The sequence below is a fragment of the Pectinophora gossypiella genome, chromosome 2 (genome assembly GCF_024362695.1).
Source record: "Pectinophora gossypiella chromosome 2, ilPecGoss1.1, whole genome shotgun sequence".
Taxonomy (NCBI): domain Eukaryota; kingdom Metazoa; phylum Arthropoda; class Insecta; order Lepidoptera; family Gelechiidae; genus Pectinophora; species Pectinophora gossypiella.
The window spans coordinates 10270849-10412992 of record NC_065405.1 but is presented as its reverse complement, the minus strand read 5'-3'; the positions used below and the strand labels follow the sequence as shown (position 1 = coordinate 10412992).

General features: G+C 35.9%; 2 protein-coding genes across 3 annotated transcripts in view; one reads left to right on the top strand and one right to left on the bottom strand.

Moving 5' to 3' along the window:
• Window positions 1–32252: 32252 nt before the first annotated feature.
• On the bottom strand, window positions 32253–85908 carry LOC126374931 (uncharacterized). 2 transcript variants are annotated; one of them, XM_050021725.1, is made up of 6 exons: window positions 85666–85908; window positions 46087–46203; window positions 38670–40275; window positions 37821–38581; window positions 35805–35934; window positions 32253–33837 (listed from the first exon to the last, which is right to left on the bottom strand). In XM_050021725.1, exons 2-6 carry the CDS (start codon window positions 46169–46171, stop codon window positions 33789–33791), a joined length of 2631 nt encoding a protein of 876 aa, XP_049877682.1. In that variant the 5' UTR covers window positions 46172–46203; window positions 85666–85908; the 3' UTR covers window positions 32253–33788. The 2 variants fall into 2 exon arrangements, with proteins under 2 accessions (XP_049877682.1, XP_049877676.1); XM_050021719.1 differs by lacking the exon at window positions 85666–85908 and adding an exon at window positions 70666–70879.
• A 52523-nt stretch (window positions 85909–138431) lies between these two features.
• LOC126375510 (NADH dehydrogenase [ubiquinone] flavoprotein 2, mitochondrial-like) overlaps window positions 138432–142144 on the top strand; it is a 5734-nt gene continuing 2021 nt past the window's right edge. The window contains exons 1-3 of the mRNA XM_050022477.1: window positions 138432–138443; window positions 140083–140208; window positions 141040–141227. Of these exons, the coding sequence (XP_049878434.1) occupies window positions 138432–138443; window positions 140083–140208; window positions 141040–141227 (326 nt within the window). The remainder of the gene's footprint in view (window positions 138444–140082; window positions 140209–141039; window positions 141228–142144) is intronic.

Here is a 142144-nt window from a genome sequence, read left to right as displayed (position 1 = left end):
CTGGACATAGCTAGAGCCTGTTAAATCTATAAGTTTTTGTCGTATAATTTGATAGCCATATTTGCGGGTTCTCGCATTTCATATAAAAGCTTTGCCAGTCATAATCAAAGTTTGTTTGACAACCACATTCATTAAAGCGTAAAAGTCTGTAATAGCAACGAAATATAATATTGGGAGAGAGAGATTTGATAATAGATAAATAACGTTTAATACTTTGTCATTTGAGCTTTTTTTTGTCTGTAAGCTATTTTTCTTACTAGTCGCTTTTTGTCGAAATAATCGTCAAAGTATTTATTTACTTTGGTACTGAACAGACTTCTTTGTCATAAAGGTGTTCACTCTAGATCTTATCTGCTCTAACTTTCATCGATTCTCCAACAGAAGATTTATAATATTACCATGTAAGTATTAAGCTTTATGTTACGGTAATAACAGCGCTTTTAAAATATGTAATAGCTTAATTAATGTTATTCATTCCACAATTGAATGTTATTGTAAGAACGACCTGCTAATTATCGTTAAGGTGTTGTACTTATTACTAAAAATGAATTATCAAACAAGTAAAAAGTCACCGTAGTGTTGTAAATACAACGATTAACCGGGCCCTTGTCGATTGACATTTCACGATCTAGGAACATTCCGATATGGACAGAACACGATTCGGACCCGGCAAAAAACGAAGTGCTAGATCTACAACTAATTAGCAACTCCGTTTCGTGCTTTTCTCATGATAGAAAACGGCGTGCAAAAATATTGCTTTACGTACCCATTCATTTTGGTGTTGCTTTCACTAATATTTTTAACGTAGACGGATACTCTGTTGAAACTCAAAAGCGACATAAAACAGTGTAAGTAACTGAAAGAGGCGTTGAGTACCACGCCACGCATCGCCGAGTGATGAAAATAATAATTGGCACTCCTCACTTTTTCACTAACGATACGTTTTGATAGAAAACTTGTTAATTAAAATCATAAAAAATAAAAATGCTATTTTCAACGTCATTGCCTATTGAAAATACTTTCTCAGAATAATAAAATTGAAATTGGATTCGGATCGTTATACCTATAGAAGTGCACATGTTATTTTGAAGAGTCGATCAGTAGTGCAGACAATCTAAAGGAAAGAAAAGGGGAAGATGTCATTGTGATTCAACACACAGAAGATTTTTCGACTTTATTTGATGAATACTGGAGATTTCCGATGAGATGAATACCTAAGTAAAAAAAAAAAAATACTTTTTAACAAATTACAATTACAAATTACTTTTTTTCGACCTTTTTGGCAAACCAAGGAGGTCGAAAAAAGTAATTTGTATCTTCTCAAAACATTCGAGGGAAAGAGGCTTAATTTTAGCTTTTAAAGTGAAGTAAGGTCAAGAGCTCGTTGTTATTCCCACGCAGCGGATAAAGCAAATGTAAACATTTATAAATAACATAAACAGTGAACAAAATGAAACATTTAGCGACGAAAGTGCAAGTGCAAGAGCTGCGTTGACAGCCAAAAGGACAGGTTGCGGACGAAACGCAAATAGCAAGTCTAAAATAAACACTCCCGGTTCCAAGTCCCATGTTCCTTCCCGTCAGGAAAACGCTACCTTATAATAACGTGCAGAGCAATAACTCGAGCCGGGTGATTGATCCATAACGGTACGAGAATATTGAAGTCAAAGCAATACGGATGAATACTTGAGCAGCGCAATCAGAGAAACGCGTTTGTAAACAAACCATAAAAACCAATGAAGAAGAAAGGCGAAACGTCGTTACTTTGCAATATTATCAACACCGTCGGAATATAGGATCTGCACAACCACAGGAACCTCAAAGAAAGAAAATATAAAATTTGCATTCGCCGCTTGCCTACAACTCTACTTTGCATTTTTATGTACTCCCGGGAACAAACGTGTTTTGAAAGTTAACAAGTCGAAAATGAAATGGCAGCGATTGAAGGGATTTGAAGTCTTTTATTTTTCATATTTCATCTTGTTTTACCTGCATTTATATTTTGCTAAGTTTGAAAGATTTATGAAGATAGAATAACATTGTTCCGCTCGAGTGTAAACATTACAACGTGGGGTTCTCAGTAACGTTTGGTTGTATTTGTTTTGTTGTTATTTTCTTCCGCCACCATTGAAGTGCCTCGTAAACTGAGTAAACTAATACCATATAAGATTGCCATAGAAAGCTCGCACCTGTGGTGTGTGGCTCGTGCGCATTAATTTCTTCTGCGCCCGTCACTTCCTTATCCATATAATTTATTTATTGTTTTAATTTATTTTATGGACTTTTACTTTAATACTTTTGTGTAAATATGACGTTGTTTATTTTACAAACAAGGAAATCCTCGAACGAATCTTTCAGGATTTATATTTGAATGTGTTACGAACGCATAAATAAGAGTAATATGATTTCTAATGCAGCGTTTCCGTTAAGAATACGTATTTTGAACGACCTGTTAATGTTGTTCTATTAATTATGCCTTCCTGTGGGCATGCGGCAGTGTAGCTGCAGGGACATCCGAAAATAGCCGTGTCTGTTTACGGTCACACAGCCGTCTGCGCATGCGCATACCACGAGACCACTGTCGTGTAATTTAACGTGTATATTAGAATTGATCCTGAATGCGGAAGTGTTTAATGAACCAATGGTCATACTTGATGTCACCAAGAAAATTATGGATAGTTAAAAGGTTTGAATGCATGTTCAGTTGAAAGGTTTAAATATAGGAATTTAAGTAGCTATAGATATACGTACGTAATAATTTTGTGAATGTTTATGACGGCTGCCTATTAGGCACTTAATGCACCAGAGAATAGATGGTAATAAAGTATTTAGATACTTTTGTCCTGACTCCGGTTTGCCTTGGAAGATATAACGATTTAACAACATACTAGATGAATAGCAGAGTTATTCTAAACTCATGCACAGATTTTAAATATGTGCAAGAGTTTAGTTTTAAAGATTTATCCGCACTTTTCATTTTATAGCAATAAAGTAGGTACCTAAGTCAATGAAAGCCTGCTGAATTTGAACCTTAAAATTTCAAATAAAATAGTGGCAAGTTTCGACACCTATTGTGACGAAGACAAAGCAAGGAAGTTGCCGACGTGGGTCATCGATTCATTGCAGCAGATACTCGCCTCGTCCTAAATTTTAAATAACAATGATTTATAATTAAAGCCTAAACGGCAAGGCAATATTGTGACCGTGAGCTGTGACTAAATCTGAGTGGGAAACTAGACATCTTTGCCTTGCGCCTACGCTGGTCCAAATCGACCGAGCGAACTTTAAATTTATTTGTAACCAAGTATAAGTCGTTTTGCAGCTTATAAATTACATACTATATTGAATTTGATAATATTTTTTTATAAGTATTTTGCTGTCCTATCAGTGAGGCGCTTCTTTAAATCCAAGGTGCTGCAAGTATAAAAAACTGTCCTCTTGAAATTTTGGATTCTAGTCACATCCTCAGTCTTCCGGTTGTTACAACAATGTTGTCATAACATCAAGCTGCCGATCTGCTCATTTGCCCTCTCAAGTAGATACTATAATATAATAAAAGTAGCCATTATCATAAAGTTCATCTACAGCATTGTATTTCAGACTTAGGTGACTGCCACAAGCCTTTCTGTTACTACAACTGAAGATAACTATAGTCAAGGCAAGGTTCCCAGCTAGCCACGTTATTTAGTTCTAATAAATATACCCAGAGCAGTACTTTAGCTGTGTGGCGTCCATCAAATAATTTATTTTGCAGATTATTATTATTATTTTTTTATTTTAATTCTTGCTACTCCCTTTTGTTGCTTTTTTTTCAACTAATCTTGATATTTGATTTGATCGACTTTTTGTATTAATGTCTTGAGTCTTATCAACTATAGTAGGTAACATAATATCTCTTCTCTTTTTATCGTGTGGGTTATGAGGTGGATTACCAACCTCATCAACCCTGATGTCATGGTTATTGGTTGAACATCATCGATTCCTATTGTACAGGTTTACACCTAGTTTAGGAATTGACCGATGGTCCAACTTTATGTTAGAATTAAGTACAACCTGTAATAAAATGCCATGTCAAAAAATTTTTAACTGTTGTACATGAATAAATTATTACTATTACTATTATTATTGAGCCGCTAAAGGCCCCACATAATATAATACAACAATGCTTGTCAATGACGCTTTATTTGTGTAAACTAACTCTCATTTTTTATAATGACCAAGTATGTTGGCTCGACTATGCCTGATGGTACGCATAGAGAAGCCCTCATTGCAGTAGCAACTGATAAGCAACGAAATGAATCAATTTCAAATTAGTTGCGACTACCACACTGACCTACTAAGTGCTTCTTCACGTTTCGCTTTAAAGACCTCATTAAGAACAATTAAAGGCAATTTTTTTCTTTTAAGTATATAAATATCTTCCGTTTACGTATAGGTCACTTGGCGACATGTAAAGTATATATTGTACATACATAGGGTTCCGTATTATAATGGTTCTAATCTTTATGGAGAGTGTGTCCGTCTTGTAAAAATACCGTTCACACCCTGGGTGATTGTAATGTACTTCGAGACTAGGTAAGTGGTTTTAAGTTTACGCGGTTATTATCATAATTAAAGCACATAATAACGGGTTCTTACCGCGTTTAAATGGGGATATGAGACTCCCGATATTTCGACACTGTTGCAAGTGCCATGATCACGGGATGACTGATGAGATTGGAGTGGAGTAGGTAGATCCAAAATTTTCTACGGGCAGACATATCTGTCTACCCTCTTTCTCTGCCGCTTGTTTATGTTTTTGATACCGGAATGTTCGGAACCATCTGAACTCGCACGAAACTCACTACGACAAACCGCACTCACTGTGTCCTCACGTTTTTTCACCACATTAGGCCGTTTCAAGCTTTTTACAACACCTACTACTGGATTCCACATACTCGACAACTTGAACCCGTCTTCCCTGTTGAAATTTTTATGTTTTCTGATTTCAATAGCCTCTTTTACGAGTCTGGGGATGTAATCAAAAACATAAACATAATAAGGTATCAAAAACATAAACAAGCGTCAGAGAAAGAGGGTAGACAGATATGTCTGCCCGTAGAAAATTATGGATCTACCTACTCCACTCCAATCTCATCAGTCATCCCGTGATCATGGCACTTGCAACAGTGTCGAAATATCGGGAGTCTCATATCCCCATTTAAACGCGGTAAGAACCCGTTATTATGTGCTTTAATTAGGTAAGTGGTGTTTGTACGGTGGGACATAAATACCTTAGGTATTTGTTTAAGCTGTGGCACTGCTTATACCTGCATCGCATCGTGGTCATGATGACATTTAGCCGTGGTGAGAGGTATGCCGTAATCGCGGCCCTTTCCACCGATGCACTGTGCGCCTGCGATTGTATTGGAGTTACGATTATACCAGCAGATAGCTTGCAACATCCACGTTGTAGTTTAGAGCCCACCGTTTACAGTAGTGTTCAGGTTACCTCTAATACCGGGGTCATTGGGTCATTTAGATTATATACTGTGGATGTATTCACCGCAATGTTGCAGACATATTTAATGTATGTAACGAGATGTTATAAATTGAATTTGCGTAGATATTTAAACTTTTGTACTTTATTGATCGCAATTGGTAGCTAGCTAGAAACCGCGGTAGCCCCGTTAGTAAAACGCTTGGCTCTCACTTTGAGGTACCAGGTTCGAATCCAGCACAAGCTTAAACCAATGATTTTCGAACTGATTTTCGAGTTCATGTTTGGATCATAAATTATTACCACGTGCTCAGCGGTGAAGGAAAATATTGTGAGGAAACCCACATTCCCGAGAAATGCATTTTCGGAGGTATGTGACCTAACCTGTATTGGGCTGGTTTTCCCTTCGCGGTTTGGAAGGTCAGACAGGCAGTCGGTTCAGTAAAAAACCGGATCTGTCAAATTTTCAGGTTAGGTAAACGAACCCTGTGAGAAACGGGGTAATGCTAAGGCTAAACCATCATCTGATGGTGAATTGGCTATTTATTTACTATGAAATTATAAAAACAAAACGTTTGGATTTGTATAAACTGAATTGAAAGTAAGTCCTATACTGCTGGAGTTTAAACTGCACTAAAGGTGATTTAATTTATCAGAAGGGAAAATATATCACTAGCGCGTACATAAATCTATTTGCGAGTATTAAATCACCTCAATGATTAATATGATTTTAATACGCATAATGTCAGAGATTTGCCATCATAAATCATTCACACATTTGCATATATGGAGCAGTATTTTATCTTGCTTGGGAAAGCGTAAAAACAATAATGACTGGCTGTAGTTTTCTGAGTTTTACTTTTTTTTAGGTTATGGCAACGGGTCGCTTATGAGTACGACCATTCCGCCAGTGTCGAAGTGATCAGAAAACAATCCGAAAAAAAATTGACACGTTGAATAATTTTAAACTGCAGGTAGAGAGCTAAATCTCGAGTTAACCTGAGTTTTACTTAAGAGTATGATGATGTCTATCAATTCATTTATTGATTGTTAACACCGGCCTTCTTTCAGGTAATCCTAAGTTAGCTAGAAGAAATCCCAATTAGGGATTAGCTCAGTTTATCACTACATAGTATAAAACAAAGTCGCTTTTTCTGTCCCTATATGTGTAAATTTTCGTTGTATTTTAACCTCGTAACGCCCGGATTTCCAGACACAATAGTTAAACAATGGGATTTGGATTTTAAAAGGCATTTGGGCCTTACGACCTTAAAGCAATAAAGAGTATACAAATAAACAAACATAATCATTGTAATTTGAAATCTGTACTAATGGACATATAAGTATGTTTGTTACTGATCCACTTGTCTAACTTAATTCCTTCGATCATTTTCGTTCTGTTTTGTTTTGGATAATCAGTTATAAAGTCATCATCAGCCGTACGACGCCCACTGCTGGGCATAGGCCTCCCCCAAGGATCTCCACGACGATCGGTCCTGCGCTGCGCGCATCCAGCGGCTTCCCGCGACCTTCACCAGATCGTCGGTCCACCTTGTAGCGGGCCTACCTACTGAGCGTCGTCCGACACGTGGTCGCCATTCCAGAACCTTTCCGCCCCATCGGCCATCGGTTCTCCTCGCTATGTGTCCTGCCCACTGCCACTTCAGCTTTGCAATTCTCCGAGCTATGTCGGTGACTTCAGTTCTCCTGCGGATCTCCTCATTTCTGATTCGATCGAGGAGGGAAATACCGAGCATAGCTCTCTCCATTGCCCGCTGAGCGACACCGAGCCTCCTCACGAGACCCATAGTAAGCGGCCACGTCTCACTGCCGTAGGTCATCACTGGCAACACGCACTGGTCAAAGACTTCCGTCTTGAGACACTGAAAGGTATTTTGGACGAGAAGATATTCCATTCCGCAGCTTCCCGAACGCTGCCCATCCGAGTTGGATCCGACGAGAGATCTCTTTCTCGAAGTTGGACTTACCTAACTGGATTATTTGTCCTAGGTAAATGTTCCCAACCTGAACTGGAGTTATAAAGTAGTTATATTTATCATCTTCTTACCATTATCCCATTTTTCGTGGCGTCCGCTTATTTTACCTAAAGATTGGATAGGTCCGGTTATTTACAATTTCCGGCCATGTAGTTTATACAACAAATATGCAGCCATATGCGGCAAATGTAAAAAAAAATAACGAACATATATCTCGAAAATATCTTTTTTCACGATGATTTCCTTCAACGTTGAGTACACATGAAATTAATACGAAAATCATTGGTTTAGGCTTGTGCTGTATTTGAGCTGCTTGACAGGCATTATATTATATAGATACTTAACATAAAACATAAACTGCCTATATACGTCCCACTGCTGGGTACAGGCCTCCCCTCAATCAACCGGAGGGGGTATGGAGCATACTCCACCACGCTGCTCCATTGCGGGTTGGTGGAGGTGTTTTTACGGCTAATAGCCGGGGCCAACGGCTTAACGTGCCCTCCGAAGCACGGAATCATCTTACTTTTTCGGACAATCAGGTGATATAGATACTTACCTAGCTATTAAATGGATGAATGTATTATGCGTGTGATAGCTATGGAATTCAAGGAAAACGAGGTACCTTTAGGTATGTTTTTTTAAATAAGACTGACACCTATTCCAACTGCGAAAGTAAATATTTTCAACATATATTTTTAACTTATGTAATGTTCAGAAGAACCAATTAAAAGCCTTCTAGCGTCTAAACTACCCGCAATCTGCGTCCCTATTCTGTTCGTGACCATTCAGCCCGAAGTTTACCTTTGGTTGCCGCAATCACTAGGCGTGGTCGACACATCGACCTATAGAGATGCCCTTTCTAAGGAATGCCTACTAGTTTATAAAACTAAGTAGTCATTGATCTGCTACTAAGTACTACATACTAGAAAAGTGTAACAGTTACCGAAATTATTTTAACACACATACACACACATATACATATATTTCAAATATGTACCTATGGGTGTAAAGGTGCCTTATTTAGTACTGAACACGGCTAGTGATCTTGAGTAGCATAATTACGAAATTTTAATTTGGTCGTACTAAATTTAATATACGTTGTTAAAAACGATTCAGTGTTTGTTTCTTCATTTTGTATACAATTTTCTTTCTTTTTCACCGGACATTTTAGATGAATTAACACACGATTCATGTAGGTATAGGTACAATAGATTCTGCCTAAATACGAGCGATCAGAAACCAGCCAAATGAGTAGTTAATTTCTTGAATTACGCTACATTCAAACTCGCACTGTACATTACACCTGCTATGACATCTTTTGCTCCATTGACTTCACATCGCGCATGCGTTGTGCACTAACAATAACTTCCGCCTCCTACCTGTCGCAATTCAGGAATGACGGGCCGTCCTGCAAGCACGGATTACCCGCATTAGAGTTCCACGTCACATTTGCATGGTGCAATGTTCCTGCCTGCTTACCGATACTAAATGTTGCATCATTATACACCTGTCTATGTTACCGGAACATTGAAAATGCTATACGGAGGCTTACTTTCAAACGTCAGTCGATTTCGCTGTTTATCATAGAGAAGTTTTTGTTGACTAGTGTTGAAGTCAGAGTTCCTACTCCTGTATAAGTCAAATAATTCCTGTAGTTATTAAATAACTTGTAATGATGTGTTGCTGTTGCAGTTTCTTGTCATTTCTTCTCCTCAGCTATAACACCTTGCGAAATGACGTAAATTCAAAGTTGTTATATTGACCTTCAACAAGTTTGTCCATGATAATGACGTTGAATAAATGATTCTGATTTCTAACATTCTCAAAGGTTTTTGACTTAATTATGAGTCAGCATTTTGCATTTCGATGCTCCGATGATTTGATCATCATCATCTCTTTATCATTATCACGTTTTCACGGGGTCCGTTTACCTAACCTGATGACTGCCTGTCTGACCTTCCAACCCGAAAGGAAAGCCAGCCCAATAAAGGTTAGGTCACATAGCTCCGAAACGTATACCGATGATTTGATGAGGGTAGACAAAAGAAATCCTAGTCTTCCGCTGGCTTAGAGGTTTCGGTCGATGTTTCATAGGGTATTTACTTAAAGGACGCTGTCAAAGAACTGTCATTCACGAGTACTAATATACATGTATACACTTTGAAACCATTTCACATTAACTTTTTTTAAAATTAAACCGTAAGTCTCATTAATTGTCAAATATAGTGCGACAGGGTTCTAAAGTGCATACATGACATTGCCCAACAAGGTACCTACGAGCGACGATTGTATATATATTTTTTTATGTTCTTTAACCTCAGTTACATCGATTGTCGATTTCCGTACCCTCTAATTTCCATAACTTATTAAAGTGAATAACAATTACGTACGAAGCAATCCATGTGAGAGAATTGAATAACTGATCTTATGCTGTCTTGATTGAATTCGCATAATTAATCCGATTAAAATGACAATCTTTTAGAGAGTGAAAGTTTTAGACCCGTTCTAGGCAAGTTATATAAATTCGCACCTTGAGTACTTGAATCAATGAAGGTTTATGTAAACGTTCATTTTAATGTTAGTTAGTTCAGCTAGTTGGGGTTGAAAATCTACATTGAAACAAGCAAATAAACAAATAGCAATATTGTTTTCTCATGTGAATTGCTTCAATACTTATACCTTTTTTAACCCCCCCCCCCCCACCGAAGATAAAGTTTCATGTACGATCACTGAAATGAAAAAAAGGTCCTTCCTTTTTATTATTTTGTCACCTGTGTGTCGCATGCTGCTTCTAACGACTTGTGACTCTGTTTATCCTGATAGCGATTAGGGATTCATTTTTTAAATGTACAGTACCTACGTTAGAAATATAAATTCTAGTGCCTTTAACATAATCATTGTAGAAGTAGAATAAGGTCGGTGCAACACTGCAACACCTAATGGCAAGTACTTTTGCATGACCGCACCTTCAAAGTGGGTCATGTCATGATCCTTAGCACTGAGGTTACGATTAGAGATTGGATATATCACACTAGGTATATTTATATACCTCTATAAACATTGTATATTTATATATCTCTATAAACATTGTAAGTTGGTTGGAAAATTATTTTTCCATTACTTTATAAATTTAACACCACTTTTAGGTAAGAGTTTTGTGAATAATCTATATAATCTAATCTATCTAATAAAGTAAATTAATTATCCAAACGAATTGATCGTGTCCGAAACACAACACTGCGTTCAAAAACTGGAATCGCTGATGTGGGAAGAAAAGCAGCCAGAATCAAATGGGATTGCGCCGGACATGTTTGTCGCATGCACCCTGAGCGGTGGGCATGGATCGTCACGCACGGGTGCAGGCGTCGTGGAAGACTTCGAAAGAGATGGCGTGACTATTTGGACGCTTGCCGGAGAAACTGGCCGGAGAACGAACAGGACCGCAAAAAATGGAAAGAGGAAGGCGAGGCCTTTGCCCAGCAGTGGGATCTTGTAGGCTAGATTAGATTAGAATTCATCATCATCAGCCGTACGACGCCCACTGCTGGGCATAGGCCTCCCCCAAGCATCTCCACGACGATCGGCCCTAGAGATTAGAATTATCCAAAATTTAATTTTCAATAGGTCACTCAAAGTACTCGCCCTTTATAAATTTCAATTAGAAAATCTTAACAAAACGGTGTGCCAAGTTGTAACATAAAGTGAAAACTTCTCAAAATTGTAAAGACAGTCGCATTTGCACCAGACGGTTTGGTTCCACTTGAAATTAATTAATGCCTTTCCCCCACTGTTCTCATTAAACACTGCCTTCATTGTACAAGCCGGTGAAAAAAAATGTAAATACTTTTCCTACTTTCCGCATTAACGAGGGTAACATTTTAATTTCGCTTTTGAAAAATTCTGAAGTGTTTCCCTTCAGAGACATTGTTAGACGTAATTATTTGTCACTCAGCTGGTGGCATCCTATTAGAAGTCTTACACAACATGTAAACAGCCTCTTGTATTATTTGTATCTCATGAAAATGTGTCTTAATTGAATTTTACCCTTTAGTAATCATGGAGGCATAGGAGTACTAAGCAGTAACGTAAAAACCAGATACTCGTATGTGTAGCTTGAACTCTAACCAGATGAGGAGGTGAGTATCTGCTATCCGAAGCCAATCTACAATAAGATACAAAAAATATTTGCGATTGATAATAATTAATACAACACTTTATTGCACACAAATTTACAGGATTCTCAGGTAGGCAAGGGCGGCCTTATCGCTAAGAGCGATCTCTGCCAGACAACCTTCGGCAGAGGATGTAGTAAGCTGCTTACTAAAGATGCAGTGTAGCGCGCAAAAAAGGTAAAAGTAAATAAAAAAAATGGATTATCGAATGTCTATATATTCTTATGATATATATCAAGAAATAATTGTTTAGTTCAGTTTTAAAGATAGCCAATGACTTCGAATGCCTGATATCAGAAGGAAAATCATTGCACAAGTGCGTGGACTTCACTGTGAAAGAATCTCTGTAGTATCCAGACCTTGAGACAGGAGTCTTCAACACATTGTCCGTCCGCGAACTAAGTTCACGACAATAGTCGCTACCTAAGAGCTGGAAACGTTCCTTTAAGTAGGGAAGGGATCGAGGGTCATACAGCACATTATGTAGCAGAACCAAGACAACCCGACACAAGCTCATCCCGCCGCGATCTAATCGGCAGCCATTTAAGCTTAATTATTACTAATTATCAATTGTGATATACATAATATAATATGCGGAAAATACCTCATACCAACCACGTAGTAATTCTTCTTTGATACCTTCCGGATTATAAATTTAATGATATATTCTATGCTATTATTAATGTCACTAATTATTTATAAACCATGTATTACGTCTCACCCCTTTCTCGTAAATCGGTATAAATGTACTGTGAATTTACTGCTAATAGGTTGAACTGTGTTAGCAAGTTGACGGTAGGTATATTACAAGTGTTATTAGACAATAATGTGTAGTCGCCGTTTAATAAAATAGCCTCAAATCACATTCATCAGTTATAAATAAGCCAAAGTATTATCTCTATGAAATCTATGATTCTCTTACTATGCTAGGATAAATGCCTGGTAGCTCTAGGATAAAAGCGCCGGCTATGGTTACTATGGCAACATGTTTACTAGAATTTAAAAACAACCATTATATTGGCCACTTTTAAAGATTCATGTACTTTATACTTGCATACAAAAATATACATTTATCTACTACGACTAGGAGTCGAAGTGGTCGCCATGGCCGAAATCGGTCGGAGAGATCATCATCATCATCATCATACATTTATCATATCGTCACTGGAAAGGCAAAATTACGTAAGCGCCAAAAGGCCATTTCGAGAAAAAGCCGTTTAAAGTTTCATTTTTTCGTTTTTTTATCATAACTTTTTACCCAATTATCCAATTTAGATGATGTCAAAGTAAGGTTACATTGTTTTTTAATTTTCTATGTCCAGCAATACATATTATAACTGTTGGATTGCTATTTTAGGATATAGTGGCGCTTACGTAAAAATGACTTCAGTTTACAGTAAAGCAAATTTACTTAACCGCCATCTGGTTAAAATATTATTTGGAAGCAAAATTACTTACAGCTCTTACGACAATGCATACGAGAACGACAATATTTCTTTAAATATAATAATACTGTAATGTTAGCGGAGTAAAAGTTACTGTAACGACTTTTACACATCTGCTCTCATTATGTAAAAATTGCCTACAAAGTGATCGATTGATTATGTCAGTTCACCAAAAATTCTTTAAAGTAAGTTTTTGTAATATCTTACATGGGTAAAAAGACGTAAGAGACAAATAATTATTCTTAATACCTCTTTAAACTACTTATTACTTCAATTGATTTATAAAAATGGCTATTAAAATACTGAAGTGCCAGAAATAAAGTTTCATAAAATATAAATAATAGCGTACAACCCGTTATCTGTTTGTAAAAGTTTCTTTTTAACACTTTTAAAGACAGAACGTATACGGACGTTCCGATTCCAAGGTGCCATACTACCTATTATGAACCACCAATGACCCATGGTCTCTGTCCGTGAAAGGGTTAAACGGTTTTATTTAGCTAAACCCGTACGGTATATTTGTATCAAAATTAGATATTGCAATTTAAGTACCTTCCTGTTGTCAGATTGATCTGAAATTTGGTACGCACCTTTAATTCCGATGTCAATACAATATAATAATGTTGCCCTTAATTTTGTCATTGTCATCCACCGTCCATAATATGCAGGGCAGCACAGTGGATCGCTGGGTGGGGTCGCTCCGCGAAGCCTGTGAAATCCCCAGGAGGCTTCTGAGCTTCTGGAAGGAGATAGGTTGGCTTACGTAGTCAACAATTACACGCATAATGGGCCACCTTAGAGTCTAAATGCGGAAAACAGAGCCCACTAACATAACATAACATATGCAGGGCAGCACAGTCGACCATGCAGTAGTATATTTGGGCTCAAAATTGTTTGAATTAGGACAAGCATACGTGGCTCTAAGTCGAGTCAAGTCTCTGGAAGGGTCAAGTCTTTTTAATTCCTCAATAATTCCCCTTATTGTTTTTAAGAGTGTTTACCACGAAGTTTAATACACTTTTCCATTCGCTCGAACCAGGTATTATTTAACATTTATTCCACTCCAAAGTAGAAGTGTTCAAAATGGCTGACTTGAAAGCGTTGGCCGCTTCTTCACCGCACTGGAACCTTTGACCGCGAAGAGTTTCTTTTTTAATTTTAGGAAATCTAAAGAAATCATTGGAGCTTAGGTCAGGACTGTATGGAGGATGGTCAAGAATTTCTACGTTTTCCTGCTTCAAATAATCGTTTGACGAGCGGTGTGTGAGCTTGCGTTGTCATGGTGCAGCATCCTGCACTCCTGCTAGGTTAGATTTTCTAAGTTCGGCGATGACTTGTGGTAAACAAATTGTGGTATACCAATCTGCATTAACCGTCCTACGATCTTCAAGTGCAATTGTCGCAACATGACCGATTTTCTCCACGAAGGTAGCCACCATCTTCTTTGAAGTGCTTCGAGAGCGAACAACTTTAGTCGGCTTTGACTCGTTTTGGAAGACCCAAACTGTGGATTGTTGTTTGGAATCAGGATAATAGCATAAATCCAAGATTCGTCACCACTGATGATGTCGTACACGTGATTTGACTCTCCTCGGTTGAACCTCTGAAGAGTTTTCTTACACCATCTGACGCGGGCTACCTTATGATCGTCAGAAAATGCGGGATGCAACGGCAAACTAGTTTTCTCACACCAAGTGCCTCATTCAATATCGTTTAAATGGTTGTCCCTGAAATGCCTAATAACGCCTCTATTCTCGGTATGTCACATGACGATTTTTGAGGATTAGTTGTCTCACAGCAACGATATTATCTTCAGTGAAGGCGGATATCCACGCTCGAATTCTAAATACCAGCGTTCGATGGCTCGCAGACATGGCACTTCATCGTGGAATAGAGATTTTAACTGTTTGAAACACTGAAGTCGCAGTAGGCCTCTTCGAAAGTTATAGAAAATTTTTCTTTGTAAGATTCATTTTCGGGCATGATCTGACAGATTCAAACCAACGCTGTGACTAAACAATTGCATTAATCCTAATGCTTTCAATTGTTTTGATATTCGAAATTCCAACAAATTTGAATTTAGAGTTCTCAATTCAAAATTGGCGCTAAATATGCAAACGACAGAACTTAAAAAGTATAACAAAGTCGCTTTTTCTGTCCCTATATCCCTATGTACGCTTAAATCTTTAAAATTGCGCAACGGATTTTGATGCAATTTTCTTTAGTAGATAGAGTGATTCAAGAGGAAAGTTTATTGGTATGTATAATAACATCCAATAAATAGTGTATAAATACTGTTATTTTTGAGGATTTTAATGTGATGTCGTAAATAATTTCATTTTTCCTCAGCATTGCATCCGAGCGAAGCCGGGTCGCTAATAAATTATAAAATCAATTCTAAAATAGTTTTACTTTTAGATCTATTGTTAAAAAATAACTTCCTGGGAAACTTACTGCTAGCCCACAAACTTGCTTAATAACAGCATAAAAATGCGAAGGCAAATTTACGTACACGCCTTACTTATTCTAAATACTGTAAGTCAAAATTACTTATTCGCCATTCACTGCATAAACATGCTAAGACATTTTTTTCTTATACGCCTTACTTATTTTAAAAGCTGTAAATAAAAATGACTTATACATAGTCTATTTATTATTTTCAGTAGTCCAAAATTACTAATAAAATGATACTTTTCAAACTATAGAATGCCAAATTTACTTAAAGTTAATATGTAGTTATTATATAGGACCACAATATTACTTATACACCAGTCACGAAAAAAACACCAAAATCTTGTCGTTTAAGAAACTGGAATTGAAAAAAGTCAACTATTTTCAAATTTACGTAAGCGCCAAAAAAGTGCTCGTATCGCAATGTTACCCAGACAGATCGACGCAGAATGAAACGCTGATTCCGAATATATAAAAAACCCAAAATACCTATTTTGGCGCTTACGTAATTTTGCCTTTCCAGTGACGATATATCGACAATTCGACACGTTTAAAATAGTTATCTTTGTAAGAGTAAAGTAAAGTAAAGTAAAGTAAAGTAAAGTAAAGTAGAGTAAAGTAGAGTAGAGTAGAGTAGAGTAGAGTAGAGTAGAGTAGAGTAGAGTAGAGTAGAGTAGAGTAGAGTAGAGTAGAGTAGAGTAGAGTAGAGTAGAGTAGAGTAGAGTAGAGTAGAGTAGAGTAGAGTAGAGTAGAGTAGAGTAGAGTAGAGTAGAGTAGAGTAGAGTAGAGTAGAGTAGAGTAGAGTAGAGTAGAGTATAGTAGAGTAGAGTAGAGTAGAGTAGAGTAGAGTAGAGTAGAGTAGAGTAGAGTAGAGTAGAGTAGAGTAGAGTAGAGTAGAGTAGAGTAGAGTAGAGTAGAGTAGAGTAGAGTAGAGTAGAGTAGAGTAGAGTAGAGTAGAGTAGAGTAGAGTAGAGTAGAGTAGAGTAGAGTAGAGTAGAGTAGAGTAGAGTAGAGTAGAGTAGAGTAGAGTAGAGTAGAGTAAAGTAGAGTAAAGTAAAGTAAAGTAAAGTAACCACAACAGCAGGGCTAACATGCGAAACGTGATAAGATTATCATCGATCGATTCAATAAATTTTCTCGAAATTGATAAGTTTATTTTTTTCACACGACACGTGATTTTGTTTGTATTTTGAATTCGTATTTTCAGAACAACATGACTTATTTGGGTTCACATATTAGCACCAATCAACAAAACAACATAATTATGTCAGCAGAATCGATAAATAGACCGTGACAAAATTTTATCACGCATAATGCTATCTTAGAGTCTAAATGCAGAAAACAGAGCCCACTAACTAAGATTTTATCACGATGCGCACGTTAGTCCTACAAGGCAATGATGATGGATCTAAATCGACATAATTACAAATTACAGTGCATTGCAGTGCTTATGCAGTGCAGAATTTAGTTACAAATTGTCAATAATTTGGAAGGAATGCACCTAGTTATCAAACAAGAACATTAAATACATGCAATAACATTCGCCAAGCGTATGAAACAAGCAAACGATATCATTACTTAGTACCAATAACACTGAGTGTCTGAGTGTTAGGCATGCGTGTCGGGAAATTACGAGATACTACTGCATTGTATATATTATAATACGGTATGTTAGCTTTAAAAAAATCTCCAGAATTCGACGCGTTTCTGCTTCCACAATACAGGTTAGCGTCCAATAGTTGTATTATACCTATTGTACCTATTACTGTGAACATGCTATATTTTATAATTGTACTCCTACTATATTGTTTCAACGCAATAAAAGAATAATTATATTTAAAAAAAAGAATTGATGTCATTTATGTCAAACCAAGAGCAAATTGAAAGTCAAAGAGTGTGTGCTTATTGGGCTTATTGTATCCATTTGAAACTGTCCTATATGTTCATTAACGTCGGAGTTAAAGCAGTCGCCATTGCCGAAATCGTCTGGATCACATTCTATGAAGAATTATTAATTGTATTATGCATAGTCATGTAGAAGAAGGCAGGTTTTACGCTGATAATAAATATGACGTTGTAATATTAGAATACTGATCTGAATATTTTACCAAAATCTTCATTTTTTAAATTAATTTTATTTTGTGTGAAAATTGAGGCCACCATTTTTAACCGTCCTATATGTTCATTAACGTCGGAGTTAAAGCAGTCGCCATTGCCGAAATCGTCTGGATCACATTCTATGAAGAATTATTAATTGTATTATGCATAGTCATGTAGAAGAAGGCAGGTTTTACGCTGATAATAAATATGACGTTGTAATATTAGAATACTGATCTGAATATTTTACCAAAATCTTCATTTTTTAAATTAATTTTATTTTGTGTGAAAATTGAGGCCACCATTTTTTACCTGGATCGGAACTAGCTTGTCCATGGCGAGGTTTTGTTAACAAAAAATATATCTGAAATTGATTTTTAAAAAGGCGCTTATTGGGTTTTAAGTATAAGGCAATGATTTGTGTTGAATCAAGCTGTGTTTCATAAAGCTGCTCTACCAATGTTGTATATCCGTTGTCACAATGTAGTGATGTGATGACACCGACATCGAAACTACACGCACTGTTACTTTGTACAGCAATTGCGGAATGTATAACTTCGCGATACACTGAATGTACGTATGCATGTACCAGTACCTACTTACAACTTCGGACAAAGTAACAGAATGTTGTATTCGAATTTCATTAATTGTAGATCGTATAATGATAACAGTTTATTGAATTTAATTAGCACAATGTTACTTAAGTATCGTAATGAATTACATACTTACTAGTTTATTAGATTAGTATTAGGAATCTGCTACTTGAGGCGACCAATTAGTTATATTATATTTTTTGTTTAATTTACTTAATATTGCAAATTAAGAATGAGGTAGTAACCTTTTATATTAAATTGATACACGAAGCTTGTGCGGATTTTATTATGTATGATTTGAATATGTTTTCCCTTATTATTTAATTATTTATTTTTTAATATGAATGTTGGTACTGACGAAGCCTGTGGTGGATTTACTTTCTGTATTGATAAGGATTCAATTGATACATGATTATTGTTCATTTTGTTAATGTTTTTGTTCGCAAGTGTACATAGTGCCTAAAAACAAGAAGATGACAGCAAAAAAGTTAATAAAGTATGATTGTTCTTGTGAATGTGTCGTCCGTGCCGATTACCAGGTGATTATAATCTGACGAGTCAATAAATACTTATTGACAACTCTATTTCGACATACGAATGAAATTGAGGTTTAATTTTAGCTAATTATACATTTGCATTTTTACTTTTTTAGATTATTTTACGCTGCGGATGATAATTACGTTGCGCGTAATTACTAAAAGCGCAATTAGGTACATTAGTACCATTTTGGTATGACTTAACAATGGATCTGTCCTTTATACAATACCATAGCATCTATGAATAAAACTGAAAATTCTGTTAGCAGTGCTCGTTTTAACAATAAGGAAAAATATAATGTAAATGTAGGTAAGTACATATGAACTAAGAGTTCTGCGGACTTGGAGGAATCTAATTAGGTACGGACATAATTGGGTCCTCGGAAAGAAAACTTGTCTACGTAACAATTTCAATGCACATTTTTTGTTATACCCCACGAGTTCGTGAGATGACATATAAAAGTTAAAATATTTATTGGAGACAAAATGAAAGAATTACAATGACAATACCGCTGGGTCGATCGTCGTTTTTCCTCCTTAGCACTTATCGCTATCGGCCCATTTTGGGCCGGTTCACCCCGAGGACACGTCAGACACCCCTAACTCCCCGGAGGTTTGCACCCACCTGGGTACCGCAAATAATTATTCTTTTAAGTTAAAATTATTTATGTTTGGTGGAATTATATTTCGCTTTTCGTGCGCTAGGGTTGTAGAGGTAAACAAGTGTAATTTGTATATCTACACATGTAATAAATTGCTTTTAGAAGTTGTCTACACTTGACAGATAGTAAGCGCGTGTGTTGTAATGCGGTTAGAGTGTAATATGTTCCCGTCACCACTTGTTACCCACTTTGGATAGTTCCAATCTGTTTGCAATTCATTAAAATGTTTGCCAACTAAGCAACTGTTTCAAAACTAAATATTTTAGCTGTATTTACTATCTCCAGAGGTACGATAGTAGTTTAGAAGGACGCGACATACGTTATGCTAGAAATGTTTTAGAATGAAATGGAAATCCGTTTCATCGATATTCGATTAGATTGTTATAATTTAAAACAAACTGAAGCATTTGGATAAAAAAATAGACCGACGCAGATATTATAACAATTAATTTTATTTAACTCGAACTGGAGCACCGTGATGGAGTATAATCCATACCCCCTCCGATTGAGGGGAGGCCTGTACCCAGCAGTGGCACGTGTATAGGCTATGTACGTTTTTATGTAATCTGTATTATATACTTCGCCAGCTCCGCGTTCGAAATACTTTTATTTCATAATGAATGGCAGAAATATAATTTTAAGAGCCTGTCGCATTAAATAGCAGCCACGACGGTAATTATGCCAATTTTCTCTTAACGCCGAGCTAGGTAAGTGGGTCAGACGGAACCGTAGAACCAGACCTTTCGCACCGAAAACAATTCTCCCAACCAGTGACCGTTATATACCCTGTATTAGTAGGTATGAAAGGACTATCCCTGAATTACGCAGACGTATTCAACTAGGTACAGCTAGATACTTAACACGTTTAGACCGGGACCATTAAAACTTTATTTTTTATTTATTCATTTAATAAACTGGAGCATGAATAGAATAAAAATGCCATGGCTTACTATTGCGGGGCAGTTTTGTCATATGGAGTTGCGGATTCAATTTCAGTCCATGTTAGACTTATTCGATTTTATTTTCTTTTGCAATTTTTCATATGACCACCGTAGTAAAATCACCTGCAGCTCCCCGCCATAAACCAGGTTTAGGCCGGCGTGCACCACCGGTGGGGCACGGGCTGCACGCTAATGTGCCAGGGTGTACCACCAGTGGGCATTATACATTACACTTTTTAATATACTAAGTATTTCCCTAGTTAAAATTTTAAGTTCTCAAACAACATACCTACTTCTTGTATAGAATCAGCTTTATCAACTTCTTAACAACATTGAAATATGCTCTACGTACATTAGACAACTTATGTAATGTGGATTGGGACAGTGACTGATTTTCAAATCTCAACGTCCACAGGAGTATATTACCTGCATCTAATATCTAGCAATACATTCTCAATGCTTTTAGTATAATTTTATCTTGTTTCCTAACCTAGCCTAAATGTATCGAGTAGTTACATAAATAAACATTGGCCATCCATTTTAAGCGGGTCAATGTTTCGTGAATATATATTTTGTAGATACGCGAATCGGATACGACCAATCGTATATTTAGGACACATCTGATAAGTGATTGTAATTGGAACACTCGCTTGATTTGATTTAGTTTGTAAGGTAGTATTGTTAGTTGTATTAATTGGAGTGATGTTTGCGTAGGTGGGTGAATGTTTTACCCCGTAGGGAGGATGGAAATCTTATCAATTACCTACCTTGTTTAAGGGCGCATTATGAGTTAGTAATATGTATTCGTATATTATACAGTCAATGAGTAGTCCCTGAATAATATGATGTCTTGAAATTTGTATAGGTATAGGTATGAACTGTCTAATCTCGCATCTTAATGATATATTTTTGTAAGTATGTTTTACAGCAAAGTTTAATTTTAATCTTATACTTCTGCGGTTCTTTTGGAAACGAAACAAAGTCAACCACACCTTTAAAAGCCTAAAATACATTGTAATATTAAGAGATCTTTTTACCAGATATTTAACATACAAATTATAACTACCAAACGATTTACCAACAATCATCTACTGCAGCCAGTAATTTATTCTCATTTATACGCGTCAGACGTTACGCAATAAAATTGGCGTTGGGTAGAAGCAAAACTGCATAGTCATCTCCTGTATCAAGTCAAGTCACCCTATTTTTTGCTCCCCACGGCGTTTTGGGCGCTAAAACTGTTTGCGGCCAAGGTCAGGTTATTCGTGACGGAAATCACGTTGAAAGTAAACCTATAGAAACCTATATAGTTACCTATACTATCCTTCAGCATTCACGTTTGGACAAAGCTTCATATTTGCAGAATCGTGCTCTATTTCCTTTCGGGACGGGTGTTACCCCAATTATTGGTGTGCGAGTTCACATTCTTTGCGAGTATGTATTTTGTGACCTTTGAGAAGCATGTTTTAGGAATTTCTGTTATTTGGGTGAACATAACTTTAAGAGCGGACACGTGTCTGTTTAATTTACAAAAACATCTTCTTTGTTTCTTGTTAGTTGATACTTTTATCTAATGATTCTGCCCTATCTATCATATTTATTTAATTTAAATTGCTAGTAACTAAATAGTACCCAAGAAAATCCTTTTCGTGCATTTGAAATTGACTAGTCTCGCTCGATATAATGTTTACTTAAAAGGTTTTTATTAAGAAACTTCTACAATGTACCTACAAAACTCTAGGCTACTATCAAGCGAGGGGTGTCCCTTTTATTATAACGGCTAATGTCCCTAATGCGACACAATTTCCGCCGGTAGCCCTGACGACTTCCCCTGGCTGATGCATTAGTGTTCGCAAAAATATTGAAATAACCCTCAACGACCTTGCTTTATTACTAACGGGGAATCGAAGTGGTTTGCCATGTTTGCCGTTCTACGTAGATATTAAAGCAAAAAGTACTGTTTGCTGCAATAAGTATGATAAACAAGCAGTTTAAAGTCACCAGGAGTAAAATTCATACAAAATTTGGCAACGTTTTTCAAATAAATCTTGTTAAAGTGCTGCTTTTGTTATCGTATATTTGCAGTTTTTGGTGGTTGTAGTTTTCGTTCATTTCCTGTTTCGAATTTGTTATTATTTGCGCGCTGAATGATCGATTGTATGAAATTGATTGTGATAGAAAATAGGTTATTTACGGCGATTATTAAGACGTCGTTTTGGCACGAGTTTTCATATTTTGACGCCTAATATAATTGGATGGACTTATTAGCGTGGATATGACATATTTTAAGCTGAAAGCACATTAATATTCTTCCAAATTGTAAGCCAAGTCAAAATTTTCCGTTTAAAAGAATAAATAAGGCCGATTATTTTCATAATTCGGATGTCACCTAGGGTGCGGTGTCTGATATAACGCGCCATATTTCCAAAAAAATGCTGACAGAACGTAAAATTCAGAAGAATCTGTATGTATCTGTTTTCAACATTAGTGAATTCGAAATGAGGTTATTCTTTCTTTTATCTGATACATCTCCTGTAAGTACGTTTATTTGTTTACTTCAATTATATTATCCTCGTCTTATTCATGATAAACAATGAACAATCTACTGGATGAGAACATATATTATGTTATTATATTACTGGCCTAATTCCGCTGCCTTCCGAGAATTATCCCGATGAAAGGAATAAGTAGGTGAAACTGTTTGTGATTTCGCCACAAGGAGAGTAGGATTGTACAAGAATGTAATTTGAGTTTGCATATATTGATTACTCGTATTTATAGTCCGTCTTTATACACATTTTATACCGTAACTTCATATTATGCTCCATGGGGTGCAAATAATAAATGATCATTAAGTCATCAGAAAACTACTTTGCTACAGCTTTAGAGAAAAGCCTGAGTTTATGTATGTAATGTCCAAGATATTCATGGAATATTGTAAGTAATGCTCTCAATGGGAAATAGGCGTAATCGTATATGTATACTTAAAGGTATGCAGTTAATGTTATAAAATTCATGAGGTATTTGCGATAAAGCACAGAAAAAATACAAAAATCACGAACAAAAGTCAATACCACCGTTCGGGGTTCACACACAAGCGAGAGTAAAAAGTTTTTAATTATTTGTTTTTTTTTAATAAATAAAGTCTTTTTGGTGTGTTTCCCTTGGGTAACTAGGCTTATTACCCGAAATATAAAAGATAGAGCAAGTGGCTCAAACATCAGGGGGAAGTGGAAAGGTATCTTCTACCACGGGGCAAGGGTTTCATCGCTCACGGTTTCAGCACGGTGAGATGTGGGTACTTAGTTCATCATTTACGTGAACTTACGTAGTATTATTCCTTATTCTATGCTTACGTTATGTTATGTTTTATTGGGTTGGTCGATTCTTGGCTACGTCAGCGAGTCTCTACATCACCAGGGCATTGTGCTTGCGACAAAGCAGCGACAAATCGAGGCTTTGTTGTGAGTTGCTTGCGACATACGCGATGTGGGGCTATTCTACAACCGTATAGATGTTGGAGAACTAAGAACGCCATCACCATTAAAAAATATTGACTAAGAGAAAAGTACGTTCGACCAAATGACAATCGTTAAAAATAAAATTAAAATGTACTCATAGTATTCGTTTCTTTGTAACCCCTTATTAGTGGAAAGCTTTTTAACATTTTATTATTGGGTTAAACACAGTTTTATCAAGTTTTAAATGCTGCAAAGATTCGCGCGCTATGGCGGTACGTCAACAATTTTTTTCAGATTTTTTAAGGTTTGGGATAGATAAGCTGTAGGTTTATATAACAGGGTATTCAGATAAAAGTTGTTATAATACCTTCTGATTTTGCTACTTCTAATTCAATTGCACAGAAATTCATGGGGTGTTAATTTGACGCAACCTTTGGTAGGTACGTTAAAACTAATAGTAAGCATTTATTGTCTTTATTAAATTAATTTTGTATTTGTAAATCGGTTTTTTCATCGACGTTACATCCATAATGTCTCTTGAGCTACGCTTCAGTTAACTGCGTTTTCAGTCGTTAATATACATTCGATTCAATTACTGCTTTTTATTTTGTTGCAGCAAGTTTAATATGTAATTGATTACATTTCATAGGTACTTGGATATTTTAGTACTTATTTATCAGTATGTTAGTTTGGTAATATGTATTGTGTAAGTTTAAACAACTTTCTATACTTATTTTAGCAGGTATTCTTGTCTTGTTCTCTCTTAATTTTATAGATGCCGATAATTTTGGTTTCTTTTCGACTCATCATTATTTGGAAAATAATCATATTGTACGAAAACAACTTCGAATGATTAGAAAATAGTCCCCAAAAGCTTGAAGATTTCATTCATTGTTTGCAGCGTATGTGCTCTCTTACGAAACAGCGCTTCCTTCGAATGCTTAGGTTAACGTTTTGGTGACATTGTTCAACAATTTATTACAATAACACCGTTTTACTATGTTAAGTAACGTATGGGAAATAACAATCATGTTTTCAAGGATTACCTTTGTTACGGTCATAATTTTTACTGGTATGGTTACGTAAATTTGGTCTAGGTCATTTCAAAGAGTTAAAGTGATGAATGGAAGTAAAATGCCTTGCACTGCGGATGTAGAACATTAAAAACGATTACGATAAAGTTTTTTATTACATTATTAATATTTTATCCAAGATTTTATGAAATAATTACTTCTATGATAGACTGAGAGTGAATGGTGAGTTCTGCTCACAGAAATAATAATGTCATTCATTCAATTCAATTGTGTCTTCATTTTCATTTTTAACTGTTAGACCTAATCAGACCCTATCAGCTCATCAGGGGGTTGGTATATTTGCATAATGATGTCGCAACAATGATATTATTTTAATATAAGTAATGGAAAAGTGGCTGCCAGTTATTATCTGATAATTTCTGACTATTCCCGTCAAATTTGATTGTAATTTACGGTAAAAGTAGAGTCCTAATCTAGAGCTATATATTAGCGCTGCAGCTTGTGGTACAAGGCAAAGTTGCGCACAAAATTCTTCTCAGTGCGAAAGTAACATAAATCATAGCTTATATCAGAGCAGGGCCGGAAACTTCCCTCAAATAAGACCACCCAGGAAACTTTACGGCGTTTGTACGAAAATCCACTTTACGATTTCCCTTTTGTGACGAAAATTGTGCGAGGAAATTATAATTCGTGTTTTTCTTTCGTATTTGTTTCGGTGTTAAAATATATTTTCAAAGAAATTGTACTGAAAGGTTTTTTCCAAAGTATAATGATTATTTATTAAATAATTAAGATATTATGACCATTTGTGTGTATTTCGAAATAAAAATTACGATCCAAATTATCTCCTTTGACTGCTCCAGGAAGTACGTGAAAAATACTCCAAACAATGATTTGTGCGGGACGACACGCAGAGAAAATTCTCCTTCTGATGATGAAAAGAAAATATCTACTTATAGGAAAGTGAATATTACTGAAATTAAGTAAGTAAGTAATAAAGAAAGTCAAACAAAATTAATGAGATGGGAGAAAAAAAGTTATATTATCTCGAGCAAAATTGAGGTAAGTAATTTGACTATCTTGAAAATAGTCTTTCGTGAAATTGGCCCCAAAGAGGTCCCTTCCGAAACTTATGAAACGGGAGGGTCTGCCGACGGCCGCTATGGCTTATTTAGCCTCTATGGGAGTACTATAGAGGTTTATCCCTTCGGATTATACTCGGAAGTACGATATATGGACCTTCTTGTGTGTTCTTCATATAAATTATAAGTATATTTTGGTTAAAATTTTGAGATAAGGGATCTAGTGGTGTCGAAAACTAGCGCGTTTGTTTGCTCTTTAATATTTTTTTAGACTTATAATATAACATACGATTAGGACTATATCCCAATTGAGATAGCTAGAGCTATATCTATCGCAAGATAAACTAAGTACTTACCCACACCTCACCGACATTTATGTTAGACCAACGTGAAAGGTGGTGAGCCGTATCGCCGTCTATAATGACACAAGACTTTGTACACATATATCTACATATCTTAGCCTTATAATAAAATCCGCTTTTAACGTTTTTTGTAAATTTTTAGCCTCAATTTTTATCCGGATTGAAATTAATTGTTAGATATAGAAGTATCGTTGAAGAAAATCACATAAGAATGAGATTTTTCAGAAAGGCGGTTATATGGATTTCAATATTCTTAGGTATCTATATTACGTTACGATATAAAGTTACTTAAGAACATTTGTTTCCATGGCAACTGTCATGATTATAATTCTTATTAAAATAATACCCCTCGGGTTGATTGAGGGGAGGCCTAATGCACAGCAGTGTGACGTATATAACGCTGTTTATATTATATGTATAACACGTGAGTAGGTAACTAATTACTTGCTAAGTTTCAAACTATGTTATCTTATTAACTCTTATCGTAGTCCTTACTGGTTAACGACAAACTTGCGGTTGCAATTTCTCCGACTAAGTATGAAAAAAGTTATTTAAGTCGGTAATAGCAGAGGCGATTACGCATGCTTTTTCTTCTGGTGCATGAACTGTGATTAGGGTTGCCATACTTGTGTTTTATCTAGCTTAAACTTTACTTAATATAAAAGATGACTTAAGATTTATACGATTATACTATTGTAGGCAATGAATGTTGTTATTGTGGTGATGAATGTGGAGGAAGCAAGAGAAGTATCAGGATCGAAGCAAATGGAATTCCATAGTCTCTGCTTAGCCCGGTGGGAAAGAGGCGTGGGTTTATATATGTGTATGTATCTGTTGTATGCAAGTACAAACAAGTATTTTCGAACATTAAACTCTGAAATCGTGGAGGGCAATAACAAGACGTTCATGAGAAGTTTATCATTCAAAGTAGTTCATGTTCTCGGTCTCGGTTCAGGTCTCCTAGTATTTATTTAAATGCTTTTGTTATCCTTTACGTCAGGTGCACTCTAGAATTTACGAGTATCAAATATCAAAAATTTAATAGAAAAAAAGAAAAAAATTAAGAAGCTAGGTTTATTTATCTCTTGTAGGCTTAATATAAGTGAAAGATGGCACGAACTTGAGTTTCTGTCCGCCCGAATATTTTAGTCAAAAATATCTACTTAATTAGGACTGTACAGTCATGAGCAATATAATGTACCCACTTTAGGACTCTGTCGCACTAACATATTTGACATTTAGTGAGACTTACAGTTCAATTTGTTAAAAAAGTTAATGTGACATGGTACCAAAGTGTATACATATTAATGCTCGTGACCGTACCTGTTGTTATATCACTTTCAGATTCAGAACGACATCGCTCCTTATAAGTAGGTACATATATAGTGCCAGGCTTTAGACGCTCCATATTGAACCTGCGAAGTCAGGCAACCCTCATCATGATTAATATCCTGAAGGCACGCAGGCGCAGGACTGGTGGTTGGTTACGCGTCATTAGAGCCGGCTAGATCACTGTGCGTGCGCGCACATACCGTGCGTTTAAAATCTTAAATTTGCTCGCTATTTTAAAAAAGCTAGGAACTGTTCTTCGATACTTAACCAAATTGGTCCTTGATTGCTTTCATGGCAACGACCCTATTTACTTAAGATATCTTTAAGTAGAAATAATGAGTTCTATGTAAGTATCGCAGAAAAAACAAAGTACTTACGTATAAGTGACAAATAAAGCTTCTGCAAAAATAAGCTCCTAGAGCAGCTTTGGCTTACTTATAAAAATATAGTTTAAAACCACCTCCATCTACTCAAAATACCCAAACTAATCAAACTACTTGCTAAATGGGATTTCTCAGAAATTACCTAATTCGAAACCAAAGATTAGAGAAAATACTAGTCATAAAAATGTTCGCTTCAAAAGCTTTCTAGCTTTTATGTTTGCTTTGCGTTTTCGAATGACAATTGCGAACAATACTTAGCATATTGCGGCTACGGTTGAAGATTCAAAACACATAACCGGGTAGAGGTAAGTCAACACTGTATTTTCTTCATAGTGCGGTTTTTCCATAAACAGTTTTGTCTTCACAGTTTCCACTTGATGGGAACAAAAGTAAAAGCGTTTCCATGTCGTTCAGACGCATGAATGAACAAAGTAATTTTGCAGTAGAATCCCATGGGTTTCAATTTGCGCAAAGTTTTGCAATATTACTGTGTTTGTTGGAAGTGGGAGGTCTGAAGGGACTACCGCTGGATGTTAAATTAGTTAAAATGGCTAGGTGTGGCGTGCTCTATAAGGAATACGTAAATATTAATAGCTGGGCAGCATTATTGCATGCTGTATTATGATGATTAAACATTTCAAAGCAATATGTTTAAAGTAAAATAACTTCGCAAACAACGCGGTCAGCTGCTTATCACCACGGGCATGTTGTAAAAATCGACTAAAGTCGGACGCATGCTAGCATCACGACTTCACGAGGCAGTAGCTTGTATGACAGCTATTAGCACGTAGGACACTGTGGATATGTCGTGGACAGATCTTAGAATTGATCATTTTATGAAATAGCCAACTTAAGTTAACCATATCTTTGAAACGTCAACGTTTGATCATATTTCAATCCATGTTTGGTCATATCGTTAATGTAGGCGGTGTCCATGCTATATGGTATAATAAACATGTGAATAATCGATTAATTTCTTAGGTTCAAAAGATATATAAAATTGTACAATTACATTGATTCATTGAAAATAATATCAATCAAGTTTTAAATATATCGACATCAGTGCCACTACCGGTGAATAACGTTACTAATTTTACCTTAACAATATCATTGCTAACGTTTGGCCTGGCCATATTATGAAGTAATCATGCATAAACGTTAAACGTTTTGTGTTCATTGATCTGGCCAAACTAAATCATGTAGCCAACGAATGATGTTCTATTTCATGAAATATGTCCATGAATTGATTGAATACATCATGAAATGATCAATTCTAAGATCTGGCCACGACAGATACCTACATTTTCAAGCTTGTAACAGTGCGACCGAAAATGTTTTTTTTACGTGGCATAATGTAGATTTGCCGCAGATGACATTAACTACTTGGCCGGACAAATGGGGAGCGCTGAAGGTTCTCACCCGGTACCACGTTTAAGACAACAGGCGTGAGGGTGCCCAGTTGGACGCGAACCTCAAAAATCAAATGTAGTGATGCAATCTACTTGTATGCATGCCAGTTAACATACACACATGAAAATGGCTAGCATGTGCAAAGAGCTGGCATGCAAGTGTGCCATCAGTTACAAGCATATGTAACTGGCACACTTGCTTCCCGTTTTAAGGGATTTTGTCCTGTTGAACATCACGGACTATCAGCAGGGCGTTCTACATTTTCCTTTGTCCCAGATTACGAACGGGACGTGGGAAGAATATATTTGAGGCTCTGAAAATACTCGTAGCACAGTTAGGAAAGATCGCGGAATACGTTTCCTCAAGTAAAGGAATGCGTAAGGACTGATAATGTTAATGTGTTTTGCCTTTATATGATGTGTAGTATTATATTATATAATGTATAGGTATATACAGGGTGTTAGTGACATCGTAACAAAAACTTTGAGACATGATTCAAACCATGATTCTGAGTTAATATCAAGTGGAATTTTCCGTCGCAAAAGTATAGAATTGAAAATAATAAAAAATAACATGAATTTTGCGACGGAAAATTCCACTTGATATTAACTCAGAATCATCCCCCTCAGTATTCGTTACGATGTCACTAACATCCTGTATGTGAGATATGCTGTAAGTTTATTGTCTCATGATTTGTGCCTTTGTCAATCTCAGTAGAGAACGTGAGTGAGTTTAGAATTGAATGTAGATAGATATAGTTATTTTTTATAAAAATCTGCCGAAAATATGTTAGCTAAGATTAAACGATTTCCCAATAAAGAAAAAAGATAAAGAAAAGATCAGGGAAAATTGTGATTAATGGGATTAATTAATCTGTTCAGACTGTCTTGTGTTACTAATAAATTATTACCTTAGGAAAGTTCCGGAATAAAAGTAAACTCACGCTAATGGGGTGGACAGAGCCACAAGGAACCAGAAGACATTTGCAGCCACAATTGATACGAAGTCACAAGATGGATATGATTGCGCATGGTGACATATGTTTAATGAGTACATCGCCCATCAATTGATAGTCTTATCGAAACCCAGTTTAAAGTCGTAAGACCGAAGGTCCTTTTAAAGTCCAATTCTGGAAATCTTGGGCTTAGGAGGTTAAGGTAAGTACTATTTTATTAATTTACGGAATAACTTTTTATACTCTACATGAATCTGAACATTATCATCATTACTTACATCTCTTTTAGCGGTAAACTGTGTCTGCGATGTAATTTTACCTGAGCAACAAAGTAAGGTAAGGTAACCCGTGTTGTTGACATCGTTTCATCGGCTTATCTTCGGAACAAGGCGTTACGTCTTGTAGATAAAGCTCGTAGACATTATATAACGCAGGCCATTATCCTGGGTTATATTACCTCTGATTAAGGAGGAGTTTACGGGTTATTATTATGTGTTTATGCTGTAAAGCGTCGTGTGTATCTAATATGCATCAGAATAAAGTCGATAGACTTTATCTACCTAGCGCTATCCCATTTACACAGATTCTGCTTACTTAACCTGAAGATTTGACGGGTCCGGATTTTTACAGAAGCATTTAAGTAAGTAGTAATTTTGTTGAAATGCTTGGATTCGAAAGTCAGCTTAGAACATTTTTGCAGATTTCCTAAGATCTGTAATGCGTAGGAAATGAAATGACAAACAACACATAGAGAGCATCTACACACAAATAGAAGACTTTTCTTGTGATGATTTACGTAACAGCATTCGAAATGTCGATTTCTCACGTTTGGGAGTACTTAAAGTATAGATTACAGGTAACGAATTACACCTGGCTGCTCACAAAAAAGGAAAGTCGACAAAATAATATAGTCACGCAATGTCTTCTAGCTTCCGTACTCACCATGAATTGGCGATTGATAATAGCAACACGCTAGCCCTATTGTCTTTGCTCAACAGTGAAAGTTTCACAGCGCACACAATGGATTCAATCGATGGAAACGAAATGAAATTGAAAGAAAAAGTTGCAGGAAATTTAAAATTATACTTCTTACTGGAAGTGAGAATGCTGAGTGATAAATAATTCAGTATGACAGGAACTTGGCTGGACATACATATGACAGTTTTTAGGTGTATACCGATATTGGCAGTTGTTTTTTTTAAAACATAAAGAAAGAACCACCGTTTATTCAAGGGGTAGCCTGCCTAGTCTAGTAGTATGCAGACTAAAAGCACACTATCAATATTTATAAAGGCAGCGCCATCTATTGGTAAATTTTAGTAACTATAATAACTTATATTCCGTAGGTACTAATATGCGTAGCAAAATTGATGCTCTTCCAAAGCAGTTTCATCAAACAGTTTCCAGTGATGCTAATAGATGTCGCTGAAATGGATTTTCAAGGCTGTTCATAGGTGGCGCTGTTAAAAAAGCTTTGGTGCAAAAGCTTTGTTAGTACATTACTTTTTTACCTTTTTATAAGTTGGTTGATTGATACTTTTAAAAAATGTAATGAGTTTTCTATAGCACTATATTTTTCATAAAAAAGACATCAACGGGACATACTTCTAGCAATTTTACGCAAAATCAATTTTATAATTTTTAAGATTATATAATTATTCTTGTATTAATATAGGTCGCTAATTCATAAACTGTATATTGCCACCGAATTTAATGCAGGTGATGGGGTGAACGGTAATATCAACTCTATTTTTGCACAAATAAACGCGCGTATTTGCGCTTCAAGTAAATATTTACATACTTACAAAAACTAGCAATTTTCGATTTATTAGGCAAGAAAAATGAAATAAAAATCACTAATAATAAGCCTGATAAATAGCCAGATCATTATAGACAACTTTTATTTTCAAATAATGAATGTACACTCATAAAATTTTGATCAACAGTAATTCATATTGCACACACAATGTTCCGACATACAATAGTAATCGACAAGTTACAATAATGTATAATAATAACAATATTATAATATTTTTTCTGTTACGCTAATTTAATTGCTTATTACTGTTTATATTCGGTCATGTAGATTAAATAAATATTAATATATGTTTTTATTAATTTGATATTTTATTTTCTCCAATTGTTTTTAACAAAGCAAATTCATTTTATTGTTTCTATTACTATTATTTGTAAATTCAGTTTAAATTTAACGACCAATTGTGCAAAAAATTATGAATAGATCTAAAGCAGCAAAAGTCTATGTCACGTAATAGATAATATCTTCTAATATATTCTATCTAAAAAACTTATTTCACCATTAAAACTTACTATATTCATAGAAACAGCTAATTATAATGATAAAGAAGCATTTATCTTTGGGATTTGCAGTAAAATATCCACTACTTTTGAGCTTCGCTTATAAATGAGGGTAGAAAATAATTCAGGTACAACATAGAAAATAATTTTAGGTAGACAAACTGTTGTAATATCTATGTGCGATAGTTTCTGTGCAAACATTATGATGCTAAATGGCACTTCAAAGTACTATATCGAATTTACGAACAAGTTTTGCTGGCTTTTTTTTTGAAGTACGTATCGTAAAATATTGTAGCGCCAAAATTCCATGTAAAATACGTCAAGCAAATAAAAACAAGCAATATTGCAATTTGACATTTGCGTATATGAAAGTAAGTGCGCAATGTCAACTAATGTTAAATAGCAATATTGCTTTTTTAGATGACTTGCTTCAATGTGATCTTTTTAACCCTCCTGACCTCATGGCGTACTTGTTAAGTAATGTTGCGCTATTGGTACATTTTTTTGCTAACGATGGCTTTCAATTATTAGAAGTGCTCACGTTAAACCAGTTCGTAATTTCGATTCCTTAAAACACTGTTTCTTTTCTAAATACAACTGTGAACTATTGGTCCTATAACATCAAAGTTGTTTGTACCTCTATTAGCTCGTTATCTAAGGATATTGCATACGAAATTACATAGCTATCTGATAGCTTAAGATATAGATATTTCTTGCAACTTACGAAGACAATCGGATGTGGTTAGACATGTACAGTAAATTTTTCATACTAGTCTTATTTATATTTTGTCAAACAAGAACTTTCAAAATGTTACTTTGCTTTTTTTACCCATTGGGATTCGAGCCCAACGTGATAGGTGGTAAATATAAGACACGTATAAAAAAAGAGTATAGGTAGGCACATGCGTGTTGCGACAACCAACAACCGGTTGCAATCATGCGCAAGACTGCAAGAACTATACCTACAAGTCAATAATAAACATACAATTATATTTTAATTTACGAAGCATGCAGTCCATAAACTCTACATCGCGATATTACAAAATTCATTTTATTCTACAATAAACCGCAGTTCATTCATTCATCGTCATTGAGAAGATCTGTGCAGGACTTCGCTTTGGTAGATCTGAAAGAAAAAAAACGCATTTTATAATACTTGCAAACATACATGACGCTTGCATTCTTATTAGCTACAACAGGTGGATGGACCCACGAAACTTAGAATTCAATACTTTTATAAATATTAAACACAAAACAACATACAGTTATCTATAAATAGAAAACTCCTCCAAAGCATCACACCAAGGCAAAGTGCCCAAAAGACTGGCAGCATTTCCGATTTGAACAGCTAAACTAACCCTTTGACATAGTAGCTGCCAGCCCTCGGGTCGTGCGTTGCCTCGACGATACGCTTCGAAAGGTCCTACTACTTACTTACTACTGAACACTTTTTTTGATACTTTTATATACTATTAAACAGAACGACCAGTTCAGTAAAATTTGTGAGTATATTTCAATAAGGTCACATTTTATAACCGTCTCAATGCGCGGTAAGAATTAGACCTGTCAAAGTACGTAAGCTAGTGTTGTGACGTTCATTAGCAAAGTGATGTATTCAGCAGCAAGCAGTCGATATTAGGTCGATCGATTCTTTTCTATCTAACAATACATAGGTAGGTAAGTGGTGGCTAGTTTTGGGCGATAGACTGATCCCCTGTCACCATAAAGTTCACCATATCCATTTAAAACTTCGTGTCAAGAGTGGTTGCAAGTTGTCCTTGATTACTTGTGGCTGTCACCGCCCCTCTAGGGAAATTGAAGGTGAGTTAGTGTGTGTGTTGTGTATACATGAACATAGGTACCAATATACTACTTAAAGAAGCGACATAGTCAGCAACCAACAGCATGCAACCACTTTTGTTAGGTACTTTTAGATTAGGTAGGTAGATCAAAAGTTTTATAAGATTAGGTTTATGTAAAATCGTAGGACTAACCCATCGATGTATGATCCTTTCATACGAGTTCAACGACATATAAGAGGTTATTCCTAAGTATATCTCTTCAACCCAGACCACGCATAGAATTAATATTACTATGTGTGCCTGAAAAGGGTCTAAATAAATTTACCCACCACTCATCCGCAAATTCATGGGTCAAAGTTCATACCCAGCAAAAGGGTGGAATATTTCCCAATTTCCGTTGGTACACTTTGGAATTGAGTTTCTTCAAATAAGGAAATATAGGTATCCACTTACCTACATACTGTTTATTTTTGTATGCCATGATATTGGAGCTGATTCTAAACACTATGTTATTTTATTTTAAGTTACACTTGTCAACCAGAAGTGTGTCAGAATTGTGTGCGGATTGAGCCATGCCAGGACCTTTGGCGGTTCAATTTGGCGGCTCGACACAAGGGTGGATGAGGTTGGTACTCCACCTCACAACCCACACGATAAAAGAAAGGACTGAAGCAAATGGAATTTGGGAAATAGGCGTGAGTTTATGTACGTATAATATAACTACCATTTATTATCCTTCGAAAAGGAAAGAGACTGGTAATCAACAGGTATAAATTTATGGGGCATACGTCTATTTCAGTAAATTTTAACAAACCTATCAAAATTTTTATACTGGCCGTTAACACGACAGAGTTCAGTTGACAAAATAAGTTACGTAAAAAAAAACTACAACACACAAACTAAAACACTGCCCTATTTTTCAGCACAGGCCAAATGGGTTGCATACCAACGAGATGCTTATTTGATTCGCTCAGGTTAGGTATTCATTAATTCCCTCTTTCATTTTAAAATTAACTGCTGTCAATCGTCCTTTTCACCGGATGTGAAAATGACAGGAATAAATTAAACTAAAATTAGGAGGGGTCTGCAGGAATCAGAGCCAGGTAATATAAAACAGATATGCAGGGATAATATGAAAGGAGAATGATGTTGTATGGGAGTTGATTTACCTACTCAATACTTGCGCCTTGTGTTGTGAAGGAAGGGATTTTGTTTTTACGCACTCGTAAACGAGTGGAGTAGATAAATGGAAATAGGCGAAGATATAAGAGATAGTAGTGCAGATACTGACTGAGAATTCTTGACTCTCCGACAGACCCTGAGCTCGATGGCACCGCTCCTGACGGCTTTGAAGAGCCCCAAGGCCTCCACGTGAGCTAGTTCGTGGCACGCTTGCCCGTTTACTGCCAACACCTCGTCACCTGGAAAATGTATGGAACCCTATTTCATGATTCACATCAAAATATGAACAATTTATCAACACCAATCAGTTAGAAAAGGAACTCTGGTCCATGTACGTTTGGAGTAATACCGAGAAACGCTGAATGGTTTTTGTTCTTATAAGATGAAGTTACCCAAATCACTAGTTTACAATAAATTTATCTCTTGTGACTCATTTACAGCAGAATGTATCAAAATAAGCTTTAATAAATGAGTAAAAATGGGAAACCAGGTAGAAACGGTCTGTTCTCTGGATTTATCCTGTACCTATTATACTATTTGAACGAATAAGATTTATAGCAAAAAAAACAGTAGCATAATTATCTGTTCATTGACCTGTAAGTATATAAATAGTTGTCGAGTGGCAAAATTCACAGATGTGGCTGTCGTAGCGCAAAATAGTCCTTTATTAAATACCTACACTGATCTATCGTTACTTTTGTTTGTGTATTTAGTCGCATGAGTATCGATAAGTTAGTTATTTATTAATTAAATTATTGTAATTCTATACAAAAATAAAATTTTAGGACTAGAGCGACTTAATAATGGTTTTAAAATTAAAAATAACATTATGATTATGATATAATATACGTAATAAATATTATGTAATATTTTAATAAAAATAACAAACGACGCATTTAGTAAAAAGGATTTTAGTCGGCGGAATTTCCCCCATTGTCGTGCCGTCGAGCACGTACCTATTGTTTGTGTGTTTAATTCATAAGTGTATTATTGTAGGTACTTATTCATGTACGTGAAATGCGGTGGATAAAATAAATTCCTATTAATTTATAAAATAACAAATTGTAATATATTACAAAAAATATGTGAGAATAATATTTTAAAATATAAAAAGAATGGATTGTGCAAACCGATAAACTCTATTTCACAGTAAGCACACGAAAGGTATTACATTATTTATCTTATCTGTCATGATTATAAGAACTGTCCCTATTACAATGTCGAATGTCGATAGTCTGTGATAGTGATTGGTAAAATATGCCTGGTATGCCATTAATCATCCTTTTACACTATTATCTGTATTATTTGTACTCTCTGATACAGATTGCTTGAACGTGATAACCCACAAACTACAATATAAGCCTATCTTGTAGGCAAGCAATTGTTTTGTTTATTGACAAACTTTGGAAACAGAAATGGTTTGATATCTATATCTATTGGTCAAAAAAAACTAGTATTTGTTTAACAATATTATGTCACAGTTCCTCCAGTTGAATACGCAACGAAATGGTTGGAATACCTACATCAAACTGATTAAATATACTTAAGTACTCACTCAAAAATATTAATTCCATAAGTGTTTACGCTTATTTTGTATTAGAGATAAATATTAGAAAACCCTGAGGCTATTTACGTGTTTGCCAAGGTTATCGACGTTATGCGGGATAAAGGATAAACGAATGTCATCATCTATCTTCTATTTAAATACAGAAACGTAATTCATAAAATTTTAAACGACTCAATGATGAATTTCGAATGGAAATGGCATTGACTAAATCAAGCAATTTAGTGGAATTGAGTGTATTACATGTGTACATATTTGCATTATAATTATAATAACTTCGTTTCTAGATGACAATTCAAGTACTGTTGTCTCCAATCAAAGGTCTAGTAAATAAACAATAAATCGTCGGGACATAAACATTCGTATCGTGCGTGTTGTCCGATCCAATTCCAGTACAATAGCCAGCCAGTTGATATTATGCACTTCATTATTGCTTCGGCGAACCGACAATGTAGCTTCATTGGCTTCCTATTCTTATCAAATCGCATGTCTAACCATACAAACACACTCATGAATGTGTAAACTACTTAAATAATATTTAGTGAAATAATGTTTACATACCAGCTTTTAGTCTCCCGTCATCGATAGCTTGCCCTTGTGGAAGGATGCTTTTAATAAAGATGCCAAGTGGACCTCTGGGAGAATCGCGTCCTCCCACAATGGTGAAGCCGAGCGGTTTCTTCCCTTGTCCTTTCTCGAAGGTGATTGTGTGGTAAGTATGCGTCGGCGCTCGCGGTCTCCGGGGAAGCGTGCAGAAGTTTGCCGCGTTAGGCGTTTGTGTTTCACTTTCACTATCATTCCTATCTTTAGTCCGAGAGGCACTGTCGGGTACATCGATGTCGACGATGTCGCCCGTGCAACTGAGTACGATCGCGTCCTTGTTCGTGCCCCCGTAGCTGACGACCTGGCGGCGCAGCAGCTTGTTGTTCATGCTGCTGTAGCTCGCGTTCTGGCCCTTGAGGAAGTGTGTGTGCGAGCCGGCCGCGCCGCCGCCCGCGTCCGCCGCTGATAGCGCGCTGCGATTACACGCCGACTCGTCCTGCGAACGCTGACGGTCGAGTCTGACGTCATTTTTATCATTACGTTTTTCTTTTCCCAATATTACTGCGTTTTCGTAGTCCACTGAACTCTCGCGCATCATAAGCGGTGTACGTTCGCGCGGTTTTCCCTCAGAATTAGGTACTTCGCGTTGTCTGCAAATTACGATGTCGATTTCTGATATTCCAGATCTTAAAGCTTCCTTTGCTTCGGCCATTGTCAAATCCCGTAGCCTTCGACCATTGACATTGAGTAGTTCATCGCCTATGCGTAGCGTCCCTTCCCTGAAATACAAACAAACAATGCATGATTAATCTATACAACTCCAAACTAACAACGAACTAAATGTAAACAACAATAAAATATACTCACTTTTCTGCTAATCCTCCTGGGACCACATGGGCAACTAAGTATCCCACATGACCTTCGTCTGATAATTTAGTTTTAGCGATGAATATACCGAGCTCGTCGGAAGGATTTCGTTTTATTATTCTCACAACTTTGAATTCGCAAGGGGCTTTATCTGATTTGGAGGGTTTCCGGCACGGTGGTATTGGAGGAATGCCGGAGTCTTGACTGGCATCTCTTTGTCGCATTCTCTGTTTCTCAGTTAGTTGTAGATACTTTGGTTCCTCGTACTCATTGTTGTTTTTCGGCATACGTCTAAGTATTTCTTTGCGATCTAGAGAAAGTGCTCTTTGGTAGTTTCGCGGTCTAGGTTTAGGGCACTCCCTGTCCCTACTTAATCTACCAGAAGTTCTAGTCTTTTGATAGCCTTGATCACCAGATACGCTTCTGCCGTGGCAAGGAACTAAAGGGTTTGCATGAGAGGCAGAGCTGTCACAACGAGACGATATTCTGTCACTATCAAAAATCGAAGAAGCGGCTGACTCATTGACTAGAATACCTGAATCCGCGTCTTCACAGTCTTGTATCAAAACGTTTTCGTCGTCGCACGACACTTGATAAGGTTCATCATGAAACACTGATTGTTTTTGAAATTCATCGAGACCAGGCAGAGCTCCGTACGAAAAGCTGCGTAATTTAGCTTTGACTCCGCCTCTTTTTTTTCGGCTTTTACTAGATGCACTGGTTGACTTTAGAATGTTGTCGTTACTGTTAATTATTTCTTCTTCGTGTTCACCAGATGGTTTGTACAGTTTCGAAAGAAACTTGTTTGATGACTTCAGATATCTATCAGACATGGCTCTTAACTTGGCTGACAGGCATGAACTTGGTCCAATTGTATCTTTATCATCTTTATTCTTAAATTTATCAGTCTTTTTATGAGATTTTATTGAGAGTGGTTCATCATCATATGGTTCATAGTCGTCATTAAAAATTTGGTCACTAGATTTGGAAAGCTTCGTGACTGCTTTGGGTATCGCGTGGTAACGATCACACTCCGAGCCCGAGCTGTAGCATCTGGTACCTCGAGGAGTGAATGTTTTACCTTCCCTCCACTGGCTTTCAACTGGACTGGTCATGCTCTGCGCAAAGAAAACATCGTCGTCGTAGTTTTGCATTTTGACCCACGGGTTATGGTTTTCGAATTCTATGTGCGTTTCGGGATAGTTGGAGGCGTATCGACAGTGGGTTACATCGTCTACGTGTCCAAATCCGCTGCATTCACTGCCTGACGTGGATGCAGCGTCATCGCCGTGTCGCAAGGGACCGTTGGATTTGAAGCACGATAGTTTAGTGTTCTTAACTTTATCGAGTAACGGGTTGCGTTTCTCTCTGTACACCATGTATTCCTTCTCTAAAGATCCTCCTCGGTTTTTTCTACTGTTATAGGCATCGTGGGGCGTAGCGGGGCCATTTTGAAGAGATATGCGTCTAGTAACTGGAGTGTCTCCGCGGTGACATCGGTGCGGGGATTTCTCTACTATTATAATTTGATCGCTGAGATTGTAGAAATTGGTTTCCACAGAACTGCTGCTGCTTTTTCTGGCCGAATAGCGCACCGGGGACACATCTGTGAACAATAAAAAAGGCAAAGTTAGATTTGTTTTCCAAGACTAGTTTAGACGAGCCTAAGTTTCATCTTGATATTTATTCATGTGAGTTGAAAGAAACCTACTTAGAAATGTTGGAATTGAAAGTGATCTTTCTACTATGCCTAGAAGGAAATAGCAGGTTTTCTATTTATTCAAATGTACGGAAATAATAATGAAACTTTGTGTATGGGGAATACATAGGGAAAATATTAAATGCGTCACAACAACCATATAGTAAAAGGATACTTATTTGTATTGACGTCATAACGTCAATAATACCCCTAATTGTAATTATATAAAAAAAAATATTTCCTATGCGCTACGCTATTTCATTTGCTAGTATTATGTATTGTGTTTTCATTCAATCGTTACCTATTTATGTGTTTACTTAATGCTGCGATGTTATTATGTCTACGGATAACTATACGGTAATATAATGTCGATATTAATCGTCAATATATTGATATATGTAATAATGTGTTGTAATAATTATAAATTTATTTTATAACTTCGTTACCACATCGTACTAAAATTTCAAATAATTTATTACATTAATTTATTTTTAAATAGGAACCAAGATTACATACAGTAAATATAATTTCGAATTCGCTTATAATACAGGTAACATGTAGGTAATGTGGTTACCATTATGTCTTCAGGATAATAAAATTTATGGTCGAGTTTGAATTGTTTCTTTAAAATATATTTTATATTTTACATGCTGAAATCAATTGATAAATTATGTTATGAAATGATAATTATGTTCCTCCTAAGCTCGTTCCTAATACCTTCTTAAGCCTCTTCATTACATAATATTAGTGACAATGTTGACCAAGACTTGCATAACGCAAAGGCTAGTTGACCAGTAAGTAATTAACCACGACAAACACGACTTGGGTGCAGTAAGCGAAATGACATTTGAATGCAAATAAGCTACTTAAAATATTACTTAACTTGTAATAAAACAAGTAAGTAGGTACCTGCCTACTTTGTGAAAAACATGAGCAGGTAATGGCAAACATGAGAAGGTATAATTATCATAATGTTGCGGAACAATTTTCATGAATAGTCTTATTACTTCGATTAATTTAGAATGATTTAAATTTTTAAGATGAAGGTTACAAATATTGCGATTATAGTAATAAGTGTTTATTGTTTGTACGTTAAGTGTCATTAAAACTTACGACGGTAAAATGTGAAAGTTACATCCTACCAGAAAACGAATAACAACGACATCATTAGACGTCATTGCTCGTAATAATTGAACAGGCGCTCGTCAAACTTTACTTAACACGTTCTCTGCCGGTAGTATAAAAAATAAAAAAAACAAAAAAACTTTTTGGTGGAAATATAAGCGCTAGATCAATATATACATATATATATATATATATATATGAAGTGTTTTGATTCGACACTGGATTCCATAGATATTTAAAAAAAAAGTTGCGAGGTCATAATTGACCTACGCGGCGCTGTAATACTTATAAGTGAATATCCGTTATGCAGGCGCCGTGTAGTGCACGCCTCCGGTCACCCCACACCTAAGAGATTGAAACATGAATTGCTGAAAAAAGATGGACCTGTTGCTAAATTGAGACGTTTCTGCGTCGGTTGCTACAAAGAAAATGTTAAAATACATGGGTCAAAAGTCGCTCGGAATAAAACTAAAAAAGTAGTTACATACTGTAAGAACTGTCCTGGTACAGTATATTATTGCTTACAATGCTTCAATAAATCTCACCGTTATTTGTAGTTTGTTTTTTTAATAATTTAGTAGCGAACTGTGTAATAATTAATACAAATAAACATGATTTATAATGGATGCATTTGTTTTTTCCTAATTGCTTTGCAATTTCACCCATATAATTTTCATCTTTACGATTACTCAAACACCATACTAAAGGATTGGTCTACAGCGCCATTCCGGTCACCTGCTATAGAGAAATGTTCAGTAAACATGGCCTACGGCTCACAAATCAGTTTCAAACTTAGTCCTACCGTGAGGTCACTGATGCCCTACGCGGCGTCTCGATCTAGTTCAGTTGAGGTCACCGATGACCTACGCGGCAGAGAACGTGTTAATGTAATTTTTAAATCTGCCTAGCTATTGGTTTTATTTATTATAATGAAAATAATATGAAAACATTAGGCAATAAGAAATATAGGTACCTATACCTACCAAAATATAAATAAAATACGGGCCATGGGAAAACAGCATTGATGCCGGCAATATAAAAAAATAAACTTACGCAAGTCATAGAATAAGGAATATGTATGTACCTAACTTAAAAAAATATATGAAAATAAAACATCTTCTGCCATAGTTTCGATGAATTTAAGAACCGCATATGATCACAATTGCTCAATTTCCAAGATTCGCGCGTCACCTCTGCATGTCAAAGCATTACACTGTTTGCAATAAAAATGCATGAAAATTCTTAACATGTGGGACATTCTGCTTTTTACGTGAACTTTGTTTAATTGAGTCTGGAGTTTTTGCACAAGCGCACAAAATGAGATTATCAAAATTAGATCAATTTATGGGATTCTATAAGTTTTCCCAATCCTGAAATTGGGTACTAGTTTTCTGAACTGTGTATGTTCAATATGCCGGATGTAATCAATAATTATCTTGAGTCCAAAGGATGTGTGTTTTATCAGTATGTCATTTATCAAATGTCAATTGCAGTAAATAAACTAGTGATATGACGTAAATTTATTCTCATAGTATTGTCTTGAAGAGGCGGACACATAATATTTGTAGTATTACTGGGCAGTGACTGTGGTCCTGGGCTCCAATCGGGGAGCGCCGCCGGTTCGAAGCTGATTCAAAAGAGTTATGAATTTATCCGATGTAGGTACAGTTGTCACTAACACAGTTGGCTCGACCATTATAGACCGCGATACGACTTACTACCTATCACGTTGGTCTTACGAAAGCTCGGTGAAGTGTGCATACTTATTTCATCTTGTGATGGATGTATCTTTGACTATCTACTACTTGTAATCTTCTATAATATAAAAATGAATCGCAAAATGTGTTGGTAAGCGCATAACTCAACAACGCCTGGACCAATTTGGCTAAATCTTTTTTTTAAATGTTCGTTGAAGTTCAAGGATGGTTTTTACAGCGAGAAAAATTAGAATTATTGCTGGAAAAACCCTAAAAATAGCCCTTTTCTTTTTCCCATACAAATGAACGTAGTCAATTTGAGCTTTATTGCTATGGTATAAAGTTCATATTAAATTACAAGCACTCACTGTTGAGTAAGATATTGAAATAGATAATCGTTGGATTGTTCCATATTCACCCATTTTATCAAAGACATTCAAAGCACACATCAACGTTGAATCTTGCCATTCAGTGAAATCTATTAAATACATTTGCAAATATGTAACCAAAGGGAGTGATATGGCTGTGATTGGAATTGGTGCAGAGAATTCCAATGATGAAGTTACCCAATACCAAATGGGCCGTTATGTCAGTAGTAATGAAGCAGTTTGGCGAATATTTTCTTTTCCTATTCATGAGAGACACCCTTCTGTTGTTCACTTAGCTGTGCATTTAGAAAATGGACAAAGAGTGTATTTTACAGCACAGAACGCAGTACAAAGAGCTGCTCAGCCACGATCTACTACATTAACCAGTTTTTTTGAGACATGCCAAAACGATGATTTCGCACAAACATAGCTATATTCTGAAATGCTAAAATATTATACCTGGAATCAATCCTCAAGGAGATTTATACGACGGAAACAAGGAAAACCAGTTCCAGGATATACAGATGTATATTCCACCGATGCGATTGGCCGGATTTATTCAGTACATCCAAGCAATGATGAATGTTTTTATTTACGACTGCTATTAGTCAATGTACGTGGCCCAACATCATTCCAACAGTTACGAACTCTTGATGGTGAATTGTGTGGATCCTACAGAGAAGCCTGTCAATGTTTGCAATTGCTTGAAAATGACAAATTAAACCGTAAGTCTCATTAAATGTCAAGTATGATAGTGCGACAGGGTTCTAAAGTGGGTACATAATATTGCTTATGACTGTACCCCACCTCATCGGTGGATGCGACCTATCTATGACGTTGCAAATTGAAAACTTATTATATAGGCCTAGAATAAGCGATATACCGATGAGTCATTGCAGCGGTAATATTAAGCAACTATACTCAATGGAAAGTATAAAGGAGAAGATGTTCTCATACCGCGCATCCCAATGATTCCGACTGATGTGCCATTTGAGTTTAAACGACTACAGTTTCCAGTGCGCCTTGCTTTTGCTATGACTATAAACAAGTCCCAGGGGCAATCATTAAGTGTTAGTGGTATTAATCTAGAAAACCCATGTTTCTCACATGGTCAATTGTATGTTGCCTGTTCCCGTGTTGGAAAACCATCAGATTTGTTTATCTATGCGCCAGGTAATCAAACAAAAAACATCGTATACCAAAAAGCACTACAATGATAATAATAATAATTATGATGCACATGATTAACAATAAAGCGATTACTTACTTTTAAATCCTTATATATGTTTTATTTAATTATTTTTTATTCACAACGCCCTACCACCAGGGTGACGGTTCTGTTCAGGAGAATTTTTTAAAATACGTAGGCACAAAAACTGCCACATTACAAATCTTTTCTATATTCGTTTTCTACCTAATTAACGTTTTCACTTTACGTTCTAAAATTGAAAATTATTCTTCAATCTTGATTAAACAAGACACTGCTTCGTGAATATTGAATAATATTATTATTAGGTTTGGAGCCTTGATAAATAATAAAGTTGCCTGTTATAAGGTTAATAAATTGGAAACGGCTGTGCAAATTATTAAAGAAGTTTTGTCTTAGCTTTTATTGGTATATTTAATTTTAAAACAGTAAAAAACAAAGAACCGACATCAAACAAGACCTAGTCAAAAAGTCCTCCCAAGACAAATCAAACCATTTTCTACCAGACGTATTTTTTTGTTCTTGCATACTAATTTGGTCAAGATTTGTACATTAAGTTGGCGTCTAGTAAGACTGACATGTATTTTACCTATCCTTAGCATAGTCGTTAGTACGTAGTCGTTACATGAGACATGTTAGGTGCCTTTAGCGGCTCAATAACAACCTTGACACCAGGGTTGATGAGTCTAGTAATCCACCTCATAACCCACATGATGAAAGAAGACCTATCCTTAACGCATATTGTAGTCATCGGATGTCCCAAGCTTAAGCAACTGAAAAACACATCAAGCCCCTAATAAACTAGGTACAATTCCAATTCGAGAACAATAAGAATACAATTGGTAAAGGAAATAATGCAATCGTAAGCACACAGCAACTAATGTAGGAGGCAATGGAGACATTGCGCACGATTCATTTGCCGCCAACACAAACTACAGTTGTTAGTATGTGAAGTGGGCGACGGTCTAGTCATTGTCCTTTAGGAGATAGTGTTACTGAAGTGGGATTTGGAATATAGGCAGGCACAGTGACCGTCAATAAGGTAATACAATGCGTGAATATCCGATCGGGTAGTCGCTATCAACCTTCTTGTTCATAATCTTCTGCACTAATTCTTAATGACAAAGGATAAACTTTACTAAACTAACAAGAATTAAAGGGGGTCTATGGTGAAAGTAATGTGTATGCAACTTTATGTACTCGTAAAACATTTCATAATTGTTTCTGGTGGTGCGTAAGAGCAGTCTTTGTATATACGCAGCTTAGTTCGGACGTCTGCAGTTTCATGAACTGTTTCCGTCAAATCCTTCAGTCAACTTACCAATCCTGGACCTCCTGGCAGAGCGTGGTTCGTCTGGTGATGCGACGAGCAGCCGGGGCGGCTCGCCCTTTCTGAACCACCGCATCGCGACGTCACTCCATCGCGACAGTCAACAACCTGCAACAACAAAACTTCAAATTTTACACTTTCGAAGAAGCGCAATCGACGGCCTAAGTAATAGGTATTTTTTCAAGGCAACCCTTGGCTGAAATAACTTCCTATTGGTTATTCCCGACTGGGTAGGACGTATGAGAGGATTTTAACAGTTTTGTTTATTAAAGTAGTAATATTTTAACTCAACAACGTTATATTACGTAGGTGTTATAGGTCCTGGGTTCGATTCACACAAAAATTACATTGTGTGCCCTCGTTTGGTTAGGAGATTACAGGCTGATTATCTGATTGTCCGAAAGTAAGACGATCCGTGCTTCGGAAGGCACGTTAAGCCGTTGGTCCCGGTTATGACTTACTGATGTAAGTAAGTAGTCTTTAGTTACTGAAGTAAGTAGGCCTTTGGCGGCTCAATAGTAACCCTGACACCGGGCGGGCTGTCGGACGTGCGTGCGTGCGTGCGTGCGTGCGTGCGTGCGTGCGTGCGTGCGTGCGTGCGTGCGTGCGTGCGTGTGTGTGTGTGTGTGTGTGTGTGTGTGTGTGTGTGTGAGTCTAGGTATTTGTATTTATGGTTACTTCCGGAGAAGTTCTCAAGAAACAAAACTGGCTGCCGTTTCTACGAAGCTTTGCTCAATAGAATCACTACTTTCAAGTTTTGAATTAGTTTAAATGCGGTTTTTTATACTCTTCTTAAGTGCTATTCATAGTTTAGTGGGTAGACCATACGATGATGTACCTAAATAGTATTATTTACCTTCACTAGTATTTTTTTTATGATATTACTTATCGCGATAAAGTAGCAATGGATATGTTTATATTACAGTTGCTATATGTATAAATTATAGGTATTAAGTAGGTATATTTCATAAAACCAATAAGCATGAATCCTTCTCTCTTGTAGAATTTCTACCCGTATAAAACCTTTAATCAGACTTATCAAAACTATGATAAATTGTGACATAACGTTATCTTACCAACCTATACGGCTTATACATATTCCTTAACAGACTTTTGCGTTCCCGAGATGATAAGTTACATGAAACATATTTTTTGAAAACCAGATAAGTAAGTAGGTACAAAAGTGTCATTCTTGTACCGTTATAATTGCAGTCACATTAAAACGAAGGTCGTCGGTAACTTTATACCCAATGATGCAACGCGACTATTCAATGAACGATCACCTTACACAGTTTAAGTACTGGTTTCTTAACATAAGCATCTCCTTTTATGCTACCAGTGGTATTTGCAAATAAGAATTCTTGTTTAAAATCCGCTGGCCATTGCTGGCTTAAGATATGGATACTTTGGAAAAGATCTAGCATACCTTATAGTGGTGTAACGTCACAAAATCCTGCATGATTACGACGAAAAGCAATAATAGCAGACTTATGCTACTTATCAAACTCAACCTCAAAAATATCTTTATTCAGTAGGTAACATAGTTACACTTTGAATCGTTAATTTTTATATAAGTACTTATATATTTTTTTCTCGAACGCCTCAACCGTGTAAAACTACTGCACCTTCTCAACCTGTACGGTCACGAGCATTAATGTGTATACACTTTGGTACCATGTCACATTAACTTTTTTGACGAATTGAACTGTAAGTCTCACTAAATGTCAAATATGTTAGTGCGACAGAGTCCTAAAGTGGGTACATTATATTGCTCATGACTGTACAGTCCATGAAACAAATACGTCGTAAAGATCGACTGTCAATGTAACGTACTTACTTGTGCAGTCACGTGCATTAATACATACTTTAGTACCATGTCATATTAACTTACTTGTGAAATTTAACTGAAAGACTCGCTAAATGTTAAATATGTTAAAGCGACAGGGTTCTAAAGTGGATATATGTTATTGCTCATGACTGTATTGGTAACTATTGACACTATACGCATAAATATATTATAATCATGAGAGGGGAAGATAGTTTCCAAGTGAAAGTCAAACTCCGAAAAGCTTTTGAGGAATCACCTCTGTTTTACGAAGGAGTAATGGGGCGTAGATCAGACCGGATTTGGAGATCCCTATTAATATAGATGTACGTTTTATATACTTACCCGTAGTCACATACGCTTTTACTGAACATGTACGCTCTTAGAGAATGTTGAAAAAACTTGTAGCTTTCTATTGTTGCGTCATCGTCATCATCAATTTAAGAGTCACGCTCATGTCGGTGCAGCATTTCTATGCTACTTTTTTAGGGAAAAATAGGGCAGTGGTCCTCTTGCCTTCCGCCCCGCAGTACTCTGTCTGACGCAAATGGGATGGCGCCCAGAGTAGTCTATTACAAAGCCATACTAGGACTCCTGTCTTACGCCTCTGAATAGTACTGACAGTTACTGCTGCCCTCTGTCAGGTTCCAGGTTACAGTCCCTGTGACTTGCCCCTTCCGTCCTGCATTGCCGTACTGATGGCTCCTATCTTCGCCTCTGCAACCGTCGAGGTCTATTGTTGCGTGTAGGTTTTCAAATTTTATATAAGTAGTACAGATACAATCCGCCAATGAGGGATTTTCCAGGCTATGTTCCCCAAACAAAAGTATAGATGGCGCTGTAAAAAAATCCTTCAATTATCTAATTTCTAAAATTAGAAGGTCTTTTGCCTTTGTTTTTGGGTATAAATGATGACTCTTTTTATTACACCCAGGCACAATACAACTTCCACACATTATTACTTTGACCAAAATAGAGAAGCAATGTAGGTAGCAACATAATTATATACATAATCTGGATGCAAATATCGAGCAACATTTTTTTTATAATATACGTTTTTTATAATATAATATACGTGGATCGTAGCCTGGAAAGTACCTCATTATTTTAGATGGAACGGATATCAGTTTTACTTATAACCTGAAATTTTGTCACTTTTTTCAAGAATCATGTGTAGTTCAGTTTTACATTAGAATTTCAATTTGTCAAGGATGATATCCCACATCAAGAATTTCTAGTTTTAATTTCCTACATTCATTCAATTATTTTATGGTGGTTTGCAAATGTGACGTCACTGTTGGATATGAACCGACCACATGAAATCGGAACAAGGCTAGAAGAAGAAAAAAGACCGCAATCCTTGACTTGTCTTCAGAATGAACAAGGCGTGTCAGATTTAATTTACAAATGCTTGACAATGTTTAATTTATGTGTCACAAAAGAGTTCCAAAGTTTGATAGCCTTAGATTGCATCGTACTTACATCATGCTTATTCATTAGTTTGATGGTCACAACACAGTTACTGATCACTTAAAGATAAGACAAATCATCCGATTAATCATAATAACGAAAGAGATTGCATTAGATTCCTAGTAGGTAATTCTGTCGAGTAGGTACTTATCTAAAAACGAGGAAATAAAATTGTCTAGAGAAGTGTCTATCATAATCACACCATACATAATCAATTAGTTTATTTTAAGTGTGAATGGCGCCAACTTTATCACATCTGTCTCTTAAAATACAAACTCTCACAATAATAAATTCTTGTCCTATATTTTAATGAGCCTCGAGGTTATCTTTATGTCAATCAAGAGTTCATTGGCAGAATATAACTTATTTCATACAATATAATAAAATTATTATCTTTAATCAGTCAGTTGTCAGATATAATTCACGTCGAGAACTTTGAGGGATCGGCAGAGCCACAAAGTTATTTGGAGACAACGTGCGACATAGTATGTACTGAAGTGTCGAGAAGGATATCATTGAGGCGGACCCAAATAGTTGGCCACCTAGTTCCGCATACATGCAACAGATGGCGCCACATTTAATAATGCAGTCTTCAAGCAGTCGTGAAACGCGATATCGAAGTTTACACAGCAAGACGCCTATATACAACTTCCAACATAACACCGTTGGATGGTCGATCCCTAGTCACACTACCAACTTGTGGCTAGCGGGGTACTATGCTCAGTTCGGTACCCCGAAAACATCCTTTGGCGGCAGCACACCCTCGCCGCCAAATCATGAATATTATGAGAGGTATATTATAGGATCCTATCAAAAATATTTAGTCGCGGCTGGCGGACGCGATGAAGCGGATTCTGTAGCGGCGTACCGCGCGCGGATTTCCGCCTCGCCACGGTTTTCAATCAGTATAACATACTATACATTAGGGAATGCAATCACAATCTCGCGAGTTCTCACAGGGAGGACACGGGAGTGCGTCATCGTAGCGGACTTTTAGTTACAACTTTCCCGGGATGATAAGAACGCATTTACTGTCTCTTTTTAATTCCCATATCCCGTCCAGCAAACACTTTGTTAATAATTGGGTAGTTTCCTAGGTCAAAGAATTCTGATTACTAAATAAAGACAGATCTAAAGGTGACTAAAAAGTTGTCATTTTTCAATTTAACTTATATATGCATTTTGATAATGAAAAATGTAATAATAAGTGCGAAGTTTTGTCATGTTTTTCTACAACGTCACAGGTTGCTTTTTCATACAAATTCCAGAGTAATTTCCAGTTTTGACATTTAGTAAAAAGTAACTGATTTGACTAGTTCGGAACTACCTTATTATACTCCAAATATAAGTTGTAACTAGTTTTATTAGACAGATGATAGATAACATTGGAAAACATAATATTTTCCGAAAGGGCTTCATAATAAGATACACGTGAAGGAAAATGTGAAAGCTCACGTTTTCAACCTTTCTAGAGATGTGATAATAATATAAGGAAATCATAATAAATTGTAAGGTACGTCTTATTGGCCTTTTAAAAATAAATTAATCTTTTTTAATAATGTACCTACTTACTCTAGCAAAGGTAGGCGTATTTTGTATAATGCTTTTGTAGTAGTACAGAAAAACAAAGAACTTTTCTAATGTGTAATATACCTTCTAACTAATAACTAATACGAAGCTGACGCCGGAAAAATCCTATTGTTTCTTCTCCAAAATTACAAAAGTTTTCTTTTGAATGTAATAGTACCATAATATTAACGGTCCGGTAATAGAAACACGGCCACGGACAGAGGTGAAGAAATGAGAGTAAGATTACAGAGTACACCTTACAATCGAAACAAAACGCAGCAAAACCACTAGCCATTTATGGTCATAGAACAATGGGATACAGTTGATCTGATGGTCTTTGTTATACCGGAAAACCACATTACTCCAACTTTCTCATCAAACTTGATAATAACGTTACGCAAGTTATTCTGAGGGCAATTCAATAATGGAACTTGGCTAACCCCTTAGAATACTGCCCATTAGGCCTCTGTGTACATTGAGCTTAAAACTATCGGCGAGAAATTAATGTATCTGATGGGACATAACTTGTAACAGGAATTCCAAGTTGAAAAGTTCCTTAGGCTTTGCTGCCTGTTTCCTTCACAAGATTATTCCAAGGTACTAATACATGTTACTTAGATAAATCTGCTACTTATGCAAAGTTAATTCCTCATATCAAGGAGTTAAACTGAAGTGCCGCGGTCTACTCAGTACTAAATAAGTAAGTCGTATATCTTCCATAAAAATATATCCAGAAATATCTTCCGAAAAAAAAAAAAAAAACAACTTCGCTTACTTGTGAAGCAGGAAAACGAAAACCAAGGAAGTTACAATCAAATTATCCGCAAGGCGAGAATGAATGGGCATGTTTTGGACTTATATCAGTAGCAACTTTGTCTCATTTTGACTAAAACTCCGGGACTGCACAGATCCAGTACACGTACAGTCATGAGCTATATCATGTGTCCACTTTAGAATCCTGTCGCACTGTCATATTTGACATTTAATGAGACTTACGGTTTAATTCGCCAAAAAAGTTATTGTGACATGGTTTCAAAGTGTATACATATTAGTACTCGTGACCGTACAACATTGTAAAAGAAACTGCTTAATTGAATTTACTTACTTGTCAAATGGACATCATCTTGGCAGTGTCCAAAGGAAGTATGTAGAATGAGTCATCAACTCACAGTGATGTAAGGTGGATGACGTTTATATTTTCCTCCGGGTAAGGTACCAACTAGAGTTAAAATTCCGTGACGACCAACCTCAATGAGTCAGTATTGCAAATGATTTGACTAACCTTTGTTTTAGGTTGAAGTAAATTCGGCTTTTAGTTAATATATTGAGATACCTATTTAAATAATCGTAGGCAAAGTAAGCACCTAGTTCTTACGAGAAAGCCAAAAAAAGATATCTTACTAGTAATACCTATTGAGAATGAATAATTCATGATCGTAAGCCCTATGAAAAAAGTATATAAAGTAACTAAATGATATTATTCTGTTTTATTACTAACCAATTATTAGTCAAAAAAAACCGACATTTCGGGCGATACATTATTGTTAGAACATAGAAAATCTCGTAGAGACTGATAAATCAAAACGTTACTAATGTCAGTCAAAGTGATATGGGAAAGAAATCGTTTATCTTGCAATAGCTTTGTAACAATGGTGAACTGATTGATGAGTTAAAGCATAAACATTATCAGGGCGTAGACGTTTCTTGATTAAACTTCTCACGAGCTTTGTTTTGGTATGTATTGCGAAAACTATATTTTGTTGCGTAGTAAGTATTTGATATGTATGTATATTTGTGTATATCATGTGTGTCTCTCTTTAATTGAATGGGACATGGCGCTTACTCTAATATTCCTTGATGAAGGTTGCAGCTGTGTAACTGTTTCCAAGGTACTTGTCGTCGCGTATGATTTTCGTTAACAAAACCTCACAATAGACATGATAATTTCAATACAGGTAAAAAGTGGTCTCATTTTTTACTCGGATAGAAATTAATTGAAATAAATCGACTTTTTCTTGAAGAAAATCACAAAAGGGAGTGATTTTTCAAAAAAGCGCTCAAATGGTTTTACAATATAAGACGACCTTATGTAAAATATCAAATTGTAAGTTATTAAATTACCATTTACTTACATTTATTGAACGCGGCAGAGTTAGCTGAATACCTTTATCGATTGTTTCAAGTGCAAAAAGGTGCGTATCTACTATTAGCAGATATTATCAAGCATTCATCTTACTTCAAGTGAAAACGTTGTCTTTATTCCTTCCGCATACACAGAGAAAAGTCGAGAAAACTTGAATATCATGGAACAATGACATGACTCTTACCATTTGAAACATAACTATTTTTACATAACAGTATTAAACACGAGTTTTTATGCGTTTTTTTATGGAAAACCTTTCGATCTGAGGACGTGCGGAACTAATCTATTCAATTTACTTTTACTTTTTCTACAAGAAAGTAGTCAATATAGGCACCAAGTTTCTGGGAATATTGGACGGTGGTTACGACTTTGAACGAAAGCGAGTACTTATTAGATAATTTTATACGTGATGTGCTAAACACTGTTACATTAATTAGCTACTAAACAGTTGAGTAAACACATAAAATTTTTATTTTATGGTTTTTATGGTTTATGTCCTTTATATATGTTGTTGTGCAATAAAGTATTATTGATTGATTGATTGATTGATAAGGTGACGTTTATGTGCACAAGCAGAACGAAGCATTTATCACTTTCCCCAAGTTGTAAAACCATTACAACTGTTCTTCAGATTGATTGAGGTTGATTGGTAAAATTATATGTAATTTGCTTCAAAAACTTTGAATCTGTCAACAGATTATAATAATATACTATTTGTATGTCTATTGTTTGAAGTTAGGCATTATTTTGTCCTAGATAGGTTCTTAAAGCCGGTTTGATTATTATCTGTTAATTGCTTAACGTTTAGCGAAATAGTCGAACTGGGAGGTCCGTGTCTAATCAGATGGAGAATTCAATAAGTTCTTTGTCATAATTATTATAGATAAAGCAAGTAAATCAATCTTTTCGAAGCACGACCATTTTAGCTTAGAGTGTGTTTAAATCTTGACTATATTGTAATTAGCGTATGTTAATCCACTTTTGGGTATAAACCTTCCGTTTCGTTACACATTTATGGTTCCTTTGCATTATTCTTATGGATACTTTATAAGAAGATTTCTTTAAGCAGATATTCTCAATAAACTTCGAGATAGAGATATTGTGCAAAAGGAAGGTCGATTTCCAAATTTATTCAGATATTGCATGTAAGTATGATAAAAAATTCACAAAGATATATGTTTTATGTACAAAGATATATGTTTTATCAGTGAACGGGACGCTCAGCCAGACGCTTCTGTAACTTTAATTATCACTTTTTTTAAATGGGTTAAAATATGGATCTTTTTGACGTGACTAATTGTAGATTTGCTGCAGATGACATTAACTACTTGGCCCGACAAATGGGGAGCGCTGAGGGCTCTCACCCGGTACAAAATTGAAGACAATAGGTCTGAAGGTGCCCAGTTGGGCGCGAACCTCGGATCAGGGCGTTGTCTGAGAGGAAGAATATTTGGGTCCGAACCCACCAATCACAATTAATTGACCCTAGTGGGTCGATGGCGATAAGCGGTGAATGAGGGAAATAGTCGGCCACGCTGGCGGGGTCGGTCTCGGGAAAATATGGCTCTTACAAGTATGTCTGCTAATACTTATTTAACACACGTTTGAGAAAAAAAAAACTAGTTACAGACAGATAAAAAAATTACCTAAAAAAAGGTTACACTGCAGTAACAGCGTGCTGCGTTTACGATAGATTTTTTATCTCCGTCAACATAAATGTTAAGAATTTATGAGTATTAACTGTCATCGTCTGCGCGTGGGCAAGCGTCGTCGGCGGTCGAAGGAAGATCATTCGTCGATGACGTCATACACGCCTTCATGTGCAATCGTAAAATGTGAATGCATACTAATCATAAAAGGTTCTAAAAAGAAATTGTAAAGCTAATAGCTCATTTGTACGGTGCGGTGAGTCAACGCTATCTCGCTTATAAAATCGTATGCGTTTCTTTTATGGTTCTGTGGGTTAAGTCAATAAGGGCGCAATTTCGTATAATTTGGTCAAATTATAGCTCTGTTCTTCCGTCGTGTAGGTTTAGTTTATTAGTAAGTTTCTAGGTACTTTAATAAGGTAACAAAATGACAAATATTGCAGACGGATAACAAAACTTAACATGGTCATAATATATTTTGTTTTGTTTCTACAGAACCATTAAAAATCTTCAATACACTTCTTACTTGGGTTGATGGGGTTGGTAATCCACCTCACAACCCACACGATAGAAGAAGACGAATATACTTAAGTACACAAAAAGTGTGCGACTTACATTTATATCTTTTATAATTTTTTTCCGAAGCAGTAATAAGTAAGTGTCGTAATAACACGGTGTAAGAATGTTGTCTATCAGGTATGCTGACGACATTAATTGCCTCCGGATACAAATTTTGGATTACAACACTATAATTTATATGTGCTACAAATGTTACGAAGAAATGCTTTATAATCACTGTTTAACAGACGGCGAACTTAACTTGTTAATGACGGTTCCTATCTGTTTATTAATTTCATTTACAATTATACAACAATATACCTACCCATTTGTTTGAATTTTCCTTAATTTAAATGTTTGTGAGAAGATACTTGTTCGTTTTTCAAACGTGTTGAGTGCTATTTACCTAAATAAACTTTTTATTATTTTTTATTTTTTTAATATTTCATTATTTAGTCCAAAGTCCGATAATATCACGTTGGTCTAATAAGACTGTTAGGTGAAAACGCGAATATTTAGTTTATCGTAGGGATTATTGTAGAGTCTAGGTTATTAACGACTTCTGCATTTCGAAATAAGTAAGCATTAACTAAAGCGTAAGTTGAAAGTAAACGATTTTAATGTAATCAAGGTTTTATAGCACAGTTAAAAGCAAACTAATCTATATACTTGGCTTCTTAGAAGTTAGGAGTGCCAATCAGCCGGGTCTGCATGACAACCGCGCCGCGCGCGGCGCGAATTATATTGAGCGCTTCGACCAATAGCCGTTTGACGTCCATCTACGTAGATAGCATTCGTATCGTTTATTGGTTCAAGCGCTCGATATAATGCGCGCCGCGGCGCGGTTTTCATGCAGACCCGGCAGATGCCGTTATTTATCCGACCACTTGCTTGGTTGTGTATGATGTGGTCATCTTGGATTATACAAATAGTTTATGAATGAGTGGAATGTTGGAATATTTAATGCTAAAATATTAAATTAAAATTTATCAAAAGTTATTTTCAAAGTGAGTCCGTGGTGTAGATGTAGAGTCGTCTTAACACTATTGATTTTGTTTTGTGGTAGGGCACAAAATATTTTATACATAATTATATGTATGTAGTTATAATTGCCTCGGCTGTCAAAATAATCATAACATATAACTTTGAGAACAAAACTGACACACAGAACCATTATTTTGTAGACTATATTTCTATTTGACATTCTGCTGACATGAAGTGACATGGCACACTTACTTTTATATGCGCAAATGTCACATAACAATATTGCTTTTCAAATGAATTGCTTTAGTGTGGCCTTATTAGACCCCCGATTTGACATTATTCGTATTTTATAAGTAAATTAGTATACCCAGCTCATTTTTATTACGAACTTCATTATGTAAATATTCTTTACACGTGCATATTATGAACACAAGTGGGTATTCAGGGGAAACCAAACGTTACTTTGTTGTCGTATGTATATTTCGAGTTTCCTCATTCCAATTTCAATATACTTCCACATTATAAATTTTCTCACTAAACAAGCATTCGTCTATGCATTGTAAGGAAAACATTTCTCTTCGAGAAATAGCGAGACTATAAATTGTAAGAAAAAAGTATACTCGTAGAAATGTTTTCATGAAATAGGAAATACTTTCCTTGCTTTCCATAGTTAGATCTAAATAGATACCTAATAGTAGTCAGTTTCCTATTGTCCTACTTTGCGTGGATGACTACGAGAAGCAACTTCTTCTAATTTTTAGGCACACTGACATCGTTAACCAATAGCAATTCAACTGAAATTTAATCATTAGTAATCGAATTCAACTGTAATGCGGTTCTATTAAAGTCGGTTTGCAGTTTTGTAAACTGCTTTTGTAAAATGTTTTGTATGTAATAGTTCTAAATTCAAAATCCAGGCCTAACTTATTTTTTTTTTATTTTTTGCAAGCGATCTTTGGGCACATATTTAGAAAAATACTACCTTCGACATAGAATAAGGAATAATACTACGTATAGAACGGCAACTCTCCGCTCCCCACCAGCATCTGGGCTAGGTTTACCTCACCCTCTCGAACATAGTTTAGACTTGATTCTTATGGTGTCAGACGTCACACACACAGATGCGCGTGTACGATAACGTCAATGTGTAGTGTCTGTGTAAAACGAGGTTGTTTGTATGATGTATCCGGAGTGTGCCTTCGAGAAAAGCCTAGCTATTTCTAGGTGGCCTAGTATTGCCAATCTGTGTTTGCTATTTCTACCAACTGGTATTGATCTCGTATATCTGCTTTAGAATCATATCCTCTGGGTTCAGTTCTTGTTACTTGATTTATCTTTTGTTTGGGGGCAAAATTTATGAATATTGAAGTATTATTTGGCCATTATCCGTAAAAACCCCTCCACCAACAGTGGAGCAACGTGCTGAAATTAGCTCCATAACCCCTCCGGTTGAATGGGGAGAACTGTGCCCAGCAGTGGGACGTATTTTTTTTTATATGACAAAGCCCTGTAGATGTAGAGTTCGGGTATTGAGTGTGTGTGATACATGTTTGTATATAATAATTTCTATGAATATTTAACTGTTGTATGTCTGGTTATCAAGTACTGACTATATCATCAGTATGTCGGTAGATACCTACATAAGTTATCCATGTAACCGTGTTGTAAAAATAATAAATCTATTGGTTACATTTCCTAAGTAAGATATTTTATTCAATTTCAAAATAAATTAACTGCTAATATGAAGGGTTTTATTGCCCTGGTCGTAAATAACGCAACTTTCCTCAATAAAGAAATACGGGGCATTCCACTCCTTCTGTTAACATCTAATATTACCAATTTGGCTTCGAACCAAAGAATATTGCAGAAGCAAATCGTCTCTGACTTGTCATTTACAGAAAATATGGGACGTATCTAAGCAAGTAAGTAAATGAGTTTTTCTGTTTACGAATTCAAGTTCCGTACTTTGTGTATTCAGTAGAAGTTGCGAACACTGTTTACAGCCAATGAATGAATTTGTGGAAATGTTCTGTTTAACATTTGAAAATGTGTTTATACCACGACTAAAGTCGCGATTTTTGTTTTCTCACTTCTATTATTATTCATTATTGTAGTGAAAACAAAGGAAAATTAAAGAATTTTAATTTTTAAAAGCAAAGGTTATTGTTAAATATTATTTTATGATTTGAGCTTCCTTTACTTTAGCATTCATATGCTAAGACCTTTAGGTCATCAAGTTTTTGATCGAGCCTTCAGCGCTCTTCATTTGTCCGGCCAAGTAATTAATGCCATCTGCGGCAAATCTACAATAAAAAAAAAGATCAATGAAAGTTAGCTCCTCAGAAATATATTACTTTACCCAAAATTCACTTCTCCCGCTCACTCTACTATAAGTTTCAACAGACTGATACCTATTTGATCGAAGTTCTTTGCTTTCTCAGACTCTTTAGCATTTAATGTACAGGTTGAAGTGAAAACACTTATTCGGAGACACGTCCTAATCAGTATGGAGGTTACGACCACGATACTTCGATTACCAGCTACTCCTCGAATACAAAGCACCAGGGAAACGGTACGGATGTGATCAGCTGCAGGTGAATTGGCCACATCGATGGCTTTTGATACGAAGGAGAAAGGAATTGAGTAAGGAAAGTTTTGTGCTAAGAGTATTTATATTCAAGAGGTGGCACCTACTTTGGGTTTATCCACAGACTACGAATTTTTGTATAAACAAACGGTGGTTTAGATAAAATCGAACAGCTAATTTACGACCAAAAACTGTTACTGACACGGCATCTTGATTAGGCAAAAGAGTTATAAATCTGTACAACTCCTCAAAGCAAAGTGTATGATAAAATGTATAAATATTTAATATTCCTGTACCTATTTAATTCAAACTAAATGCTGAGGAAAGATCATAATATACTTACTTTAGGACATTGTACGAGATTTTAATAATCAATATTTGTAATGACTTGCTCTGTTCCTCCGATAGGGTTTACGAGTGTGTTATTTCTGTGTTAAAAAATAATAATAATAACTTAGACTGACATATGTTGCTTATTATTCCAGGTATAGCGGAGAAATCAGGCGTAATAGACAATAAAAGAAAAACATTTGTCTTCAAACAACGAGTATTTTCTGTTCTTTTTTTTGGGTTTTTTTAGGGTATCGGGATCGTAGCAAATGGAACTCCATGGTCTCTGCTTACCCCGTTGGGAAATAGGCGTGAGTTTATGTATGTATGTATGTATGTACCGAGATTATTCTTATCATTTGCGTCTTTGCCTACTGTACAAGTCTACTTATATTATATTAGTATTGGTGTATATTGGTAACAAATCGAAATGTATACAACATTTAGATATGCTCTTTTGTAGATAGAAGGGGAGATAGCAAAACTGATAATATTATCGACACTCTAGATACTACTTGTCCTAAATTCCTAACCTCAAGGACGTTTTAGGATTAGTAACAAGTGCATAAACACGTCAACATAATCATAAAACATAAATATGTCACACATGTTTAGTCATAATTAATGAAAGTGATGACTTTATCAACAAATTGTTACTAGTCACGAAATATTATCATTTCGGGTATAATTTTGTTGTACCACCTGCTATTCTTTAATGGATTATGTTCATATACTTTGAACATCAAAAGTATAGGTACCACAAGTGAGCATGTGTAAGGTTTTCTTTGTAGCTATTCATTCATTCTCCGATTTAATTATTTATATTGTTATATATCTATTTTGTATACGAATCAAAGTGAAATAGTACCAAATAATAGAAACCTATTCTATTCCTTTTGTCCATTAGAACCTTATCATATCGCTAAGGGTATTAGTAAACTAATCTCAGCTTCAAGACTACCCTCAAGATCATGTCAATGTGACAGTTCTTATACAGGGTGTTAGTGACATCGTAACGAAAACTTTGAGGGATGATTCAGACCATGATTCTGAGTTGATATCAAGTGGAATTTTCCGTCGCAAAAGTATGGAACGGAAAATAATCCTCAGTATTCGTTACGATGCCACTAACACCCTGTATAAAACAGGGACTTTAGATCATGATCTTGATGATCTTGAGGACAGTCTCAGCTGATTTTAGTTATTACTACCGACCGCACCTACTTTTAATGTTACGATTTTGAATGTTACTAGCAAAGAGTCGTGTAGGTATACAATATAATGGGCTTGCTCATTAAAATTCTTCATCACCATAATTATCACAGGTACAGGTTTACTGTCTACAGGTAATTAGAATAGATTAATTCCCTTACAATTGCAAAAGACGATCGTGGCTTAGATGAGTCAGGTAGGTTGAGGTCAAGGAGCGAATAAGTATTACCAGTGGCTAAGATTAGCGGTGACGCACTTGCACCATCACACACACACTCAAAACAATCACACACTCGATCACTACCCCAAGCCTAGCTAATGAATATCTACACCTAAAAACTAGGTACAGTCATGAGCAATATACTGTACCCACTGTAAGACTCTGTCGCACTAACATATTTGACATTTAGTGAGACTTACAGTTCAATTTGTCAAAAAAGTTAATGTGACATGGTACCAAAGTGTATACATTATTAATGCTCGTGACCGTACGTACTTAATTCTGTACGGAATCAGCGCACGTTGATTCACCCATTAGTTTGTTTGTTATCGTTTACCGTTTTCGATCAAAATGATGTCGGTGGCTGCAAATGGTAGGTAGTAAGTAATTTTAGTGATTGTACAGTTGAGTAGTCATCTAATTGATATACGCGTTTAGTCAAAACGATACAACAGGAAACTCAAGGCCAATTAAAACTCGCAATTTTCCTAAAAGTTGTAAACGTCACGATGAATAAATGTCACACCAGAAGTGTCTGATAAATGAGTAATTTGGGTTTCATGGAATTAAAAAAAGGTTTTTTTCCTTAAAGCTATTTACTTAAGCCACATTTTGTTTTATTAGGTACCTAAACAATCCGAATGTTATTTTGTTGCTTGTTCAGGGTGTTAAGATGATTCAAATCGGATTAGTGTCTGCAACTTGTTTTGGGTAGCCTCACTTAGTCCTTGTCTTACGAGTAAAACTTGATATCCAAACTTTTTAATTTTATCGTTATCAAAAAGAACAGTAATAAAGTTCCTGAGAGGCATTTTAAAGGCGCAATCGCTTTTAAAATTTCCTTTTCACTTTTTAAAACACGAGGAGATATTTTTCAATAGGATCTGTCGACACAGCCAGCTATTCTGTGGCTGCAAAGTCTGCCTTTACAACTGGCTTAGGCTTTCACGCGGCCGGAACACGCCTTCCTTTTTTCTCCACCCGCTTCATAGGGGCAATTCTATTGAACGTCGAGCCTGCACTACGCGGTTCAGACTTCAATGACCGCTTTTGATGAATTGAAATTGAGAGTTCGTACGTACCTATTTGATGACGGATAGAATTTCAATTTCACGAGAGTTACAAACCTTTTAAGCGTTAGTGTCAATATATATATATTTGTGTCAATGTATATATTTTCCGAAACAGGGTCGCTATGAAATAGCCGTAAAAGGAGAACTTCCAAGTTTTACGCCTCCAGCCAAATTGACTCCCTGGACTTAATTCTGCTTTACGACTTGTTCCCTTTTTTATGACGTGCAAAAGCCCTATTAAACTCTTGTTTTATTTGGTTTCAAAGTAAGTTAGTCTGTTCTTACACAGTTAAGTCTTCGGTCACGTAACAGGGAGACGCGGAGGAAAATTTCCGTTGTTTTATGGTTAGAAAATTCACGAGCCTTTTGTTTAGCTTGATTATATATTTGAAATTGTCGTGGCTCTGGGATCTTTTTGTGTTATTACGCAAACACGGCGCCGAAAGGAAAAGCATCAAGAGGGGAAAATTTAATTAGACCTTTTGCATTTGCTATTGTGTCGACACAATTGTATTTTTAAATGAGCGTTTAGTTGTGAGAAATTGCTCGGTGAACTTGTTTCTATGGGCATGTAAAAGTGTATGTTTAAAGCAATAGACTCACTTGAGTCTCCACCGGACTTCGTATTTTTAATCTTTACGCAAAAATTGTTATACCATAGGGCTACTGCGATACAGGGGAAACCCTAGTTCAGGGCCCGCTATTAACTTGTGTTAATTTTACTTTATTTGGTAAATAAATAATTTTTACTTTACTTTACTTTCAATGTACTTTAGGCTATATAATTTTCTATTAAACATTAAAGTAAATCTTTTACGTTCTTTGTTCCCGATGCTGGTATGTAGATGTTAGTTATAGTAGCTGTCTGTCGCAGCGTTTATTTAGTGTGGCAGTGTACCGATGAATATTCATTGACAAGTGCCCTTTGTTTAGGAAATATCTCTCAGTGAAACGTTTAAAACAAAACCATGAAATATTCACAAGATCCTTTGTCACTTACGCTGTGAAACTTGGCGTTAAACATGAAGTATTTACAATATAAAGGAGTTGGTACTAATGAAAATTTGTTTGCGGTGCAGCAGACAAGGGTCTTGCATCTTCAGTTTGAATGCTGGCATGAATAGTAAATGTTGAATGGATCAACCACTACCGGGAAGATAAAGTTTGTTCAACATTTACGCTCAAACAAATGGATTGTTTGAGATGTCAAATATCAAACGCACGCAATCTTTCGATAAACAGCAATTTAAATATCATGATTATTGGAAAATATTGGAGTGCAAATTAATTACTTATTATCCTTGAATACAGAATACAGAAGCGTGATTAATTGAGCTCCTATTAATTATTTTATCTTCTCGAGCATTATTATAACAATCGACAGAAGAATCGTGTCTCTTTAATTTTGCTCTTTTCTTTCAGGTTACCTGGAAGAAATTGCTATTTAGCAATAAGGCCGCCGACTGTTCTTCTCTTGTCACATTTGTAATTGTTTTTAGTGTTGTGTTTATATGTGCAATAAAGCGTTTTTGTATTTTATTGTATTTTTTACGTTTTTTTTTCCTTACTTGACAATTGTTAAATTTTGAAAAATTTACGTTACATCTACATAAAATATATATGAGGCCTATGAGGTAAACTGATGTATGACTCTATTTACTCTCTCATTAAAATCTGTTCGAATAGGTAGTTTTTACGTGAAAGAGCCACTAACACACAAAAGTATCTACTTACATCCTCACGAACTTTTGCATTCATAATATTATCAGGATTAATTCAAATAATTTCCGTGTTTGTCTAATGTAATTGACAGTTTTATCGGCATAGGAAGATGGAAGATGTAACCCTTGTCACAGATAACATATTACAACGAGTAACACTCGTAACTAATGAGGAATTCACTGCACTCAATGCCTAATAGGCCCATAATAAAATTTATCTGTTACATGGGAAATGTGCATTTAGAATTTAGTCTCTGAAAAATAACTAAAACATATGCTACGTTTTCAAAACTATGATTTGTAATAATATCTTTTAAAAATCACTTATTAACGTCTTCATTTGCTTGCATTTGTCTAGCAGCCACCGAAGTAAATTCTATTCAATCAGCCAATATCGTCCTACCGTTGCGTATTATAGGCCTAGGTCTCCTCTATATTTACCATCCTAGAAATTAATTTACCGGGAATTTATCTATACCAACGGTATGAACTGAAAAAATTGCAACATTCGATTACCATTATAATCTGCGTTCAAAAACGTAAGTATGAAAGACCTCTGAAAAGAAATCTAAAGCAGTAATAAAGTAGTACGCCATTGGATCCGGCACCTAGCTTTCCGTGCACAGAAAAGACGGAAAGTGCAGTCTGAAGAGCCCGGAAATTGACGTTCCATTATATTTTGTGTACGTGGAAACGTGGCCGGAATGTGTCTGTTGTAAATAAGGTACATTATTTGGAATTAAATAACGCACAAATATAGATTACCTATAGCCTTCGTTTGAGTGACAAGTTCGATTCGCAGTAGACCTAATATTTCTTAATCAAAATAAATGTAAAAATCAGCTCACAGCTGTAATAAATGAGACTATAAATTTAAAATGTTGAAGATTTCTTTTATGATAAGTACTTAAGTATTGATGAGATTTTTGAAAAATTTACCGACAATGAAATAAATTCCGTGTTACAAAAACTACATAAACATCTACATTGAAGCTTTTATTTTACGATTCTTTATTATTCCATTAAAATTTGAATTTCGGTAAATCGCGTAACGAGGCTACACTATTGTTAAGTAAATAGTAATTGCTATAATAGTCAATTTAAACATAATCCGTCAATAAATATGATTGACCCCAATTATAGTTACGGCCGTGCACTCGACGACTCGTGTCTCATTATTGACTACCTAAGTTAATAAACGCTTTATAGCCCTATATTGAAACTATATAGTATAATATCACCTCAAATATTCATTCGATTTCGGCCTATAATTTGTAACGAGATAGACATAACAACACAGCTTGTTAGAAGACAATTTGCAGTCTTTGTTGGTGTTAGTGTTCTAAGATAAAGAGGTAGATGTGTGTTACTGGCCGTTGATTAGTTTAAATGGTTTTATTATTTGAATTTTTATTTTTTATTCTCTCCGTTTTTATGCAAGGCTGGCCGGAGGAAGCACTGAAGAGAGAATCCTGGTTGAAACGAAGGGAGGCCCTTTTCCGGCAGTGGGACCCGTAGGCTAGATAAGAAAAAATGCCCAGCAGTGGGCGTCATACGGATGATGATATTATGAACCTTCAGTCAACTTCTTCGTATACTTTGAATATGTCCAAGATAATAGACGGCAGAAAATATTTCATATATTTTTTAAATTAATGTTCTTTATTAAATTAAATTTAACTTTTCCAGCCTTTCTCAAAATGTTTCCATTGCAAAAACTTTGCTTTTGCTTGTTTTGTTATCCCATTTATGTTAGATAGAATAAATTGTTATTTTGTTCCAGTCCCGTTAAACAATCTAGTATTCAAATAGTCCTAAAATTCTAGATCTCAAAAACTACTTACCTAAAAACAGCACATTGATTCTATTTAGTACTTAGTAAGTGAAATGTTTCATGTTTTAACATCTGTTCGGTAGTGCCTGAACACTTGTTTATAAAATGTGTTCGAAATCCCATTGAAATATAATTTGTTGGACTAACAGAACACGACATCTTTGAATTTATATTGAATTATGTAACAGTTTTGTGGTAGTTATGTCATATTTGGAAGTTGTTGAATGTGTTATAGGCTGTGAAATGTAAACCGTGTCTCTTAAGGTTATACAAGCTTTGATAATGTTGACACGTATAAAATACAAAATTATTCAAAACATGAATCATTAGTTTGTTTGTTATCGTTTACCTTAATCATTGATTATGATAATTTCCTTCCGTTAGGTTCCGTCAATATGGCAGTGAACGTGCGTGAGGCAAGGTTTGCGGGTTCGAATAACAGCAGGTTCATACTTTTGAGGAAGTGTACAAGCAAAGTAGGAACATATTATTATACATCAACGCTATCTGCGCCACAAATATGAACTAAGTACCCACACCTCACCGAGTCAAAGAAAATTATTTAGAATCGATCGAGCTCAACGTTGTTGAAGAAACTATAATGTCAAACCTTACATTTTTCGATCGTTTATCGATCAATTTAGTACCACTACTCAAAAAATATAGGTGAGCTGTTGAAATGTAATTCTAAGAAATTGGGGATGTTTTACATCTTGTCAAGACTAATTAAAAATAAATCGTCACTGGCATAAGAGATTCAACACCGTTCAGCATTAGCAGAGCAGCATCGTGGTAACACTAAATCATTTTAATTATTTCTGAAGAAAGTCTTTAACAATGTCAGATATTACGGTAAAAAACATGAGAGAGGAGGTATTTTTCTAGCAGTGACAAACGGACTAGCTAAGGGATGGAAAATACTATAGCGTAAATAAAAGAAGCCGTATCGTTTGCCTGACAAGGGTCTGATGTATTTTATTCTGTCTCGTCCACTGCATGATAAATTATGAAGTAAAGCGGGAAATGTTTTAGTGAAAGTAAACATTTTAAACTGACAAACCCAGATGACCAGTTCAGAAAGACGTATTTAAACGTGCCCATTATTCTATTAACTCCATATCGATAGTGATAAGAAATCTCTCCCATACACTATAACATTGCGTTTAATCTAAGGCGATTAGATATGGAGTTTCTGTAATACACTCGTCGTGACATAGTGAAAGTAAAACGATGTCGGATTACCTAGGTGATATCTTATTGATGAAATATGATGCTATCGACCCGTAATCCATTTCACTCGCTTTCCTTTCATGCTTATTGGGTTTCTGTCCACTAACTGCAGTCATCTGAGATGCACATAATAGAATGTTTTGCTATCACAATGAACTGTCCTGAGAAGAGAACTGAGAGCCACAACGTCGCAATGCACCGTGTGTCATGTCTTTGGGATCGTTGTCACCGTTCCGATATCGCAACGTACCCACAGCGCAGCGTGTGGACTTGCTCTTAGGGTATCTTGCTGTGCTACCGGAAGAAAGCCCTTAGCTTTCGGCCAAGTGAATATCGTATAAAAACGCGCGTGCGGAAAAATCTACTGGATCGATTTCGATATCAAACCGACTTCATTTTATGCAGATAAACCCACAGGGAGTTGAATAGCAAGTTAATGAAAATGTACAGACTAATATATCACAGATAGTATACGTTGAAACGTTGGAATATAAATTACGAATATCGGGCTTTCCTTGACGGTTACTTCTGTCTATTGAGATTTCAAAATTAAAACTGTATTTATTGAAAAGAATACCTATATATTTTATCTTCCAACACACTAATGGTACTCGAGTGAATGATAATCGTACTTAAAAATTAATATTAAAGCACTGCAGATCAGATGCTAAAATAAAATAAATAAATAAATATAATAAAGGGCGCATTTTTTATTATTTCAGGATATTTAATTTAATAATCAGTCACAGATAGTATTAAAACAAGACGAATCACGGTCACGGAATTAAAATACAATATTTGTATACATTACCGTAGTTTAGGTAAAAAGGTGCAATTAAAAATGATTTATGAGATCTCTGATGATACAGTGCTGTGCCTAAAAAATCTACGTCGTATGTAATCTGAAGTCACGTATGTAAATATCTTAAAATAAATCTGACGGCCAATGTCGCAAGGTCAGGATTATTAGCGATATAATACAATACAAAATAACAATAAATCGAAATATCGCCATGCATATAGATGTTTATGTATGATAATATAGGAGTCGTTGTTAGTAAATTCAATGCTGAGCTACAGAAATTGCATCGGAGCAATGCAATATATGCATTATTGGGAGCTTGCTCCAAAAATTTGTTGTATTCACGACTATATTACAATTAAGGTAGTCAGAGATACATCCATCGCAAGATAAACTAAAGCCACACCCTATCGAATTGCTTTCTGCTAGTGATAAGTGGTGACCCGTATCGCCGTCTATAATGGATGAGCCAACTTGACAAATTGTTTGTAACTGAATACCTCTGCAATGTTTTATACCCTTTCATAATTAAGGCTCCGTTCAGAGACTCGTGCGGTGCACAGGGCGTTGAGTGGCACCTCATCTCGTCGCGGCTTGTAATAGTTTCCTGCTCCAATATCTGCTTTCATAGAGATAAAGGAGTTTCCTTCAGTGACGTACTATATAATCCTCATTACTTCCCGTGCAAACATCCCACGCAACGCAGACTAGGAATTCCTGTCACTATGATGCCAAGAAAATTCCTAAAGAATCAGATGATTCAAACAGCGTTTCCGAGGCAGCTTTTAAAATGGCTGTAAGTCCGATGCGAGAGCGACTGAACTTAACAGACGTATACCAACGAACACGAGTACACCAGTGAATGCGTATATAAGTGAGAAGGTAGAAGTCTTCAGAAGACAACGCGGCTGTGCACTTGGTACCTATTGCCGTCCTGAGATAGATTTGATGATCACATATCGCCCTAGTCACCCATGATAGCCCAACAAAATGGAAAGGTCCGGATTATAAAATCAACAGTCGTAATATCGAAAGACCGCAATAGTGAACGTACTGAATATCGAAAAGGAATTCAACAGGCGAATAACCAAAATAATTGCATACGAGAAATGACATCAAGTAAAGTAAGTACTTAAGTAGGTAGGTAATAGGTGCTAACCACAAAATCCTATTAAGTAGATGGTCATATTCCACAGCACATTATTATCACATGTGCCACTTAACATAGTAGACACACTTAAGTACTCAGTCAGAATATGATGGCATATATGCTAATCATGCGTTAAATTGCGCATGCCTAGTTAAGGTGTCCTCTTTACATTCAAAATTAAAATTTTGCTAAAATTTTAGGTTAAGATTGTTTTCTGATTAGTGTTTTTATTATAAACTTAGATTCTAACTGTATTCGTAGTAAACATATACATTTTTTTTTCTGTTTGCAATGCCAGAACAACTACATAATTATATTGTAAAAATTTGAATCCAGAAGATAACTAATAAACTATTCAAGTTCTAACTCCATCGATAGTATTGAATTAATTAATTTTAAACTTTTGTATACAATTTGATTAATTGATTATTGATTTTCGCGAAAAACAATACAATATTACCTTGATATCCTTGACAAATCAACAAAATGCCTATACAGATCCGTATTGAGGTGATACATTGCAAAAGAATTTACGATAAAGTGCCAATCACCAATTTGTCATAGAATACTTTGTTAATTTCCTAGAAGTTACCTCCACCTATTAGTATTATCATTATCTTATGAAATAAACATGACGTCATGTTTGCCTTTTTATTATAAGTATAATTATTAGTTCTCTCTTTTCTAGGTTGATAAAAAAATCAATTGCTACGTAAAATATAACATTATAAGTATTGTGTTAGGTCCTATTATTGCTAATCTTAATATTTGTTTAAATTATTACTTAGATCTGGTTATATACTGAAGTCAGTATTAATTTCTTGAAATTATGTTAGAATTATGATAATCCACTAAATCGACTCCTCTTGTCATATTATTCATTATTATAATAGGATTACGCATTCGTTTCAAAGACTGTCGAGTAAAATTTATTTGTATTGTTTGTTATGATATCTTAATGAATTAATCTGCTAAATGCACTGCTTTATTGGGAAAATATCAACAAAGTTCAATTGCTTTACTGAATTGGCGTGATAATTAACTAAAGTAATTAAAAGTTATGACGTTAATTTCAGCTGTTGATGCACGATGTTGTCAGATAACTATGTGGTTCTAACGCATAGTAAACTGTAAGAAGTGCATTGGACAATTATAAATGTAACATATCGTAAGCTCACGATTATATCCAGATTGGGGTAGTTAGAGGTACATCCATCACGAGATGAACTATGTACCCGCCTCACCGAACTTTCTGTTAGACCAACGTGATAGATGGGTCCGTACTGCCGTCTACAATGGACAATTTTATACATATATGCTCAAAATTGCGTAATTGGAATATGTTTTCTATTCCTCTAGGCTCAAAACACTTCCATTAAACCATAGTGAAACAGTATAATTTAGTTGTAAAATTCGACTTGTAATTCTGGTTTGAACTCCAGTTGTAATACCGATACAATTTGAATTGTATTACAATTTTATTGTTATTGCATTGTATGAGTCATCTTACGGAATTCTGATGCATCTCGACCTTCAACTACAAACCGGAACACGCCTTATGTCTTTGAATCTTCACATCAAATTAATTCAAGTTCAGTTTAAAATAAAAAAAAATAGTTGCCGCATTTTTATTACGTTTTACACTAAAAAGGTGCGTCTAATGAGACATTATACCCATTTTTGAAACAGAATAAATTGTCATACAGATTTCTTACTCTTACCTATATAGACTTACAAAACTGGGTCTAGGTTTTATTATGTGGCATTTTAAATGAAAAAATATTTTAAAATGATGTTGCAATTTAGCACATGACATTAAGGTTTTATTTCGCAGGTAATTAATTTAAATAGAGATAAGCCGAAATAGTCGCGGAACAATTAATTTCATTCGATGTTTTGGGCTTTTTCAAATAGTTTTTTACTTAATTCTAACATTGACAAACGGGGCTACATAAAGATAGCGTTTTAATAGATATATATATATTTTTTTGTAGAAATTAATTATTTCAATAAATAACTTTAAATTATGGTAATTGTTTATCAATTTTGAATAAGGATTTAAAAGTTAACGTCTCGACAGTTACTTAAATAATAAATATAGGTATCTAACATTCCTCTTACTTAAATGTAGTAAATCTCACAAAGCTATGCATAACTTAAAATTTACAGTTCAAGTAAGAGCTTCAAAGTTTAGCAAAGAATTTCCGACATACCTTCAAAGTTCAATAAGGGTCGTTCCAAAACCAAACTAAAGATTCCAACGTCAATCACTGCACATAACTGAAAAATTCTCACAAATTTTGTGTCTTGTTTTTGAAAAAGGCTAATGTTTACTAAACAAATCACTTATCAGAAAACTATCATGTGATTGCAAGAAGGACTCGCGCGTTCGTTCACACCGCTAGGAACCTCGCACTCGACTAAGATATTTCGAAGCGGCTCGCAGCGGCTGGGTCGGTCATCACGATTCCACCCATTAGTAAAGGCAACCTCGCCTAACCCGGTCTCCAATGCTTCTTTATCATCATACCTCTAACATTCACTACACACACAACAAGCAATGTAACGTGTTTCAACAACATTGTCGAAGGAGGAAATGCTTTTGGTAAAGTAAACGCGATACGTTGTCAGGCGGGATTTCTCGCACGTGAACAAATTCGATTCAGGAATGAGATTATAATATCCCAGGTGAAATTGTCGACGGCAACGTTTCCCATAGTTACGTCCCGTATAAAATGTGGGAAATCATTTTTCAAATTCAATTTTTCTTTTCCGCCTGCAGGAGTAAATGCCGGAGCGTATTTCATACTTGCGGTATTTTTCACTTTAGCATACTTACATAAATATCATGGTCTTTGTATGGCGAAAAGCAATGAATTTTGACGTCGTTTAAGTGACTGTTGTGCCTAATTCGATACGAGTTTTTAGAGTAATCAATTGCATAATACGTAAAATTGTTTATACAACCATTTCATAGTAATAATAACATGCACATCGTAACACGACACATCATTATGCTAATTCGTCTCAACGTGGTTATGTTTGACACCTTGCATTGTGTTAGTACACCTACGTGTCCAGTTTCGTGAGAAAAATAACGTAGAACATTAAAAAGAAGCGTTGCAAATCGACCCAGACGCAACCTTGTGATTCTTTGTAATTTGAGCATACCATTTTGTATTCGCTTTTAAATAAGGTCCAAAAACGTCCAGCCACTTGTCATCAATTTGCAAGCTTTTACCTTCTGACTGGAAAGGGCATGGTAAATGACGTACCTACTGGTAATGTCGCAATGAATGGACATGAATGATTCAAGGCAACTTGTCGCCTCCCTTTTTTACTCAATGAAGTTGAATTTTAGTTTACGTCGCTTGTGTAATCATGTCGGTTGACGACGCATAGGAATATGGACGATTTATACACACGTCATACTTTCAAAATTAAGGAGATATACCGAAGTTGTGAGTAGTTCGGTGGCGCAGCGGTTAACGCGCTCGGTCTGCGATTGTTGAAGTAAAGCAACTTTCGCAAAGGCCGGTCATAGGATACCACAAAAAAAAGTTTTCATCTCGAGCTCCTCCGTGCTTCGGAAGGCACGTTAAGCCGTTGGTCCCAGCTGCATTAGCAGTCGTTAATAACCATCAATCCGCACTGGGCCCGCGTGATGGTTTAAGGCCCGATCTCCCTATCCATCCATAGGGAATGCCCGTGCCCCAGCAGTGGGGACGTTAATGGGCTGATGATGATGACCTAAGCTGTTACGCCTTCGGTTCCAGATTACCCGTAAAACACCCCCATCCCGCAGTGGAGAAACGTGGTGGAGTATCCTCCATACCCCCTCCGGTTGATTACGGGGGGCCTGTGTCCAACAATGGGAGGTATATGTTTCAAAATTATATAGGTACTTATTTATAGATAAAACAAGTGTTCGTGTTTAAATTCCAATCATGACCTATGCAGCGGGTGTCTTTGCTCAGGCGAGTCCCTCCCTAGTCTACCGCTTACAGGTGATACAAAATTGTTCTATGCGAAAAGCATAGGGAAATCCGTGGTTTCCACGCAGTGAAAATGTGCAGTTTGGTGTAGGTCTTTCGAGCTTTGCCCAATGGCTCAAATTAGCTTTTAAACGTTTCTTCGATTCTGCTCCGCACAACTTAAACCCCCTGATAGTTGCTTCTTACGAATACATCCCGCTTAGAGCGGTACCTATCTACTTAAAAAAATATTGGTACCCAAAGGATGTAATGTACGTACGATCCTGACGACCCGGTTATACTAGCCATGCAGGCTTCAAGACACCGATCCGCCGGCGTGGTCGTCGTTCAGCGCTTATAGCTATCGACCCGCAAAGGTCGATTGATTTAGAAATGCAATCCTCTGACGGCACCCTGGGCCGCGGTTCGCATCGGACTGGGCACCTTGATTTTAAACTGTATTGTTGTTTTAAAGTAGCCCATCTGAGGCAAATCTATAAAAAATGACAAACAAAACAAAGAACTAACTTGTTCCACATTGACTAACTAAACGTAACTAGTGCATTTGCGTCTAATCGTCCCTGCGAGAAATATGGAACACAGAGCAAGGGAAAATAAAGGCTTATTGAGTTCAGTCTTCCATTAAGTGGGGTCACTTCCTGTAGTGTCAGGGGAATGGCCAGCAATCCGATTACCTGTAATATCGATCGCCTCTTCCGTAGAGCTTTGTTCTATAAAACTTGCTTTGAAACAATGAACGTTGTTCACCTCCGATAATAGGTTAGATGTGCAGGTTCCCTTACTTTCTACTCATCACGCTGCCTCACAAAAACTTAACAATTTTAATGTACCAGGATGACTAGTACTTACTTAATATTCCACAAGAAAACTCGGTTCTACTTAAAGCGAATTGTGACTTTAAAACCGCAAGTGATAAAGTGACTTATAGGTAATAAGGAAATCGGTTTATAAAACGCAACAGGTATGACATGTAAGGAAAATCTTCCAAGGTTTTAGGTACTGTTGTTTGCATGGTAAAAACCTGTAGTGATAAAAAGCCGCGACTTGAAGTTTGATGATATTCACTTTAACACACTGTACACTACAAAAAAGGCCATAAAAAGATCATGTCGGGCATGAGAGGACGCCATTAAAACTACTATATTAGTCCGGAATAGTTTAGACACCTGTGAAACTTACGAGCGTCCCTTAATATATCTATACTATATTTATTTATGCTTTTAGGAATTACTGAGAGGATCCATAGCAACTCGAAGACAGTACTTAATCTCTCTGGATTGATTTACACGTCCATTTTGGGAGTACCTACAACGTCTTAAAGCTTTGTTGACTGGCGGTATTAAAAGATTTCGTGAGCAAAAGACATAAAGATCCTTCCAAATCTGAGTATCATCACGTTTTAGCATGAAACTTTATCACGGATTCGTTCCAGGCCTTGTCTGACCTTCAGTTTATGTTTATATTTTAATGGAATAGTATTTTTATGAATACCTACTTCACAAACAAGGTCTGTCTGGATCTTTGTAACAGCGAGCGCACTGTAGGCGCGATTTTGTTTATAAGATTGTGCTAAGTTTATTATAATTCTACTTTTTTATCGTATTTTTATTTAATTAACGATGTTGTGTTGCAATTTCCCAAAAACACCTAGATAAATTATAAATAATATAGCTCTTAATACTTAAAATGTAAAAATATTATAACATAAGCGCTTGTGATGCAAGAAACCAAAATAAGAGTTCGTTTTTTTGTGTGCGTATTTTATTAACATGATCGAAATTTAAATCTGTGATTACAATTTTTAAATATAGCTTACAGTGTTCGGCAAGCAATCATCGTATTTCCGAATACAAATTATAGAACAAACGATTCATAGATAGCCTATTTTCGGATATGCGATGATTGCCGAGGGACAAGGCACCGTACGTTGCATAATAAAAGCCATTTTTTTAAAGTGTACTTTAGATCCCAATCCATACAGTCTACCTAAGGCATGTACTTACTTAGGTATCTACAGCTCCTACAGGATCACATTCCATCAACTAATTTAATATTGAACGTGATGACACAAAACGAAGAGTGTCACACCTGGCGCAGAAACAAGTAGCACAGGATGCCAGAAGAAACCGCGGCATCGTTATGATAGACTAGCTAGGTTCCCTGACCTTCCAAGGTTGTCTGTCATTAAGGCTTGGCTTGCATTAGCTAGTATATTCTACTGGTTGGGCGTGGAGCTTTCATTTGCTTTGCTTTTAGCTATATTGTGAATTTTCATGAATGTAGTAAAATATATTTTAGAGACTGCATGAGCTTTTTGCGCGTCGTATTTGTCTTTTGAATGAGTAATATGTTTTTTGCATGTTCTACTAATAAGTATTATTTTTCGAAAAGAAGAAGAAGTGGAGAAGAGTAGATCGGAAAGTAATGGAGTGGAGAAGACTAGGCACAGAAACACAGAAAGTATAATGAACTAAATTGAACCCAGTTAGGTACCGTAGTAATATATTGTTAAATTGTTATACTTATCTGAAGTGACGCTGTATACATACATGAAAAATAAGTACCTATTTATTACTTGTAAGTAAATGCAAGAGATTATATAGATGTCAATTAGATTTTACACTCAAATCTACATGGTAAAATAAATACTAAATATATGTATTACCCGTAAATTCTGGTGTTTGTAAACTTGTACATATATTTTCTACCAAATATTAAAGTTAGTCATTTTAATGGACCACTTGAAACATTTTGGAACTTGTAAAACTTTACTGTATAAGGCTGACACGACTATCATTAGTATGACTAACACAGTTCATTTGTTTACATATCAGGATAATTAGGTGACTTACTTTAAAAGTAAAATTATAACCAATGCAAATAATAGCTACGCAATTCATGTGGATATTATAATATAACTTGATATGGATCTAGTGAACACAAGATGTAGATATTCAATGTGCGGGTACAAATACTATTATTTACGTATATTTACTAATATTTTGTATAATTGTATTATGTGTTTGTGCGAAAGACAGTATTGTCTGCTTCTACAGTAGGTTTATTCACGCCTATGCACCATCCAAACACTCGTACTCCACAATGCTCAATGTCACATTAATAAGCGTTACCGACGTATTATATTCAAATATAACAATTCATATTTGGACAGAAGAATGTTATTGTTGTACCATAATTAAAGCAGACAATCCAAATGTTTTAACCTCCATTTAAGACGTTCAGTTGTTCCCATAAACTGTTTTGAAATTTCAATTTTTGAAGATAACGATTGTAGTCTTGCAATGCTGTGCGATTCTTTAAATTCAAGGATTATATTCTTATTTTTAAATGATCTAGTTTCGAGTTACATGATTTTTATGTAATATATATGTTTTATAACATTATACAATTTTAATGTATATTTACATTTTCCTCGAAGCAATATTTAGCAAACTACAACTTTACTTTCATCTCTACTTTCAGTTCTCCGATTCGATTCTCATGTTTATAAACAACCACTAAGTATATTACTATAAAAATCCAAACGCTTTAGAAATAAATGTAGTAACGATGGTAATTGAAAACGTAATTACATAACTGCAAATCCCTAACAAATGCTCAGCTATGAATATGACATAACAGCTCTGCTCCAGCTTTATTTACTACATTTTTTATTAAATCTTGAGTAATTAGTGTGAGACCTCTAACGAGGGTCTGAGTGGTCCCACAATGGTCCTTGCAGGGTCGGCTTGCAGCTCCACATAATGGCCCTACAGCTCTAACGACGGCCATTTATTGTGGAAAGCTCTGCAATTACACCACGGCCTGTTTCCCTTACTATCTGAGGTGTGTGAGTGTAAGCTTTTCTTTGTTTCTGGTTTTGTACGTAGATATGTCGATTGTGACAGACTCTTGGAGGCAGAGTCACAAGCTACCAGAAGCCAACTTGACATTGATTTCCTTAAGATCGATCATTCTGACACCTAGGGCCTTAGTCAAATTGTAAACTATAACGAAAATGTATAAGATTGACATACATTTTATTCGATTACACTGTCGTTTTTCGTAATCGTTTATAATTTTACTAAGGCCCCTTGCATATTTGCAATCACTTTTTTTTTATTTATATCACCAATAAGCATCATCATCCTCATGCGTCTTCTGATGACTTATTAATAGTTAACGAAATGATCCACACTGTAATTTATTTAAATTTAGTTTTTAAGTGTGTATAACATAACTCGTACTCGTATCTTAAGTTTATGGGTTTATTCTGAGTAAAGGCCTTTCTAATGATGCTCTTCTTTGAATTAAGTCAAACGAGCAACTTCTTTAAGCACATAAATGGTAATTTTATTTTACTACCAGTGGGTTTTACTACATATGACGACTTATGGAAAAAAATATGTTTTAAAAACATAAAAATATTTATACGGGTATCAGTTAAACTTTAAACAAGAAATGTATCAACGCCGTGAAAAACTTCTCACCGCACAATGTCTTCCTGGTTGCCTTTCTTCTTTTAACACATACTTCCACGCTCAATAAATGGGACGAACCTTAATAACTGTGCTTTATATTGCTTGGTTCTTTACAATCGGGCCCGTTCCCAGCGCCCGCGCACGCACCTGCTCCCGGCCTATTATTATTATTAACCACAAACTGAATGGGCAAGAATGCCAGACTAGAATTACGATGACGTCCACAATTACTAGGCTTTATCGGGTTTGCAGCGCTTTTTGTTACGTTCCCTGTAAGTGGATTTCGTCTTTTTGTGCCCGCACATGCGCATTAACAACTAACTATATAGGCTCCTGGTAATCCGCTAATAACTTGCTAGGACAGGTTATAAGGACAACCTTGATGTTTTTTTCTTAACAAAAAATAAGTAATAATAAAATAAACTTAATATAATTTTTCCCTTTATTTTTAATCGAGAAAATAGCATTTTGTCAAGAGCAAAACATAAAACAACTCAACAAAAGAATATTCGGCGCCTTTATAAAAAAAATATCTACAAAAAACATAGGTAATTGACAAAAACAAAGATATATGTTGACATATGTCAAAATCTCACTGTAATCACAGCTCAAAATCACTGGCAATTAATTATTATAGTAGAACTAATTTGATAATTATCAAACCGGCTCTGTCAAGCGTCGGTTCGTCACGATGGAGTGTTCGTGACGATCGCATTTAAAAATAGTCACACGGATTGCTATAAAAGTCCAGTCACTCTCCAGGAATAGCCGAAACAAAATAAAGAAAAACTGTGCAGGCAAAGAATCAAGTCAAAAATGAAAAAAAAAAAGGTATCATTACTGTTGATGACGAATAAGGAGATTGTTGTGTCCAATATGATCAACATTATTTATATGCGAACACTCTACTACACTACAAACACTCTACTGAGGTACACTCTACTAACACTCTACTGAGGTTCTACTTATCCTAGGATTCAAGAAACTGAGTTTATTAGGTAAGTATGTTATTAAAAAAGGACAAACTCAATGAATTATCAGAATAATGAAGCAGCTAATGAACATCTCAAAAATACTCGCAACTCAAATATGATAAAAAGTTGTACAAATACAATTTTCGCTTGCTCATGATCTAGAATTATAAAGCAATCTCTGTCGTTATTACTTCGATGACTTGCTCAAACTGTTCATGATACAAATAATATTATATTTAAGTAAGTAAGTTGTTTGATATTCCAAGAATTATTTAATTCGCTTCACTAAGACTTGCGTAATTTGAATTTTATTACGCCTTCGTTTCTAGAAGTGACAATTAGAAGTTCCCATCATTTGCGTAAGGTGAATAATCTCATAGCTGGCATTAACTTTATAAAGAATAATAATGTGTGATAAGCACGTGATAGCTATCTCGATGCTACTTATGTACACGCTCGGAACTAATGGGTGTGTGAGTGAACCTCAGGTGTGGGGAAGACAACCTCGGAAGGCAACCGAGTTCAGTGCTCCTTTATTCTATGCTCTCATGACACCACTGACAAGCCAAAACACACTTTAATCGTTAAACGTTTCGATTGTTTTCACTTTGACCGCGTAGTCTCGGTATCCTGGCTAAATATTACGAATTGTGTAGATGTAGACCGCCGAACATAAGGCCACCATCAAAGTTCGAAGGGAGGGAATAAGGAGCGTAATTATGTTTCCTGGGAACCGTGAAGTGACACATATGGGATAAAATTATGCGGAGTTAATACATGTTTTGTTTTCTGAGTGAAATGACAAAGACAAATGAGACGTTAGAGGAAAAGAGGGCGACATTTCGCCGCGCTTACGTATTCAGTTTTACCAAGTAGTTGCGCCGCGTGTTGTAACCGACATAAATTTGACAGGTACCGGTCCTACCGAATGTCACCGCAACGTGTGACCAGTATTGCACGAGCCACCTGCGGCTACCGGCTGCCGACCCGGTTCGTATGACTGCAATACACGTAATTCCGAGGATTACACCCTCGCGGTGTCAATATCACTCACACGAACCTCGCAAACACGTTAACATAATGTATTAAATATTCATATAAAGTTATATTCGGTTTGAAACGCAAGGCAATCTGCATACTTAAAGCAATTTCAAAACATTGCATTAAAATTCCAATAATCAAAAATCATCAAAGATTTCTCGTGCAAATTTGCGTTGAAGCAGGTTTTACATTGAAAGTCTTCGACAAAACATTATCGTAATGGGTTTGTTCGGGAAAAATATTATTCTTGTGGAATAAAACGTTTTATTTGAGTAGAACCAAAAAAAACGGTCTTCATTCCTTTTTGTTTTTGTTCTCCGTGAAGCGTTCATAAAAGATTTTGCCTGTGATATTCCATTGAATATATAATTCATATGGCATTGAGTGCGGTATTGAAGAAATACTTCAGAAGTTGATTGTTTACACCATAACCACCTTATTTAACTATCGTACGAAGTGCAATGTTTAAACATGACCATGTAAGCAGACAAACTTCTTTGTTCTCATACAAGCGAAGCCATAAAGGATGTACGAACTACAACTACTAATAAAGTGGTACTGTGCTACCTTTAAGCACTTCAAGACATCAAAGACGAAAGTTTTTTTATAGTTTAGTTTATAAATATTTACTGAGTCCACGTATAATTGGCTGATATTCAACAAGCTATTATTTTGGGCTCGTTTGAGTTCCCTGTAGCAATGTACTGCAACCCGGTTACCGATAGCCAGTGGAACTAGAACTGCCAAAGTTATTAGTAGCCGTTAAAATTAGAGTTGTATTTATATCGGCCACCCCCGCATTTGGCCTCAGGTGTTTGTTCCCATTGGGCTTCGGATAAATAGGGTACTCAACTACCTTCTTCCGGTGGTACTACATAAACTGGATTGTTTGTAGAATTAGGGTTGTAATATGAAAATTAAAGCGATCCATTTAATCCAGATATTGCGTGTAATCAAAATCTGATTGGAAACCGTTTTATCGTTTGAAAATGATCGCTTTCTTCAATGGCTGGTTACGGAAATCATCTATTAAAATTGCAGATGCTCTGGGTACCTATTTAAACTATGTACTTGATCGGGTATAATCAAATGTCAATACATATTTACTTATTTTTTATTTATTTTTATTTTATTTGTTTGACGAAGCCTGTGGTGGATTTAATTATGTGAATTTATTATTTATTTTTATTGTGAAATTACGATAAATTATTAAATACATATTTTTGAAGTAAATCATAATTATTTTGTTCGGATAATAGGTACGTCAAAGGTGTCAAGCTTGGGCCATAACCTGGGGTCTTAGGCAAGTTGCAAACGATATTAAAAAATGATAGTTGTCATTCATCATCATCATCATCAGCCCATTAACGTCCCCACTGCTGGGGCACGGGCTTTCCCTATGGATGGATAGGGCCTTAAACCATCACGCGGGCCCAGTGCAGATTGATGGTTATTAACGACTACTAATACAGTCGGGACCAACGGCTTAACGTGCCTTTCGAAGCAAGGAGGAGCTCGAGATGATAACTTTTTTTTGTGGTCACCCATCCCATGACCGCCCTTTGCGAAAGTTGCTTAACTTCAACAATCGCAGACCGAGCGCGTTTACCGGTGCGCCACCGAGCTCCTCATAGTTGTATCGAATAAAAACGGGATTGACATGTTACCTTAATGTCAATCCTGTACATTTTTTATAAGACTGTCGGTTTTCGTAATCGTTTGCAATTTGACTAAGGCCCCGTTCCATGTCTTGAACGACCAAATGGGAGCGCTTATGGCTCACACCCCACTCAACCAAAGCAGGGTAAGAATTAAAACAAAATTTATCTAAGTGCTAACTTTGTCTTAAATTAATGATCTAAGAAAACGCTTACCAAGCATTCCGTTTCGCGAGCGTGTACTTTAGGGAAAGTAGCATAAATCAGCCCTTGTCTTTGTTTTACAGTTGCTCCTGACAAGGCAGTTTGTATTCCGCTTGCAAATGTGCGGGGGAGCGCGGGTTATATGGAGTATTTTGTTAATACTACCTCCCCTATGCAGATGTTCCTTCAACGGTCGCCGGCTCAAAACATAAATTTATAATTAGAGCCGTTCCGTTTTTTTTGTGAAAAAGTTCTTTTTAATACAGTGTGATAGTTGTAGTGAATTTAAAATAAACTTACAGAAAATAACTTTCGAAAAATTTAAATTAGACAGTGAAATAGGTACATTTTGGCTTTTATAATTAACTATAAGCAAAATATATTGTGAATAAAATTGAATACTATATTGCTAGCTTATAGGTATGAAAACCTGCTAAAAATAGGTACGTCCTCAAAAAAAAAAGTCAAAGTCAAACTCCAAATCTTTAGAGAAATAATTTCTAAACAACTCACCGTTTCTTTTAAGACCGAAATTCTTCCTGTTAGTCGTAATTATATAGAGAATAAACATTTTGCCGTAGAATCGCAGACCCTGAGCATGCATTAACCCATTTCCACAATATGAAGCTAAAAATAGCTAATGTATACCGGAAGGGTCAGAAATCTCCACGGCTCATAAAAAATGTACCTGCAGGCTGAAGACAAATGGATCTGAATATATTTTGTATGAAATTGCAGTTTTGCATCATATACGGGTACAAATTAAATCGGTATTTAATATGGATCCAAGACGTTGTGTTTTGTAGCAGGAATGTCTGTCATTCTGAGAAATGTCTGTTGAATTTTGAATTGCTCTTTAATATGCCAACATTAGATGAGTCTATCTCACCTCGAAAGCAGTCGTGGAGGAAGATCTTCCAAAATGCGAAACTATAGCCAGAGATGACCAAGGACTGGTATGCTCGACGGCATATAATTAGAAAGACCGATCCCGAGTAAACGATAATCAGCTAGAATAAAGAAAAATACACTATTTACATAAGTGATCGCGACAGTTCAAAACAATGTCAACTTACTATCACTATATTTAAGTTCCTACTTGTAAAAAATATAACGCAGGTTTGTCTTCTGGTCCTTTAGAGATCTCAAATATGAATTATTGGCGTGAATTATGTAAACCTATCTACATAACTATCCTTTTATTGTCGTAGGTAATCTCCATTCATTCGATGTTCCACTTCCCACTTATTCCCAATGCTTTGTTCTGAAATGTATTCAACAGTAAACTCTAACTGGTATTGTCCTTATCGAGTTTGCAGTTTATTGGAAGCTGCACTAACTTCTATCTAATATAGTTTTGCAGTTTACTGTTAGGTCATGTTACATTGCTAGTATTATATTGATAAGTTTATCCAGGTACGAAAAGAATCCGGTATAGTAGTTAATACCTTTTGTGCTGTCCTAAGTGCCCTAACACCTGCACTATTAAAGACCTTTACGAAGCCACTGACAATGCCGTAAGCGTGGCCAATTATTGGTCAGCAAAAATTTAGTATCGATCGCCATCGACTCGCAAAGAAGAGAAGAAGTTAATGCCATATGCTCCAAATCTACAATAAGTTACGTTATAAAAAAGTGTTTACGAAAATAAACGTTGAAAAGGTTGATTACTCGGAATATGTCGTAAAAGTTGACTGTCCGATAACTTTCATCAACAAAAAATGGCTCAAGGTGTGCGTTGTGGATACTAACGTATAGAGCATTTGGCGGCTCAATAGTAACCCTGACACCAGGGTTGATGAGGTTGGTAATTCACTTCACAACTCACACGATAGAAGAAGAGAAGAAGAACGCAGAAGAAAATGACTTTTTTCTTGAACTTTGACAATTGGAGTCTCTAACAACTCGCAGTGGAGCAATACAATGAAGTATAGTCCATATATTCCTGCTATCGATAACAGGCTACATGTACCAGTAGCGGTGCCTACAAAAGCGTACACTAGTACCTAATATAACAAGTAATACACATTGCAATTTCAATTCCCTTTTTAATAGCAAACTATAAGGTTTCGTTGGCAACATTAGCCGTTATCACAAGCCCGCATAAAGACTGTACCCTACAAGGGAAAGCGGCGGATGTGGTCCAGGACATTACCCTGGCTTATCACTCTTGTGCACTTAAGATACGAGGTAATTTGTCATGTTTATTAGTTCCTGGGCACAACGGGTAGCCAGAGGATACCAAGCGCACACATTATCGAGATACGTACGCACCAACGTGTTTATTAAGCATGTATGGATAAGCGTAATCAGTTTAGGGTTTGTAGAGAATTGTAAATATTGAAATTACCCAAACGTCCAGAAGCTTCAATCTTCATAAGCAAATTAAAACAGAATTCATCAATAACGACTTCCAAGTACGCATTATTCGGAATCAAAATTTATCAAGTATGTACGGTCAGTAGTTGACCACTCAAGACAATAGATTATCTATGCAATATAATGTTTTCTTTCCTATTTACATATAACCAAAATGTAGGGAAAGCAATCCCGACTCGATATTGCAAATTCGAGATCCCGCGCGATTTTGAAATTTTCGAGATCTCGTAAAAAAAATTGGATGGCTGAATACAATGAAAACTGCTTGTTTGTGATAGTGAAGTTAATTAAAACAAAATATTTTTAGAAAGAAAACAAAATTCTTTATTTTTCACCATACCTAGCAAAATAATTAAGTTTTCTTTGGAAATCAGCATAATCAAAACAAAAAGTATAACCCACGGAGATTCGTCCAATGGGATCTCGTCATATTATGCTTCGGGATTGATCCCGAAAAATTGGACGAGATATTGCGAGATTGGGATTGCATTCCCTATCAAAAAATCGTAAATTCTGTTATACACATTACAAAACATCAGTGACTATCGTCGAGTAAGTATTTGCCTTGTAACATTACGATTAAAGTCCCGTTAAAACACGAACCGAGCTGGATATGTTATCTTCTGTAATCTTAAGTAAATCCAGTCGCCGGTGAAGACAGAAAGTTAATTAATACAAGCGTCGACCGTCCGACCGGCAATTAATTCATGAGTCGAAGAATTTGAGTCTACTGGAAGAGAAAGACAGTTGGTACACTCCCAGCCAGCTGGTCCGACCACCTGGTTAAGATTAGTCGACTGTAGTTGAGAGCGAGAAGGAACTGGAAGGACTTCACTTCGTTTTTGAATCGCACATCCAGAATAACCTGCGAATAGATCTTACAAAATCTGGTGTATCCCTTATGACAAAACAAATTACATGTGCTTTTGACAAATGAAACAAAGAAGATCAAATTGGCTCAAGAAGTCACTCATCCAAATGACTGACCGCAGTCGATGCCCAACTTTACAGTGTGTACTACGGACTTATTATGTATTCTGTTTATGGTAACAAAAAAACTAAATTATAATAAATCCTCTGTGGTCTAATGGTTAGAGCGTTGGGCTTACGATCTAGAGGTCCGAGTTCGATTCCCGATGGAGACATTGTCGAAATCACTTTGTGAGACTGTCCCTTGTTTGTTAAGGATATTGCAGGCTTGAATCGCCTGATTGGCCGAAAAAGTAAGATGATTTAGTGCTTCGGACTCGTAAAAATACATACATTCACAAATCCGCAGTGGAGTAGTGTGGTGGAGTATGCTCTATCCCCGCTCCGGTCGATTGAGGGGAAGCCTGTGCCCAGCAGTGGGACGTATATAGACTGTTTATGCAAACATACATAGTTTTATTTACAGTTATATAAACAGTTATATTTAATATTTAAAATACAACCAAGAACATTTACAATGATAATTATTACTTATCCTTTTTAGTGAAAACAGGTGTCCTAGTTTTACTTAACTTTATTTAACTTATAAATAAAATTTGTCGTCTACTTTCCTAGTTTTCAAACCTCTTGATTTCAAAATAGGTTTGAAAACTAGGAAAGTAGACGGCAAAATTTATTTTTAAGTTTTGGCCAGCCTTACTGCCTCTAAGTGAATAAATTAATAAAAGCTCTTGTACTAAATTAATTAAATATTTCAACTAGATGAAAGCCTAAGTTTCTTGACGTCATGCAATATAGAAAGCAACAAATATTACTAACCGCAATATTTGTCCAAGAAATTGTAAAGATCATAGATATTTCTTTTATTGCCGCTTCAATAGCTATTGCTGTAAGACATTAGATCACCGCTCCACCGCGCAGCGGCATCTAGTAAACATTATTTAGAATACTATTTACCTACCTAATAAACAACGGTTGCATGTTTCCGTACAGTTCATGAATAGATCAGTTATATATAGACTGTGCGCGAGTACAAAAATAATGCATACATCAGGATTTATTGAAGCAATACATCTTCTAGATTGTAAGATATCTGTGGCAGTCATCGGCGTAAGTCGGTAGTTCTATTTGGAATATAAGTACCAAGATTCCAGACCTTCGGGCAAAAAATAATAACAAACTATCATCTGGACTCAAACTGGTTCCCGGCTGGTCCGATAGACACAAACACGCAAAAGCAACCTTTTTATTGTCTGTAGGACCGGGATAAAGGAATGAATGATGGCCAGTGATCTAATGATAATGTTGGAGGCGAGGGAAAAGAAAATATTTAAAAGAAATGTTGAGATACGATTAAGACAAAGAGACATAAGGAATGTTTAGAAATAGCAGGTGAGAAAACAATGACGTCGTTAAACTTTACTAAGATAACTGAGATTACTTGTTTAAGTTCTAGTTAAACCATTGCAACGATGTTTTTAATTAAATATAAGTACTATAAACTAATACAACTTAAAACTAAATAAGTATGATTTGAAAAGAAGTGCTTACCTCAACAAACAGCAATTAGCGTACCGGCAGCCAAAGTAAACGAAGTCAACTTAGTCACAGTTAGTCTTGGAAACAGTGAAAGCGAAATCCGAAAAATGTGTGGAGAACTTTCAGCTGTAGATGTGTATTTTCAGTGCAATTTTTCACTCCACTTATCGTCACAAATGTGTGACGAGTAGGATAAGTTTAACGCGCGCGAACAGACGTGGAACGATGGTGACGCCTGCGTAAAGACTGGTCGCCCGAACGCCACACTGTGCGGCCCTAATGCTCAATGATGTAACTCTAAATTTCCGAATTTCGTACGGTCAATTTCGGGGCTTCATAAATCGGTGAGAAACAAAACAATTGGATGTATTGATATGGTGTGATTTTACGCTTCTTTTGTGTATTGTGAATGAAGATGCTGTGATTTTTTAATCCCCTTACTGGTCATTGCATAAGGTATTGACTGTAATATCGTATTGTTTGTAGAGACTGCTGTTATGTAATAAATAGCATCTATTCTGTATATATTTTTTTTATTTGACTTTACACACGTTCATATTCTGAGGTTTTTAAAGTATCTTTTTATTTGATATCGTCAACTTATTGTAATTATAGTTTTTATTCAAGCAGTACATGTGTACTAAATTTTTAATTACAATAAACTAACTATTGCATTACTTATGATCTTTTTAAATAGTAAATTTATTCTCAAAATAAGGCATCTTTGAGATACTCCACTTTTCTCTCGCACCCCTACACATGCATTTAGCTAAATGAGTAAATAAAACTCAAGGAAGTTTTATTTTTCTTTGCAAATATGTCTCTTGTCAGTATATTTGCATACCATTGCGTGTGGTAGGTATAGATGCACTTTCCTTGCGTCAATGATGCAAATATATCTTGCAGTAGTAAAAACAAACAACCCATTGGCGGCCATATGGGCAACGAATGTGAACTTGATTTATTTTGCATGAAAATACAATGTAGGAGACTTTTCAGTTACATTCACTGCAAAATCTCCTACTCTGCAAATAGAAGCTTTCGATTATTTATGAGTGTTGTGTCAATGTGTAAATCGGTATGAAAAAACTCGTATAAGCAATCGATTTAAATTCTAATATAGGAACAAAGAGCCGCCCCTTATTAAACTAAGGTAGTGTGAATGATACTTTATGTCGTTGCTTCATCATGGGTTTGATGTTTGATCTACATTTATGTTTGAATCCAATTTCAGATGTCATCAGCCACTCGAACGCCTGCGATTGATCTAATCCATTAGTATAGATTTCCGTACTTAGTGATAGTGGGAATGATTGGTCTATGTGGTCTTCAAATTATACAGGGTGTTAGTGACATCGTAACGAAAATTTTGAGGGATGTTTCACACCATGATCCTCAGTTAATCTCAAGTGGAATTTTTTGCCGCAAAAAAAAAATTGAATTGAAAGTAATTTAAACAAAAAAAAAAGAAAAAATCCACTTGATACTAACTCAGAATCACGGTCTGAATCGTTCCCCTCAGTATTCGTTACGATGTCACTAACACCCTGTATAATTGAGAATCACACAATAAGATATCGATATAAATGTTACTAAACTTAGGTACGAGAGGATCATTCGTTTTTTATCCGTCTCGCAACTATTTGTTTAATTATCAAGTTGCGTCAAGCTTAAACAGGCAAAGTTTTACTGAATCACACAAAACGGTTCGCGACTGATATTCAAAAATCGCCATCAGAAATTTACATAGGACCAAACGCCAAATACCCAGTGCAGACATTCAAAAATGCACGCTTTCGTCTCATTCATAACAGTTGAAAAACCTCGTTTAAAACTCTGAACCGCGTAGAACACACAAATAAGCAACTGTGAACTTTATGAAATCCAATATGGCAGACGTCCGAAATGAGTGATGGATCTTTACTCTTACATTAATGCTTAGCTTAATCCACTATGCCCTTATACTGTTAGCTATTGTGGCTCGGAATCCGAAAAGAATAAACAAAAGTCGTGGCCTACAATGGCCAACATCGCTGCAAACAATCGGTAGCCTTTATGATTCTTCAAACTTCATTGTTGATTTTTTCAATGGAAGTTTTAATTGCCGAAGACGATGCATTTGATTTTAATTAACGAAAAGCTCTGTCTTACGTAAGAAATTTTGTTAAAAGTATTAATGTATGGTGTGAAAGAAGACGACCGATAGAGATGAATAAAAGAAGAAGAAGGCAGGAAGATGATGATGAAGCAATTTTCACTCTGATTCTTTGACTGTTTTTAAAGGAATATACAGTATTGAACGTAACCGAACAGGACCGAACTCCGGTCAAGTAATCAAAAAGAAAATATATCCGAAAAGCATTACACGGAGAAGTAAATTTTATTTTGTACTTCACAAATTACGTCGCCATTTTAACGCTATTAACAAATACAAGCAATCATTTTGACAATGTTAATAATATTTCGCAAAGTTCACAATAAAGCTGTTAAGGTAATGACAGTGGGGCAGACAGGTGTAAAATCACTATTTGCTTTCGTAATACTATGTCGTGAGAACGACAAATATCTCGAGGCAAATTGTTTGATTCAGTAGTACGAGCCTCTAGACTATCATTTGGTTGTACCTATAAGTTGCTCTGTAACCGCGATATTAAAATTACAAATAAAATTAAATGTTTATGTCATACTTACATTGCCCACATTAAAAACAATTCTACGCGGCAAAAAGCATAATGGCTTGTTGTGGGCACATAATGTACGCAATGGTTGATTTTATAGAGTTGTCCTATTGAAACAAGACTTTAAGGAAGCTTGAATATGTCAAGGAGTAGGTTTCGTGCCGAAGAGTAAGTATACTAGTTAACCTCCACATCTAAGGACAATAGACAATATAGTTCGCCAAGAAAGGCGTCGGAACAAAAACACGGATGCACCACGCGATCAGTCGGGAATCATAAATAATTAGAGATTCTATCGGTGTTTTATTATAACTCATTTGCTTTGATTTCAAGTGCTCATTAAGCTTATATACCTTGGTATATAATGAGTGATACCTTGGTATCACGTGAGTAGATCTATTGCTACCACCTGATTCGCTTATTAGACAGAACAATAAGAAGTATTGTCGCGCCTGCATGTCACTTAGTGCATCGGTTTCTATTGTAAATAGAATATCATCGTTATCGGATACGAGACGTGGATAAATTGACTCGTCTACTTTCCACGCGTCGCCTACTAATTTTAATTCCATGGTCTATTAAATCCTATCTCGTTGCATAGCAATAACCGGCGATATCAACAGCGTCTGGCGTTGAATCGACAAGTGGGTCGTATTAATTGCAGCTAGAGAGATATCTCAATCTGGCAATTCGAATAGATGACTCGATGCATCGATGCAAATGGTAACAAATTAACTCGAGCACTCGTCCGAGGCTCGAGAGAACGCCATTCATGTGACTGGCATGAAAGAGTTGTCCGTACGTTATTATTGGCCTAGTTTCTGCAGCACGAGAAAATTAAATCTTAACATTTTTTTTTCTAGAAAATTCATCGTTGTTTCATGTTATGACCAATAGGGCTAATATGCGCAACATGATAAAATTTTATCACGGTCATTTGACGATGTCATTTCGTCGATTGGTGCTATTATGTGAAACCAAATAAGTTATGTCGTTCCGTCAAAATATGAACAAAACCACGGGGTACGCATGTTAGGGAAAAAAACAAACTTATCGATTTCCACAAAATTTATTGAATCATTCGATAATTTTATCACGTTGCGCATGTTAGCCCTTCAAGACCTACTTAAATTTTGTTTTTTATATATGGGCTAGGTACTTGACGAGGCAGAGCATTGAACGGCTATAGTCTAGTCTAGATTCTAGATCGTCGAGAAGATAAGTAAATTCTGGTAAGCCTCTGTTCTGTGTTAAGCGACATCGCGAGATACACGGTTATCAGGATGCATAAGAATTTGGCACACGATCATTCAGTTCAAAAAATAATAAACATGTGCTCAGCCGACGATGAAAAAAAAAAACATTAGTGGATAAAGCGTGATCGTCGTTCAGGCATGGAATGTTTACTTCATCAATATTATCACCCTCTCATCTTTACTACTATTCGCAATGTTATGCACATTTATAAAATACTTTACGATTATTGGTATTATTATGAGTATTTGTGAGTAATCAACTTCATATAATATTTACCCTAATTAGTTCTCAGGGCAGTATGAAGATAATATTTACTTTATTTATTATGAATGTTTGTTAACATATTCGAATGTTAATTATCACGTACACGTAATGTGGATGAACGTTTGGGTTTATATACCTATTCAATACAAATACAAAGAAATTAGTTGGTTTATTGGAAAACAAACAGACAAAATGTAAACCTATGACTTCAAGTCACGGAACAGAATGATCGCGATCGCGAATGCGTAATCGATTATCCTCACGACTATAATCTTCATTTCCTATTATTAATATCTTATAAAAAATATGTAATAATTTATCAAAGTAGATTATCCGTGCTACATTTTATAATAGAGAAACCTTTACTTACGAATTACGCACCCTGATTTATTCCGACTTCATTATGTTACGTTTCTACAACTTTCATGTTGTGGTAAAAAATTTGCCTAATAGTGGTCTATCACAAAAAACAAAGTTACAGATTTTGAATCACCTCTTCTAAAATATTTTCACGCTGAATTTTGGCTACTGTTTCTTAAATCAAGCGACATTTGAATGTTCTATCGTATCGCATTTAATCTCAATATGTACAATAAACCATTTTATACCACTTTAATATTACATGACCATAATTTATATATTCAATTTCAAAATTTTATTAGCGTGTAAGTCACTCAGACTTCAGTATTTTGCGACATTACTTACATCACTTTGAATTTATTGTGGTTTTGCCCACTTCTTATTGTGTAAGGAGCTTTCATTTAGAGGGTTCTGTGGTTTACGACGTCACGTAAAATGGTCATTAATTTTGTATTGTATTTCCGATCGGATCGTGACCGAAATAGGACAAACACACCGACACACGCACGTGCGAGTTCTACTATTAGATTAATAGCTGCTAAGGCCATTATGCCACTTTGCTTTCCTCAATCGATTTCTTTTGCAAATATTTGAGTTATACTCAACCTTGCATTTGAGTTCCGTGGCGGGGAAATCTCCAAGACACATAAGCAGCTGCAAATCTAGTTGTCAAATATGAGGTTTTATGTTGACCCTTTGATGTGTATAGTTATAATTTTAACTAAGATTAGGAATTTCCAAGTTGCAAACGATTAAATAATGGTCATAAGTTTGCAACTTGGCTAAGGACCCTATTCTTATCAAAAGGAATGATATACCTTTCAATTAGACCTTTTTGGTGTGACTTATTGATTTGCCGCAAATAGCATTAACTACTGGGCCGGACAACTGCGGAGCGCTGAGGGTTCTCACCCGGTACAACACTTAAGACAACAGGCCTGAGGGTGCCCAGTTGGGGGCGAACCTCGGCTCAGGGCGTCGTCGGAGAGGATGATATTTAAATCGACCCTAGTAGGTCAATAGCGATAAACGCTGAATGAGGGTAGTCGTCGACCACACCGGCGGGGCCGCTATCTATGGCTGCCTCTATGGCTAGAGTAATCGGGTAATTCAATTGACTGGTAATCGGCAACCGATACTGGTTGACCTTACTCTAAATTTGTGTAATGTTCACTGGCTTTTAGCGCTGACTATCTTTTCTTAGAACCAACAGAGAGATTGCTTTTCAAAGAACTTACAAATACGAAATCCATTAGCTAGGTACAATTAATAGCTAACCTCCAACGATAGCTATTACTGAAAGAATCTTGTTTATAATTGACAAGATGGAGCGTGTAATCGATATGCCACTAGTTTGATGGATGGCAACAGTTAATCTCTGAAAGAACAGCGATTAGCGAACGACGGAGAAGCAAAATTTAAGAGAGATCCGATCTTCAGACGGTCTTAAACTGGCTTATCGGATCTAAATTAATGCCAGGGTTGGGAAACAAATGGTCGTAGATCTTCTCTAATGATGATGTAAGGATGGATCGTTACCTTGTTTTCGACGAATAAGAAATAACAACGAACAAGGTTTTGTCTTAGTTTTATTATATATAGTATTGCTAATATCAATGGCCTGGGGCGCTAAGCAATTTGTGTTCCTTATTTTGTTGGCGGTTCGTTTGTGAGTCAATTTGAATTGATATGGATAATGATGTGATCGTGTAAATATTTGATAATTATATACTTAGATAAGATTTTAAAATATAAACTATATAAACTATTATTCCCTAATAAAGTAGCATGGAAAATGTTGCACCGACAAGAGCGTGGCTCTTAAATTGATGATGATGATGAAACTATTATTGTGTATGAAGCGATTGGTGAATGTGGAGGAAGCAAGAGTGTGTCAAGATCTAAGCAAATGGAATTCTATAGTCTCTGCTTACCCCGGTGGGAAATAGGCGGGAATTTATGTATGTATATATGTATGTTTTAAAATTTATGTGTGTATGTCTTATTGACAAGAACAGGAAAGCTACATGTACGTTGTATTTAGCACAAGCTCATCCATTTCTCCCATGACTCTAACATGTCATATAAGTTGATTGACAAGAGCAGCAGCACAGTAGACTCTATTCTTAGTTGACCCAAACCCAGTGCAATCTTGGAGAAATTAAACTATCTATTAAATAATATTATATCAAACGAGTTATGTAATCAAGATAAGACTACAGTCTTTAGACTAACTAAACATAATAGTTTCATATGCAACAATAGTTGAGAAACAGATTATTTATGAGCACGACCTTAAAGGTGGTCTGGTCTGCTATCAGCATACATAAGCTATGAGTCAAAGGTGGCCTAAATACAGTTCGATGCTTATAGAAAGTGATGGATCGTTGCAGCAGCCGTTATGCAACGAAGGCCTAAGTCTTAATATGACGTAAGAACAAAGCATCCACACACATGTTAATTAGATCAGAATTCAAGAACTGGGTTGCGAAATCTTGAGCCTGTTTGTAAACTTTTTGACTGGTTTACTTACCTACATCTACGTACATACAGTCATAGATAATTCTAAGTCGGTTATAACTGTAGAGGTAGATACAGATAAAAATCTTATTTAAAACAAATTGGACCTAGTCATAATAATGGTGCTAATTCCTGTAAACATCATCCAATATTAAGTTATACCTGTCATTTTCTTATCGGACATCGACAGGCATAAATCAAAAACAACCTTCTAAAAAATTTACTTTGGCCAATAATCCGATTGAATTAAGTTGACAGCACACGTCAAATGGTTTGCATACCAGCTAGATACCTATTTGATTCGCCCGGGGTATTCATTGATTTTAAAATTAACAGTTGTCAACCATCTGTCCCTTTCTTTTTCGACAGATAAGAAAATGACGGGTATAACTTAAAATTGGATGGTGTTTACAGGAATTAGCACCATTATTATATAATTATTAGAAGGTGTCTGCAGGAATCGGGGCCACCAGAACGACAAACTGTAGGTACTTGTACCTACCTTTATAGTCACTAGCTATTACCGTAATAACATAATTATTTAGATACCATCAAGGGAAGTTGGAGAAACATGGATCTATTATTTTCAATACAAAAAAAGTCTCATATAATATTCATTGCAATCTGCAACAAGCCCGACATGATAAGCATAAAGGTCTTTTCCACCTCTTTTTCATAAACGTGTTAGTGAAACAGAGCAGACTTAAGGTCAACGTCTCGCGTACATTTGGCAAAACGTTTGTTTATATTTGTTATGTCAATAATAGCGAGTGATTGTGAATTTCTATGATGAAATAGATTTGTAGAAATCATAATATTATTCAATTGATACTCGTAGTAGAGGACCAAGAGAGGTACGATAACCGTATTTTATTTTGGTCTGTAACAGGTGTTTGTGGGCGAAGATTTTTGTTTGACTGAGCTATGAAGGTATTGTTCAGACTTTTATCTTTGTTTGGTATTTTGCTAAGGAACTACTGAGTTAGGTAAACATGTAGAGGACTCGTTTATACGAATACTACCTATGTACTTAGATGTATCCTTGCATAATTGAATACGTAGGTTAGTCATAATGCATATTCTTAGTTTTCATTCTCACCAGGACATCATGGTATCGCGACCGTTGTCAAATGCTACATCACCTGGTGTTGGTTGCGTAATGCGAAACCAAGAAACACCACTACACAACACTAGGGGTGTTAGCCAACTTGCAAACTTTTGTGTATTTTTTGTCACTATCATTATAATTTTTCGTAATTGTTTGCAACTTGGCTAAGGCCTTTGGTGTCAATAGGAAACATTTTGCTGGTGACGCGAACGTGGTGGCGCCAGCAAGCCCTTATTCAAATATATTATATTCTAAATAAAATACTATCCTCTTAAAGCCCAGATTTCCAAACACATCAAACACGTTAAACATTGAGACTTACGACTCTGTATAATAAATAAAATATTTTGTGTTTGCACCATCCAACTACAGCGGTTAGCAACATCAAAAAACGCTAAAGAAAGAGTACGTTGTATTCGGGTATTTAACCCCAGTTGAGTCAACGCGGCATTCTCCGCATGAAACGTTTGAAGTTGAAGGCACTACAGCGCAAACAAATACCAGACCTCGTGGTGTGGCGGGGAGGTGAAACCCCGCACTTGTGTCAATATGTTCCCCAGCCCGCGTGCCTATGGCTTCAGGAAACTTTTAACTTATTCCTGTTTTAAAAATTTCTATCTTAGTTTAAAAATGTCTCCATTACTGGGATAAGATTCCAACATACCAAAAACCAAATCGATAGTTTTTAAAATTCAACTACTTCTGTTCTTGAGTGAGTAATTTTAGATTGTCAAACCAGAAACACGTAAAAAGCCCCGGTAATAAGTATTCCGCTGTGACATCATAATTATGTAAACATTATTCAAGAACACTTACCTCTTCAATGTATTACTACCCGTTAAATTATGTTAAATAAAACAGTAATTACACACGCAACAGATGATGCAAGAAAACTATAGATTTTAGTAATAACTGTCCAGTCAGTTTGAGAAGGAAAGGCCATTTATTAAACGGAGGCGTGTTATTTGCGTGTGGCTCAGCCGATTTCAGAGCGGAATCTGTGTACATACGTTCAGAGATTTACTGGCAGTAAACCACTATTTCCCGATCGCAACCCAATTCTGGCGAATACTGTTATTACACATAACAATATTAAGATACGGCTTCACAGATGAGACGATGCGGCTCTGAACCGTGTAATTTTCGGGGGCGTGTCCCAGACTTTTCCTCGGGCAGATGCAATCCGATCAATTTTCGGAGGTCATAAGATAGTGATCTCGAGTATATTATCGGGGGCATCTGTAATCGGTTGTCTTGACGTGACCCGTGTAAGGAATTTGGGTGTCCGTTACTTATGTTACGATTGTTGAGGAGTCGTGCGTGCCGACAGCGGTGGTGTGGTTACACTCGCCACTTACCAGCCATTACGGCCGGTTATGTAACCGAAGCTCAACATTATGGGTGAGTGGAGTAGGAATACGGGATAACAAATTATGTGGAAAACAAAGAATTGCCTTAATAGTTCCTGTGTTCTGTTCTTCTGAAAAATGAATTATTAATATAAGTACTTAATCACTAAGGTAAATGTAGAAGATGCGATATAGACAAAACTAGGAATTTATTTATTTATTTATTTATTTATATATTAAGTAATCTTTATTTAAAAATTACCATGTTTTGCAAAGCTATGTTTTGTTAATTTAATGTCACATGACAATGCTCAAGGTTTTAGGAATAATGGACGAGAAACCACCTAACAGTCAGTCATATTAGGAGGACAGTAGTGAACACAAAAAACATTTCATTCATTTACAAAGTCGTTCGTGCCGACATGCGGTTATAATTATTTTACCTTAAACTTGGCCATATGACTATAATTTTATTGTAACATAATATACTTACAGGTGGCTACAGATTATTTTAGTGTTGTAACGAATTCGAGTTATAACCATTATAATATTAATAAAATTAAGTCATTAATTATTTCATTATAATATTATTATTTTTATGGACTAAGTTTTCTTTAATAATTTTATTGTTTAATATTAATTTATTATTATTTTTATTTTATTATTTTGAAGACTCAAATAGGTTTTGTTTTTGATTTCAATTGATTTCTCTATAAATAAAAATAACTCAAAAAGACAAATGCGAGAGCAATCTGACTGTTGGTAGCTATAATATTTAAAACTTAATAAATAGTATTTTGTAAAAAAAATATACTATAAACTTGAAAGAATTAACCAAATGCCTAAATGAAAATTAAAAAAGAAAAGAAAAACACAATAAGTATACTAACTAACGCATCTGTAAAATAGTTCCATATATTTTAGGTAGGTATAAGAAACTCTGAACTATATTTTTTAAAGGTTTAAGTTCTATCGTATGACTTCAGTGTTCAGACCGGGTCTATTCCAACACTAGTCAATTTGCGTGATGCAGTAGGGTGCGTCGTCACGCGTCGACGATCGCACCATGTGATTTGAATCCGTTACACGCATGCGCCCGTATTTAGCAAAGGGACATGGACAGTGCAAACACGGTTCATACGAAGTTTATTGAAGTTTGACATAAGTAATAGGCTACTTGACAACCTTGTCAAATGAAACACTTTAAGAACCGTCAAAACAAAAGTTTTCGGTCAGTCAAATATCTTGTTTTATGTCGCCAATTGAAAAAAAACTTTTTGAATTGATTGTTCATACTTTTTTTGGAAATTTTCTAAATATTTTGTAAGTATCTAAACATCGAATGACAAAAATCGAAATTAGCCAGAAAGATTTCTATAACGGATATTATTATACTGTCCACTTTAAAAGTACACACGACTTTTGTCCATTAAACTTTATTTCGCACCCTAATATTACCTCATAATTTTGTTAAAGGCAACATTGTAGTCACCTACCTTTTGTTTAAACGTACCTGCCTAATCGCATAGAAGAATATTGTGTTTTCAGGCGGAAACTAAAGATAAACAGAATACATCAGGAAATTGGGTTGAAAAATTTTGGGACCTTTCGAACCCTAAACCCCACCTCATTAAGTATCCTTATCCCTTTCTAACTTAGGTTAAGTTTATGGTAGTTTAATTTACATAGAAAGAGATAGATGATGCTGTTTGTATGATCGGTATGCGGCGCATGCGATCAACCTTGATCAATGGATCGCATCGGACAGCTGATCGCGGTCACGATGCGAAGTAAGAAATGCGTTGGGCTCATTTGATTTGATCGGTAGGTAGTAAAATTAAGCAAAATTAAAAATTTTGGAAAAACCCACGACGGTAAAAATATCATCGTAAAAGAATAAAATAACTCAAAACCCCCGACTTAACCCAATTATTATGTAACGAAATATTATATTAGACTTAAAAATACTTTTTAAAAAAGAGTTGATATCTTGAGACATCGGTAATAGATATACTTAAGTACCTAAACAATGAATATGGCTGTTTACAGTTTTTTCCTAACGTGTCTGTTTCTCGAAGATATACTTAAATGTAGCGATAATAATTTTACCATAATACATAACCGAGGAATATCCGTCGGGGGCTGCCTTTTCTATATGAAATTTCAACAGAAATTTAATCATACTCATAAGTGTATTTTATGTCGTCGTTAAACATCTATAATTCTTCAATAATTGTATTCACGTCACTAGAAAAACTTTAGCTGGGTTAATGGCAGCCCCCGACGGATATTCCTCGGTTATGTATTATGGTAAAATTATTATCGCTACATTTAAGTATATCTTCGAGAAACAGACACGTTAGGAAAAAACTGTAAACAGCCATATTCATTGTTTAGGTACTTAAGTATATCTATTACCGATGTCTCAAGATATCAACTCTTTTTTAAAAAGTATTTTTAAGTCTAATATAATATTTCGTTACATAATAATTGGGTTAAGTCGGGGGTTTTGAGTTATTTTATTCTTTTACGATGATATTTTTACCGTCGTGGGTTTTTCCAAAATTTTTAATTTTGCTTAATTTTATTTCAGACTTTTTAGAGAGCATATACGAATTATAATCTATATAATGTGTAGGTAAGATCTCGCAAAACAATAAGTGTGATTCATCCTACCACATAATATTAAGTCCCTTATTATATATTATACAGTTGCTTTCTGTTTAAAGTTACCTCTATAACACTCATCTGAGAACATGCACCAATCACCCACGAACTCATTCCTGAAATCCGCATTGAAATCAGACAATACGTTTTAATTTTAATAATATTGCAATATAAACGTTTCACACTAATATAGCAGCGCCTCCTAGTGAGTTAATATCATAAGACTTATCTTAGACCATGCACCATTCAACTACGAACCCATTGCTGAAAACCGCATTGAAATTGGACAATTCGTTTTAATATTATTGCAATACTATTTTTCACTAATATTGTAGCACCCTCTAGAAAGACGTAATTTTTATATTATTTGGGAACATGCAATAAGCTACCACGTACACATTGCCGAAAACAGAATTTATTGTAATCGGACATTTCGTTTTGATTATATTGCAACATTGTTTTGCACTAATATTGTGGCACCCCCTAGTGAGTTACAGCCATGACACCTGTCTAAGAACATGAACTCATCAAACACAATCCCGTTATTGAAAACCGCCTCAAAATCGGATCATTAGTTTAAAAGATAGGTGGTAACATTACTTTGCACAAACGCACACACAAACATCTCTCACCCTAAACGCATATACCTGCTCCGTTCCGTCGTGGGTAATAAATGTAATTAAAATTATACTAACCGTAATTAACAACACTTTGCTTTACTTAATACATAACATACATAAACTGCCTATATACGTCCCACTGCTGGGCACAGGCCTCCCCTCAATCAACCGGAGGGGGTATGGAGCATACTCCACCACGCTGCTCCACTGCGGGTTGGTGGAGGTACTTTTACGGCTAATAGCCGGGACCAACGGCTTAACGTGCCCTCCGAAGCACGGAATCATCTTACTTTTTCGGACAATCAGGTGATTCAAGCCTGAAAAGTCCTTACCAAACAAAGGATAGTCTCACAAAGTGATTTCGACAATGTCCCCATCGGGAATCGAACCCGGACCACCAGATCGTGAGCCTAACGCTCTAACCACTAGACCACGGAGGCTGTTTACTTAATACTACCTGATTATTGAGTGATGGGTTCAAGTTTATGAATTAAATGAGGATTAATTGGATGAATTTGATTCAGTTGACCACACAATCCACGTGCCACTTATAGTCGATCTTGATTTTTCTTTAATCTTCGCCAATCACTTCGTATTATCTACAATTTATTGATTGTGATCTTCTCTGAAATCTGGCTCGAAGGACCATGAATATGCCTGATATGCCTTTTTACTGATTTTTAAGGGATTTAGGTAGCAATTAAACAGCACCGTGTTCGACGTAATTACGTGTAATCAATGGAACCGAAAAAAAAAAACGCCGTCAGAAACAATTAACTAATAAAAACTATTGCAAATAAATTGCTATTATAAATTGAAGAGGCGTTTCGAATAATATTGACTCTAAACTCTAATATTGTGGCGCCCCCTAGTGAGTTACAGACATGACACCTGTCTAATAACATGAACTCATCAAACACAAACCCGTTATTGAAAACCGCATCAAAATCGGATTATTAGTTTAGAAGATAATTAATAACATTTCTTTGCACAAACGCACACACAAACATCTCTCACCCTAAACGCATATACCTGCTCCGTTCCGTCGTGGGTAAAAAATTAGATTATGATAACAGCTTGAGGTATGTACTTACACTTAGTACAATGCTTAGAAATACATTTGTAACATCGATGGTTATAATTACGAAGTCCTTAAACGTAGCGATGCCTACTTCATTCGCTTTATAGACAACGTACGGCACTAGGGCAAAGAATATATTCACTACATGACTACAAATAGCTCTATCCGGCCAAGTGTGGCATATTAGATAATTATATATAATAAGTCACTTTGTGACAGACATTTCTAAAATGTATAACTGGATATAGCATAATACATAACTGAATATAGTAGAAACTGTTTTTGGTAATCGAATACATGCTCAAACTCTGAAACGACAAAAAACTCGATCATATCAATCCATAATGTTAATGTTTTGTACAACTCGAAAGTGTAGTTAACTATGTCATTAATACAGAAGAAGAAAGGGAACTCAAAGTGTGCTGTTAGAGACCCGGAAACAATAATCAAAATTCCTGAACGAAGCCGCAGTGGACCTATCAAAAGGTTTCTGAACATCGTTGGGCCTTCCCACGCCTTTGTTGTGTCTGTAATGAACATTCAAACATTCAAAACAACTCTTTAGGAAACTCTTCATGGACTTTGAAGGGTTACCGTTCGTTACTTTTGCTTTGTGTTCTTTGGTTCCTTTGGGTTTACGATTACTTTTATATAATATATTTCCGTAGGGTTAGAATGGCGGTTCAGTTAATATTATTAAACAAATTGAATACTCTGTTAATCACATTTGTTAATTGAATACCTTATTTACAATACTATTATTACCTCTTTTTTCACGACTTCATACTTTATGAAGGAATTTCTAGTGTGCGTCTGAGGATAATTTCGTAGATCAGGGGGTTTAAATGAACATATTCAAGCAATTCATCCAAATACAAATATTGCAATTTGAAAGTATATGTCAAATAGCAATATCGCACTATAGATGAATCGTATCAATGTGGCCCTTTTAACCCCGACAGAATTAAGTTGACAGCACACGTCAAATTATTTGGTTCGCCCGGATTATTCATTCGTTCACTCATTCTTTTTAAAATTAACATGTCAATTATCCGTCCCTTTTATAACTTGAAAATTGGATGGTGTTCACAGGAATTATTACCTAGGTATACATAATTTATGAATATAAGAAAATCACCTCAAAGGACATACAGAACTAAAAGTACCAAGGAGCCTTACAACTTAATCAAAGCCTACTAAAACTTTAAATTATTTCTGTCACTGAATGATATTCCAATTATAACTTAAAGTGACCTGTTTCCAGCTTCCCTTTCAGCTGAAAAGTTTGCACCGTCAGCATACAGCCTCCGTGCCTTATCAGCCTGTTATCGAGCCCCCCCCTTTTAGGCCGTGTTAACGACTTTTAAGAATTAAGATTTTCCGAATTTAGCTGTTTAACATTTTTGAATTTTCGTGAATTGACTTTGAAAACATACTTTTTGTTAAGGTTTAATTTTGAATAGGTCGTTATTACTTTGCCATTTTCACATGAAAGATATATTGCATTTAAATTCAGTAATGAATAGAGATAGGAATAATTGTTTAGAGATTTACCTGTACATTCTGTTGTTTTTTGAAGTATTAGTACGTACCTATGCTTGTCTTATAGGTAACGAACAATAAAAACAGCAGGCACGCGTAATCTGATTATGTTACGAGTGTTAGATAATATATTTATTGCATTCCTGATGTTATTTTATCTATCACGCATTGACATTATTAAATAAACAATATTTTCTTCTTCCATATAAAAATAGGGAAAATACTAAGGCAGGTATGTGAAAAGGTTCTCATGGTATTGTTACTACGGGAAATAAATCCCAGTCAGTAATAAATAAGTTATTGTTTCACAATCTTGATTTCTTATCCGTTATCACATTGATAACGAAGTAGGTCAATGACCGAGAGTGACATCTCTACATATTGTATAATTTCTTATTGTTTATATGTTTGTTTTCATAACATTTTTTTTCACCTGTGGTCTTTAGGGGAGAAAAAATAAATAGAAATGTTAGATTTGTACTGGCTTATTCAGTTTACCTACTTGGCTGGAATAATGGGGTGATGAAATTCTTTCAAATATTTTTCCTAAGACGACGCCCTGAGCCGAGGTTCGCGCCCAACTGGGCACCCTCAGGCCTGTAATCTTAAACGTTGTACCGGGTGAGAGCCTTCAGCGCTCCCAATTTGTCCGGCCAAGTAGTTAAAGCCATCTGCAAATGTACAATAAGTCACGTCAAAAAAAGGGGTGATGAAATACCACATAGGCCACGTAGATGACATTCATTTATTAACATTTGGAACATCCCAAAAATGATTTTTCAAAATAACAGATTTTACAATAACAGCAATGCAATATCAAGTTTGTGGCCACAAAAAAAGAGGATAAGTAGGAACATCCATAGACAACTGTTGATAGAAAGGGCAGAAACAGTATCCGTCACGACGGTCACCTGATATGGAGTTAATGAGGACGTGACTGCATCCGGTCTCATTGTCCGAAGAGTGGTTCGGGGTGAAGTGGATACCGAAGTTCTCGAGACGGGAATGTGTGGGTACGGTCACGAGCATTAATATGTATGTACACTTTGGTACCATGTCACATTATCTTTTTTGACAAATTGCACTGTAAGTCTCACTAACTGTCAAATATGTTAGTGCGACAGAGTCCTAAAGTGGGTACATTATTGTGGGTATATTGCTCATGACTGTACATAACCTACTATTAATATTTACACTTTTAATACTTGTTGCTTTATAATTGTTGTCTTTTGATTAACAAACAAAGAAGAACTTAGAGGACTTTAGAAGAGGCAAAATGATAATAGGCACAATGATGTTGCCACCTACAAGGCACACTTAGTTATTATACTTATTTCTTTTTGCAGAACAAAATTGATTTTGTAGCAAACCTAATGTAATCTCGTTCCAGTGTGCTAGAAACGAATTTATTAAGGAAGCTTTAAACCTATTGAACATTATTCTTAATTACTTTCCTCCTCCTCCAATGAAACTCATTCTCAATGAAATGTAAATAAATATTAAAGAGGAAATCTTTTTGAAACTTCACAGAGATAAATTATTGAAATTATTTTCTTGCTTAAATTAAATTATCTAAATGAAAGACTTTTTTAAAATTTTCTTTTTTATCTTAGGATTTATGAGCAAGGAAATGAGCAAGAGTCATACACAGGCGTTCCTCCCTGTGTAAAATGCAGATATGTTTACTTACCTACGTAAAGGTAAGTTTTCATTCTATTTCTATTCTATTCTAGTATGGGAGCGGCTTGTCTCGACATTTTGCACGTCAATACCGCAAACTGCGTAGCGAACAAACCGCTAAAAACGCAACTCTTTCAACCTTGCTCGTGTATGGTCAAGGTCTGTGACGTTACCAGCCCAAATATTTCATCAACTAATGTACTTCAGACATGAAAAGAAATTGTTAATTCCACGCGTGGTCAGGTTAAGGGTACTCCGCAGTTAATCATGTTAAATTATTTCTTTATTGATACTTAGCAGATTTTTTTAGGTATATCGAAAACGATTTCTGTGGTTATAAAATCCGAATTAATTTACTCACGACAACTAAATACGACAAGTTTTTTGTAACCTAAAACTTAAAATTTGAACAATTTTATGTCAATATCAACGATTTCGTGGCCTGATTCTAGACACAACATGTATGGAACCAAATCGTCGTAGTCAAAGGTAGGTACAACACTTGGATGAGTTAGGTAAAGAGAGAGTATTACAATTTGTTATTTTTGTGAATCAAATCTATTATGTAGAGTGATTTCGAATAATTATCCCCAAGAGAGATATTTTCTTTATTGTACGTTGGTCTTGGTAAACTTGTTAGAAAATGTGGACAGAACTAGATCTGACGAGAAAACCCAAAGAATAAGAGCTTTGTAAGAGTTTTGTCTAGGTAGTAAAAAAAAACGAAATAAAGAATGTAATGTGGTTGTGTGGTTGTGGTGGAATGTGGTTGCCTGGAAGAGATTGCTACTTAGCAATAAGGCCGCCTATTGTACTAATTCTATTTCTCTTTTGTTTTGTTTTTTGTTTTTTCCTGTTTGTGCAATAAAGTATTTGTTATGTTATGTTATGTTATGTAGTGCAAAAACAAAGCAACTCTATGACTTTGAAGTTTTTAATTTTTCTAAATATACCTGTAAGTACCTAGTAACTAACAAAGTATAATCATTACTATTACTTATTGAACGTAGATGACCTATTTTTGCCACATCCAATTTGGGAATACCTTGAAATGTGTCAGTATTTTAATCACCGTAGAAAGGTAATTACTTGTACGAGTTTGCCTTGAAGACAGTTTTACTTTTCATTCAATTTACTTGGTCCGTCTACCTAATTAGTAGGAGCAACGATAAATTCGAACATGTTCTCAAGGTAAAGTTGACAGTTTCGTTAAAATTAGAAGTAATATTGATTGATTGCTTCCACTATTGCATACATGATTACCTAGCTAAAAACCACATGGAAAGAAATGAAAAGAGTACAATACCGGGTGTTAGTGACATCGTAACGAATACTGAAAGGGATGATTCAGACCATGATTCTGAGTTAATATCTAGTGGAATTTTCCGTCGCAAAATTCATGAAATTTTGAGTTTTGTTTTTAATTATTTTCAATTCCATATTGTGCTTTTAGCTGCATAGAACCCAAATTTCAATAAAAAAAACAATAATGACAAATTATCGAAAATTTTCGATGTAATGGAGACAACAGCTGCTCGAACGGGTCAACGGCCACACGCACCGCGCCGCGCGCCCCGCTCCGCACGCCCCGCTCCGCGCGCCCCGCGCCGCACGCCGGCGGCGCGGCGGCGGCGCGGCGGCGGCGCGGCGGCGGCGCGGCGGCGGCGCGGCCTACAAAGTAGGCACTACGAACCGATCCTATTTCTTTCTCTGTCTATCGTAAATTATAAATTTATTTTATTCTTATTCTTAAATGGACGGATAATCAACAGGCATAAAATTTATGGAATACACGTCAATTTTAAGCAGAAATCTAAAACAACCGACAGAATTAAGTTACCAGCGAGATACCTTTTTGATTCGACCGGGTTATTCATTCATTTACTCATAGGAATCAGGGCCATTATCTACCTAAAACAGTTGAAACAGTAAATAATTGTATTCTTTGTTGTCATTAGAATAACTAACAACCAACTAACACAACCACCACAGATTAGGTAATTAGTTACCTACTATGTCAACCATCCACCAACTTAGTATGTAAGTACCTACGCAAAACCTCGCTACACAAAAATGGAAAATAAATAAATCTTTTAGATCAATACCCATTATTGTTACAAAGCAAGACCTATCGGTACTATCGCTAGTATCGATCTAAATGTACTATCACTACTTTCGATAGTTTAGACAATTTTCAAGTTCAACAATTGATAATCTACCTATCGATAGTTCGGCAACTCCGCCGCGTAGGCAATGTCGGCATGTTCAAAGAAAAAAATTGTCCGAGAGGAGAGTGATCTTATTTTTCTTGTTACATGTTGGTACCGTACCGAGGTACTAAGTACTAAGTTATTCGTAGTTTTAAATCTCATTGTTAAATCATCAGTAAAGAACTAATTAAACCTATCCTGTTCTGTGTACAATATTCATGTAACGGCTACGTGCTTACATAAGTACCTAGTAGACGGGAGCAACGACTTAACGTACCTTCCGAAGCACGGATCATTTTACTTTCGGACAATCAGGTGATCAGCCTGTAACGTCCCAACCAAAGGCCTTATAAACAGATTTTTGTGATATGTCCCCACCGGAATACGAACCCGGACCCTCCGCATCCCATCGCTCAACCACTGGACCACATAGGCCAAGAAGGTTCTAAGACATAATTAAAGGATCCTGGGACGCAAGACCTCCGAGTTAGGGCTTGTTTGATCTGTCTTGATGGATACTCGGACGTGAATAGCCTCACGGATCAAGGGCAACGCGCGCCAATAAAGTAGGCATTACGAACAGATACTAGGTATTTCTTTGAGTTGATAGGTATCAAGTGAAGTTTCCTGTCGCCAAATTCATAAAAATAATAGATTTTTTCAGTCCCATATTGTGTTTTAAGCTGCATAGAACGCACATTTAAAATAAACAAATAAAAATTACTAATTATTAAATTTTATCAATGTCATCAATAATAATAATAACGTATCTACAACTTCAGCTATGCGCAGGTGAATAGCCGGCGCACGGGTCAAGGGCAACGCTCGCCAATAAAGTAGGCATACGAACAGATACTATTTCTTTCTCTGTCACTTGCACCATAAACATACTTCTCTCTCTCTCTCTAGTCGTCGGCTCGACGCGGCCGCGGCCGGTGCGTCGTCGGCGCCCTTAGTCGGCGCCTTTGATGCTTTGCGCTAACGCCGCCGCGCGCTTCCGCTCAGTCGAATACTAAGCTTGACCCGAATCGCGTGATGTTTTTCGAATTTTTTTCGTGTTTGTGAGTGTTTGTTTCATTCTGTAAATGAGTAGTGTCGACTATGATGATAGATCATAGACCATTTACTGCGCAAAAGTATGGAAGATTGTTGATGTTTATTAAAGAGCAAGGTGTTGTGTTTGTGAGTGCGTGTGATACCTACCTACCGCGGAGGAAACGCGATGTTGCATACCTACGTGACGTGACATGTTCTAGGGTACCTACCTAGGTACTTCATCCGAAGGAATAACAATTAAGGTAAGGCAAGAGTAGGGTTTTTATTGTTAATAAGTTAGGAACGTTTTAATAACTGGTAGGTAGGTACCGTGCGTGAAAAATCGTGGCAGTAGGTGTTCTACTTCAACAAACAACATTTTTAAACGTTGAACCACTACTAAGCATCTAAATACAAGAGAATGAAAACTCCTACCTAGATATCAACATCGTATCTCACACGCGTAACGTAGCCGCGCGTAAGTTTAGCGTCTGTGTGGCGCGTTGTTCGACTTACATTGCGGCACAGTAAAAATTGAAAATCTTAATTAAACATTTGCGACAAGAAAAACACCCACCATCGTTTTTAGTACAATAAAATAGGCGTTCCATTTTTTTTTTCGTTACGATGTCACTAACACCCTGTATATACGGCGAAAATAACAGATTTGATAAAATTGTGTGTGGATTGATTACTTTCACCACTCGTAGACTGTATATAGTAAAGAAACGCTGATTGTTTTGCCACTTTCCATATAATTCACTTGGTTACAAACACGACAATAAGAGATAGATCGATGAATATAAAATTAATTAAAAAAGTAAACAATTAATATTTTTATAACCTTTTTTTTAAAGGTATTTTTGTGTTGCAATTGTTAACAAGATTATTTTAATAATTATAAATCAACGCGAGGGCGATAGCTGGCGAATGACGATGCTACATTAAGTTTATCATCGCGTGTTTAAAAGGCAACGGGCGGGGACCGCGAATGTTCAAAGTAAAGTTGTAACTAAGTAAATAATTATACTTTCGAAGTGTAAGTTTAAAACTAAAACACGATTACGACAAATCACGCTCTAAAAAGTATGAAAGAAGAAAAAAGGTATGTTTCTCTGAAATTCTTCCGAATAGTGATAGTTAGAAGATAGCCGTGGTCCTATGCCGTGGTTAGCAAACTCTTAGGTCTTAGGACAGATTGGCATGCGGCACACATACATAGCGGTCAAACACATAACTCTCCTTTTCGCTTCGCCGCAGTCGGGTAAAAATGTAGCTGCACATATTTTTGCTTAACTTTACTCCTCTGACACATAGTTAAAACTAGTACAAGTTCTCTGCTTTTTACAACAGCTGTTAAAAATTACGCTCAGGAAGTAACGGTAAGGAATGGAGGAAATTGTAAGGGTGCCACGGGAGCCTGCATCCTTTAAACACTAGGTTTTTATTTAAATTCTTTTCACATTGCAGCAGCTGTATCCTAAATGTTTTATGCGGCTTCGCTTGTCATTTTAATTTAAAAATGAGTAATAACATAATAACTACAATTTCCAGGACTTGGATAATTGTTAATTTGCCTATTATTTGTTATATTACTCGCTAACTAAAATACCTAACAATGGATTACTTTGAATCAGAATATCTTTATTGTAAAACATAAATTAGGTATCTGTTAAAATTCATTATATAAATGATTCTCTAGAGCCTCGTGTCTATAAGAGTTAGGCGTCTACATTTTTGTGACATGCTTTTAAAATATTTACTTATAATATTATATTTATATTAAAATTTTCTATTATTTATTAAACTTGTTAAACCTACACAAGAAACATTACAGCACAATTGGTCTACATTATCATTACAATACTATATTCAATACTGGAATCAACATAGAATCATAAAATCTTAAATATTAGAATCAATTCGACTCTAAGAGACCCACCACACTAGCGTCTTCTAAGCGTCGTCGTCGTTTACGCGACGTCTACGCAACGTCAGCGCCGCGCACGCTCGGCGTTCGGTAGTCGGCCGCTGACGTCACGTCGCCGCGGCGTCGACGTCGCGCTGACGCTGGCACGACGACGACGCTCGAAAGACGCCAGTGTGGGGGGTCTCTTAAACTCTATCGTCGACTGGAGACGTAAAAAGCTTTTTGTTTCACTGTATCGAATCGCATATCGGGTTTTTCTACTTGACCGAACAGAAATGGGGAGCGTTGGAGGCTCTCGCCCGGAAATACGGGGCATGCTTCACCACATTCGGTGGATGTAATGACAGATGTTAATGCGCTTGCCACAATTTCGAAGCTGAGTATAAGAGTCTCATGAGTGTCTTGGGTGGGACTCGTGAGGTAATGTAGCGTATGTTATGTTGTGTGTAAGAATTTAATAGGAGTCCAGGAGTTTCAGAGTACAATTCACGTTGCATTCACTTTTATGACGAGAAAGAGATGTAATAATTCAAAACCAAGCGGACCTTCTCAAGGGAACTGCTTTAAAAGTAGACAATAGCTTGAATAGAGAAAATGTGTGTGTCCAGGGTCGAGCGTTGTCGGCCTCAATCTCCTGCAAAAACAAATGATGTCTTCTCAAATAAATCAAAAAACAAAAATTCAAATGAACCGACCATACACTAACAGACACGGCGGCTTGAGGGTAACTCTGTCTGTCTGGTTAGACCTTTTCACGGCTAGGTACATAATCTCTCACACTTCGACCTGACTTGATGTTGAACTTGGAACATTGACACATTTTTCTGTACTTAATTTTGCCTTACGATTTGTAAGTCATTTAGCAAAATCAATACTCAGCACTCAAATCAGTAAAGACCTTTCTGTATTTACTTCGCTTTTTAAGATAAACGAGTTCTTTTGAGGCACAGCGGAGGGGAAATTCAATTAGTAGAGTCTGGACACAAAGAATGACCACGGCCGACCTTTAAGAGAAATCTAATGGGAAAAAATCTAATCAACTTTGTGACAATAATACAATACATCTATAGGTACCCATTTGTCGCGGTTATGTTGCAGTTGAGTGTTTTCTGATTTCTTTATAAAAATCCGTTATATTTGCTGGTGGGTATTTTATTAGTTCTAAAATTGAATAAATAAAAAAGTATCTAAGTAAGTAATATATATTACCTATTTAGGTACCTTGTAACGAAGCATTTCGGACCAACGAGCCTACGGACCTAGATATATTAACTTTTTTTATTAGTTTTTAAGTAGTTGTTTAGAAAATGACACTGACTAAAGCGAGTAGGTAGGTACCAATCTATCACTAAACATGAAATGTTGTAGGTACAAGATCGCAAAAGGACTAAATTAACACTAGCTTTTAGGTACTTTCCAAGGAAAATATACTTATTTTGTATTACAAATTTTCAGCACTATACTTACTTGCCTAGTTCCATAATTAATCCCGTAAGTAAGGGTTAATTAGAAGACCTGGTTGCTAGGACACGCACGACCTTACCCTCTTGTTATTTACTCCACCGTTATCTTCATAGCTCAAATGTCTACTTAGGTACCCACCTAACCTAAATACCTATTTTAAAAGGTCTAGGTAGGTACTTATCTATACCTATCATACTTTAAAATTTATCTACGTTAAGAAATATTTTTGTGTGGATGTGCGAGAAATTACAATAATATTTTTTTAATCACAAAAACTTAAAACAGCGCCATCTCTTAAAATAATGAAATAATGCTATGTTAACTTGTCAGTCCTAACTTCTAGCGCCATCTGTGTATTTAAGTTAGTAACTGATTATGTTGACAAGGTTTCGTCTGCCATCCTACTCAACGTTTTCTAAGCCGAATGCTAGAGAGCGCCACTATATTTTTAGGAGCAAAGTACCTATTATGACAACTGTAAATGACTAAGTAATACACAAATACATAGGCAAAGTATAGAAATGAAAGTATTTTTTACAAGTATCAGGTAATTTTAGTCTCTTGCTAGGCAGGTTTTGTTTTCTTTCCTATCTGAACTATAAACAGAGCACCACGCCTGTATCCTCGTAGGGGTAGGCAGAGGTGTAAAAGTATATTAGTACAGTCATGAGCAATATCATATACCCACTTTAGAACCTGTCGTACTAATATATTTGACATTTAATGTGACTTACGGGTCAATTTGTCAAAAAAGTTAATGTGACATGGTATCAAAATGTATACATATATACGTGACCGTACACCTACTTCTCGCCAGTTATGTTTAACACCCAAGAAACGCTAAGAACCGCCCAACAATGACAAATACCTAGGTAGGTAGTCAAAAAGAAAAAGTAAAATCTTTAATCCTCATTCCACTAGTACTTTCGGAAATCGCGGGCGATATCCATAAAGCAATTCCTGGTGCGCTTAGAGATGAGAAAAATAACGGCAATTTTTCGCGTCATTGGCATTCGGTCCGGAGTCTAGGCGGGGTACTCTGCGTTCTTGTCCATTTATCACGGTGGAAACGTGAAAAAAAATCACGGGTTTACTGACCCGTTACTTTTCCATTTACACAGTGCTCGCTTATCTCGCCCGTGTAATGCTCTAACCTCATCCGAGCAGACAGCGACGTCTAATAGTTTACGAGATATGAACACTCCTGTCATTCCTTCGTCGACATGTTTTCATATCCTTGCGATAAGCACTGTAGTGTTGCCTTTGTCTTTTATTAAGTCAGTAAGTACATCCAAATAAGTTGTGCTATATAGTTGAGTTGAACTTTCTAGCATCGTGCATCGGTGTAGTTGTTAGTGTAGTTCAGTCTGTTAGTTTAGTGACATCAAGGACTTCTAGTAGGTTCTAGTCGAGCTATTTGACTAAATCAAGTCTGGGTGATGTCTTTTCTCGTGTTTGCATTAAGTAAGTATATGATCAGATGTTCATCGTGATTTTTGGTCATAGACTATTTCATTCATTCATCATCAGCCGTACGACGCCCACTGCTGGGCATAGACTATTTATAATCAAACCAATAACACAAACATACACCTTAAATATAATCCGTTATGCAACATACGTATAATTGCTGGGTACATACTTTCCTCGTCGAACGAGGGGATGAGTAGGTACCATCACATTTCAACACGCTGTTCTATGTTAGTAGAGAACACACAGACCCATCATACATACCTACTGTAACACATTCAATGAAACGGCATTTGCATTTTTATCAATGATATTTTGACATGACATAAAACCATAAGTAAAAACATAGATATACCACAGGTCTCCCCCCCCCTAAATCTTGTAGTTAGCTTCTATTGGTTGTTACTGAGGTCTGCAGTATCTGATCTGGTCGACGTGCCTCTTGCAGGTCTCACCATCATCCGTTCTCACCAGATAGTGCACCGGCCCCAGTACTCTCACAACCATAAGTAAAAACATAGATATACACACATACATACATAAACTCCCGCTTATTTCCCACCGGGGTAAGCAGATACTATGGAATTCCACATTTGCTTCGATGCTGACACACTTCTCTTGCTTCCTCCACATTCATCAATCGTTTCATACACGCACTTGGGGCAGAGTAAATCATAGTAAACTTTTTCTAAGGACATCTCCACTTTGGTCAATGTACGTCCTTTTAGGTCTTCCTCTGCCAGCTAACACCAACCTACGCTTTTTATACCTATCGCTTTCGCTTATTTACTATCTTATTTACAGAACCAACACAATTTTTAAAACTTCGTTTACTACACCAATATTGCGTCGATATTGTATACACATACCGAGACAACGTGTTCCTTATAAGCAGTTTCGTAGATTTAGAACTAAATTATCACAAAGGAAACAAGGCAAGCCATTAGCAAGTTATAAACAAACTGGTTAATCAAGTAAGGAATTACATCACCGCGTCTGTTTCCCAGAAAGTTTCGAACTTAATTTGCTATTTCATGGGGAGTAATTTTTAGATGGATTTTGAGTTGTTCCTTAGATACCCCGGGGACATTCCGAGGTTTAATGCGGTAACAAAAGAAAGTAACATTTTGAAGGAAGCTGCGGTGATAATCCAATTTTGCAGCAGGGCAAAGACTACGGTCGCAAACACAAATAGCTCTACAACGGAACAGTCTGCATTACCTTTATTTTTCTTTGAAATGAACAAGCGTATTGTCTTGTCTTGTTTTGTTTACAAAAGACTTTGCTGTTGTTGAAAAGTCTTTGCAGTTTTTTCGGAACCGATAAATGATAATATTATTAAATAATGAAGTCGGAAAGTTGCTTTGTATCTAAATATATTTGTAGTAATATATATTTTTTGAGTTGCTATAAATAAGAATTACATATTCGCTAATAACCTGTAAAATAAATATAGGTAGATTAAAAATTAAATACAACAGATAACAAACAGGCACAAAAAACGTAGTTTCGTGAAATCTGGTCTTCGTTTCAGACAGAACTTGAATCTTTTCTATGAGAAAGAAAATAATCTTAAAGTGAAGCCAAAGTAAGTACCTACTTTATAGTCCACAGTTGGCAGCCACAAATATTCCAAATGGTTCAGCTGAAAGGCGAGCTTTTAGATATATATATATATATTTAGGTAAATATTCGTAGAAATATTGAAAAAGGCTTTCATATAACTTTATAAGATAAGGTATTATTATATTATTAGGTTTTGCGCCCCTCATGTGAGGTGGAATAAATATTATCAAAAGTCAGGTCGCGTAGAACTGAAATCCAATTTATAATCTGCGTGAACCCCTATCAGCGAGCGCATATGGCTCCACCGCCATGTAATACTGAATAAATATGTATTAAAAATTACGAACAGCTCACGCCATACTAGACTTCCTTATATGTATTAAATAGCATTACCTACGTACATAAACTCACGACCATGTTAACAGATCTACGAGTAAAGTAACAGACTTGAAAAAATATCTTAGTAACTAACTGACAGTGATTCGTAGGTACATATTCACACAATACCGAAATTATGTTATATAAAAGGTCTCTTGGTGAATGATGATAAGCAGCATGGTGCTTTTAAAACCGACTTCAGTTTGTTTTATTGATACACTATTGAAGTGTCATTAGTGTGTGTGTGTGTCTCATGACGGGTACGGTCGGGCATTAATTATGTATACACTTTGGTACCATGTCACATTAACTTTTTTGACAAATTGAACTATAAGTCTCACTATTTGTCAAATATGTTACTGCGTTACTGCGTCAGCGTTCTAAAGTGGGTACAGGATTTTGGTCATGACTGTACAGGCGTTGTGGTAGACCTCGAAAGGAATGGCGTAACGACTTGGACGCCTGCCGGAGGGACTGGCTGGAGTACGCACAGGATCGCGAAAAATGGAAAGAGGAAGAGGGAGGCCTTTGCCCAGCAGTGGGATCTTGTAGGCTAGATTAGATTAGATTTAAAACCCAGTTGGCAATATTCCCAACAAATTATTATTGTTAATTTGTTTTCTATAATAATTAGTAACTAATGACAAATAGTGACTAGTGATTAGTGTTTGGTAATTAGTGACTAATTATTTTATTGAAAAGAAAATCAAAGAATACAATTTACCAAGCAATAATTGAATCTTGAACCAATTTTATGGTAACGAATCAATCTCAAATCAATTTGAAGATGTTGTAAGGCTATTTTATTTACACTACAACTCTACTGTTCTTTATTTGAATTGACAACATAAAAGTAAGTATTAAACTTACAGCACGTCTATAAGTACCTATATAAGAAGTAAAACAAAATTACATTCTGTACCAGTCACAGTGACCCACTCAACATTCACAAACAGAACTGGTAACCTGCTACTGTTAGTGTCACTTCGCATTTGCCGTAATGTCCTGAATCTTAAGGAGAAGGGAAGACATCGTTTCGGATAAGCACCTCTAGGAATCCCTCCGTGCGTGCAGTCTCATATAGCCCTGTGGAAAGATTCCCTATTTCAGACGAGCGTAAAGAAAATATTTCATTTGCCGAGCCAGTAAAGCTTTCACTGATCCCTTTTATGAGTTTGTGTTCCTATAGGGGCAATGAATGTGTCACTTATCTCTTATAGCTTATCGTACAAAGCCCTTGTCTAGTCCACTTTTTTATGAACTGTCAACTCGGATTTTGCACCACTTTTAACGAATGTATGCAATGCAACCAACTCTATTTACAAATTTACATTTCCCTTTACAATATTCATATCAAAGTTCGCTGGTGAAATTTGAAAGAAGCATAAAAATTACTCCATTCACACAATAAAAATGAAGCAGTTAGAATTTATGAATAAAACACAAACTCCGTACACCAACTTCTTCGGTAGTACTGCTCATACATACATACATAAAACATTGGCTTGAAATTTTCATATAAAAATACTTGCTTTGAGAAAGTGAAAAGGCGTGTTGGATATCGAAAATATTGTTTTAGGTACATGTCTCAAGACTAAGGTATGATATCAGGATAACACCACTTTTGCTCATGCTACACGGACCGGAGGGGAGTGCCATAGCGTTAGCTGTTGTCAATACAATATTTTCTACCATTTTTCGCGGGACGGGAAGGATGATACGTCACATTGTGGTCGTACCAATTGTAGATAAAAGGACTATCGATAAATTCAAAAATTCGTTCAGGGAAATGAGATTTAAAATATGATATAAAAGTGGCAGAAATGGAGTGGAGGTAAAACAAGTAAAAGTGGCAGTTTTAATACTAAGATTTTGTATTAACTGTACGCTACGACTTTATATTCAAAGTCGCTATGAGCAACTGCGGCTTTCGACCCCAATCGAACTACATAATGTACTTAGGTAAAAACTCGGACCACATACTCTGACCTGGATTAAAACGAGCTTGTCTGTTGCGAGGTTTTGTTCACAAAAATCACGTCTGAATATGATTTTAATAAATGGCGCTTTGGGGTTTTACTATAAGGCAACGATATGTAGTCTATATGTAGTAGACTCCTTTTTCTTTGTCATTTCTATCGATAACTATGTACAAACCGGTAAATCACTAGCGTTCGATGATAGGAACAACTATGATCTCCATGACAACTAGAAAACTATCGCTCATAAGTAGTCGCTTGACTGATCCTCAAATAATGTATGACTCATGTTGCTCGACAAATCCGTAAACAACAAGACGGTTATCATTAATATTTTTATTTTTTACGAAAAGTAAATAGAAATAATGTGATATACAATTAGTAAAATGTGAAGCCAACGCCCTCATTTTGTAAATTTCACCACCCGGATTGCTTTTTGCAACAAAAACCGTACAATTGGGCATTTTTCAAGGACGTCATTTCACCCACGCATCTAGATTCTGTCTTGCACTCTGTGAGTCCAGCAGCAGGCCGACTGCAACTAGTTTTTTATAGAACTACCTGTCCCGAAAGACATATAGGTTCGCAGAGGGGAATGCCTGCGTATCTCTACTACTTTCCCGTGTTGCTCTTTGCTTTTGCTATTTTGTAATTGTTTTGTTGCCTTTTTTTAGTGTGTGGCTGCTTTTTATTTTTAAATTTCTGTTCTATTCTATATCTATGTTATTATCCCTATAGCATTTATCTTCAGAGGCCAATAATAAAATTGTGATCCCTAGTTTAGTAAGGACATTACAGGCTGATCACCTGATTGTCCAAAAGTAAGATGATTCGTACTTCGGAAAGCACGTTAAGCCGCTGGTCCCGGTTATTACTTACTGATGCAAGTACGTAGTCGTTACATGAGTTATGTCAGGAGCCTATGGCGACTCAATAATAACCCTGACACCAGGGTTGATGGGGTTGGTAATCCACCTCACAACCCACACGATAGAAGATTTATTATATCTACTTTCACCCCACATTATATATAAGTAATCACATTTTCCTACTCATATGTACATATTTTACGAAGACGTGTAATTTTCCACATGAAGAACCTTCTAAGCCAATACCGCACTGGATAAAGCTACTTTGCATAAAGTTGGCAAACTAAAAGCTTCTTGATCGGCCTTACAAGACTATTTAATGTATGAATTGTTTTTCGTACAATAATTCAATTTTAACTTTCCTTACCTACCAAATAGATACAATTTTCGTGTGTTAGGTAGGTGAGTACTTAATATCCCTGATTTTAACGCGGTAAAAACCCGGTAGTATGTGTTTTATAGTGAATTAATGTATATTTATAAGCCTCCAACTGCTATTTAATTTTACTCTCATTTGTTATACTTTTCACGATCAATATAAAATGAATCACTGACGTAATAAAGCGTAATATACGCAGTGATCGATAATAAACGTAATTAACTTGGTATTATTTGCTCCGGAAAACACTACGCTTAAACAAAAAGGCTGTCTCATTAATTTCTATCACTTTCCGCTGGTTTTCCGTTGAATTGGTAATACACCGGCAACTTCACACACATAGGTACATACATAGATCGAAGGGGTTAAAAAGGCCACATCGAAAAAATTCATCTTAACAGTATTGAAATTTGACATTTGTTTGCATTGCGCACCTACTTTTATATACGCAAATAGCAATATTGCTTCTTTAGATGACTTCGATGTGGTCCCTCAGGTCAAAATCTATAAAATCCTAATTTTCAAAAGTCCCAGAAGAAAAAAAAACAAGTCAGAATGCTACATGGGGCCTGTTTAATAAACTTTATAAGTGCAAAATGTAATTACCTACCTTTTGATGTTCATTGCGGAGTGCGTGTGTAGCTTGATCGAAAACATTTTGTGACTTTCTGTAATGAACATCCAAATGAATGATGCAATTGTAATGTTTATTAAACAGGTCCCTGCAGCCACATTTGATAATCGGTTGGACACACACGTCTTTATGAAGTTACCTAATACATTATTAAACTACAGATAAAGTGAAGGAACATAGCTCAAAATTAAATCAGCGGATAACACTTAAAATAGTAGTCAAACACATAACCCTCCTTTTTGCTTCGCCGCAGTCAGGTAAAACTATAGGACTTACGCGGTGCGCGTGCATGTTCTTTGTTTGTAGGTGCTGTGTGGGTATTTAAACAGAATTTACTGGCAACTAGACAATAATGAGCCCGCTAGGAGTCCCTATACCCGCTGAAATCTCAATAAGTTGGGTCCACGAGTAATGAGGGAGTTTTCAGACTATGTTCCCTCAAAAAAAAAAGATGGAGCTGTAGAGATTTGATGTAATAAATACCTATTTTCTCAGTTTTCGGGTACATAATCTTATTCAAAAATAACAGAGGGCAGATTTTTTTTTGACGTTACTTTTTGTAGATTTGCCGCAGATGGCATTAACTACTGGGCCGGACAAATGGGGAGCGCTGAAGGTTCTCTCTCACCCGGTACAACTTTTAAGACAACAGGCCTGTGTGTCCCCAGTTGGGCGCGAACCTCGGCTCAGGGCGTCGTCTGAGAGGAAAAATATTTGAAAGAATTAATCGACCCTAGTGGGTCGACAGCGATAAGCGCTGATTGAGGGAAATCGTCGACCACGCCGGCGGGGTCGGTATCGGGGTCCTGAAGTGTTTGGTGTCGCGAGCTGATTGGCTGCCTCTATGGAAGCAGAGGGGCAGAGGCATATATAAAAATATATGGTTTAGAATTATGTTGCTACTTATATTTCTCCTATTTATTTAAATCAGAATAATAATGGGTCGTCTTTTTATAGGTACTCAAAAAACAAGGATAAAATATGTATATATCTGTTATTTATGAAATTAGTAGGTTAAACAACGCCAAATTTGTACAGCGCCATCTATTTTTTTTGCGAACGTAGACTGGAAACTCCTCTCATTGTAAGTTGTGACTCCATTACTGTTCATTTCTTCCTGCATTTCGGAAGAAGCTTTACTTTTTCTGGTTGCCTTATTCAGTGAATACTTTTATTTAAACGGTTTGTAATTGATATTACTTGTCATTATAGTAAAAATGAATCACCACTGTCATCCCAGGATGTTACAGTATCATTTCGCAGCTTGAAATCTAAAGAAGTAGCAGAGCAGTTTTTTTATAGTGAACTGTGATTTGAAAACGTTCAAAGATTTATGTAGTACATGACAAAAGCTTACGACTATATCTCTATTAAGGTACTTTGTTTTCTTCTTCTTCTTGTGGTGTTAGTGAAAACTGGACTTAAAATAAATTAATAAATCATTGGTGCAAGTCCGGTACCGGAGTTCGAACTAGCGTTCCTCATCTGAGAAGCAAGCCCGTGAGCCACATCTAATAAGTTGTTACTGATTCTTAAAAAAAAATCGGACACAAATACGCATTCCTCGACTTCCTTCCGCAAACACTGGCCACGGGGTGACCACTTCACATCTGCGTCATAATTTTACGACAATCCCGTCATCAGTGTCTCGAGGGTATCCGTAAGTTGTTCATTATTAGCCCAGGAATTAGGCATTACGACCACCGGCTCTCACGCCCCAATAAAACGGGCCCTTTTTATTACTTAGACCCAATCCTTCTTTATTGTACTATTAATTTCACACGCCAATATTTGCGTGACCTTTGATCAGTAAACCGTGAGCCAATGAGGTACAATCCGAGTTCATCGTACTTATATATACAGGGTGTTAGTGACATCGTAAAATACTCAGGGGGATGATTCAGACCACGATTCTGAGTTAATATCAAGTGGAATTTTCCGTCGCAAAAGTCAGGTTTTTAAAAAAAAAAATTAATATTTTCAATTCTATTCCACTTGATATCGACTCAGAATAATGAGCTCAATCATCCCTGTTACTAAGAGGTAATTTAACTGAATTTTCATTATAAACTATAAACTTATCATCATCATCAGCCGTACGACGCCCACTGCTGGGTATAGGCCTCCCCCCAAGGATCTCCACGACGATCGAATTTAAGTATAATATGAACTTATATTATACTTAAATTAATTAAACATTGTAGACAAGGTGGACCGACGATCTGGTGAAGGTCGCAGGAAGCCGCTGGATGCGGGCAGCGCAGGACCGATCGTCGTGGAGATCCTTGGGGGAGGCCTATGCCCAGCAGTGGGCGTCGTACGGCTGATGATGAATTAAACATTAATTGAAAAATATTTCAGTTTCAGTAGAGTAGGTACATCTCTATACATACACCACTGAAACTTAAACTGAATCAGTGTTGTGAAATTGTGTGCTTAGATTTAAGTCGTGGTTCAATTACGATATCACTTTTACCCGACAAAAAGGAAGGTTATCTGTTTGACTGCTATGTATGTTGTATGTATGTATGTACGTTTGATCCAACCTAACTTGTGAACCTACTTTCAGAATTGAACAAATATGTTTTTTATGCATATTACTGGACATTCATATGAAGTTTATATTAACGTCCTTGTTATTGATTTTAAAACAAAATATACCCTCTAAATAGTGAACTTATTCAAAAATAATTTGACAGGGCTTGATAAATAGTCATATTATGACTATATGAGTGATATGGGTCCAGGGAATGATCAAAGGCTGTCAGAAAGGGAGTGGGTGGGCAGTCAGGTCACTGACCTTAAAGAAGTCAAAACCTGAATGATATAAGAAAAAAAATTGTTAAAAAGGTGGAGTTTATCCATTCATAGAATGTATTTCTATCATCTATTTATAACATAGATCTGATTCCGCCGCCAGTACTACTCAATTGATAAGAATCATTAGCACAGAAGAAATTGGGAAATCATAATAAAATTATATAAGTAATATTTCCCGGTTATTTCAAATTCCAACAACTGCGAAGCATGTGCTGTTTCGCCAATATTCTCTTTTTGACACCAATTTTTAGCTAAGTGGGAAGTAAATTTATAAGTTTTAACTTTTCTGATTCTATGAAGAGGTCAATTTTAAACACATTAAAAGTGATAAACGAACACAGAACGAGTTTGTAATTCCTCGTAAGTCCCATGTTGGGCGCCACTCTAGAAGCCTCTAGTAGTTTCTAGTACCTCAATAACATGTTTTGGCGGCGAGGGTGTGCTGCCGCTAAAGAATGGTTTCCGGGGTACCAAACTGAGCACAGTACCACGCTAGCCCCAAGTTGGTAGTGTGACTAGGGATCGACGATCCAACGGTATCATGTTGGTAGTTGTATATATATTCGTCTCGCTGTGTAAACTTCGATATCGCGTTTCACGACTGCATTATGTGGCGCCATCTGTTACATGTGGGCGGAACTAGCTGGCCAACTAGCTGACCAGCTAGTTGGATGCGCCACAATGTAAAAACTGCACCAGATCAGGTACAATAACAGAATCAAAAACAACGTCACAGACAAACAATAAACTTTCTAATTAATAAACAAACTAATTTTCTTCATGAAAGGTAATATTAACTTAGGTTAGCACGGGTGCAGTTCAGCGATAAAATTATTCAGTAGGGATGAGTAAACATAGCCCTTGTAACGACGACCATGGCCTGTCGCGACCCTTTCTAAATGTTGACATTTTTTTAAATACTTTCTCATTCCCTACTCCATAATTTACTTCGCAACAATATCCTTTACAAATTCTTTTATTTCCGTCATTATCCTTTTGTTTTCTTTTTAAAATGTACAATTTGACGGAAAATCAGAAAATGTTATTATTTTTTCTCTTATTCCCTTGACCGATTTTAATATAGGCAGGTAGGATTGAATTAATTACGCTGAGATAATGAATGTCGAGTGGAAAATAATTGGTCTTAAGTAAGTATTCGTAATTATAAAAATCATAAAATTATAATTACGTTAAAGGGTCATTACTTGCAAGTACTAATTAATAACTTAATTAATATTAAGTAAGCTTCTGTATTAATATTAAGTATATTAAATTTACTAATAATATTAATTTAATATTAAGAATATTAAATTTGAATTAGTAGTGAGCCGTGATAGCCCAGTTGAAAGAACGCTTGACTCGCACCGTGAGTTCGCAGGTTCGAATCATCACGGGCCGAAACCAATGTTTTTCAAATTCATATTTTCATCATAAATCATTATCATGACATGTGTTGTGCTCAGGGGTGAAGAAAAACATCGCGAGGAAACCCACATTCCGCGTTTAGGAGGTATGTGACCTATAAGTATTGGACTGCTTTTCCCTTCGCGGGTAGGAATTGAGACAGGCAGTCGCTTCTGTAAAATACTAGTCCTGTCAAATATGATTAAGTGAAAACAGGATAACGCTAGAAAGATGATGATAACAGTTAGTATTATGTACCTCATAATACAAATGTACAAGAATAATAAATTGACAAATACAGAAAAATCGCCCATTACCAAAATACCTAATCTTGAAGTAATTGAAAAACAGATCAAGTATACGTATAAGAAAACAAAGAAATAAACGTTTCTGAATCTAAGCTAAATAAAGATAGATAGGTTTTCCATTACCCGCAGCTCTTAAGTGGAGTAAGCGGCTAATTCGCTTAGCGTATAGCTATCAATATTGAGGCTTTAGTTGTTTAGACGTTAGTTACAGAGCGAGCTTAACTTTTATCCCTTAGGTAGAGAAATGAAATAACTTCCTAAACTTCAGTAATATTATACGACTCGCCGAGAGTGGATGAAATTAAACTTCCACTCAACAATTTTTCCGAAATGTTTTCCGAAGTATTCCAATAAGCTGATAGAAAAAAGTTTGCACGTTTTTTTGCTGACGTTAGTTACCGATTTTTGCGTTGGCACCAAAAGTATCTTTAATTTTAATTAATCGACACAGTTAGGAAAGTTAGTGAATTAACTTTATCTGCTTGAAATCTATGAGATTTTGTACTGTGAGTTATAAAGTTACAAAGTGTGCAAATATATTTTTTACAGGTTATTACGTGAAGGTAATCTGTTTACCAAATATAACGTGGTATTAAAAAAGTAAATGATACCAACAAAGTTGAATAGTTTTCAATGCGATCTAAATATTAATTGTTGATTTGAAGACGATATTATTATAATCCCAGGCTCAGTTAGAACCAATGTATGATTCAAGTTTTTGGTTGCCATACCTAATCAAACTAAAATATACTTAGTACCTTACATTTTGTGTTTGCTGTGTATAATTAAAAACAAAGTAAATTTCGTTTGGCCAAAAATCTTTTATAATTAATGTGATATACAGACAGCTAACACAATTCGTGATTTTGTTTTGTTTCGGGTTTGTGATGTACCTCGATGACGTCAGGCAACGCGTTATCACGCATAAAACCTTAAAAGAAATTCTTTTAAACTGCATAATACAAATGTTTTAAACTCCAGCTAATCTCTTGAAAATCTCATTAGAAGTGACTGTTTTACTTTTTACTAAAGTTCTGTTCCAGGAAGCGAACGCTTAGTTAAAACACTAAAAAGTTTTTAGTATGCTCCCAGGAAAATCTCAAGTTGTTAGTTAAATTCAAATTGGGAAAGTTTTAAAATTTATGTGCACAATTTTAAGGCACCTATTATGTCTTTGCTTCACGCGTTAGAGAAGTTTTTCCGCCGCCACGGGCGAGCAGTAAATGTGAATAAGATAAGCGAGATACTACAGAAATATCTAGGTAGGTACGTATAACAATGCTGTCCAACGAGAAAGAGCTATTTTATTTTCCCCTCGAACTTTGGTTTAAGAAATATGGCTTGCAATGGTTTTTGAAACTTCCGAGCACACGGGTAATATCTAGCATAAGATAATAGTATTTTTCATAATCATCTCCCTAGAATTATCCCGTTTTTTACAGGGTTCGCTTACCAAACATGAAGATTTGATAGGTCCGGAAATAAATAACATAATCTAATAATAATAGATGATAGTGTTGTAGTAGTAGTCTAATAGTAATAATAGATAAAAGTGTCTTTATTAATGTACTTACAGGGTGTTACATCGTAACGAAAACTTTGAGGGATGATTCAGACCATGATTCTGATTTAATATCAAGTGGAATTTCAATTTCTTATCTATGATTAAAAAGTATGTACGAGTATTACGTGTTTTGATTTTACGCATGGTATTATATGATTTAAATCATATGCTTGTAAATAAATATTTAGAATAGTTTAGCTCCAAGTTTCTGGCGGCTTGTGGACTGAGTAGATATGCGTGAGTAAATAAGTACATTTTATAAAAGATTTACATTTCCACAACGTTAGTTGTATAATAAAATACACATATTTCAAGTACTTTAACAGTCTGAAAGAGACTTTCTGTATTTGAATGATCTAAATATTATTAGATTGATAAATAAAATAGAAAGATAGTTATACTTTTTCCAAAGTTGTATTTATAAACATGTTTCTGCTAGATACCAGAGAAAGTTTACACAACATCTCTTTTTTAAATCAAAAAGAGGTTTAGTTTTCTTTTGTAACTATTCGTAACTATGTACGTTACAGGAATTTGAAGAAAATGATCGTCATTTTTTCTTCCTTTAGATTTTTGTGATCCAAAAGTATAGGTAACTAAATTAAATAAGTTTAGCCAAGTCGTCGGGATTCACATCCTCGAATCTTTAGAAACTCTTGTACTTTGCCTTAAAATACATTATGCTATCGCACTTTTTCAAAGTTGACGGAAGAAAAGTGTTCTATTTGCTGTTTTTATCTATTTTGTTTGGGATTCGAAAAAATAACAAGTAGGTATTTGGAAGTATTCTGTGTAACGTTAGTGTGTGTATGTATTTTAATTAGTACTAGCCGCCTGGTAGAAATTCATTTCCTTTTTCATATCATTCATTACCTTATTGACTAAAATAGAAATAAAAAAGTAATTTACTTAAATATTTTTGCACCTATCGTAACATGTGCATTTCCAACAATGTTAGATACATAAGGTGTGTACAGGTCAAATTGATAACCTCCTTCTTGTGTAGTCTGTTAAAAAAAATGTTTATTACTCTCACATCAACACGATAATTGGTAATTAACAATAAAACTAGATTAAGATGCAGTTGTTGGTGAGAGAGACTGGGGTCTGTGAGAAGCGTTAGCTTGTAGTACAGAACCCCAGGCTCCCCCCTCGGATGATTAGTGTCTATAGCTACTTATATTATGTATATATAACACAAATTAGAAGCGATGAGATTTGATGATACATAAGACAAAAAAATTAAAAACATAAGAGATATTGTATATGCGTGTTTGTGTGCGAGTGTTTGTGTGTGTGTGTGTGCGTGTGTGTGTATTTGCGTGGAAAAAAAACCCTTTATCTAGAATGAGCTTTCCTTTTCCTAGTAGGAAAATAGAAGATAAGACAAGCAAAAATATATTTATTCTATATTTATTTTCTTCATGCGATCTTGCGATAATAAAGGAACATTAATAATGTAGGTACTGAGCAATAATAAGGCTATTTACTTCACCCCGACAGTTACCAAGCAAGGAAGATCGTTGTTTTATTCTTAGGAAATCTCATTAAATGAAAGTAAGCACTCGTAAATTTATAATGGGATCTCCGAACAACCTTACCGGTTCTGTTAATTAATCCGTAATCTGGTCCCGAATGAGGAGTTACAAGATTTTTCCAAGTACTTATAAATACAACCACACACTCTACTTTTTTAATTGAATGGCAAACTCCATCCAATACAGTAGTTCAGTAAGTTTTGAAAATAGTGTTCTTCGACTTGCATACTTTTTGTTAGTAATTTATAATGTAAATAGAATAATGTCTATTATGTATTTGACATCTCTCTCTCTCTTTATTCAAGAGCTGCACTCTTGTCGGTGGAGTAATCGCCTTCATTACTCCATAGATAGGGCGTGTAGAACGGTGGTTGCCCCAATCGTTTTCCGTTCCGCAGTACAACGACCAATTTCTCAATCGGTGATGTTCTAGCTAGAGCCCTACCAGAATCCATTTTCATATATTTGACATACAAATAAAATAATATAGGCGGACAAGCGACTTTTAAATAGTAAATAGTTACTTATTTACCTATCAATTTTACTCTTTTAGATGGGATTCTATTTTTAAACTTGTCTTGTTTAACTGTTTTTATCTAATTGTAATCTTATCAAATCTGTGCTGCATAAGGTAATGTTTTTATAGTGTGTTGTGATGTAAGTAATTTTAATTTTTATACAGGGTGTATAAATTACGGGAAGGTGTTGGACTTGCATACTTTTTGTTTTAATTTATTACACTGGCCGGTAATGTAAATAGAATAACGTATATATGTATTGGATGTCAATTGTCTAAACGAATAAAACAATATAGGCGGACATGCGACTTTTAATATATAGTAAACAGTTACTTATTATCGACCTACATACATAGTCCATTGGTTGATCGTTGGGCTCACGATCCGGAGGTCCTGGGTTCGAATCCCGGTGGGGACATATCACAAAAATCACTTTGGGATCCCTAGTTTGGTTAGAACATTACAGGCTGATCACCTGATAGTCCGAAGGTAAGACGATCCGTACTTCGAAAGGCATGTTAAGCCGTTGGTCCCGGTTACTACTTACTGATGTAAATACGTAGTCATTACACGAGTCATGTCAGGGCCTTTGGCGGCTCAATAGTAACCCTGACACCAGGGTTGTTGAGGTTGGAAATCCACAAAATAAAGCACAACACAAGTATTTAATAACTTCTTTACAAATTGTGAATGAAAACATAGGTTACAAGTTTTTGAGCATTTATTATAATTTAAAATACGAGTAGAAGCATTCATTAGGTAAGATAAAACAAAGCAAGAACTACCAAACAAATTCAGAATTACCCACTCTTTTTCAGGTTTCATTTCATTAGTGCGCGTCGAGTGATAAAACCCTCCTAATTTCCATTCCTACTTTCCATTGTTGACCTGATCCTCTTTACATTGCGCTTATTCACTAACGATGTGACAAAAGAGGGTAAAAGGGCCTATTAAATACCGTTTTAATATAAAACACGGGAATATAAAATTCCGTTTTGCGGTAAAAGCGTTGTAGTATTAGGTGTGAGAGATATTTTAAAATGAAGAGTGCTCGCAACAGCCCGAGATAATGTCTCGGTTAATGGACTGGCGCTGGTGCAGCTATGTCGCGCTAAGCGACTTCCACCATTACGGATTTGTAAACGCGAAAATGAAGGATTTCGCATCGAACGAGGGGTTTTAATCGAACTCTTTTTGAGGACCCTAAGAGCTTTGATGGAGCGCTCTCTTTTGAGCGTATGCTTTATTTTGTATGTCTTTCGTATACGTATTTCACCCCGCAAAGCCGATCACTGACGCACATTAAACAGCTCTGCTATTATATATATAAATCCATTGCAGTAAGGAAAATACATAAAGTTTCCAGTTATAAACTGTTATCGAATCAATCAATAACGCTATTGCTTCGAGCTTAGAATAACATTTTTCTATGAATAACCACAGATCACATAATTAAATGGTGCATAGTTCCCTCTTCGCTTTCTAAAACATTCACAGACCATCGCCAAAAGTTGTACCTTATTTTCAATTTCGCTTCTCGAATATGTGTTTCTTACTAACTTTATCAACTTTTATTTATTGAAGTATTTGACATAAGTAGGTGCTTACTTTATAAACGAAAACGTTTCATACCAAAAGCAATAATAATGAATGCTATCAATCTGACAGATTGTACACTTTCGCTAATGCTCAATATAGCACAAAATATACAAAAAATGCAAGATTCTCGCTCGTGTATCAACGTAGATTTACGTCGACAACCAACACGGACCATTAAAGGTTTTAGTGCGTTTTTAGTGTTACGCATAGAGATAACGTAATCCATTCGCAGTCGTCTTTACAGTTGTTTTAACAATAGTTCCTTATCTTTGGAGAAATGTTTCGGACGAAGACGATAAGTCACCGTTTGAAAAGATTATTTCGTGGCTGACTTTGCTAACTGACGTATCTGTATTTTTTTGTTAAACTGATTTGTGTCTTATTGACAATTGCAAAAGGCGCAAATCAGTTTTGCCAAAAATTGCAGTTACATCAGTTCGCGACATGCGGTTTGTAAGTATTTTGAATATAAGTTATTTAATTTTGGAATACAAAAAAAGCAATAATAGCGTAATTTGTTATACACATAGAAGACTTTCGCTTTGTAAATTTTGCAATTGATTATATTTATGAATCTCACTTGATACATGTTAGACACGACACCACGCATGCCTGTCATCCGACTTTGGGTGGGTAAGACAAGTCATTTGAAACCGACTTGCAACTACATTTAGTATTGAAATTGCTGTTAATTTGGGCATCCTCCTCCTCCATCTTGAGCTTAATTTGACAGAACTAAAACTAGCTCTATGACTTTCTTGTACCAATGATAAGTGAAGAACAGCACTAGTTTATAGGGCTTTCAAACTAAAATTAGGTTAAGCTTGTGTGCGCGCGATTAGGTTGTTAGATCAATGTGATGAGCTAGTATGGTGATTGGCATATAGAAAGAAAGAAAGAAAGAACTTCTGTGGTGTACTTCCGGACACCACAGACACAGACAGACAGGTACATTACATTTAACACAGGACAGAAACCAGACGGAAATCAATAAGTAGGTACTTACACAGAAAAAAAATTCAAAACACAAAAAGAAAAAAACCTAAATCATAAAAACAATAATAATAAATTCCTTTACCTAGTTAGAGACATTATGTAAATTAGGAATTATTTGAATTTAGCGATCAATAGGTACCTGAACGACTACCGATTCATATGATCGGATAATTCATTGATTTTTTCAATTTTTACTTTTTAGCTTGTTCTGTATTCTGTGTGCAGAACCCTTCTTACATACACTGTACAGGGCTTGACAAATTTCTAATGTGGCGTATGCTAAAATTGTGTTTTTAAGGGCCATAAGAAGACGTTACCGCAGGGCCGTCGCACCGCCATAATTTACGATTGCGAACAACCCTAGGTACGTTCCACTTCGGTCCAGAAACGAAAAAATTCTAATTTACTTATCAAAGGAAACCATACCTACGTCGGTAAAAACTCGTTTGAATCAATTGAAATTGTTTATTCAAAACAAAGAATATGTATCTAAATCAAAGTATTAAGGAAGCAAAACAAACGATGGCTAAGTGTGTTATTTTAGGGCATCTGATAGGGTTCTGGAACTTTTAGGCAATTCGTACTTTACAGCTTTAATTTTTATTCTTATAAATACTTTATTTACTTAACAAATAGAATAAAAATACGTCGTGCAGGCATTACTTATTATTCTTTAAATTGTTAATAAATAAATAATATGAATCTAAAAATATTTATGTTCTTTAATAATTCAACATCATTATGCAACTTTTTATTAGATCGATTAGCCGGAAAAACAGATAGAGAAACACATTTGATTAACGAAGTTTAGTTAGTACCTGAGTTAATATCTGAACGTCACCAGAGGATCAAAACCACTGGCGTTGTAAAACATAATGTACCTACGCCAGACATTTTAGTTACAGGACCCTGAAAGGTATAACGCCTCAAGGTAAAAACAAACAACGTTTCATTTTTAGAAATAAAGTATATTTAATTTGTTTCAAAGTATTTCTGTACAAAACTAAACAATAAAAGAAGAAGCGCTTTGATAGTATCAAAATCATCACGTTTCAGTAGCGATAACAATTCTCAAGAGAGATTGGGAGGTTGTAAAAGGAACAGACTTGTTTTTATCCTATCTAAAATAAGAACGAAATCTGGCGGAGTACTCCTCCGATTTTATTCTATCTCGAGCGATAGCGGAACACAATGGAATTTCAATTCAACATTACGGCAAACAACATTAACATGGACATTACGTTGGATTTCGACTGCTTAATTTTTTTATTAATTTGAAAACACTAAAACATAAATTTATGACAGAAGAATAATATTCCTACAACGGATTATCTAATCACACTCCTACTTGAACTTATTTCGATACCTTTTTTCTAACTTACTTTATTTTTGAAATCTTCCATTGCTTCGTGAATAAAAGCTGTGGCAGACCAGACTTTTTAATTCATCTGTCGAATCGTCAAAGGAAAAGCATTCAGATCTCCACGATAAACTCAAAAAGACCGAAAGAACTGGCTCTTTTGCGAAATTATTAGAGATTAAAAACGAAAATGAAAAGAGCATGGTAATCTTATTCTCATATGGGAACACAGAGATGGAAATAGGGCAATGATCATATTTAGGACGGTGTAGGATCTCACTAGGTTTTAACTAAGCCCCTTTGAGCAGACATTGTCGAAGCCACAAGAGACCCCAGCTCAACAGCTTAGGTCAAAGCAAACAGGTAGGATTATTGTACCTTCCGACATAATACTGCTACGTTAGAAGTAAATATTGAACTAAAAATAACAAAATGCCAAAATTCACGACCTTATGAAATAGTGAGCCGAAGTGTGACGCGAATACCAATGAACTCTTTATCGCAAAATGTCACTGGGCTCGGCCGCACCTAGTAGCTCAATTGAATCCAGTTTCGGAAGAGAGAGGTTGAATTTCTGAAAACATGACTCTTAAGCCGTATAATGTCTAGTTCTTCGTGATAGCATTTTTTCGCCACATTTCCTAGAATGTTTTAGGTAAAAAATTTGAAAATGTTCGCTTGAAACTGATCGATCATTTTTTCGTAGCAAATGTAGACAGTTCGTAGCATAGCATACGTAGCGAATATACGTGGAGTTCGGTTTATTCGCTTCAAACGCTGCGGGCTACGGGTCCGAATCGAAAAACGACTACGACGGAGACTAGGTTTGCAAAAAGACTTAAAAATATATGATCAGGTTTTCACTTTTCCGTTATCTAGTTATAGAGCATTTCAAGTAATTCCAAACTTTAGAAATAATAGCACAAGCCACCAGTTATTTAAAAGAGATTTAAGTACCTACTTTTATTTTTAATTGTACTTTTCCTTTAAACGACCACGTGTCGTTTAAATAAAATGAAAGCCACATTACTAAGGGACTTGAGTTGTGCTTGGACTGAAACCATTCTAGGAAAGGAGTTCAGGCACTATTTGTAGTAATTTATGTAGCACCACTTGTCTCTCTTGCCAATCACTACATCAGAGGTAAGATTATGGTAGAAGGTAGATTTCTATTAAAAAATATTGTAATAATGTTGACAGCCAGCATAATTGCCACTGAAATGAAAGTTTCTCAAAATGTGGTAGACGACGATAAATACTCAAAGTTCCAACATAATTTTTCCTCGTTCACTTTTAACCGGAGTCGCTACAATGCGAAAATGAATGTTTTGTTTGCGCGTTAAAATCTGACGCGCGAGCGCCGGCCTATTTAGTGAAGAGGTTAGCAAATATACGCGTCGGCGAACCTTTTGTTTATGTGGAAATGAATGACGTATTGTGAAGCCGGTGAACTGTAGGGATGACTCGTATTACCTCATTTTATTTTCCTTTCCCATCCCAAACGATATTCTCGTGTAGATAACAAAGTCGAAAACAGTTTATAGAAGAAACAATGGTCTCCCAGCGCCGCGGCGTTCAGACTTCAAAGAAAATTCCACATAACACATTTTCCATGTAAAGTCAGTGTGGCGTGACGTAGTTGGACGTGTGCGGGTGTGTCGTGATCATATTCCGAGGACGCTAGTTTCAAAGCGATGCCTGCTGGGACAGATAACGTTGTAAATGTCAATCTCAGTAGGTCTGTTCCATTTTGAGGGGATCAAAGTTGTGGACGGGGATTATAAGGGTCTAAGATAAGCTTATTTTATAAAGCCTAAATTTGTATCTACCTAATTCCATTGTCGAGACGTCGACTGCTTTTTATTTTCATAAGTGTATCATTATACCCATTTTGTAAATTAGTTTTCACTAGGTTATAAAATGACACATTTTTTGGAGTGGCTTGTCACTAGGCTTAATAAAATGAATCCCGTCGGCGAAAAAATAATCATATTTACGAAAATATGAACTAATTGCTTCGTAACACAATTACTGTGACGAGGGTCAAAAAGACATAAAAGCGTTGTGCTCTAACCGAAACCTTTTAACAAGCGCGTTAACGAAAGTGTGGGTAAGAGTAATTTTTGACGTGTTGTAATGCTTTTTAACACAGCACAAGCATACAATGAAAAATTCATTCGTAAAACCGGCTAAAAGCTCCTCAAAATTATCCTTTTAGCGGTGGACGTTCATAAAAGAAACATAATATTTATGTATCTTCCCTTTGTCCTTTTCGTGGATTCTATTGATCAAAACTTTTAGAAGATTTCGCAAAACTCGAAAAAGATACCCTAAGAACATTTGCGGTGAGGAAAAGTAAGTTAAAGAAATAAAATAACGATGAAAAACGTTTATAAACAACGAACGGAGCCGTCCAGAAGTTTAAATAGAAAAGTTTTAGTTTCCAACAAGACTGCCGGAGTGCACTGTTAAATTGTTAAAGTATTTTTTTGCTTCGGATTAACTGTTTTCTCTACTGATCTCAGAGCAGAGAGGACGAAATTAAAAATAAGGTATAAAAACGATTTATTTAAGACGAAAAATAATTGAATTTAAACAAAAATCAAGGGTTGCAAAATCCCTTGTTACATCAGGAACTTAACATAGATCGTTAGGAGTTTTCAATCTGCTATTTAAATGCTCTCTTTTTTTTATTACGGGGAACAAAAATTTACTCTTCGCGCCGCTACGTCGTCCCTTCGCTTCTTAATTGTCTCATAAAACAAAGGGAATGAACCGTTTTGCGTCCCCTACACTCCCATTCCGCAACTGAGTTTCACAGCCGTCGTGAATATGGAATGTGTGGAACATAGTCCCCGTTTATGTCGGTCATTGGTCAAATTTTTATTTGACGACACGTTGAAATGCTTTCCACTTGGAATTTCACGAATGCTTTTCATGTCGACTTGTGTGAATGTTTATTATTTGTCGTTTCCGCTTTATAGTTTTGGAATAATAAGTAAAAAATAGTCCAGATAGATAATAAAATTAGAGATATTTTGCGTCAAAAAGTAGTTACGAAACTTTTTTACGAAACGCGAGTAAGCGAACGGTGCGTCTGTAGTCTGTTCCAGTTTCTGATGCCGAGGCTCTTTTAGAAGATTCCCTTTCATTGCGTCAGCTTAATCCCTGACATAAATTATTTCACCCCAGATTTGAATCGGCTCCCTTTGACGCCGACAAAATATAGAATTTGTAAATTGGAAACTCTACAGGTACCGTACCTGTCAGATGATTTATAAATGGGTTAAGAAAAGCGATAATGATAATGAGAAAAGACAAATGGAGTGTAAAATATTTAATCTCTTTAAGATGTCTAAAGTAACATTAATAACGAAAGGTGCGTAAACATGAAAATTGTGTAATATTAAATGACTGACATCTTACAGATCGTAATAATAGGTAAGTTACGTACGAAAAATTTGAAGCTTAGAAATCAAATAATCACAAGAAACGCAATAATTATTTACGAGTATTGTATATTAGGGTGGTCCTTAAGTGGCCAAAAAAAATTTTTTTTTGAATTATTTAGTGGACACCCTCCTATTATATTCTATGACAGAAAATATTAACATGGTATTTTTGTCGGATTTTTTATTTAACTTTTAGGGGTCGCTACCGCTCAAGGAAAATCCGGAATAATAACAAATAAAATACTTTCAAAAAATTTTTTTATTGATACCAAAATCAATCTAGAAATTGTTAAAAAAGTCATAAAATGGGGTCAAGTAACTTAAATAATATTACAATTAATAATTAAGTTGACAATAAAGTCGATTTCTTGGTATCGGGAAACTTCTTCCGATAGTCTTTAACCAATAACAACAGGTATTGTTTTTGGTCTTCATTTGTGGTGTGTAACTTATTATACTCCTCCATGAGCGCCACACCTCGCTCTGCGATGTCGTTAACAACACGCATGTTCTGAACTATTGCCTTATTTTTGATATAACTATCGTCGTTATTCCATGTATCCACCTCATTCTTTAGAAAATCGGGCGACATTCCAGTTATGCGAAAAAATCTGTATGTGTTACTTGATACGAAATCTTCAAGGTTTTTGTTGAGAACCACATCACTCTCTAAGGTTATTCGCTTAGGGCAGTACTCTAAACCTTCATTGTTCAGTGCTTTTACCATATTCTTTTTGGTTTGTATGTCTATTTTGTCGTCGAAAAATGCGAAACCTACAAGTTCTTCCGATAAATACCATAACTGGCCTATCATTTTTTTCAATGCAGCTTTTGATATTTTTTCATTGATCCTCTCATACATTTTGAGATCTTTTAAAAGTTGCAGATCATTTCCAGGTGCAGATGCCGCAGAAGGTGCCGTGTACCAATACTTCGCATAAATTCTTACGGTGAATAAGCAAATATCTTTTATACCTTGCAGCTCTTTCTTGGACATTCTGAATTGATCTCTAAATAAGAAAATTTTTAATGAATAAATTGCTTTCGCCATCCAGCGAGCTCTATGTAAACCGGCAGGTGCTCTGAATGTCATTGGTTTTTCAAACGTACCTCCCAAGAATATCACAATCAGCTGCAATAGTTCTTTATAATCATCCCTTGGCTGATATGTCGTTAACTGTTCTTTTGCGAAAGAATTGATGTCATCCGATATGGTTTCACAATCTTTAAACAACGAAGTGTCAGTAGATACAGATTTGAAATGCTCTTGCTTAATATTTGTCCAATTGTTCTTGAATCGCTTTAATATTAGAATATCAGGTCCACTGGACGGGCCCAAACTTAGAAGAACCACGGCTTCTAGCATTATTTCTAAAATATGATGACGGCAAGCCAGCCAGAGTAAATCCTTTTCTAATTTTTGTTCCAAAAGTATGCATGCTCCATTTCTATGCCCAGTGTTCGATGCGGTGGTATCAAAACTCATACACTTTACTTTTTCGCTTAAATCCCATGACATTATTGTTTCAAAAACAGCTGTAGCAATAGCTTCACCTGTTCCGCGGCTAAGCTTGGGAACACCTAGAAGCTGGTCGACACCCTGACCCGAGACTAATATTGGTAATCGGTCTACAACCTCGTGTCCAGTGATATCTTCACACATTTTGCCATCCCAGTGAGCGGTGAGGGGTACTTCTGGCTTAAATTCGGACTTTAAACATTGCGCTATTTTTTCTCTATGTTGTATTCGTTGACGACGAATGGAAGACTTGTTTATGTTGTACTTTTCAGGATCGCATTTAGCACTTTTCAGTGCGGATGTAAGGACGACAGCAGCTTTTCTATCACTTAATTTGGCTACATCGAGACTTACAGCTAAACGCTGATCTATTAGATTTTTCCTGGATCGTTTTGCTGGTGGTGCTCCCGAAGTAGACGGACCTGGTTCTTGTGAAACGACACAAGTCTCATCCTCGCTGCTGCCCATTAAAGACGGTGACGTGGATGAGGATGCTAGAAGACATTTTTCAGTTAATCTTTTCAGTCCTTCCTCTTCTCGCTGTTTTAAGCTTTTTAATCGGTCTGTTCTGCCTTGTTTTTCGAGCACCTTCTTCGCATGTTTTTTATCTAATTTTCCAATCTTTCCAGATCGATTCTGTCTTTGAGCTAGCAAAAACTTCTTATCTTCCTCGATTTTCATAGTTTCCAAAGCATTAGCATGAGCTATGTCAAAAAGTTCTTCAAGTGTAATCTGCCATGTTTTTTCTTTATCTTGCATTGATTCGGATCGCTTCTTCTTATTTTCCTTATTTTTTTTGAGAGATTGCCATTGATTAAAGTGTTTCAGTATTTTTTCTTTCACGTGCTGTTTTTTCCGAGTAGGTATGCTCGCTTTTTCCCATACAGCCAAGACTTCGAGAGCAGTAAACTCCGCAGAAGCACGGACGGTTTGCTTTCTCTCGATTTTATGGTAGAAAAACAATTGTAATACTTCTTTGGTCGAAGGAAGCTTTGTCTCTAACAAAGCAGGCAAAGTTTGTCCTACTAACCACACGTCCGTTTTACTTCTTGTACATATAGAACCACTTCTAGTCGATGCCATGATGTAATAGCGAAACACTCGTAAACAAGGTGCGCACGGTAACAAGCGCGTCCGTCCCCTCTAGAAGCGATTTCGGCACTGTTTGGCGACGAGTGCGCTAGCCTTGAATGCGATATTGGGAAGGGGGGAGGGGGAGACGGGAAGGATAATGAGTGCATAGTTCTCTTTAAACGTTCATTATATTGTTATCGTGATCGTAGAAGTATTACAATATTATTTAACCTGAGTAGTACTACAGGCGTAAAATGACAAAATATTGATTTTTCAATGTCCAGTAGCGACCCCTAAATACCATTTAAAAAAAAATAAAAAAATACGGGTTCATTTTTTTGTGTATAAGAACAATATTACAGGGTGTCCGGTTGAAATTTCCAATCTACGATTTTAAGGACCACCCTATTGTATATAATATAATGGACTCAACATTTTTGCTCTCTGAGACAGTCAGGCTTGTTGTTTTAAAAGTAGCAAGTGACAATGCGAGAGTATTATTTAGTCCGTTCCATTCAGAAAATCTATAAAAACGCGTTATGTAGTAAGTACATTATGGTAACTACAGAGATACATGTCTTCAGCTTGGCTTACTGGGAACTACCATATACATAATCAATTCATAGTTACCCAAGCGCATTGTACGCACGGTTGCGTGCAAGATTTACACGAGAGCGTAACGTGTACGTCACTTGATATAGCGATGTGGCTACGTCTAGACGATACACGCTATCTCAGGTCTTGTACCTATTGAGATAACTTATGCTGAAAGCCGACCAAAATTCTTCCAAATCGTAGACGCTGTCTGATTTCTCAATTTTATATGGAATTATAGTGAATTATGGAACAGGTAATTTTTTGAAAAAACTCAGATGGCGTCATCAGAGGCATGCGGCGTGGACTGTCACTGGATGGATGCGGATGGCATCCGAAATTTTCAAATTAACAAAATAAAAATGTACCTTCTCTGTTCTGGGATAAATATTATAATTTCATAAGAAACAGATAATTCTGACAGGGCGAGCGAAGGGAAGGAATTTTGAATTATTGAATCTGCTTTCACCATTAGAAAGGACATAAAACGATTTTACGATTTCCATATAAAAGACAAATCCCGAATTTTAACATGAGTAGATTATTTTAGAGGTATTTCTGATATATACCTGATCTGAAATAATAAGTCAGATCAATATCCAAAATGAGAAGTTTGCGCAGATTTGTAAGTCGTCAATTTGCATAGAGTAGCACCAAATTCTTATCGATAAAGAACCGTATAAGTACCATATAAATAGGTTGCATTCGTTGTTTAAGTACAGTCACAAATGTAAGCAAGCATTTCGTTTGTAAATCACATACGATTCACCTTTGTTAGTATGTGAGCGTATTTGCTTTTCCAACGGCAGTTGAACAGCAATGCGCTCGTTTATTTGGTAACTGTTCATTGTCAGATGACACAAAAAGCCTGCAACAGCACGTTTCTGGCGGCCAAATGATAATTCCTGTTCACATTGCGACGTTTGTACGGGACATGCCGGGATAATGTCGCTACACGGGACAAGCTAGGCTGTCCCGCTGTCCCGGCTGTTTGTCTGCTGTTATATCTTTACCGCTGTTTATTTCATTCATGGTTTGGACCCAAGAGATAAATTTTAAATTTTCCATATTAGTTCTCATCCTGGTTTATCAAAGGATTATCGTCTTTAACATGTCAGACGTATTTACAGGCTTTGGTTTGGTTACCTCCATTTTAAGATCACGTATCAAAAGTGTCCGCAAAGGTGACAGTTACCCTGTTAGAGCGCTTATCGCTATCGGCTCACTTCAGGTTGTCCCTCCAACGAATCCTGTCATCCCTCAGACAACGAAGTAATGTTTAATACCATCCGAGGCAAATGTATTCGTACATTTAAAAATCTGCTCAACATAACGCTTTTACTCGCAATAAATGCTGTAACTCTTTTTATGAAAACGGTTGTTTTTGTAATTATCATCAACGTTTCCCATCGAATCGCGCCACTAATACGCCAGAAGCTGCTAGAATTCGGATCATATTTTCACAGTATTCGTGGGAAAATCAAGTTTAAAAGCGCTTAGCTGAAAATTGAATCATGACGGCTCTGATAAACAACCTCTCCAAAGTACATTTATGTCAAAAGTGTCTGTAACAGAGAGACAGCCGCTGGCACTGCAACTGTCTGCGCATGCCAACCACAGCAAAATTAGATTTTGTTCAAAACAATCTTACGGGTTAAGCTAAAAAGCTTGAGCACAATATCCACTACTATTTGTAAAATAAAATGCTAAATTGTGTTAAGTTTTGAAAAGAGTTAAGTGCTATATAAAAATAAATGCCTACATAATTAAGTAAGCATCACTACTCTATCGTTTAACAAAAAAAATATTTACTTGGCACTTGTATCTGAAAATAAAAAAACTAATATTCTTCACACAAAGCATAGTAATTATAACTTTGTTTACTTGATCGCTAACCTTTTTGCTAAGGTATTCTTGGTAGGTCCATTTTCTTATCATTTATCCCAGACTATGCAAAACAAAATCTAGAAGCTATATCAAATCTATGAAACAAACAAGCATAGTTATTTGGAAGATAAACGGCTGAATCAGTGAGTCAACTGAATTAAATATGAAGTCGAATATTTGTGGCTTGCTGGTAAATTCGTTTCTCTCTAACGAGCGGGGGATTCCACAGACAAGCCGAAATTAAATTTGTCGATGGAATTTTAACGTTGATTTTTCCTGTTAAAAGTAGGAAGCCTTGGGAGTTATTGCATCCTTATTGAATAAGCAGGGGTAGCGCCGAGTTTGCGTCAAATGTGTTTAGGTACGTGTGAGTATAAGGCAGAGGGTGTTGGGTTGGGTTTTCCAAATAAGATGTAAGTAGTCGAATGTAGCGTGATATATTTTTAATCTAAAACCTAAATAATATTTATTCATTTATAATCTAAACTTTATTTATTTTATTAATAAAAACGACTATTTTGGTATTCATAAATTATTCCAAAGCACATTTTTTGATTCGTAAAAATAGGATGTTTGAATCGTGGATCAAATGACAAGTACAGGGTCAGTGGGTTAGAGCGATAAACATCATTTACGATGTTGAAATTGCCTCAGATATCTGCTTCCCCCGCAAAATGCTATGAGGTCAATATCGTACCCAAGATATTCGCCTGGAGCGCGTTTATGGCAATGAGGAACAGGACCGCATTGAGAAATGCCCTTATGTTCTCATGAGGGGTTATTAGTTTTAGATAGGGTACGAGTTTATACTTGTTATCAAAGTAACAAAAATTTTGACGTATAATTTATCATAGATTTTCTGGAATAAAAGTGTAAACATACTAGGGTAAAAAAATTACTCTCTGTACCTTCCTCCAACTTAACTTAAGATAACACCATTATAGTTGTGTCTACATAATTATACACAATAATTACCTAACACGACATTGTATATTTCTAAAATGTAATTTAAATTACAAATTTAAGTTTACCATCGTTTCGATATAAGAAAATAGGACGTATTTCAATCTAGCAACAAAATATAAATTTGAGGATCATCTGTGGAATGAAAGAGAAGGTAAGTAACTTCTCTTTTCGTATCTCTTTTTCGTATAAGTATCATACGTAGATGTAACTATGACATAGAATGAAGAATAATACTCTGTATAGAACGGCAACTCTCTGCTCCCTATCAGCTGCTGAGCTAGGTTTATTTCGGTCTTACTTTATTTAGTCTTCAATCGTATGGGTGTCAGATGTCATACACACAGATACGCGTGTACGATAACGCCAGTGTGTAGTGTCTGTGTAAAACGAGGTGTTTTCTATGAAGTATCTGGGGTGTGAATGTGATAAACAAGCCACCTGTATATCTGAGCCCATTGCAGTGTAACAAATCCTAACCCGTCCCTGACTGACTCGATATTGCATCCAGGGAATATTAGTGCCTACTACACTTGATCCGGCAACTGCCATCCTTTACCATCTTTTTCCAATATCCGCTAATATTGGCCGTCTGGTAACAACCTTGAGATTGTTGGAAACACTTTCCGTAATCTCTCAAGTTTTTAGCCTGAGTCTTGGAGGAAGGAAATGATTCTAATAAACTGTTTCGTGTTTGCGCTTGAATTTTAGTGGGATAGTTTTCTTGAAAGTGGCAATTAAGGTGCAAAAACCAGAAGAAAATGAGCGCAACTATTTTAATTGAGAAGGTTCTCCATTCATCTGTGTTATTCATTTTTATTACACTTACTTACTTCAATAGCTGAAACTACTTTTTTCCTCCTACCATGAATTAAGAATCTTGGAAACCGCACAAAAGTATTTTTCTCATTTCATTAGAAACTGGGTTTCAATCAGTTTATCACAGTGTGCACTCTGTTATAGTAAACATTTAATTAATAAATAACGAAAAACGACCTCGTTTTCCATTTTTCTTACCAATCAATATTAAATGCAAACTGTCTCAAATCTCTGTTCGAGGAAATTAAGAAGAAAGATTTAAATGTCACCAAACTGATTGACAGTTCTCGATTTTTGTGAAGAACTCATTTTGTAGTCGAGAATTGATTTGAATTGAGTTTGTTAACTTTTAATAAAATTTAGTTTTTAACGTATATTTTTAAAAGAATTTCAGTGTTATCGAATATAAAGCTTAAAAGGCTTATTTACATTGTTGAAATGCTTTCGCTTAAAAAAATTGTACAACCGAGTGTAAGACATTATACAATTTAAATTTTCTATCAATATGTTTTTTGTCTAGATTCATTCTGTTCTGTTTTTTTACTATTCCTTATCTGGGAATATACCATATAATATACCACATCTTATTACCAATATCATTATGATATTGAACCTACAAGTTAACAAGTTCTTGACCATTTAAATGAGAATTCTCAGCCCAAACCCTTGAGTTGCCTTTGCGCAAATAGGTACCTGACTACTTGTTTGTTTAAGAAATAATATTTAAATGTAAGTCCGTATAAATAGGCAGTGAAAACTTTTACCATTTAAATATATTTAACATGCCACTGCGGTCCTGTAGCTCGACCATTATAGATGGCAATACGGCTCACCACCTATCACGTTGGTCTAATAGGTCAGTTTGGTGTGGGTACTAGTTCATCATGCGATGGACGTACCTCTGACTACCCCAACTGATAGTCGTGAGTTTATGTTACGTGTTTGTTTAACTAATTATTTTGTTTATTTCACAGGTCCTCCGCTATGCTCGAAGAATAGCAACATCAGGTCGACTGGCCCACAGCGAGTTGGTGACACATCGAGACTCTCCCGACAACAATGAATGCACTCCTTTCGACTTTTCTGAAGCTAATATAGCTGTAAGTGAAGGAAACGAAATATCTGGAGATAGCCCTTCTTATGAAAAAATAAAATAGTTATAACACCTAAATTCTGCACTTTAGAGAACTGGTCTGTTCTTGTTTAATAATGTCTTCATAGTTGATATATAAGAGCAAGGCCGAATGATACGTTGTGGGTTAGTTGCATGCCTGAGCGGTGACGCTTGTTCTGCATAATATAAATTACAACGACATGAGCGTTGTTAAAAGACAACGAAGCGACAACGCCCATTTGACCTCTCTCAATTGTAAGTTAAATTAAGAATGAAAATTAATTTCATCCAGTTGATGTTTTTAAAAATAATAGTATGCGAATAATTAGCAATCATCTCGATTGGATTTATAATGAGCTTCGTGACGTTGATATTTACACTAGTCTTAATTTAATTTTAAATGAAAATTGCTGAATCGAATAATAAAGTAGGTACGTTACGCCAATAATTGTGTTTTATTTGTTAATATTATACTTAATTGGAACCATCACATCGGTTCAAAAATTGAAATGATACGAATGCTCCAATGTTACGGACGGCTGGTTTCAAATGGCCAGGCAATGAGCCAGTTGATTATAGTTTTAATAAAATAAAATTACATCGGTTATAAAGCCGTTCGACTTTAAAACAGTATTATAAAAACCAACTGTAATCACATCTGAAACAAGATCACTTGGAAGTTTAATCAGTACTGAAAGAGCTGTATTAAAAAAAATATTATAAAGGGAAAAATATTATAAATCTCCAGGCCACGTGGTGAGATCGCGGGGATTGATCTCTCGTATTTATTTCTACATATATTAACTGCTTTTTACAGAGGCTGACGGCTTTAATAGCGAACTATCCAGAAGGAGCTCAACGGTCTGCTCTTGGTGCTGCTTTGGACTTAGTTCAGAGACAAATCGGATGGGTTCCCATATCAGCCATGAATAGAGTAGCCGAATACTTGAGCATTCCAAGAATAAGGGTGTATGAATGGGTCACTTTCTATACTATGAATAAAAGGTAACAAAATTATTGTTTTTAGGGTTCCAAACCTCAAATGGTAAAACGTAAGATCACTTCCATGTCTGTCTGTCAAAACCCTTTTTTCGGGAACGCGTGGAGGTATCGAGTTGAAATTAACATTCAGAATAATAACTGCGTTCAAAAATATTTGTTTTCCTAATTAGGCTAGTCAGAGGTACGGTCACGAGCATTAACATACACTTTGGTACCATGTCACATTAACTTTTATGACAAATTGAACTGTAAGTCTCACTAAATGTCAAATAATGTTAGTGCGACAGAGTCCTGAAGTGGGTACATTACATTGCTCATGACTGTACATTCGTAGAAATATGTATAAGCATCCACGCCAATATACCAAATAGAAATAATGATTGAATTTCGAACGTACATTTTTAAACCTATTTTTAAACGATGTCAATTTGGCACATTATTTATTGAATGTTTCTTATTTATTTAAAAATATTTAAAGGGTAATTTGACGTTCAATTCATGTGATATAAAGACGAATCTTACGTTTGAATATAGACGTGCCATAGGTTTATCTGATATTGGGCACACTTAGTATATCCATATTAAGTAATTGGCCATTAAGCTAATTCAAACTCTGTACCTACGTAAATATAGATATTGTTAGTAAATGGTTAATTGGCTCCCTACAGTATAGTCAACATGAAATGAAAATAATACAATCAACACACAATCTCTTTGAATTCGATGTCTTTGTATTATGTAGTCCTTTAGTGAAAGGGAGCTAATATTATAAAAGGTGGAATGCCGATAATTGGTTTCCATTATTATTTTAGGTGAGTAAGTAAGTATATACAGGGTGTTAGTGACATCGAAAACTTTGAGAAATGGTTCAGACCATGATTTGATATCAAATGGAATTTTTCGTCGCAAAAGTATGGAAC

What these genes read in the sequence shown, in the direction of transcription:
- LOC126374931 (XM_050021725.1), bottom strand. Translation starts at nt 46,171, where the DNA reads ATGCGGTGGTTCAGAAAGGGCGAGCCGCCCCGGCTGCTCGTCGCATCA. An exon ending in TGACGGGAGACTAAAAGCTG is followed by an intron (nt 35,935 to 37,820) that starts GTATGTAAACAT and finishes TACATTTTCCAG; the next exon opens with GTGACGAGGTGTTGGCAGTA. An exon ending in CGGAGAGTCAAGAATTCTCA is followed by an intron (nt 33,838 to 35,804) that starts GTCAGTATCTGC and finishes TTTTTCTTTCAG; the next exon opens with ATCTACCAAAGCGAAGTCCT.